Raw genomic sequence first — 144,179 nt, 5'->3', positions numbered from 1 at the left:
TTTTTTTCTTCTTTTTAATTTGTATATATGGCCAAAGGGCCTTCTCCATTGATCCCTCTTCTCCTTGTACTCACTTTAGTGTTAGTTCTTTATGGTCATAGTCTTATAATAAATACTATTTCATTAATAGAAGATTTAAATTTCACATTTTTCATTTTAATCCCTCTTTTAGTTATCTTTTTAGTTTACAATACAACTCAATCAATCATACTACCTCTTTCTTTCATACTATTATCTTATACATTTTCAAAAATCCTTATTGTCCCTCTTGTATTGGTCATTATAATATATTTTGTGAGTTTCTATTTACCTTCTTTCCAAGAGAATCGTTATCAGCAGAGTCCTCTTTATGGATATGAAGATGAGTTCGGAGGATTGGGATGGTTGCTTCTTGTTTTGATCATTTTAGTTTGTCAAGTTATGTCTTTCAAGACCGAAGAAAATGCATGGGGGCTTGTAGTGGTAGTTGTGATTTTCTTCTTCTTATACAATTGTTTTAGTGACTGAAAATTAAAGTCACTAGATTTAATACAATATAAAGGATTTTTACACGATTTACTTATTTTAATTTATTGTAATAGATAGTCTATTGTATTGTATAAGGCTATTAATACATTTTATATATGTATGAATACTTATAGTTATGACCATGTAAAACTTCACTATGATATCACATTAAATCGAAGGGATTAAGTGAGTTATCTCGTTATAAAATTTAAAATTAAATGTATCATGCATTTAATTAAAGATATTAGTTAGAGTAAGTTGGAGGTGAAAGTACTTAAATAGATGTTGCATATGAAGGAACAAAAAGTAATGAAATATTGAGTTAGCATTGGTCCAAATAAGGATTGATGAGTTAGCTTCACGCAAAAAGAAATTCAATATTATCCTGTCATTTAAAAGATAATTATAAAAAAAAAGATATATAATAATTATAAATTTAATAAAATAAAAGGTATTTTTCTCCTTTTGTAGACCTACTAAGAAGTTTCAAATACAATTTCCCAAATCCTTTTGATTAATGCAAAAATTAACTATTTTGTAGAATCACATAAGAGAAATGTATTTAAGTCTTATTTTCAAGTTTTCAATGTTTTCTATTAATAATTTTTCAAATTACATTTATTTTTTTGCCCTCCGTGTAATTCCTTATTTAACCACTAGAAAACTACCACCTCGATCAAAATGTTGCTATTAACATTTATAAACTTATTTTTTCTTTTATTTATTATTATTATATACAAAGGAAAACAAGACACGAAACCTCAGGTGGACATCTAACTCCTATATTCTTCATGAAAGTTCCAATCACTTTTTAAAAATTTAATTCAGTTTCTCAAGTTTTTATAGAAATATTTTAAAATTTTTAAATTAAATTATTTATAATTTTAAATTAGTATATGATTTTTTCATAACAAGATCTAAGATAATTAATTACAAACACATGACTAACCTCTTCTTAGTTTAAATTTATCCTTTTGCTATTATAAATAAATATTACTACCATATGTTTGTTAGGAAGTTGAAGGATAGGTGGCTCATAAAAATACTACAAGGTAAATAACAAGTATGAAAAAAAGCGATACCAATTTTTTGCATATGTATAAATAAAATACTATTATATTTCTATAAAATAGAAGATATAGTCTCTATATTAGTGCTATTTGTCATTAAATTTAAAGATAAGGACAATTTAGTCATTGATGTTATGAATTTTAGGATATAAACTTGACTTGTATTTTGTTTTTGAATAGACACGTAATCACTCTCTTTGATCTCTATCATTGATCGCATCTTCTCTGCTCTATTAAACAAAAGAAAAGAAAAGAAAAGCAGTAAATCATTTTTCTTTCTCCAATCAAAGGCAGAAGTTAGTTGATCAAGAACTTGAAAATCCGAATTTAATCTCAGTTTTATACAATGACAAAGTATAAAGCCTAAACTATTGTTTAATCTCAATTTTTACCTTTAAATATATTGTTTAGGGCTTTATATTACAACTTTTTGTTAAAGATTATATTTTTATGTGATTAAATCAATTATATTTGAGTTTGATTTTGTCCGAAAAGTTAGGTGAGGTTAAAGTTATTTGTTGATTTACATGTGGCGTAGATGTTAAGTGTGAGTTTATTTTGTTGATCGCAAATTTCTTGAAATTAGGAATTATGGATTTTGCAAACAATGTTTAGTGTGTGGTTGATCCTAATATGGAACATGATTCTAAAAATATTTCTATTGATGATTTGATAACCACATTTTTTTGTTGAAACTTTACTAAAGTTTATTTTACGAATAGGTAGCCTAAGTAATCAAATATATGTTTCTTTTTTCATGAAATAAATATGTGCAACTCTTTTTCCAAAAATACTTTTGGACTAAATTAACACAATGTCATCCAATTGTTTAAAATATATATCAAACTATATAATTACGAAAGGCATACATATATAATTTTGTAAGGCATACATCAAAATCTGATTTATTGATAGTATTATGATAGAGGAAGAGATTAGTTGAAGTATTAGATTATAGATCTTTTGATATTACACTCGACATAAAACTCCAAGCAAAATCATTGCACGCAGGTTTAGAAGAAAATATCATCTAAAAAAATAAAATAATGAATCAGATTATACATTATTGATAAAACGAACATATTTGTAGTAGATTAACCAAAAAAAAAAAGATATCAATATTTTGACGATAGAAGTTATTCCCAATCATTGATCCTCTCTTATTACTATAATAACGTCATTATTTTATTAATGTTTCAATAACTACACTGAATAATATTTATTAATAATGTTAGACAAAAAACTTTACTAAGTTTTATTTTAGAGTATAATATTAGTACCAAATTGTTGTCTCAGTGATACCCAAGTGGAGCTGGACAGTCCTTCAGTTCTTGTCCATGGTAATAAATATCCTGCCATCAATTCCCACAAGAATTCACTTAATTCAACCCTAAACAATATTTAATTTATGCAAGAATTATACTAATATTAGAATTTTCTATGATACAAATAGTGTATGTCTTATTTTTTAGGTAACTAGGTCCACTTATTGTGGATAGTTATTTATTGAAGGTTATAAAAAATCAATTCATTCTCTAGTAATTCTATCCAAGTTTAAACGGGTGAAATTGTGGACTCTATTGACTTGATCCAACGAGTTGAGCCTCAAATAACTCATTGAAATATAAATGGTAAAAACGGGTTGAAGTAGTGTAACTATAAATAGGTCAATTGCAATTGAAACCCAAACATATGAAATCGAAAAATATGTAAATACAAAAAAAATGTTGAGCTTTACATCCCTTTTCGAAAAGAAAAGCAAAAAAGGAGAGGGGCTGAATCATGTAGAGCAATTACGTTATGACTTGTTACTAATTGACTCAATTTATTTTTATCTTAGTAAAAATTTTGTGTGTTGAATTATTGACCTATTTATTGATTTGACTTGTTTTTAAATGTTCAAGTTTGAATCGAGTCATCCTCGTAATACATCTACCTATCTTATCAAGAATCAGATAGTACTCAAAGACTGAATTTTTTTACCATGCTTAGTCCTTACCGATGCAAAGTGGTTGACATCTCGATGATGAGCCTCATCCGCCCTAACCACCATGACAACATCTTTAAGAGTCGCGTCTTGCGTCAAACGCCAATAATCAATAGCAATAGCCGGTGCAGCTACATTTTCAATATTTCCCTCATCTAATTCTTTAAGAAATTGAGTGTAGGAATGAATAGCTTCTTCTTCTAAGTAACCAACAATTCGATGTGCCAATTTTGGTGACAAAATATAGGTCATAAAATAAACATTGAAGAATATGCCTTGTATTATTAAGACAAGTGCACGTTCATACCATTTTGGTTTTGATAATTCCATGAATGTCATTAAGTGCATTCTTTCATTTTCTGCTTCTTCTAATAGTGCTTTGATCCAACCACCACTGTGCTCGAATCTCCTTAAAGATTTACAATGTAACAACATTCCTCCTACCATGCCGGGGACTGCCGCCACAGTTTCCAACATCATTGCACGACAACCATACCTCTTCTGTAGCACATTATAATTATAAATCGATTGAAATTTGTTTATATAAGATTAAATATTAAAAAAATTGATATGATATATTTATTTTATAAAATAACCGTTCAAACCCATACTATTGACTTTTGGTGTCAATAGGGCCGGGCCGACCCAACCCAACCCATTGAAGTGCGGCTCTACTAATAGGTTGGGGGTTGGACTAGATAAAAGTTTAGTGGGCTGGGCTGGGACAAAAAACTAGTGTCCAACCCGGCCCAAAACCCATTAAGAGATTAACAAGGTTATTTGGTTGGTTTTTTTTGTTTTTTCTTTTTCTTACTAAATTACTAAAATTAACATCGACATAAGTTACTTGAAACTATTTAATATTGAAACATATTGATAAATGTTCATTAAAATTTATAAATCGAAAGATTAAAATCCATACTAATTTGTTTTTTTTGGGGGGGATGTTAATTGTAACTTGTAAGTGATAAATGATCGGCGATCCACATAGATCTTCAAAAATACGCAAAATCACATAAATTAAACAAACTAGCATAAAGTTAAGATCGTTTAAAATTTGTCAATGACAACTTCTTACACTGGATATATTGTTATTATTATCGAATTTTCATGTCAAATATGAATGAATATCCTAAGAAAGTACGTTAACAACCTCGTATCTACTTAGGATCGTTCGCTCTTATTAGATAGTAAAATAAAAAAATAAAATACAACAAAATTTACCTGAAAAAATAAGTCCGTGGGTACCCTAAGGGCCTTGACAGTCCAATAAGCCACTTTATCCAACAATGTAATAGGCACATGGTGTTTTTTCATATCAATCGATAAATCTGCCTTGTATGTCTCCCATGGCTATATTCAAAATCCATCAAAAAAAAATATTTAAAAAATCTCTGTATTAAAAGTGTCAAATTTTTACATGATTAAATAACATTAAAATTAAATATACATAGGTCAAATGTTCATACATGACATATATACAAGGACTTAAGCATATAGTACTTATATTTCTAAGAAATTTAATTCGATAAAAATAAAACTTACGTACCATAAAGCAATTCCACTTCCATGGTGTACCATCTTCTTTCGTAACCTTAGGGGGTTGAATACCCCAATAGCTAACGATACCTTTATTATTATTATTATTATTATTTCCACCACTACTAAGAGCGGTGGCGTTGACTTCGCCACCGCTCTGATCAGCATTTCTTTGACCATTATGTTCTTCATTTTTCTCCTTGTCCCTCAAATTCATTGTACTTGTGTTGTTATGCGAATTCATAGTTGAAAAGTACTTAACGTATGTCACCATCGTCTTTTCGAAACCCTTGATAGAATTTCCATGCAAGAAATTGAATGATGCACCGGTAACAACTCCGTTTCCGGCTTCATTTCCGGCCACCGGACATATAATTGAATAGTAACGTGGACCAATGTGAGACATCATAGAACGCGCCAACCTCGATGCGCCACGTGTAATCATCTTTGTTATTTGAACTAATTTAAATTAAAGTGAAATTAATTGAAGAATTGCAAGAAGTTTGGATAGTAACTTGGAGGAAAAGGCAAAGTTTAAGACACTTGTTTATAAACAAAAACGGGTTTAAGACACTTGTTTATATAGGGTTTGTAATTACTTTTTGGTGTTTCAATCTATTTGTCCTATTTTTTTTTATAGTCCGTTACCAAAAAAAATACATACTATCTTTAGTAGGTAATTATTTAATTTTAATGTACCACATGACATCTTTAAGACCATAAGATTAAATGATCAATTTTTCATATAATATATTTGCGACTATAATATTAAGATATGTTAATATATTTAATAGTATATTTTTAATTTAAGATCACAAGATTTAAAAATATTTTAAACGTGTGAAATTTTGTCTCATATTAAAATAGAACAAACAAATTGAAATAGGAAAAATAGCATTATTTTATTAAAAAAATATTATAAGGTACATTTAAGCTTCAAATAAGGCGGTGGAAAACGATGTCTTATTTACTTGTGATTTCTAGACATAACTAGAGAAATCGTAGTTGACTAAACGTTTCTCTCTTAGAATTAAATGACAAAAGTTAAAGTCCAACTTTTTTTTTTTGTTTTGGTAGGGGCAAGTAATTGAGAGTTTAATTATTTGTATCTTCGTTGGAGTTGATTATTTTGAATTCGTGCGATATAAAGGTTTTATTTGAGAAAAAAATGCTTTCTACAAAGGATTCTTTCATATCTAAGGTTCGAACTCAAAATCTTTAATTAGAACAGAGTAACTCAATCTACTACACCTTATTCGCGGATGGAAAAGGACTTTTGTACTTAATAAGTGTGGAAATAATTTAGCCACGAAGTAATTGTAGAGTCCACCACTAGAAACTTCCCCTCGATTGTTCTACTTTCTAGAATAACGAAAAATTAATATGGACATGAAATCATTTGTAGCTTTAAGTGAGTTTTTTATTTATTTATTATATGTATTTAATTAATATGTATAAACATAAAATTTTGAAAATATTTATATATAATTTAGATACAAATTATAAAAAGTGAAAATGGAGTAGGTTTGGAGTGGTGAGAATGGGCTATAAATGGAGATAACGTAAAAATGAGTTGTGTTGAAGGGTGGAGAGGATGTAGTTAATGTAGAATGTCACTTGTGAAATTTGTTTTTTAATTTCATTAGAAAGTGATCATTTTTTTCATTTTTAACAAACATAGTTTCCAAAAGAACACAGTTTCAACTAGCTTATCGAGAACATAACCGTAGCTAAGAAGTTATGAATGATACATATTATAGTACAAAATTACTATGTGGGAATGCATCATCTAGTATTCTTGTTCTCTCACCATATTAGTAGTTATAGTATTATTGTAATAATTTCTTGTTTTTCGATTTTTGTTATTATCTGTTGTTTTTTACTTTGACTATCATATTGTTTTGTTGTAGTACTATTGCTCTATTATTATCTGTTTATTTCTTGTAGTTTCCATTTTTTTTTAATTACTTTCTTTAGCCGATTAAGGGTCAATCAGAAATAACTTATCTATCTCTGAGATAAGGGTAAGATTTGTGTAATTTTACCCTCCTCAAACCAAACACACCTAATAAGTGTACTTTTTAAAAGGTTTATACGTCCTTACATACTATAAAAGGAGTGCAATTGGTGAATACTCATGGAATATCAGTATATAGGTTGATTATATTTGACCCACTTTTAAATAATTAGATAATCAACTCATCTTATAAAATGGATTGAATCGAGTAAAAAATCATAAATTTTACTATCTCTATCCGAAACTATAATTTCTCAAGAATTACATTTGGCCAACTTTAAAAATAGAGGCAAAATCTAAAAATGGTAACCTAAAAAGTGTGACATTTGAAAAATCAGCCTTAAATACGAATTAATTAAGGCCCAATTCTGTTTGGGTTAAATTATATAGTTGGGCTTCACTTGATTAGTAGTAGGCTAGCTATTCATGATAAGCTATTGGTCGATCGGTCAAAATAATTATAATTACTAGTTGAAATATATAAAAATTATATATTAAGTATGTACTATATTTATATTATAAATTAATTATATGTATATAATATATATTTTTATATATTATTTTGATGTATGACTCTAGGATATAAAGCCTCATACACAATTACTTGCACTAGATTAAGAGTTTTGTACAAGCCTTTCAATTACCGCATTATAGTTACAATCGCTAGTCAAATATATAAAAGATATACATTCAATGTATATTTATACACAATAAAAAATTAAATCTAATCATAAAATTTAATTACTTTTGACTTTTAGCTAATTTGTTGAGCATATACACATGGCTTTAATTTGTTCTTCATGCAATTTAGTCATCAAATGTAAGTATAGTACTTTAAGCACAAAAATCATATGATCATCAAATTAAAATATTTAAGCATGTAGATTTGAATTTGCGCATACACTTTATCACTTAATCATGGTTAACTAATGCATGTTTCATTTTATTAAATTACATAATGACGATAAAATTAATTATTCAAATATCGGAGTATTTATCCATTGAAAATGTAGCTTTCACCTAATAACAACAAAAGGAGGAAAAAATAAGTGCTAAAACCTAGAAGTAATAATAATGCATGATCCACAATGGAGGCTCTTTTTCTTCTTCTTTTTTCCGTCCGGTGTCCGGTGTCCGGTGTTCATGTTTGAGTCAGACTAAATCCGAATTCATGTTGAAAGTTGAAGGGTAAAGTGCTCCCTAACAAAGACGACTCCGTACCTAAAGGACTTGAATCCGAGACCTCTTATTAAGAATGAACGAGTACTTATCACCCCACCGTAAAGAAGGCCCTTAGTACTCAACAATTGAATTCCTTTTTTTACATCAATTAAATCTTCTTTAATTTCTTCTTATTCTTCTTATGTTGTCCTCTAACTTTTTGACAAAATTATGAAAGCTTTTTCTAGTTGTGTTTTGGCTTTATGGATATATGAAGTGCTAAGAATCTTCAAAAAGCTTTAAATAAAGTCACGCGTGGGATGAATGAATTAACACTAAAATAAAACTTGTTGCCCTACCACCCCCACCCCCACCCACCCCACCCCAAAAAGGAAAAAAATATGGAATTTGAAAAAATGTTAATCATGTTAACCTCCTTTTTTGTTCATTAATGTTATGATGAGTGACATTTCTCTAAAATATATAATGTTTATAAATTAATATTAGGTATCTTGAAATAAAATACAATATTTAGGTCTTGTTCATAGGTCGATTCATGATTTAAAATTTATGAATTCTATAGCTAGCAATTTTAAGTTGACATATAATAATAGTTGGATTGACAATTAATTAAATAGATATTCAGTAAATTTCTTAATTGGGCAAAGTGTTTTTGAATTCATGCAAGCACATAGATTACATTGTAAATCCGCTTGGTGAAATATACATGTAAATGTAATTAAGTTTGTGTAATTTTTTAAGAAATGTTTATGAAGTATTAGTTAGTATGTTAGGATGCACTAAACATATATAAATTGATAATACTTAATATCAAACACAGAAATATCCTTAATGGTGTTTCTGATTTATAAAATATATCTATTAGAAGTAATTTTGATTTATATAAACAATATTTTTCTTATCCACATAATTTTCAAACAAAGAATGTTTAATTCACCAGTAATCACCCTTCAAAACTATTTTTGTAAAATAAAAATTTCTTCAAAGCATGTCTCATCGAAGCAGATTAGAAAAGGTAATATAAAAATATAAAAGTAAGTAACATAGAAAAGAACAATAACAACAATAGATAATATGATAATCGAAAAATATCTATTTTTGGATCTTGGAAAAAATGTGTTGAATAGCATGCCATTTTTAGTGCATATGCAAAAGCAAAAGTTGGTCAATATTATGCAATTTGGATTGACTAATCACAAAAATATAGAACAAAGTACTCTAGGTGCTTGCATTTCATATGGGTCATATCTATTTGTGTTCTTCAACATGTGCACAAATATTTAATTACTAATAATACTTAATATTTCTTATTTTACAAGGAAAAAAAACATGTAATATAGGTATGTCTAGACTTTTTGTGGTGGGTTTTGAATATTTAACAGATTTAATTAATAATTAAAAGAAGAATGTGCCATTCTTTTAAGTTTTAACACATGTTTACAAACGTAGATGTGTTATTTTTTAATATGACTTTGTACAATTCTCATCATATAAACTAATTTTTCGAATTAGATTGAGCATAATGCCTTTTATTTTGTCATGATATTTATTTTTATTTTTGATCTACTCAATATTGGGCTCATATTATATTATTCACGCTTCATATATTAATTCTGAATATCAAAATCGATGCTTGTATTATTAAGAGAGTTCCACATTGATCAATAAAACGAGTCGTTATTATTAGTTTTTAGACAATTCTCATATCATGAGCCAACTTTTATGATTGTTCTAAGTTTAAAGTCCATTTCCTTTATACATTGAAGAAGAGCTTTCTAAGAAACAAGATCATTATAAAAAAACGTCTAAAAAAGAAAGACATGTTCTCCCTTGGGAAGAGATTGTTCAAACATAATCCTTTATAATTTGAAAGAAAATAATCCTCCAATAAATATATATATATATATATATATATATATATATATAGCATCACAATGGACTCTTTTCTTACTTTTCGAGAAGGCAATATTTGGATTGGCTCAGAATTTATCGAAATCCTCCCCATCAAAATTATTTTCTTTTTGTGAACATATAATAGACGTCGAATCTCATTACTAAAAATCTTATATGAGATTTGGTTGGTAAGAGTAGGTAGAAGGCATTTGCACAAAATACTCAAAAGGGGGGAAAAGTGGAGAGGTAAAAAGCACACAAAATTGCTAAGTTTGATAATCCTAACAAAAACTAATACTTTGAGAGTTCACAAAACTATATATATATTTGAGAGTTCAAGATGTGAGAAATTTATTTAAGATCACAGGAGAGATTATATTATAAGATATAAAATATAAATATAATTTTAAATTAAACCAAACATACTTCTAATCATAGGCAAAATTATGATAATTGTATGAATTCTGAATTTTTAAATCACGATTTTAAATAAGAATAACTAAGTTGTAGATTTAATATGTGAATAAATTAATAAATTCCTTTATGATTTCCAGGTAACTTCAAAATAAAGCATCATTCCCACATATTTATACATTTATTATTAATTAAATTAATTTCCAAAAACACCCCACCCACCACGCCCACATTTAGAGAAAATAGACAACCATACAGCTTGATCATGATGGGGTTGGTTCAAATTTCAGTTCACATATAACATATATTATTTAAATTATTATTATAAAAATAAAAAGAGAAACATCAAATAAATAAATTATTATTGGATTTGGAATTCCCAAATACATGAATACATCTGATAATGACTACTGTGCCTTTGACTTCTTGCCTCTATTTTGAACACAAGAAAGAAAGCATGACACACCTTTCCAATTTTGTTAATATAATATTATAATTGTGGTATAAATAATTACGAGATTGCTAACTTCAAAACTAAAAGTTCAATCAAATGTGGATAAATAGTCATTTTTTATTCTAGAATTATTATCTTTTATCCTAGGTAGCTTATCTCGCGAATCAAACAATTCTTCAATTAGGGGTATAATTAAAGCGTAGAAAGTGAGTTTGACAGAACCTAATAATTTTAGGGAAAATTATGCAGATAAGCAAACATATATTAGTTAATTAGCTAATATAGTTATAATTTGAATTAATTACTGCTCGCACCTTAATTTTAGTTGTAATTATGTGCGCCTCTCTCCTCTCTTTCTCTCTCTCGCCTCTCTTCTCGCTTTATACATATACAAATACAAATTATTCATATACATATAGATAAATGCAATCGCCTCTCTCCACTCTCTGCGCTCTCTCGCTCATCTCTCTCCTCCCTCTCTCAATCTCGCTCGCCAGATATACAAATACATCTGTATATCAGTTACATATATACAATTATCTGACAGATATACATATACAATTCGACAGATATACATATATAACTCGCCCCTCTACCCTCTCTCGCTCGCTCGCCTCTCTCTTCCCTCTCCTATTCTTGCCTCTCTCCTCCCTCTAACATGTAGCTACGAATCTTAATTAGCAAACTATAGCTATGAAGCCTAATTAAAAATATTTTAGTGGCTATTTGTAAAAGTTGCCCATAATTTTAGGTCAAAGCTTATCTTGTGTTAAGAAATTTAATATGTATAAATTATTAATATAAAAATTGGTAATTCAAAAAGAAATCAATTTAAAATATAAAAGCTTCAAATCCTATTTCGCCTTTACCTTTTATGACACGTTTTTAGTAATTCAAAAAGACTAAATAACTGAATTCATAAGCTTTAACTATTGCTTCGCCTTGTCTTTAATGACATATCTTTAATAGCTCAAAATAACTAAAATTTTGAATTCATAAGCTTCAAATCACTACTTTTTTTTTTAATGACAAGCCTTTTATTTCAAAGACTTAAAATCCTGAATTCATACGCCTTAAATCTTGTTTTATCTCTATTTTTAATGACATGTCTTTAATTAATAACTCAAAAGACTAATTTCTGAATTCATAAACTTCAAATCTTAATTTCACAGTTATCTTTAATAAGTAAGTCTATTTAGCCACATTAATTTCATAATATATTTAAAAATGGACAAACCCCATCAACTAAACTATTCAAACAACACTCACTTTCTTCCTAATCACTCACTCTATATAAGTCTCACTTCTTATCATCACCCACAACCCTCTCCAATTTTCTTCTTTTAAGTCTTATTATTATTATTATTATTATTATTATTATTATTATTATTCCATCAAAACATGAAAATATCACAAAATCCCTCACCTTTCTCTCTATTTTAATTTTAATTTATTTCACTTCTTAACTAAGGAATTAATTTTTTTTTTCTTCTTCTCCTATTTTGTATTTTTTTTTAAAATAATGACAACAAAATCAGAAACAAAATCCTCTATTGAAGTTCCCAATGCTCAACAACAAGTAGCAGTAGCTGAAAAAAAAACATCTGCTCTTTCTTCCCCTACAACAGCACAAAATGATAAATTTGTGCAGAATGGTGATGATCAGGTAATTAATTAATGAATTTATATATATACTGATAGCGTAAAAAATATTTTTCATTTTCCACTATAAATATTATTCAACATGTTCCAATAAATAACTGTCTTATTTTTCAAGTTACTAATCTTACTGACGGTTACGAATCGTTACCCTAAAAAAAGGCTAAATTCTTACTTTTCTTTGTTCATTTTTTTCATGTGATGAGTGAGAGGTGGAGTCAGGATATCATAAGAGGTTTAGAATTCCATCTTTTTTCGTCAAAAGATTATCTCAATTCTTTTATATATATAAACTAAATTTCTCCTTTCGTTTACTTTATGTGTTTACTATATAAAAGATAAATATTTATTTTTACTAATTCAACTTAAAATTAAGATTTTAAAATGTTGATTAATTTAAATTCACCTTGATATGTCTACTAACTAAAGGGTGGTATAGTATGTGTTAGTTATACTTTATGTGTATTTTATTTATTTTAATATTTGGGGTTAAATGAAGACGTGTTGATATCATAAAGATAAGAGTTGTTCATTTAAGCACATTTGACTGTCACTTTAGCTATTTTTATCTCCATTAAAAATAATAAATACAACACATAATAAAATTAAATTGATTGTTTTATCTTAAATTTAACGCACTCTACTTTAATGTAAGGATATACTTGAAAATAATTGTTTCATTTTAATTTAGTCCTGAATTCCAAAGATGATTATCAATTTGGAACAAAGTTTTTAAAGCTATAGTAATAGCTAAAATGAGATGGAGGGAATATAAATTTTACAAAACTTAACCAATATGTAACGTATAATTAATGAAGTAGAAAAATCAAAATTATTATTAACGGAGTTCAAAAATATAAAAATATAAAAATATAAATATATAAATAATTAATAAAACTCAACATCTATATATATACTTGTCTAGTGTTCGAATGAATCCACTAATTACCCCTACCTGACTTCACCTTGAATCAATATATAATTACGGTATAATATGTGAATAATTAATATATATACACAAATTACACATTGTTTAGAAACTTATTAAATATTTATTTATTCATTAAGAGTTTTATAATTTAACTTAACATTATTATGTTACTTTGTGTTGTGTGTTTTTGTTGAATGTTATGGGATTTGGTGGGGTTTATATGTTGGTTGGAAAATAAAAAAGAGTATTTTCTGCACGCCACAATGAGTGCACTAATTTTAAATAATAATTATCTTTGAATTTTGATGGAAAAAAGAAAGAAAAGAAAACACACATGCAAAGACATATATTATTATAACAAATAATTGACGCATGCTTAACTTAGTTTACTTTATATAATAATCATGACAACAAATATAACTACTCTCCGTATTTTAATAAAAATAAAATGTGCCCTGAAATAAATATCGCTTTAAATAATTCTTATTTTAAACTACACTCTTATATTAAATAATTAACTAGTTCTTCTTAAATATATGATCATTAATTAAAAATATCAATAATGAACTAATTGATGGGTTACTGAAAACAGTGTTCAATTTTCGAGAAACATCTAATAAATAGAGATAATTTTAGTAAATTGTACCTTGTGTTGAACATTTTTCTTAATGAACCTGACATGAAGTAAACCAACACTTGTTTTGTGACGATGAGAGTATATAAATAGTGTAGTTGTTATTATCAAGAAAAGAGGGAAGGTATTTATAATTTTCATAAACTAGAAGAGGGAGAGTTTTAATTAGTACAATAAGTTCTTTGTTTATTGTTGGTTTTTACAAATTACTTTTGAAAAAGATTATTAAAATTGTTTTACTAAATTAAGCTACAAAAGCACTTGAGAATAATTATTACATATGTTTCTTTTCTTAGTTACAATGTAAAAACTTGGTGTCTTATTGTCTTAATTATACATAAATAGCTTTAAGGAGAGAATGATGAAGTTTCATGGCGTTGAGAACACTAGGGGCCTCTGATGTCTCTTTTTTTTAAAAGAAAAAAGTTGGAGTGCCAAAATTTTAGTATCTAAATTGTGGTATAAAATATATTGACATACTATATAAACAAACATTAAATTTAGCCTCTGACAAATAAATACTTTAATTTTGAGAGTGTACGTACTTCTAATCACCTTAACTTGATCTTGATTGTGAACTAACTCGTCTCTGTTGTATCTTGTAGACACCCATAATACATAATTTTGAAGGTGTTACATAATTATTTTGTTAGTTAAATTGTTCAACTAACAGAGTGAAAATGAGTTGAAACGTTTAATATACTCACATGCACTCTAAAAGTTAAAATGTTTACCAGTCTACTGAAGTCAAGTATAAATATATGTTTATGTATTAAGTCAAATTAATGACGGCCTAAGCTCAAAGCGGACACATAAAATATTTTTAAAAATTCCATTTTACCTCTACTTTTTCTATTAATTTCAAAAACTCCAATAATCTTTCCTTTCATCTCTACTTTATCATTTTTAAAAATAATTAACTAACTTAAAGTCTGTGACTTTACACAAATTTGATAATAAAAAATAAAAGCCTAATAAATACATTTTCTTAAAAAGACAAAAAGTGAAAAAAAACAAAAAAATATTGTAGTGGGGTGACTGTGTTTGTGAGTGTACTTGGCAGAATTACAACAAAGTGTTGCAGAACAAAATACCATGAAAATATTCACTACTCATAGAATTTATCAAAAGAGAATATATGTTTTCTCTCAACTTTCTACAATTTTTTTTTTAAATCTCAGCAAAGAACAGATTCAAGAACTAAAGTTGATGAGTTCAGTTTAGGTAAATTATTAAACTTTTTTTTAAAAAAAAAAAAAAAAACTTCCATTTGTATAGCATAGTTTGAGTGGATATATGTTTTTTTCTTTTCTAATTGTTTTTTCCTACTTCTTGTTCAAGAATCTGATGACCCACTAAGCAATTTTGTATTTTTTGTTTGTCTTGCTTTTGTTTCTGTATAAAGATTTGATTTTTAGTGAAGAACTATGTCAGAAGTTGGTAAAGTTTGCTCCTTTATTTTCTTTAGCTAAGATGATTCTTGGGAAGATGTGATTAGATGGGATCTGACACAACTATAGCTTACCGAGGACATGACCTTAGATAGGAGTAACAACCTTTATTTGCTTTAGCATGATAATCAACATGACATGACACAACTATAACTTAGCGAGTACATAACCTTAGATAGGAGGTTACGGATTAGGATAGCAACCTTTATTTGCTTTAGCACGATAATCAACGGGACATGGCACAACTATAGTTTATCAAGGATATGACCTTAGATAGGAGCTTATGGAGAACATGGATTGCTTTAGCAAGATAATCACCAGGACATGTCACATCTGTAGCTTACTAAGAATATGACCAGTTTACTAAGAATATGACCTTAGATAAGAGCTTATGGAGTACACATATTAGGATAGAAAGTTAGTAAAGTACATTGAGTGTTATGTCACTTATCTTTTCATGCTAGTTATTGTAGTATTACTGTTGTAGCTTATTGTTATTCGATTTCTGTTACTTTTTATTGTTTCTTGTACCCCGATTATTATTGTCTTCTTTTGTTGTAGTTACTGTTCCCTTTGCGAATGTTTGTCCCTTCTTTCTTTAGTTTTTTTTTGGCCATGACTTCTTTCACTGTCCGAGAATCTATCGAAAACAGTTTCTCTATCTTCTAAGGTAGGGCAAGATCAGCGTAAACGCTAGATCTCACTTGTGGAATTTCACTGAGTATATATGTTGTTGTTGTTGTTTACTTAATTTCAATGAGATGGTAATGTTAAAGATTTGATTTTAAATGCAGAAAGTAAGGGACTTACCTCAAAGAGAAGCTACAATTCCAATGGGAGAGTGTAATAATGCAGAATACATAGAGATTAATGAAGTTGTTTCTTCTTCAAGAGCAAATAATGATAGGAAACTTTCTCTATTGCCTTTAGTTTTTCTCATTTTCTATGAAGTATCAGGTGGACCATTTGGTGTTGAAGACACTGTACAAGCAGCTGGTCCGCTTCTTGCACTTGTTGGTTTCTTGGTTTTCCCAATTATATGGAGTGTACCTGAGGCTCTTATAACAGCTGAATTAGGCACCATGTTCCCCGAAAATAGCGGATATGTTGTTTGGGTTTCATCTGCATTAGGTCCATACTGGGGCTTTCAACAAGGTTGGGTGAAATGGTTGAGTGGAGTCATCGATAACGCTCTTTACCCGGTCTTGTTTCTTGATTATCTGAAATCAGGAGTTCCTGCATTAGGTGGTGGACTTCCTCGTGTTATCGCGGTCATAGGCATTACTTTGGTCCTTACTTACATGAACTATAGGGGTTTAACTATTGTTGGATGGGTTGCTGTTCTGCTCGGGATATTGTCGATTCTTCCTTTTGTTGTTATGGGGTTGATCTCGATTCCGAAACTAAGGCCCACGAGGTGGTTGGTGACGGATGTGCACAGTGTGGATTGGAACTTGTATCTAAACACTCTCTTTTGGAATCTGAATTATTGGGACTCTATAAGTACTCTTGTAGGAGAAGTACGTAACCCGAAGAAAACTCTGCCTAAAGCTCTGTTTTATGCTGTGATTCTAGTCGTTTTATCGTACTTTTTCCCTCTATTAGTTGGTACCGGAGCTGTTCCACTCGAACGTGACCTGTGGACGGATGGCTATTTCTCAGACATTGCGAAAATACTTGGTGGAGTGTGGCTAAGATGGTGGATTCAAGGGGCTGCTGCATTGTCAAATATGGGTACATTTGTAGCTGAAATGAGCAGCGACTCATTTCAGCTACTTGGTATGGCCGAGAGAGGGATGCTACCGGAGTTCTTTGCCAAAAGATCACGTCATGGAACACCTCTAGTCGGGATCCTCCTCTCAGCTTCAGGTGTGCTTTTACTATCATGGATGAGCTTTCAAGAGATTGTAGCTGCAGAAAACTTCTTGTATTGCTTTGGAATGATCTTGGAATTCATAGCATTCGTACGATTAAGGATAAAGTTTCCAAATGCATCGCGCCCTTTCAAGATACCTGGTGGAACAATCGGAGCCATTCTACTGTGTATGCCTCCAACCATACTCGTTTGTGTTGTTTTAGCGTTTTCAACCGTTAAAGTCATGATAATAAGCCTTGCTGCTATTGCAATTGGGTTGGTTATGCAACCTTGTCTTAAACACATTGAGAAGAAGAAATGGTTGAAGTTCTCCATTAGTCCTGACCTTCCTGATATTCATCGCGATAATGGAACATTACTTCATTGATTGTTTAGAGAAATAGACGATGATGATATGGTTCTCTTAAAAGTTACTCAATGTATGAAAATGTTTACACCCTCAATTATGATCTCTTTTTACTGTTATTCGTTATTTGCGTTATGAAAACTGCAGTAAAAGCAACATACATCATGGATATCGAATTTACAATTTAAGCACATAAGACACAAAGCACAGGTATTAAAACTCTTTAATTCCTTCCCCTTTATGTAGCAATTCTACTACAAAGGAAAACTAAGCAATAACTCTATTGCCCACTAAACCAACTAACTCTAGTTGATCTAGACTTTAAAAACCCACTTAAAACAAGACTAAGAGCCTGTTTGGATGGGCTTTTAAGCTGGTCAAACTGACTTAAAAGTCAGNCAATGATGTAAAAAGGCTTGACCAAAACTTAGATGATTCGACTAACTAACTCTAGTTAATACGACTCAAACTAAATACTTAGACAAACAACTGATCTACTATCTTTTATAACTTAGGAGTAGAATTACAATTTAAGCACATAAGACACAACTCAAAATACAATAAAAACGCTTCAGCACTCTATCAGGTCCCTTTGTTGAGCATGAGCAATGTTCTTCCATGAAGATGACCTTTTCTTGTTGAGCTTATGAATTGTTAGAAATTCACAACTTTGTTTGCCAAATCTTGAGTTTTTGAGTTTTTGTTTTGGAGAAGAGACTATATCAAATGGATACAAACACCTAGGGACGACACCATTGGCTGAGAGCCTGCTATTCTGAAAAGCTGTGCACCCACCATGTCAGATGTGACAGCTTTTAGACAACTATCTTTTGACTTTTTCACGTACGCAGTCTTTCCGGGACCAGGTCCCTTTCTTTGTGAGTTCTTGAATAGACTTGCTAGCTCTCTCTTTCCTTTTTGAATGAATAATGTTGTTTGTTTATTGTTGTATCTATCAATCACTAACAAGAGTTTTGACCACTAAAACAAACAACCTCATCCGCCCTTCTCGTTGGTGAAGTACGCTGCACTTTCTGCTTTACAGTTGTACACCACTTTGAATTTGGACGAGAGCACTCTGCCAGGGACCGAGTCCCTGCATTTGTGAGGATCATCAAAACACCTAGAATATAACACTTCTACATCATTTCACCTACTCGATGAAAATATAATTACATACAGTGAAATTTTTTTATGAAAACTGCAGTACAAGCAACATTCATCATGGATATCGATATTCACTTCAAATTATAAGTTCGTGCTATAAATTTGTAAAAAATGACGTGCAAAGCCCGTGTTTAGAGACTAGTCTTTATATAAGAAATATCATCTTCTACATATGTTTCTCTTTGGCGATAGTGATATATAATGGACACTTTTCTGCTCGCAGATCACAATAACATCTTCTTCAGTCATCCTTCCGATCAACTCCAACAAAAAAATCGACATGCATTTGGAGACTTTAATTATTTAGTCCACCTTCCATTCTTGAAACCCCAACTTCCTAAATAAAAAATGTATACATGCAAAAGAAAAGATAAATAAGGAATAAATGATTATGCAGCTGATGTAGTAAAACGGGAATCAAAAGTTAAGAAGGAAAAGAAATTCTAGAAAAGAGAAGTATTCTGCGGTGTAAAGCATTGTCCCCTCTTGATGATCTTTGCATGAGACTGAAAAAATAAATTACATGCGTAGCTTCCGTTTTAATTGCTACTACAAGCCAGATGTTTGATTGCCTTCGACAAATATCAGTGAACTTTCAATAATTCACAGGCATATAGGCACCTAAGAGAAACCAAATTTCTCCCTTTTCTATCAAATACAACCTATAAAACATACTGAACACAACTAAATTCTCGTGCAAATCGGTCTCATTTCCCCAAAATATCACACTGCAATACATGGAAGAAGAAACCAGGGAAGGTTGAATGCAAGACAAAGGTGGACCTGAAAATGCTAGTTGCACTTACAAAGGTGTTTGGCAACGTACGTGGGGCAAATGAGTGGCTAAAATCCATGATGATCAATCTTCGATAAGTTTGCATTCAAATCTTTCCACACTCCACCAAATCCTACATTTTCACCATTGTTGTCCTTTTCAACCTTTCTGTTGATATCCGGTAATGGAAATGAAGCTTGCCCTGCAAAGAAGCAGTTGCTTTCGAAATCATTGTCACCATATTCAGTCTCTCAGGAACTCCAGTGTATATCAAGCTGCTTAAGTCAATTGAATTCTAGGTTTGGTTTTTAATGTGCACATGATCAGAAAAATTGAGTTGAGCCTTATTACCATAAAGTTTATATGGAAACAACATCGTAAGAAGTCTCAAAAGTACCGAGCCAAAGGCGAGGGCCACGGTTTCAGCCATCCATTTCACGGTTTCAGCCATCCATTTACCCTATGTACGTTAGAGAACATCCTTGTAGCTGTAACTAGCATTTCCAGGGCCACCTTTTCTTCACATGCAACCTTTCTTGAAAGTTGCTTGGTTGATTTTCTTCCTCCATGTATAGAAGTGTAACATTTTGGGAAAAGATATGGATTTGCATGAGAATTGAGTTGAGTTGTTCATCATGTTTTAAGGGTTGTATTTGTAGTTAAAAAGGCAGAAAATAAAGGAATTTGATTTCTGCTATGTGTCTATATATATATGTGAACTTGTGAAATTCCCTAATACTTCTCAAAAGCAATCAAACATCTTCTTTATAGAGTATTTAACATGGAAGTTATGCATGCAAGTTTTTTTTTGGTCTCATGCAAAGGTCGCCAAGAGTGGACAATGGTTTACACTTCTGAATAACAATGCAATGCCAAACTTAAAGACATGTGATACCTTTAAAAGAACAACAAAAGAGAACAACTTATCAATTCTATAAACAGCACTAAAATGCAAAATGAACATAGGCTCACCTTCTCACTCTAATATCAATAAAAGGAGAGGATTTTTGAAAACATACCAGTAAAATTCTACAAGTGGGGTTTGGAGAGGATGTAGTATACACAGGCTTTACCACCTCGTAGAGTTAGAGAGGTTGTTTCCCAAAGACCCTTGACTCAAAATACAGCAAATCTAGATATACAAAAAAAGAAAATAGTGAAGTAAACATAACGACTAATAAGAGAAGCAGTGCAAAGACTACAAGAACGAAATAAGAACCGAAACGCAATAAACAGAAGATGATAGATATCAATAGCAAGAACAACAAGAATACAAAGCACATGGGTGAAATTACTGACCACAAAAGAGCAGCCGGATTCACACAACTGTGTATCCAAGAATTCTCCTAACAGTAACTTGGCACTCAAGCATGGCATTTACCTGTTATACAGAATTACAGATGAATAGGAGAATTAGCACCAACATTCTGTCTCAAATCCAAATTTAAAGGAAAATCAATAATCATTCCATATTTACCACACAAAAAAATGCACACACGCAATCAATGTACTAACAACTAGTAAACAAGAAGTGTCACTAGGCCTGTTGGTGTGGTTCGAATCCCTTACCTTGTAATCTCCTCCGTCAATTTCCCCTTCCCCTTCCCCTATTAACACCTCAACAAAGTAAGTACATCATAAGATGGACTAAATTTGAGCCCACACATTTCAATTTTTTATTAAAAAAATATTATATGAAGGAGCTATTTACTGAATTGATTCTTCAAAATGAATTAGAGAATCACTCTCTAAACCTTAGGAAATCAAGCCAATTTAGATATCCATTGGGGAAAAAATTTGGAAACTGTAGCAAAATCGAAATTCATTTTAGAATGGCTGATAAATAGAAAAATATAGGCTTCGACTTCTATACAATGACACATTGATAGATCTACACTCCATGGAGAAAGAACTACAGTTTTTTCATACTCACCTCATATTTGGCTTTTGGGAAGATATCAATCAATGAAGAGGTGATGATTTCATCAACAGTCACTATTCAATGAAGCTGCAGAATTAAAAGCTATTACATTGATTGCGTAGTACAAAATGTAAATTGATTACGAAGCAGACTTTTTATGTCCTATCGATAGAGTTTATCTAAACTATCAGTCGAAATTACAAAAGAACAATTGTGCAACAAATAGGAAAAAAACATAATCAGCTGATCTAGTAAAACAGGAATAAAAGGTTAAGAAGGAAAATAAGTAAGATATTTCATTATCATAGATTCATGCCCTACTTACCTCTTGTATCTTTTTCCATCAGCAATGCATTAACATCTTCTCAAGCTATTCTTTTTTGTCCTTCAACGTTCATAACGATGATCAAAACAGCCACATGGTATATAAGAACTATTAGATTGATTTTTTTATCTGCATCCCCAATTCTATTGATGGAGTTTGTCTGAACAGTCAACCAAAAATATAGAAACCAATTGCACAAGAAATAATACATAGAATTGAATAGTTCAAAAAGGAAAAGACTAAGACTTTAACACCAAATTCATAAAGAGTTCATCAGTTATATATACATAACATTTTAGCTAAGACAATAAGGAGGAAACAATAGTTTAGAAACACCTCTAATATAAACACCAACTTTAATTTATAGCAATAAATATTAACTTTCTTAGCACAGGTCATTTTAGTTGGTTTCTAAGAAGAAAGAAAATAGCATCTGAGCTAAAAATTCAAGAAAAAGAACACACCAGCAAACTACGAGTCCTTAACTAAATATCAATGTGATACTTTATGTGCAACCCAATACTATAATGTTATTTCATTTATGAGATTGATTTTTAAGTGTTGGAAATAGAAGACTACATATCCTTCTCTTTCCCTTGTCCCTAGATGGACATGGTATGACTTATGAGAGCTTGTATTTATCATAAGGTAGCTTCAGCAGTAAATGTACCGAAAATGTACCGTGTACATTTACTCAAAGCACCCATCTTTTAACTCAAGTTCTCTAGTCCATAATTATCCACATTCAACTTTTTCAGCACTAATGTTAGGGTTTACTTCATTTTTTTTTATATAAACATTCAAATTCATTCACCTTGAAATAAGACAAAAAAGCAATAATTTTGGTCAGCAGTGTTAAAATTGGAAAAGTTTAAAAAGGAAAAAAATTCAAGAAAAGAAGTATTCTGAGGTGTATTGCGTTGTCCCCTCTCGACGATCTTTGCATGAGACCAAAAAATATGCATGTGTAGCTTCCGTGCTAATTACTACTACAAGCAAGATATTTGATTGTTTTGACAAGTATAAGTGAATTTTCTAAGTTCACATGTATACAGACACATAGGAAAAAACAAATTCCTCCATTTTTGGTCTTCTTAACTACAAATACTGCCCCTAAAACATGTTGAACAACTTAACTCTCTTCCAAATCAGTCCCATTTCCTCAACAATGTTGCACTACTATACTAGGAAGAAGAAAATCACCTCGGCAAGTTTCAGAAAAGGTTGCATGTGAGGCAAAAATGGCCCTGAAAATGCCAGTTGCACCTACAAAGGTGTTCTTCGCCAACGCACCAAGGGAAATGGGTAGCTGAAATCCGCGACCCAAACCATAGTCCTCTCTAGAACCCCATTGTGTGTCAAACTGCTTGAGCCAGTTAAATTCTGAGCTTGGTTTTGTGTGCACGTGATCAGGAAAATTGAGTTGGACCTTATCACCACACGGTTGTATGCAACAACATCGTAAGAAGTCTCAAAAGTTCCAAGCCAAAGGTGAAAGTCATAGTTAGGCTCATCGATTTTAGCCACCCTTTTTCCCATGTATGATGGGCGAACACCCTTGTACGTGCAACTAGCATTTCCAGGACCACTTTTGCCTCACATGCAACATTTTCTTAAACTTGCTTGAATGATTTTCTTCTTTTCGTAATAGTAGTGTAACATTTTGGGCAAATGGGATTGATTTGGAAATTGGAATAGAACTCGGTTGAGTTGTTTAGCATGTTTTAGGTGCTGTATTTTTAGTTAAGAAGATAAAAAATGGAGGAATTTGATTTCTCCTACTTGTCAAAAGCAATCAATTATCTTCCTTGTATCACAAATAACACGGAAGTTAAGCATGTAAACTTTTTTGGTCTCATGCAAAGATCGCCAAAAGTGGACAATGTTTTACACCTCATGGTACTTCCTTAGGTTTTCTTCTTTTTTAGAATTTTTTTCCTTTTTAAACTTTTTTATTTCTACACTACCGACCAAATTCAATTTTTTTTCTTCTTCCAAGGTGATGAATTTGGAATATTTAAAAAAAAAAGATTAAGTAGACTCTGACGTCAATCCTAAAAAAAATGAATATGGATAAGTATGAACAAACCTGAGACAAAATATGGGTGCTTTGAACAACTATAGTAAATGCACTTTTGGAAGAGTGTACATTTACCGCCAAAGCTATCCTCTGATGAATACAAGTTCTCATACCATGACCATCTATGAACGAGGCGAAGAGAAAGAAATATAGGCTTCCATTTTCAATACTAAAAGAGCAATTCATAAATTAAATGACATTATAGTGGTGGTTTGCACATAAAACATCATATTGATGGGGTCAGCGTAGGGTAGAGTGTATGCAAGTTTTACTACTACTACCTCGTGGAGGTAAAAAGAATGTTATACAGAAGAAGATAATAGGAAGTAAACATAACAACTAACAAGTTAAGCAATGGAAAGCCTACAAGAAAGAAATAAAAACAACAACAATACCAGATGATGATAAATATCAAAAGCGCCAAGACCTGATCATGTTGGTGACCTTCGATTCCATACCCCTTATAATTCCTCTCCGAATTTCCCAGTTCTCGTCCCCCTCCACCTATTAACACCTCAACAAAACAAGTACGCCATAAGATGGACTAAAATTGAGCCCATTCAATTCAAAAGCTTAAAAATATAAAATTAAAGGAACTATTTTTAGTGAATTGATTCTTCAAAAGGAATTAGAGAATCACTCTCTAAACTGTAGCAAAAACATAACTCATCGAGGATTCAAAGTTTAAGACGTGATTATTTTCTGATTCAAAAAAAAATTGACAAAGTAGAAGTTCAAACTCACCGAAATGCTGCAAAGAGTCCGACAGAACACTAGGAAATTCATCCAATTTCTTCTACGCCATCTCACCTACTTGATAAAAATATAATTAACACAAACACAAAAAATGGATTTTTTTTTTTGAAAAAGGTAGCAAAAAACAAAATTCATCATGGATTAAAAGTTCAGATATCGAATTCTCACTTCGAATTATAAGTTGTGATTGCATTATGAGTCAAAAAAAATAATTGAAGAAGTGCTGGAAGATCAAACTAACCAAAATGTTGCGGAGAATTCGAGAGAAATGTGTTTTTGTGGTTTTTCAGTTTGTGAGGGAGAAGCATTATTTGTAGTGTGTTTACTGCTTGGGAGGTGAAAACAAGAAAACAAAACCGGGTTCCAAACTCCACGGTAAAAGCATGACTAAGATTTGACCCATTTAGATGAATTGGGTTGGATTAGAAGATTTTATTATTTTTAACTTATTGTTTTTTAATTTTTGTTCATGATATAAAGTTGTAAAAAATGATGTGCGATAAATGTGCAAAGCCCGTGTTTAGTGACTAGTCTTTATATAAGATATATTGTCTTCTAAATATGTTTTTTCTTTAGTAGTGATAATGGTCATGTGATACCTAAAAGCTCTTATATTGATTGCATTTTGAACTTTTCAAGTCAAATTTATTTAAACATGCTATGATCAATTGGAAACATATAAAATTATTACACAAAAATAGGAGAAGAGGATAACATTATAAATGTGAAATCAATAGTTTAAAATAAAAGGTTTAATGAATAAAGTATGATCTTAATTTGCTATTTGTCAAAAACAATCAAAACATTTATTTATATATGTATAATTGACTTTTCTTGTTTTATCAATAGAATTTGTCCATTAAAAAAGACACTAAACAATTACCATGTCATACAAAAAATGTATTCAATGAAGTGTATAATATGTTGTCAATATATTATACAAACGTTAAGAAGGAAAAAGAGTTAAGAGTAAGACATTTCATTATCATAGATTCATGCCCTACATACCTCTTTTATCTTTTTCCCATCAGCAATGCCTTAACATCTTCTCAAGCTTATCTCCTTTGTCCTTCAACGTTCATAACGATGATCAAAACAATCACATGATATATAAAAGCAATTATATTGATTTTGTTAAATGCGTCTCCAATTCTATTGATAGAGTTTGTCTGAACTGTCGACCAAAAATATAGAAACCAATAGCACAAGAAATAGTAGAATTAAGGTAATGATAAATAAGAATTTAATAGTTCAAAAAGAAAAAAGAGTGAAGACTTTGACACCAAATTCATAAGGAGTTCATCAGTTATATATGCATAGCATTTTAGCTTAGACAAAAAGGATGAAACAGTAATTTAGAAAATCCTTTGATATAAACACCAACATTAATTTATAGCACAAGATATTAACTTTCTTAGCACTGGTCATTTTAGTTGGTTTCTCAGAAGAAAGAAAATAACATCTGTCTGAGCTAAAAAATTCAATAAAAAGAAGACACCAACAAACTACGAGTCCAGAACCTAAATATCAACTTTTTCAGCACTGACATCAGGGTTCACTTCATTTTTTTATAAACATTCAAATTCATCCACCTTGGAAGAAGACGAAAAAAGTAATGATTTTGGTCAGTAGTGTCAAAATTGGAGAAGTTTAAAAAGGAAAAAGAAATTTGAGAAAAGAAGTATTCTGAGGTGTAATGTGTTGTCCCCTCTCGGGGATCTTTGCATGAGACCAAAAAATATGCATGCGTAGCTTCCGTGTTAATTGCTACTACAAGCAAAATGTTTGATTGTTTTTGATTAGTATTAGTGAACTTCTTAAGTTCACATGTATACAGACACGTAAGAAATCAAATTCCTCCATTTATTGTCCTCTTAACTACAATATTACCTCTAAAACATGTTGAATAACTTGACTCAATTGTCTTCCAAATCGGTCTCATTTCCCCAAAAATGTTACACTTGATACAGGGAAGCAGAAAATCACCTAAACAAGTTTCAGAAAAGGCTGCACGTCAGGCAAAGGTGACCCTGAAAATGCAAATTGTCCCAACAAGATTGTCATCCAACGTACATGGGGAAATGGGTTGCTAAAATCCGTGAGCCAAACTGTAGCCCTCTCTTGAACTCCACTGTGTGTCATCAAATAGCTAGAGCCAGTTAAATTCTGAGCTTGGTTTTTGTGTTCACATGATTGGGAAAATTGAGTTGGACCTTATCACCACAATGTTTGTATGCAACATCGTACCATGCCAAAGGTGAGGGCTATAGTTAGGCTCATGGATTTCAGCCCCCAATTTGCCGATGTATGATGGAGGACACCCTTGTTGGTGCAGCTAGCATTTTCAAGGTCACCTTTGCCTCGCATGCAACTTTTCCTGAAACTTGCTTGGGACAGATTTAGAAGAGAACTCAGTTGAGTCCTTCAGCATGTTTTTGAGGCTGTATGTTTTAGAGGCTGTATGTATTAGAGCAAGCTCAAACTTACCAAAATGCCGCGGAGAACTCGTGAGAAGACATAGGAAATTAAACCAACTTCTTCTACGCCATTTCACCTACTCGATGAAACTAAAATTTCACAAATAGTAAAATTTCAGTTGTCCATTTCACCTCCTCAATGAAAATTTAATTAACACAAACACATCCGGTTTAAACTGTAGCAAAAAAAAAATCATCATGAATTCAAAGTTTAGATATAGAATTTTCACTTGTTATTGTTTTATCCGTCGGAAAAAAAAAATTGATGAAGCGCAGGTAGATCAAACTTGCCAAAATCCTGCGGAGAATTCAAGAGAAAACTTATAAATTAATCCAAGTTCTTCTACGCCATTTCACCTGCTTGAACAGTGAAAAAATACATGGAAACTGCAGCAAAAACAACATTCATCACAGATTCAAAGTTTAGATATCAAATTGAAGTGCAGATAGATCAAACTTACCAAAATGCTGTGGAGAATTCGAGAGAAACTTAATAAATCAATTCAATTTCTTCTACGCCATTTCACCTACTCGATGAACAGTGAAAAAATACATGAAAACTGCAGAAAAAACAACATTCATCACAGATTCAAAGTTTAGATATCAAATTGAAGTGCAGATAGATCAAACTTACCAAAATACTACTGAGAATTCGAGAGAAACTTAATAAATCAATCCAATTTCTTCTACGCCATTTCACCTACTAGATGAACAGTGAAAAAAATACATGAAAACTGCAGCAAAAACAACATTCATCACAGATTCAAAGTTTAGATATCAAATTTTCACTTCGAATTACAAATCGTGATTGATTTCTGAATCTAAAAAACAATTGATGAAGAGGTGGAAGATCAAAGTTTACCTATTGCGGAGAATTCGAGAAAGTGTTTTTTTTTTTTTTTGCTTTCTCAGTTTTTGAGTGAGAAGCGTTATATATAGTGGGATTACCGCTTGGAGGAGAAAACAAGGAAATAAAAAACCGGGAACCAAATCCACGGTATGAAACCCGGTTATTTAATTGAAATAAAAAACAAAAACGGTTAGGTTTTTTAAAATTAAAAGTGTGAGTAGGTTAAGAAAAAATAAATTAAAATATTATTATTTTGGAAAGAGTGTAACGTATTACACCTGAACATCACGTTTCCAAAGCTCTTCCAAGATGCTCTAGAGAATTCACGAAAAAAATAATCTATATTTTTCTGTTTGGGAGAAATGTGTTTTTCTTTTTTTGGTTTTCCATTTGATGTTTATTGCTCAACTAAATCTGAATCGCATATTGCAGGATCTATTCTAGAAGTATAGTGACGCTTCCAAGAATCAGGGGCGGACCTAGAGGTTGCCGAGGGGTTCATCCAAACCCCCTCGGCAAAATATTACGTAGTATATTTAAGGTATTTTAAATAATTTTTATATCTTTGATTTTGAACCACCTAAATGTTAGGGTTTTGCCCTGATTTTCTTATCATAATTTAAGATTTATTTTTCCTTAAAGAAAAGACAAAACATTACCATAAATGTTTTTACTTTTCTTGATAGGAAAATATAATATTCTTTCATATTTGGTTTATTCTCTCCTTTTAGGACTCCTTTTCTAGTAGGAAAGGTTTTAAGACTCTATAAATATATGTTTGTTTCTTCTAACACAAAACAATAACATCCACAATGTAGTCGTTTAAGACTTTTGTTTATGGATAGATTTATTCTCTCTAAAGTTTCAATGTTTTTCTTTATATTAATTTGATATAATAGTATAAGTTTTTGTTATCTGATTTATCAACTATATGATTTATAAATTGTAAGCTTCCGCATGACGCCCTAATCACCCTTTATAACCCAACACTAAATGTAAGATCAGATGTTTGCTTAGTGGTCGAGGGGTTCAAAACTCTCTTTGAGGTTCCAAGATCAAATCGTAGGATTTAGGCACTACTCTTTTTTTTCAAACCCCCTTAATGGAAATCCTAGATCTACCACTGCCAAGATTGCTATAAGAAAATTCATGATGAAAATATAGATGAAAACGTAAATATACATATATAAAATATGTCGTCTTTGTACCTTCATGTAGAGAATATTTTCCAAATTAAAAGAGGGAGGTTTTATTTTTCAAAATTTTGTGTTCATAATTTCTATTCTTAATTTTTTTTTAAAAAGTTAGAATAATTAATGAGATATATGCAACACATATATAATGATTAGCATTATATAAGATATATCTTCTTTTGTAGCCTCTTCTAGCAAATATTTTTCACAAAAGGGATGTTTTATGGATCTTTTGAACTTTTTGTTCTTTAATTGTTATTTCTTATATTATATATATAGATTTATAACAGTTGAATGTGTCATAAATGTGCAAGATCCATGTTTAGTGACTAGTTTTTCCCTAATATTATATAAGAGCTAGTTTCAACATATTTTTTATTTGTCTTTAAAATTTAATATATACATTTCATAACATCAAAGCTTTCCGATTTTAAACATGTCTTCCTATTCAGTAGGTAGCCACCATATTCACTCTCAAACTAAATGAAAGTTGGAAGTTGATTGCTTGTTCTCATCTTTCTACAATTTTACATGACACTCATTCGATTTTTCTCTTCCCTGTTAATCGAAATTCGTTAGAGAAAGAGCTAGCCTTCTTAACTGAGTAATTTTCCTAGATAGTCACCCATGTTTGAGAAATTACCTAGGAATATTACTTATGTTTGTTTTAGGACTACAGTATCACTCGACTTTACCTATTTTCCTTCAAAATATACTTGACACAATAAATACATTATCTCTCTCCTACTAGGATGCCATGTCACATTATTCCTTTTTATTATTAACAATTTTTTTAAAAAAATTAGACAACCCATATATTATACCCAGTAAAAAAAATTACATAAGGAACTGTAATATGAGCTCCTCCGATTCTTCAAGAAAATATGTGGCTTCCTCCGGTTCTTCAAGGAATAAAATAACAAATTTGCATAAGGAACTGTCTCCTGAGCCGTTGTATACCGTTGATGTCAACCAAAGAAATTGCCACGAGGTAAAATTCAAGTTTTCTTCTGATTTTTTTATTTTTGAAGTGTAAATTGTGAAATAATTTGAATACTTAACATGATATTGGAGTAATTTTCTTAAAAATTAGGGGTTTATTGCTTGCTTGTTTTTGAATCGGATATTTCTATTGTTTGAATCTGCCTAAGCTTTGAACAAATGTTTATAGTTTGTGTAAAAATCTTTTTTTTTTACCATGAATAAGAAACCTTTGATTTTTTTACCATGAACAAGCAACATATGTTTATAGTTTGTGTAAAAATCAATGTTCCTAATATCTAGTTTATCTCTAAATATCCAACTAAATTTATTGTTTCTTCATCAGCTTCAAGGAACTGGTTTAATTTTTTCCTCGACAGCAAGACTAAATTTTTGTATGGATATAACGGCAAATACTCATAAATGAAACATAGGATAAAGATTTTCGTTATAAAATTGAAGTAACTAGATTTTCATAGAGAATGTATTAATGCTCTCTGATAGATCATTAAACAAGTTGTCATTTAAAGAATTAAAAAATATTATTAATAAATTAAAAAATGTGACATGACATCCTAGTAGGAGAGAGATAATGTATTTTTTGTGTCAAGTATATTTTGAGAAAAATAGGCAAAGTTGGGTAATATTATAGTCCTAAAACAAACATAAGTGATATTCATAAGTAATTTCCCAAACATGGGTGACTGTCTAGGAAAATTACTCCTTCTTAACTCTCACCACATGGATATGAAAAGAGTTTGTCACATGTTTCTTTTCTTATCTTTTCTTTTTCACAATGAAACAATTGAAATTGTCCATCGTTCCTTTAATCTATGTTAATTCAGCCTCGCTTCTAAAGATTATTGATATATATATACGCACAAATATTTTGTTAGCAATTATGGCCGGGGGAAAGTCGAGGCAATGAGCGATGAGATAGAAGAAGAGTCTCAAATGTTGGGTAGGTCCTGCGGACCAAAGAAACCATTGAAAAATAAATAAAAAATTCACTCGTTTTTTGAGTAAATATTTTCGCTAAAAACATTTTTCATAACTTCAATATGAAACACACCCATGATAGTGTGATATACTTTTCATGAGCAAAAAATACATCTCATATATATATATATATATATATGTGAAAATACATTTCCAAGTGTTGAGATTTAGGGTGTGATATATTTTTTTATGTAGTTTTTCAACTCTTTTGAAAAAAATCATTTTTTTCAAATTTCACAATAAATTATGACTAATGTCTACATAATATTGCTTACTTATCCTTTTATTAGAAAAATGCATAAGTACCCCCCCTCCCCCCCAGCCTATGCCCAAAATCCCTGAGACACGCCTAACCTTTACTAAGGTCCNCCCCCCCCCCCCCCCCCCCAACTTATTTTTTTATTAATTTTTTACCACTTTTTCGCCTACGTGGCTGAGTCCGTGACTTCACCTATGTTAGGCACGTGGGTGCAATATTTAGACAACACTGACCAATAAAAATTGGCCACGTGTTAAAATAAACTTTATTGTTCTTCATCTTTAACTAAGTTGTCTTCTTCTTTATTGTTCTTCATCTTTAGAAAAAAAACCTCCATTATCATTATCATTCAAGTTAAATTGCTCCTTGTTTCGAAAAGGTAAAGTAAAATTTTAATTTATTCTTTATATTTACACCTTTTTATGTCGATTGTTAGTTCTGATTTTAAATTTCTTTCACAATTTTTATGTATAAATGTTAGGGTTATGACAAAATTCGAGTTGAATAAGTTGTGTATGGATGAGAATGATTCAATGATCAATGCGGAAGTGCGATGCAAGCATGGAATCTTATTGCAAATGCAGACGTCTTGGTCAGATCGCAATCCCGGAAGACGATTTTGGTCTTGTCCTCACTATGAGGCCATGAACTGTAATTTTTTTAGATGGAGAAACAAGGAGAGAGTCGATGAAAGATCTCGGTTTATTCTTCCGAAATTGGTGAATATGATTAAGGAGTTAGAAGAAAAATATGAGCTTGTGAAGATGCAATTGGAACAGCTTAATAATTCCAACATTGAACAGTCAAAACAAGAAAAAATTCCTTTGGATGAAGGTGAAAGTCTTCGAAATCGTTATGAAAATCTCAACATCAATTCAAAGGAGAAGGGTCGCGATGTAAAAGAAATGGGTGATTTGAAAGAAAACAAGATGAAAGGGATGAAAATGAAGAAAGATGATGAAGGCTGTCGTTGTTTTGGGAAATTCCTTTGTTGTTTGATGATTTGTTTTGTTGTTATATTTGTTAGCTTTCTAACCCAAGTTGGTAGGTTGAAGGATCAAATGAAATTGCCATAATTTTTTGTGGTATTGAAACCTTTATTTGCTCTACCGTAATGAAAATTTGAATTTATTTGTGTTTGAAATTGTCTTAATTCTCTAGTTGCCATGATTTGTTTGTGTTTGAAATTGTAAAATGAAGTAAATCAAGAGTTATTAATCACAGTACCTATTCTCCCAACAAAGCTACACAGAAATAACACAAAACACATTGCATAAGTACCCAAAATTGTAGTACCTATTCTTGCAAATAAAAATAAAGCTTCACATAAATAATACAAGTCACATTGCATAAGTGCCCAGAATTTCATTACTTAAGAGCAAATTTTCAATACAAAGTTGATTCTAAAAGTGAACTTAAAAGCAAAATAAAATTTTCACATTGCATAAGTACCCATAATTTTAGTACTATTTCATACATACATATAACAAAAAACAGGAAATAGTTGTTTTTCCTTTAAACATGAAACAAAATAGTACTTATAGTGGCCACCAAAACAGTACTAAGAAAACACCATTGATATCAACATTATAGTTTCCATGGGTCTCGAGGCTGTGAAGAGGAGGAAGCATTTGGGTTTGAAAGCCTTGATTGATCTCTAATCTGCTGGAGCCTTCTAGTTGTGATTGCTTGATTTCCTTTCCACTTCAATCCACTTGTTGGTTTGAAACCAATATCCCCAGTTACAACATTTGATCTCAAAACTCTTTTTTGTCCAGCTAATATTCTGCTACTTGGCAGTCCAGGCTATAAATTTTTTAGAGAAGTAAGGTTATTAGAGAACAGATGTTATCAAGTCATTAGGGTACAAACAATATGAATGCATCACAATACTTACATTGAAAGTTCTGAAACCATTTTCAGCTTGAAACACACCCATTCTAGTTACTCTTGGCCTTTTAAATTGAGTTGTGTTTCCAACGCCCTTTCCTTTCCTGGCAGTAGCAGTTTCCTTTGGTGCAACATTTGTATTCTGGTCTACACCCTGTGTTGTACTACCTTGAGAACATGTAAACCAACTTTCAAGTGGATGATTAATACCTCTTGGTGCACTTCCCAGTCCCCTACCCCTTCCTTTACTACTCCAGGCTCTTGATTATACTCCAGCACCACTTACACTTGCACTTGCTTCATGTGTTGGTGTTCTTGAAGTTGTTGGAGGTGCAGTGGTTCTAGGTGCAGCCCTTGATGCACTTGCACGTGCACTTGCTTTATGTCTTGGTGTTCTTGAAGTTGTTGGAGGTGCAGTGGTTCTAGGTGCAACCTTTGATGCACTAGCACTTGCACTTCTACCTCTCCCCCTTTTTGCAACAGGCTCACTCTCAATATTTGTTGATTTCTAATTTGCAAAAAAACATTTATTATATTAGTAAGTTGATTAAACTTTAAAAGTAAGTGACAAAATAGTAATGTAGCTTTGGTCTTCCCCTTCTTCTTCCCTTTCTTGAGCTTGATGGTTCTTCAACATTTGAAGTAGGGGTAGCTCTATGTTCCCCGACAATAGAACCAACTCCATCACTCCTTCGTAAATGACAACTTCTTTTGTTGTGACCTTTAACATGGCAAAGATTACATGTCATAGTTAGTCCAGTTTTAAACAGTTTACCAGACACCTTAGTTTCACCAGCCTTTTTCCTTCTCAGCTTTCTAGGCCTGCCTGACATTTTTTTAATCACTGGTGGAGCAACAAGAGGATTTCTTGATTCTGGCCACATTGGCATGTTATTCATAGGTTGTATGAAATGTGAGTAAGTCATCAAGTACCTCTCTTTAGAGTAGCATGGATGAATGAAATCATGTGGACCATATTGTCTATGCAACATTGTAGCTAAGACGTGTGCACATGGTATTCCCTTCAACATCCAAGATATACAACTACACTCTCTCTTTCTCAAACATACAGTGTGTTATTTGTATCCATCTAAAACCTCATATCCAGTTACTCCTTTAAACTCAATGTTACATGCCATTGACTTATCAATATTTTCTTCTAATACTTTCATTGCCATTGGAGAGAAGTTGGTTATCCAAGAGTTTGGAAATTCACTTAACCTAGCTAACCTAGTCATGACCTTAATCCTTATCTCTTCAAGCATACTAATAATGGTTTTATGCCTTGCAGACAAAATCCAAGCATTAAAGCTCTCACACATATTATTATCTATTGCATCAGACTTGACTTCACAATTAAAATACATTTTGCAACAATATTCTTTATCATAGTAAATTAGATCATCCACTATACCCATACCTAGTTTAGACAGCTCTTCCAGATTTTCTCTGAATTCAGCTTCAAAAGTACTTCTAGCACACTTCCAGAACAGTTTCTTCCTTTGCAGGCCTTTCCAATTCTTTAACCAATTTGCTAGTATATGCCTAGCACACCTTTTTCCTCACAAGCTGGCAACAACTCCTTAATAGCTATATCCAGTCCCTACAAGTTACAACAAACATTAAATAATTAAGTTGAAAAAGTAGTAAACCAACAGAGAAATAAAAACAAGTTTACCTTTTGTATGTCTTCTTGCAACGGAGAAATAAACCAACTCCAATTGTTTATGTTCTCATTTTCAACTACAGCCCAAGCAAGTGGAAGCATTTGATTATTGCCATCTTTGGCCACTGCAATAAGTAATTGACCCCTGCATACCCCCTTCAAGAAACAACCATCCAAACCAATGCATTTTCTAGCTGACATGAATGCCATCTTGAGTGCCACAAAACAGGTGTAAAATGCCTCAAATACTACCCTACCAGATGCATTAGCTTCACCAAGCTTCACCACACAAGTACTCTCAGGATTAGACCTTAACAACTTATCTTTATAATCAAGAATTCTCCCAAACTCCTTAACATGATCACCCATAATTTCATTCAAAATTTTAGCTCTTGCTCTTCTAGATGTGGTCTTACCAACATGCACATTATACTTCTTCCTGATTAACTCTTACAACTTGAACACTCTGATATTTAGTTGTTCAATCACTTTATCTTTGACAACACTAGCAATGAATTTAGAGTTGCACAAGTAATTTCTAGAAGCCTTTTGACATAAATGTATTGGCATGTAAGACTTAATAACAAAGTTATTAGTCTTCCTGTCCAAACTTGCATCTAACACCCATTTGTAATTTACCTTGCAACATTTCACCCTTACTCTAGTTGGCTCATTCACACACTTTTCAATTTGAACCCTTCTCTAAATTGCATACTTAGTGATTACCAATCTAAACTCTTTTACACTTTCAAAAACCATACCCAATTGCCACACAATCTTCTTACTGTTGGGATCAAATCTGGCACTGTCTGTGGTATATTTTTTCCTTTTTGTGCTAGGCAGTTTCAACCTCATTTTTTCACCTTCTTCAAGACGACTATCATCTGTGTCAGTTTCAAAACTACAAGCATCAGAACTTGCATAATATGGTTCATCACCTCCTAGCCTTCCTCCTAAAGTATTTGTATTAATAGCAGTCTCATCAAACCCAAGATCTACTCCAGTATTACCACACGGTACTTCTTCAGTATCTGCAGGAATTCTCTCCCTTTTTTTCCTCTTCCTCAGAAAGGATCTTTTCTCAACCCTCAGTTGAATCAGCTCCTCATGAACATCACTTCCATATTGATCATCTCCAAGTAGTTCACTATCTTCAGAATCATCACTCTCTTCAGTTGACTCATTAGATCCTTTTACAGAGTATTCACTATCTTCAAAATCTGATGGATCAATATTTGGAGCTATTGGGTTTGATGTAAAAGGAATATTTGAGGTAGTATTTAGAGATACATTGTAACATCTGACAATTTGAAGTGGCTTTGAAGAAGCTTGAAATTTGGAAATAGTCATTTTTTGGAAAAATTTAAAATCTGGAAATTTGGCAGTCCAGAATCTGGAAAATTTGGCTAAGTTCAAAAATCTGGAAATTTGGCTAAGTGTGGAAATCAGTGAGTTTTTGGCCAACTTTGAGCAGTCATAACTCCTAGCTCAGGATGAGTTAGGAGTAGTTCCAGTTATGGTTTCGAAGCTTGTGGAACGATCTTTCCAACGCCACTGAGTTTGCTCAATTCCGAGTTCGTATGAGCGAGTTATGATCTTTGAAAGTTGGGCAGTTGGCAGGGATTCCGTTCCGGAAATTTAAGGGCATTTTGGTCTTTTCACAAATCATTTCTTTTGAGCTTATATTGTTGTATTAGGCTGATATTTGGATCATTCTGTCCCATTTTGAAAGAGAAAGAGTTAGGGTTCAAGAGAAGAAGAAGAGAAGAAGGAGAAGAAGAAGAGAAGAAAGAGGAGATCAACAAGATTGGTCAAGATCATTGTGGATTTTCGTCGGGGGTGATCCCTATCAAGGTATGTGAGTCTTTAGTGTGGGTTTATCCTTTCCCCCCCACATACCAAGCTCGTTTTTATGATTTGAGAAGAGATTGGATTTGTTGTTGAAGTTGTTGAAGTTGTTAGTTGTTGTTGATGTTGTTAGTTGTGTTGTTGAAGTTATTGTTGGTTGTGGGACAGGATTGGGCTGTGTATTTGAGTTGTGATCTATTGTATGTTGAGAGATTGATGATCCTTAGTGTTGGTTGGTTCATACCCCCACACACCAACTTGTTTTTAATTCCAAGAGAAGATTTATTGGTTGTTGAAGTTGTAGTGGTGTTGTGTTGAAGTTCTTGCTGATTTAGTACAGATTTCTGGCTGTGATTTTTGAGTTGAATCTATTGTATAATAAGGGTCTTTATGGTTCTAAGTGTTGCTGCTGAAACCTTGAGGTTGAGAGGGTTTAGAATTGGAAAGAAACAAGGGGAAAAAGTCGGATTTTTGGGGAAAAAGGGGCTGGGCTGTTGCACCTCTCCTAGTGCCAAGGACACCAATCCTTCCCTTTCATTCACCATTTCTTTTTTCATACATGTTCCTAGGTATTATACCTATGTTTCCTAGTTGTTTCCAACACTCCAAGGTACTTCCAAAAGTCAAGTAAAACTACAAGTCAAGTGAAGTTAGTTTCCAAGTCAAGTGAAGTTAGTTTCCAATTCAAGTGAAGTTAGTTTCCAAGTCAAGTGAAGTCAAGCTTAGAAGTAAGTAAGTCAAAGCAAGTCTTTAAGGTTTTCCAAGAGTCTTCATTGAACGTTTTAACTTCATTCTAAGGCTCAAGTTCCAAGTTAAGTATTGAGTTTCAAGTCAAGTCAAAAGTTAAGAGTTTCATGTTAAGTTAAGAGTTTCACATCAAGCCAAGAGTTCAAGTAAAGTAAAGAGTTTAAAGTTGAGTTCTTTTCTCAAAGTTATTAGGGAACTATGTATTCCCAAAGAAGTTTTAAAGAAATGTTTTTACATTTAAACAAGGTTGGAAACTGAGATTTCCAAAAGAGCCTTCGGGCTAGTTTTTGAGTAATTATCTCATATCAGCAGGAAGAAATATGTTTTAAAAACATAAGAGCCAGTACATTTTTGGGAGTAGTATCGAGCACCGAATTGGGGGAGCGTTCAAAGAACCCACAGCCCCCATAGAACCATGTTAGCCACCATGGGTAGAAAAGGATCATACTTTTTAGATGAATCCTTTTCAGATTAGACTAGTGGATCCATTAGGCAGTTCAGGTCTTATACCTTTGGCCGGGTATAAGATGCTCTGGCAGCGTGAGGTCGATCGCTGTATCATCACTATAGCTCTTATGTGATGGTTGTCGGTTAGAGAAACTCCCACAGCAGTTATTGTATTTTCATACACAGAGATTATTGTATTTTTATATACATCAGTTCATTGTATTTCTATATACATTTCAGGCTTATTGTATCTTTGTATACACACAGAGTTTATAGCATGTTTTAAACAGTCTTTCTTTATATCGCACTTGTTTTAAATTGCCTTATATTGAAAGAAGTCAGTCAGGTTGAGTTGAGTTGAGCCAGGTAAGCTATTTCAGTTTCTTCCAGATTTCCTTCTAGCCTATGTTGCTTAGCTTTCCAGCTCGCATACTCGTACATTCCATGTACTGATGCCAGTTGGCCTGCATCGTTTGATGATGCAGATTCAGGTACCCCGGATCAGCATCCTGCACGTCGTTGATCCAGCTGAGCACTCCAGAGTCAGTGGTGAGCCTCCTTGCATTCCGGAGGACTCAATTATTTTGTGTTCTTAGTTTTTGTTTTATTAGGATGTTGCGGGGTCTGCCCCAACATCCATCTCAGTATTTTAGAGGCTTCATAGATAGACAGTCAGTCAGTTAGTTTTAAGTCTCTCATCTATGTATATATGTAATTATTCTATTTTGAGATTCGAGTTGCCTTTGTGGCCAGACTTTATAAGTTAAATTGTTTTCTAACCTTGCATTAGCATTGAGTTATTCTGTTGGGTTAGGTTTTCGCTGAGTTAAGAAAGCCAGGCCAAGGGTTCGCTTGGGGCCAGAAATGATCTCCGGGTGCCGATCCCGTCCAGGGTGTAGGCTCGGGGCGTGACATACATCTACCCCATTAAAAGCATCATCACCTACTTCATTATATTCAATGTTTTCACTAGCCCTATATTTAGTGGTCCCTTCTTTATTAAAAGTTGCACCATATTCCTCTTCAGGCATGTGGACATATACTTTCAAAACAGCCCTATTTTGCAAACAATTACACATTGCTAAGAGAATATCATCATTGTCAATATCTCCTAAGATGCAACTGTTAGGTGACGGGATACTAAATTTGCAATTTGGGCAATACCCTAGTTCTTTAATGTAGTCTTTAATATCAAAATATGATATTGTATCCACATCAACATCAACATACTCACTCACTAACCCACCCACATATCTTGCTTCCTCACCTTCATACAATAAGGCCCCACCATGATACAACTTTAAAGTAATGAATGTAAATCCACTCATACCTATATGCATAAACATTAACAATAATTAAGTACAAGTTACTAATAAACTACAATAATTGATTAAAGAAACACACACACACCCAAACAAATATAAAAACAATTCAAGTTAAAGCCAATAATTATTGGATTTTTTTAATGTAACTATAACCCCACACATACAGAACACACATACCCACAGACACAACACAATACTCGACATATCTTTGTCTTCTTAGAATTAGGTCTGTAATCCCACACAGACACAACACAACATATCTTTTTCTTCTTAGGATAAAGTTATTTATCTGTAACCCCACACAGACACAACACAAGACCCAATATGAAGTTATTTTACTGTAACCCCATAATACAACACAACACAACACAACACCTAACTCGTCTTTGTCTTCTTGTATGTTTAAAAAGAGAATAGAACTCACACAAATATAATACCACCCAACCAACCGACACTGAAAAATACTTTAGAATATACTATAACAACATATGTTACAATATGAATATATGAATAACAAGTTACATACGAAGTTTGATATCTAACAGTACCATAACATAAACCCTAAAAAGTAAGCATGAAGTTACATTTCACTCAAAGATCGAAACCAATATTTAACAACATATCATGAACCCTACGAAATCTAAGTATAACAATAACAAAAAACAAAATAAAATAAAGAAAAAACTAACCTTTGAACTCAATCACGATTATCGATGACTTAGAAGAATGAAATCGACCCACAGATGCACGACTGAAATCGACCCACACATGCACGACTAAAATCGAACACTAAGTACTAAAATCCAACATAGAAAATCAATTATGAGTCTGTAAATCGAATTTCTGAAATCAATTTTTTGAAGATAATGTTCTTTCCCTTGTTCCTTTCTCTCCCTTTTGGTAAAGTTAACTTGAAAAGTGATAGTTTTACTTTTTAGAAAGTTGAAAAAGTCATAGCTTACGTAAAGTGATAGCTTTTTTGAAATTTTGGGAAGTGTAAAAGCTATTTTGAACTGATAGCTTACTTTTTAGAAAGTTGAAAAAGTGGGGCCCAGCGCGTGTTGAACAAAGCTTTCAACCTATATGGTTTATATTGTCACGTAGGCGAAAAACTAGTAAAAAATTAATTAAAAAATAAGTTCGGGAGGATAATAGGACCTTAGTAAAGATTAAATGTGTTTCAGAGATTTTGGGCATAGGCTGGGGGATACTTATACATTTTCCCTAACATTATACGTATAAACTTACTGGTACTTCATGTTTGTGAGGCATCTCCATGTCCTTTAGCTCATCTTAATTCCAACAAAATTCACTTCTTAATTTTTAATTGTAGCCTAGCTAACTTCTCTTGAAGCTATTTAGCATGAGACCTCCTTATAGGATGCTGAGGTGATTTCTTATTGGTTGTGTCACATGTTGATGGTCTATCTTGGATGCTATCGTGAATTTTGAGTAATTCTTTAGGTTTCAATATTTTTCTCAAACATAGTTATAATCACTCTAAATCAATCAATATCATAATAATTTATATATCTCCCAATTCTTGAAACCGCCGCTTGAAGATCATCATTACTCCATGACTAAGTCATTTCTACAATACTCATAAAACAGAAAAAAATTTGAGAAAATTGTATGAAATAACCAACTATTAATTTAAATTAAATGATATAGCTATAGTTTATTTTATTTGTAATTCGCAGCAAACATTTCAGTTTTTTGCCATTTGATTCGGTATATAATTAACCATTTTATACATTTCGGTATAAGATATATAAAATGTGTTTGTGTCTGTATAAAGAGTGAAAAAATTATATATACAAATACAAATATATATTTTCGTCATATACACTTATAATTATACAAATACATATCTTATTATACAAATTACAATGTTAAATGAATTTATACAAAACTGAACAATTTGTATAAAATTGAATGTATCTAGCGAATTATACAAATCAAAAGCTCCATAACAAACATAAAATTTGCTATAAAGCGCAATTATGCAAACTATAGTTATAACATACAAATATATTTTTTATGTTTGCTCTATAAAAAATTGCTAAAAAAATTTCAAATGTCTCGCTCACACTTTCATTTTTATAATTTTTTTTCTTATGAACACTATTTTTACCTGTGTCAAGAGAATATTTGACTTTCAACCATTATAACTTTATCTTAAACATCATAATATTACTGCAAACTATTTAAAAGTTAAAATATTGTGTACCTAAGTTTATTTTAATATTATGAGTTCAATGTGGAGCTTTGGCATCACTAAGGCTGGGCACCGGAACGGGTTGTATCGGTACCATTCCGGTCCATTTCGGTCCGGTAGTATTCGGGACGGGATGGGATACATTGAACCGGTACACGGAACAGAACGGTACCATGATTTGGTACCGCTATACCAGTACCGGTTCATCCCGGTTCATTCCGATTCTGTTCCGTTTCGGTAAATCTTTTTTAATTAAAATAAAAAATAATATTTTTGTCATTATTTACTTTTATTAGCATTTCTTTTTGGGAAAATGCACAAGTACCCCCCCAGCCTATTTCCAAAATCCTTGAGACACACCTAACCTTTACTAAGGTTCTATTACCCCCCGAACTTATTTTTTAGTTAATTGTTTACCACTTTTCGGCCTACGTGGCTGAGTCCGTGATTTCACCTATGTTAGGCGCGTGGGTGCAGCTTTTAGACAACATTGACCAATAAAAATTGGTCATGTGTTAAAATAAACTTGGAAAAAATAAATATTAACTCAATTGTCTTCTTCTTTATTATTGTTCTTCATGTTTGAAAAAAAAACCTCCATTATCATAACTTAAATTGCTCCTTTCTTCGAAAAGCTAACAAAATAAAATCAAGAAAAAACTAACCTTTGAACTCAATCACGATTCTTGATGACTTAGAAGTAGGGGTGTACATAGGTCGGTTTGGTTTGGTTTTTCATTAAAAAAAACCTAAACCAATTATGTCGGTTTATTAAATCTAAATATCAAATCAAACCACGCAAAGTCAGTTTTTTCGGTTTCGGTTTTAGTCGGTTCTTTCGGTTTTTTTCGGTTTTTTACAACTTAACGGTGTTTGAAAAAGAGATCAAATATATTTTCACCTACCTGTGTGATAAGCTAAACTTAAGAAACGTTAAATGAATAGAAATTTTCGTAAAGACGGTAAAATTCACATGAGTACAAAATATATTTTTTTGAAATAAAATATATAAACATTGAAAACTATAAACTAACTAAAAATATATTAACAAAGTAGATTATAAATAATTTTTTTATCTATAAATAAAATAAAATTATATATATAATATTTACAAAATTTTACATGCCCAAATTTGAAATAAAATATATAAACATTGAAATCTATAAACTAACTAAAAATATATTAACAAAGTAGATTATAAATAATAGGATAGCTTTTTGAAATTTTGGGAAGTGTAAAAGCTACTTTTTAGAAAGTTGAAAAAGTGGGGCCCGGCGCGTGTTGAACAAAGCTTTCAACCTATTTGGTTTATATTGCCACGTAAGCCGAAAAGTGGTAAACAATTAACTAAAAAATAAGTTCGGGGGGTAATAGGGTCTTAGTAAAGATTAGGTGTGTCTCAGAGATTTTAGGCATAGGCCGGGGGGTACTTATGCATTTTCCTTTCTTTTTTGTTTATTTAATTTTTATAAAATAACAAACTTAAGTTATTTAACTTACAAGTTATAAGTATAACATAATAACTTATAAACTTCAAAAGATTCAAATCTTTAAAACTTAAAACATAACTACATAAGCTCAAAAACTAAAAAAAAAAACTTTATTAAACTCAACTTACAAACTTATATACGTAAAAATTAAAAAAAATAGCTTTAAAATAAACTTAAGTAAAATTATTATAAATTTTAAAACTTAAATACTATAAACTAATATAACTTAGAAAAATAAAAAAAAACATTTGTATTTTCGTAATTCAAAATAACTCAAAAAAATAATTATTTTTTGAAATAGCTATATGTGTTGTCCCGTTTATCCCATCTCGTTCCGTTCTGGTCCATTCCGGTCCGTCCCGATTCTATCCCGGTATATAGTGGGACGGGACGGAACTGAGCCTCCATCCCGGTAGTTCCGGTCCGGTTCATCCCGATACCGGTCAACAACCCGGTCAAATCATTCCGTTCCGATCCGGTGCCCAGACTCAGGCATCACTATAGATGAAATTGGTGAGTGGTAAAGTTATATTGATGAAGTTTTACTAGAAATAAAGATTTAACTATTGATACGATTATTATTATTTCAGTTTTTTTTGTGATGATTTGAAGCTTGCGAATGATTAATTTGAGTGTGGGGCTTAAGACATTGTCGTTGAAAGTTCTAAGTATCGAAGAAGACAATGTTATAATCGCAAGAAAGTGACTCTCTTCTTCAAAGTTTAACGGCAATTTACACTATTCCACAGTTCAAGGACAAATTTAACTATTTTCCACTATGCAAAATATTGATGTATTGGAGAGGTTCCGTCATTAATAAATGAGGACATATTTGGACCAACCTTGTAATTACTAGAATATTTTTATGACGACATTTTTTCTCAACACTCGTATACATAAACAAAAACACCTAAATAATTACCTTCTTGTAACTTTTACACCTCAATCATCTATTATTCTATTTACCTAATTAAATCATCACATTTTTCATAAGTTTCATAACCAAACAATTCCTCCATTTGTATTAAAACACACATTATTACTGAGTTGGTCTATGCGAGTCTATTATTGAATGGAAACAAATATTTAATCAACTCATCATCGAAGTGTATTTAAGTATATAAGCTGAGTTATAATTTAGATAAATAAGAAAAATAATAGACCGAAAAGATATGAAACTCGCGAAAAAAGTCAAGTATAACTAGACATGTATTTGAGGGGAAAAAAAAAGACATAAATTGATTCTTCTCCTCATTCTACAAAATCTTCCGTCTTTCCTAAATTGCTTCACTCCCCTAAAGAAAACTTCATCTTCAGTTCCAAGCTCCAATTTCACAAAAATGGGGAACCCTAAGAGACAATCAAGTGATAGGAACGAAGAACTGCACGCGGCGGCTCGATCTGGGGATCTTAACGCTGTTCAAACACTATGCAGCACCAATCCTTTAGCTGTCAACACTAGGGATAAACACTCTCGTACACCGTATGTTTTCATTAATCTCCTTCTTCAATCTTAGAACTTTCTATTGTTTATTTGTTTGTTTTGATGAATTCAGACCTAAAAACGAAATGGGGTTTCACAAAATGGGTTGTTGGAGGTGGGAATTTACTATGAGGGTCTAATTCATTGATGAAACATCTCTATTCGGATTTGTGGGATTCAATAAAATGATTGAATATGTAATTATGAAGCTTTTTGATAGTGGGTATTTCTAGTTTGGGACTTAACTAAGAAAATGAAAAGGAATTGAGAGCTAATTGGGGAATGTTTCATTTGTGGCAACTGACATTTGTACTATCCTGGCGAAAGAGTAACGAGTCTGCATCCACTGGTTTAAAATCTAGGGTCCCCCGTGGAGTAGTTAAGGTGATAAGCAAGGTGGGAATGGGGTTTCGCGAGGTAGCTAAGGTGAGAAGTATCTGAGAGCTAATTGGGGAATGTTGTTTTGTGGAAACAGCACATTTGTACCATTGCGGTGAAAGAGTACTGAGTTTGCACTCACTGGTTTGAAATCTAGGGTCCATCGTGGAGTAGCTAAGGTGATAAGCAAGGGCAAAACACTTGTCGTTTGTAGAAAATCATATATTTTTGTAGGTGGGAATGTACTATGAGGGTGTAATACGTTGCTGAAATATCTAAATTTGAATTGTAGTATCTTTTTGAAGATGGAATTATGAATCTTTTTGATGGTGGGTATTTCTAAAATTTCACTTTAAGGAACTTATCCAGAAAAAAGGGAATTGGGAAGTGTTAAGGAGCTAATTAGCGAATGTTGTTTTGTGGCAACAGAACATTTGTACCCATTGTGGCAAAAGAGTAGTGGGTCTGCATCCACTGATTTGAATCTAGGGTCCGTCTTTGGGTAGCTAAGGTGACAAGCAAAGGGCAAAACACCATTTTGTCGTCACCGCTAGTGTATTATTAGCTAAATTTTGATAGAAGTTGAGAATATTTGGTTTCCTGAATAACTGTTACTTTGTATTTCCTACAAAGAGGACTGTAAATCCACTAGTTTTGATAGAAGTTATTCTAAGATTCTACATTATTTTACTTTTTGAGGTGTTTCTGATTTTATTTCCCACTGTATATGCTGTTTTCCTTTTGTACTTATGACTTTAGTTGTGATAAGGGACTTCTGATTAATTTTAGTTTTGCTACATTATTGACACAAAACTTTGTTTATGCTGGAGGGTGAAAGTTATTCTGAATGTTTATATTCTAGTCTGAGAAAATATATAGATATCTTCAGACGGTTTTCAAGTCAAACTTCTAAGCTGCTAGCTTTGGTATTAGAAATTATTCACATCCTTTTTTAGCATATTTGATGTCTCATCCATGTAAGCTGTAGCTATGCTAAAAAGACTGAACTGTTAGTTTTAGGTCACTTTATATGTCATTTTACAAACAAACTTCTCAGTAAATCTGAAGGAACTTGGAAGGCCTTAATCTTTCACAACTTCTGCTCATATGTATATTACATTTTCTGCCTCCTTTTTTTTTAACTGAGAAATCCATCTAAAGCAGACCATTTGGCCCAACTGCAGCCCCCGAAACTCGAAGATGATGAGTCCACCCCTCTACCCTTATTCACTTAAATACCAGAGTAGTTTGCTTCAGTTGTGGCAGGGCTTGAATCTGTGACCTAAGATACAAGTCTCCCAACCTTTGCCGATTGAGGGGTTACCCCCGGGGCAATATATTACATTTTTTTCTCTTCTACCATACTTTTAGCTTTAAGAATTACTTCAAGGGCATGACACCTGTCAAAGTGAGGCTTTCTTTACCCATTTGGATGCTTGTTCCAATAAATAATTTCTAAGGTTTGGTCTTTGTATCTTCTTTCATTTATGGAGAGACATCTAAACCTCAGCTGCTAGAACTTTATGACCATGTTTCCTGCCCCTTGAGGAGTGCTACAGACCAAAAAGAATATGTAGAATTTTCGTTTGTATTACTTTTGTGTAAGTGCTAAAATTTTTAACTTGACAATCTGAAAGAATGATTGTATCGAGGTCTGCCCATGGAGATAACCTTATAGGATATCCATTGATATATGAGAAAAAACTTCATTCAATGGAGCTTACACTTGGTCTTCTCATGTACTTATGATTTTAGAAGTAGGGAAAGGAAGTGCCTAAGTGGATATATTGTAGTAATACTCAACATATGTGAAGAGTTTGACATGACAAAGAAAGGCAATTTGTGCTGTTAGCGATTCTTAAAGGGGATCTTCACAAAGTTTTTCGGGCAAAGATTAGTCTTTTGCGATTATCACAAGCCTAAGGTTGTGTGATTATCTCTTCTACTTTCTTAGCACCTGCTTTATGAGTGGTTTTATGCCTTTACATGTAAACTAATGCTCCAAATATATTCTGTGGCTATTGTTATATTTTTACTGGCTTGTAACATTCATTCCCCACATTAACATACTGTTAGGTGAGAAAGATCCGCTTTGAGTTACCAAGAATATTCATCATAGAAAAAATCTACTTCTTATTGCTGACTATGAACAGATTTTCTCCCTAGGTATAAGTATTGCACTCAATGAGTGCTGTTTGATGACTTAACAAAGATGTTGAGATAATAGAAAAAGAGAACAAGAGATGTACATTGGAAACTCAAACAAAATGATTCATAACACTACATTTACTCGTGGGTTAGGTACTCGATAGAACAGTCGAGCTGGATGCAAACTGGACATTATCATTAAACTAAAATAAAGTGAAAATTTATGATACTACCTTTTATAGGTTCAATGAATTCATTTGTCTATAACTGAGAAGAAAGGATGGACACATATTGTTTTATGATATTGCTTCATCTCCATAAGTCCCCTTCATATCTGATTGGTTCTCACCACTGTTGTCAACACTTCATTACCTGATATATGTCTATTATCTCATTGGTCATGTCCTTTGTCCTCTGAAGATATTTTATTCAACTACTTAATCAATGTCACTTTGTGGTTCAGTTTTCAATTTCTTTCCTCCTGAGATTCTGACCCCCGCTGACTTCAATACTACCATAATGTGGCCAGTTTTGAATGTCCCTCTGTGCTTTATTTTGGTAACATCTCTCAAGTGAATCGAGTCACTTTGATCCAGTAATTTTATATATCACTTTGCTTTACTTTTTATTTGTAAATTATCTTGCCTTATTAATGCATTTTAAAATGGTCTTCAGGCTCCATCTAGCAGCATGGTCTGGCCATTCCCAGATTGTGGATTATCTCTGCAAAAACAAAGCTGATGTTGGGGCTGCTGCTATGGATGACATGGGTGCAATTCACTTTGCTGCTCAAAAAGGTCATTTGGAAGTTGTTAGGCTACTTGTTAGTTCTGGAGTGTCCGTCAAATCATGCAACCGCAAGGGTATGACTGCCCTTCATTATGCTGCCCAAGGGTCTCACTTAGAACTCGTCAAGTATTTGCTGAAGAAAGGTGCAAATGTTAAAACTAAAAACAAGGCAGGGAAAACCTCCATTGATCTCGCAAGCAATGAAGAAGTCAGCTCCATTTTACGTCAACCTGTAACTGCATCCTCCAAAGAAGCTCTAAATGATGAAGAGAACAAGGTTGAATCAGAATCAAAGTCATCTTCGCAGGAGGAGAAGATAGAGAGAGCTGATGACAAAGCTGCTGCAGCTGAGGAAGGGGAAATTGTGGCTGAGAAAGATGAATCGCTCAAGAGAAAGGGTGATGGAGATGAAACCAAGGAGAAGTCAAAAGAAACAAAGAAAGCGAAAGTCGCTTTAAATCATCTTCTAACCTCAGATGACAACCAAGAAGATGAAGAAAATTTTTGAGAACCTCTAATAAAAGTGTTACTGACATGTAAACTAGCTATTCTACTAGCAGAGTAGTTCACTAAGAGAATCTTATAGATATGTTCTTTTCATTTAAAAGAACAACCATTATGCTATCGTGTAATTTGAGTTGGTGAATGGAAACTTTCCTCCGACTTTATCATCAATTTTGATTTCGATATAACACCACTGGAATTGCAGTTCTTCCTCAGACCCTGCATGAACACGGGATTGTTTTGTGCCCAGAAACAGGTTCATATTACCCTACTAGAAGCAAGTTGTTTTTGCCAAGTGTGAAGGAAATTTAAGTCAATGATTTCGACATCTAATGCATATCTAATATTTGTTGAAAATTTTAGTAGGTTTGCACATATATATTATGTTCCGCATCAAAAATACTGGATACGAATGGACATGCCAAGAGGCTAGATCGTCAGTGAAGTGGGTGAGTGGCTTCATTCCAAATAGCATGTGTACTTGCATTGACTTATTATGTAACGATGATTCATTAGCTAGTATTTGTTTACTTTGCATCAAATGAAACAACTCAATTCACTAGCTAATATTTGTTTAATCATTCAAATAGTGACTGCATTATACCTTTTCCATATCATCCATCAAATACATGTCGTTGAAATAACTTTTCAATATTTTAAATTTCAGTACCACTTTTGCTACATACCCATCCACCACTTCATCATATCCTCCACTTGTTTAAATTGTTGTGTCCAAGAGAACTTTGGGCCATTTTTTTAAAAAACAATTTTAGTTTTCCAGAGTTGCTTAAGGTCACAAATTGTCATGGCATCCGTTTAATAAAAGTGAATTCTACTATCAAGTTCTTTTTGTTGTACCAATGAATCTTTCATTACTGTTTGTTCATTGAAACAATTTATTATTATCTTTAAAGTTAAGTGGCAGATCAAATTCGAGTGCATTTGCACATACATGTCATTGAAGGTGCGTCTCGTGTTATTATTGTTGTTTATGAATTTTTCATTATAAATTGAGTTCCACCAATGCATTTTCTAGTTAAACCACATAACAAATCACTGCATAACTCTAATCAATAACCAAACGATCCCAGAAAAGAAAATAAATTGTCTGCAAAAAATATCAGTCTCTAGGGGATAGTCTTCCTGATTGAAACTCAAGAAAAGACATGAACAAGGAACCCCTAGTGGCTTTTCAATATAGCTTATGTATTTTTGTTAAGTACTGTCGTCAATTCATCTAAACAGCACTTGACCGTCCATAAGCACAATTCACATGAAATCACACAAGTAAGGTCATAATCCCTTCTTACCTGCTCGACTCGAGTACAACAAATCAAAGAATATTAGTTAGTTTACACTCTAATTATCAAATGGCCTCAGAATTGCAGAATTAACATCAAGGCCTAAAAAAGACCATTCAGTCCCGAAAGATGGTGTTTTTTCATAATAGATCTCCTCACAGGCCAAAATAAAACATTAAAATATGAATTTTGATTATAAAAAATGTACTTCTCATGGCAAATCCCAAATAGTAATAGCAGAGATTCTGCTCTACAAGGCTATAGGATATGAGAATACCATTTTCGGATAATAAAGCAATATGATTCTTTCAAAGAAAGACTCATATACTGCTAAAAAATCAACAAAAAGGGATTAATTTCTGATGATTTTTTCACATTTTGGGTTATGCGGCTATCAAATCAAACCCGCCCCAAATTCAAAAGTGAATCATCATGAATAGAAAAGGTTATATTTTTGAGAAAAATAGCAGTAGTAAAAAAATTCTGACAAAATATACATAACTAAGCAAATACAACTCAACGAATTAACTTACAACAATCGGAAAAAATGGAAGAGTTAGGCATCATCAAAGCCGGCGATGGAAGAAGGGAAGGGACGATCTGAGGATTTTATAGATGGTAAATTATGTTATTATTAGGTCTGGATGGCGGCGTAATTTTGGGCTTTTTTCAAAGCATAATATTAGGTCAAATTTCAATGTGGGCCGATTTTTCAGTTTTAGATAGGTGTAAGTGAGTAAGGCCCTAAAGATGTTCACAACAACAACCACGCGGAGTCTGAGAAAATAAAGTGTACGTAAATACATTATATTATTACGTTAAAGTTAGAGAGATTAATTTTTATAGATTCTTCATTTAAAGAAAAAACAATCCAAAATACTACACATTCCGGACCGAAAATGAAGAAAATCATGACAAAATATCATAGGCAATACGATAATAATTGAAGTTTAAAGAAATAACTAGATAATAACCAAATTGAAAGAAGAAAAAATTATAAGAGTAATACTACCACTAATAATACAAATAAAAGTATAGAAAATAAGTGAGACATTGCTCAACTATCTAACTAATATCGTACTCTAATTTAGGACTCGTTTAGTACGAGGGATAAGAAATGATTAATTCTAGATTTTTTTAGAACAAGTTTATCTCATATTTTAAAATTACAATACATACTTATCTCGAAATTAGTTATTCTAAATTTATAATGTCATTTATATTCTATATTGCAGATAAATAACAATCTTAAAATAACTAATCTCGAATAACTTGTTTCCGATAAAACATACCTTACTAGTTTGAGAACCCATCCAAGATATAAAACCATTTTCAGCCTCTTCTTCTTTCCCAAAGGCAAAACTGACCATGTAGATTTACAACTTAATTTTTTTTAAAAAAGATGAAGAATTTTTTTTTTTTTTGTTTTTTCATTCATGTTGGATACTTATATTGGACGATTAAATTCAGATTCGCATCGAAAAATTGGATTCTAATCGCCACCTATGATTTAACACTTCTACCAGCATTAGTAGGTAATTTCTATTAACATCTTCTTCCTCTACTCTTTTCTTCTTTTAAATTAACTGCAGTTGTAGTTGATTCTTCAGTTCTTCTATTCCAAAAAACAAAGAGCAAAATAACAAGCCTTTTGAGGCTACCCTGAATGGACTTATCAATGCAAATTTGAATTAGTTACACTTTAATTTGGCTATCGAATACCGAGCTGGAAACCAAAATAACATCAATCGTTTGGATCACCCACTTTCGTATTAAAAAAATAATGTTGCTCTGATCTGTCGTTATCTTCAATTAGGTGCTGTCAGTGACAAAGAAATAAAGTACCTTTTTTTTTTCTTTACAGCTTCATCTACTTGTACTTTTAGCTGTTCATGGTGTACATATTGCTGTGGAGTTTGGATCCATTTAGGGTGCACATCAGGTGGGTCTTCTATTTGACTTCAGAGACACAATTTTTCTACATTGTTCCTTTAGTTATGAAAAAAGAATAACTGAGTTTCGTATTTTGATAAATAGTCGATAGCTTAGGTAGAAAAAGTGAATACATAGTTTAGATAGAAAACTCACATAAATATGATATTTCAGTATATTTCTATAAACATGATATTTCAGTATATTTCTAACCATTTACTCAAGGTCTGACCTTGTGGTCAATGAAATAGCTGAGAGAAGGTCAATTCAGGTGGGGAAAAAAATCTTAGGTGATTCTTCTCATCTCTTCTAACCTATGCGGACAGAGTTAGTTGGTAGGTGTTGTCGGAGGGAAGTGATAGGCATTCCACGTAATTAGTCGAGATGTGACAAAGTTAGTCGGTCCAATTATGCAACAATGAAAATCTACCAGTTAGTCGGTCCAATAGCAATAAATCCACCCCATCTGAATGATAAACTATTATCATAACCACAATCTGTCTGATCCACATCTTCTTTTCTTTCTTCTCAAGTTTCAACTAGTTAACTGAATCAATGGCATCATTTAGTAATTCACGATACTGTCCTCCACGAAAGTATGATGTCTTTCTAAGTTTTAGAGGTGAAGATACTCGCAGAACATTTACGAGTCACTTATATGAAGGTTTGAAAAATAGGGGAATATTCACATTTCAAGACGTGAAAAGGCTAGATCATGGCGATTCGATTCCAGAAGAACTTGTGAAAGCTATCAAAGAGTCTCAAATTTCCCTCATTGTTTTCTCGAAGAATTATGGTGCATCGAGGTGGTGCTTGAATGAACTAGTGAAGATCATGGAATGTAAGGACAAAAATGAACAAACTGTTATACCGGTTTTCTATGATGTGGATCCATCACATGTTCGAAACCAAAGGGAGAGCTTTGGAGAAGCATTTTCCAAACATGAATCGAAGTATAAGGATGATGTCGAGGGAATGCAGAAAGTGCAAAGATGGAGGACTGCCTTAACTGTTGCGGCAAATCTAAAAGGATATGATATCCGTGACGGGTGAGTTAAAAACACATATTTGCTTTTAATCAAAGTGTTTCCATTCAAATGCTTGTACATTTTTTTCCCAAAAAAAAGAATGGTGGTAGATTATAAATGTTCCTATCAGTAAGAAGGCATATATAGTCCTAGAGAAAACATTAAAATCGTCATAAACTGTTTAACTTAAATATTAATCAATCCTCTTATTCATGTAGGATTGAATCAGAGAAGATTCAACAGATTGTGGACCACATTTCTACCAAATTATGCAAGAGTGTGTATTCTTTATCTTCTTTGCAAGATGTTGTGGGAATAAATGCTCATTTAGAGAAACTAAAATCCCGGCTTCAGATAGAAATCAACGATGTTCGGATTATAGGGATTTGGGGAATAGGAGGAGTCGGTAAAACAACAATAGCAAAAGCCATCTTTGATACCTTATCTCATCAATTCAAAGCTGCTTGTTTTCTTGCAGATATTAAAGAAAATGCAAAAAAGAATCAAATGCATTCTTTACAAAATATCCTTCTATCTGAACTGTTAAGAAAAAAAGATGATTACGTTAATAATAAGTACGAAGGGAAGAGCATAATTCCGAGCAGACTTTGTTCAATGAAGGTTCTAATTGTGCTTGATGACATAGATCATAGTGATCATTTGGAGTATTTAGCAGGTGATCTTCGTTGGTTTGGTAATGGGAGCAGAGTTGTTGTAACAACTAGAAATAGACATTTGATAGAGAAGGATGATGCAATATATGAAGTGCCTACATTACCTGATCATGAAGCTATGCAATTGTTCAATCAACATGCTTTCAAAAAAGAAGTTCCAAATGAGCGTTTTAAGAAGTTCTCGTTGGAGTTAGTAAATAATGCTAAAGGTCTTCCTTTAGCCCTCAAGGTGTGGGGTTCGTTGTTGCATAAGAAAGGCCTAACTCAGTGGGGAAGAACTGTAGACCAAATAAAGAATAACTCGATTTCAGAAATTGTTGAAAAACTCAAAATAAGTTATGATGGACTGGAGCCCGAAGAGCAAAAGATATTTCTAGATATGGCATGTTTCTTCCGAGGATATGAAAAAAAAGAAATCATTCAAATTCTTGGAAGTTGTGATTTTGGTGTTGAATACGGATTGGATGTCCTAATCGACAAATCTCTTGTTTTCCTTTCCAAAAATGATACGATTGAAATGCATGACTTGATTCAAGATATGGGTAGATATGTGGTGAAAATGCAAAAAGATTCGGGAGAACAGAGCAGACTATGGGCCGCTGAAGATTTCGAAGAAGTGATAGTCAACAATACAGTAAGTAGGCTAAACAATGCAATAATATTAAATTTCTGGTTTACATATTCCTAAGACATATAGGGCAATCAACTCCAGTTATTTGTTCCTCTTGCTTCATATTCTTGCAAGTACACCATTTTAGTTTTTTACTTTAGTAGGAGAAGCAAAAGTAATATAAATTTCATAACGTGGCTAGTTCATCATGTAGCCATTTTAATTAAAGCATCCTAATTCTTTTATCTTATGTTAGTAAGCCATGAATTTGTCTAGTAGCCGTTGAATATGTTTAACCCAATTTCATTCTTTGGATTAACTTCAAATTTGTACGATATTTGGATTCAAAGCTATGCTTTGTAGACTAATGATCCTTATATCAGGGGACGAAAGCAGTGGAAGCAATCTGGCTACATTACATTCAAAATCTATGCTTTAGCAAAAAAGCCATGAAAAAGATGAAAAAACTTAGAGTACTATACATCGGTCGTTTTCATACACATGATGACACAATTGAGTACCTGCCCAACAACTTGCGTTGGTTTGAGTGTATTTGGTATCCTTGGAAATCATTGCCAGAAAATTTTGAACCCAAAAGACTTGTTCATCTTGATCTCCAGTACAGTTTGCTGCGTTATTTATGGATTGGCACAAAGGTACAATTGCTGAATTCAGTTTTAGTTTTCTTTGTGGTTAAATACATAGATAGACACTCAATGTTGACAACAAGTGTTAATTAGACATCTTAACTATTCTAGTGACCATAAATACACCTTTGATTGATATAACTCGTGAGTTGTCTTTTGAATACCCCAACCTGAATTGGCAACGGTGTGAAATACAATTGCTTCGCGTTGAGTGATTTAATAACCAGCAACAGCTGTTCAAATAATAGGAAGGGGATTGGTATGTGATTTGCGAGGAGAGTAGGGGTTACTTAAGACAATTGCAACATTCAATTGTGCACCGAATAAAACATGTCAAGTTTAAGGGGGTTTTAGGTATTCTACCTTTGTCTGAACATGTAATTTCATATAAAAGTAAACTTAAAGAATTTCTAATTTCACACGTCGACTCTCATAATCTAAATGTCATTACTTATTTTTAGTCTAAGGAGTAAATTTAACACAAACGTCATTCTTTCTGTGTTTTGAATATATAGCAGCATTTTCCGTCTCTACGAAGGATAAATCTCAACTTCTCTAGAAGCCTGATACGAACACCAGATTTCACGGGGATGCCAAATCTGGAGTATTTGAATCTGGAGGGATGTAGTAATCTTGAAGAGGTTCACCATTCCCTGGGATGTTCCAGGAAACTCATCGAGTTAAATTTGAGTTGGTGTGTAAGCCTTAAGAGGTTTCCATATGTTAACGTGGAATCTCTTGAGTCTCTGAATCTACAACATTGCTCTAGTTTGGAGAAGTTCCCTGAAATCCTCGGAAGAATCAAGCCATTGGAGTTAGATATTCAAATGAGAAAAAATGTGATAGGGGAACTACCATCATCTGTTTTTCAGCACCAAGCACGTCTTACGGAGCTAGATTTGAGCTTTTTAATCAACATTATAGTTCTTCCAAACAGCATTGGCATGTTGAAAGGTTTGGTGAAGCTACATGTGCGGTACTGCTCAAAACTTGAAATCTTGCCAGAAGAGATAGGTGATTTAGAAAACTTGGAGAAGCTTGATGCCAGCTATAGTAGGCTAATCTCGCAGCCTCCGGCTTCCATCGTCCGCTTGAAAAAGCTTAAATTCTTGAGTTTTGAGAAAGGAAATACAAAAGTAGGCCATAAAGATGGAGTGTGCTTTGTGTTCCCACAGGTGAATGAAGGGTTATGCTCATTGGAATATCTGAATCTCAATTACTGCAATCTAGATGGAGGACTTCCGGAAGACATTGGATGTTTATCCTCTTTAAAAGAGTTGTATCTCTGGGGAAATAATTTTGAGCATTTGCCTCGAAGCATGGCCCAACTTGGCGCTCTTAAATTCTTGAATTTATCACACTGCAAGAAGCTTAAAGAGTTGCCAGGTTTCACGGGGATGCCAAACTTGGAGACTTTGAATCCGATAAAATGTATGAATCTCTTCGAGATTCATCATTCCCTGGGATTTCTCAAAAAGCTCTGTGGATTAACATTGACGAATTGTATACAACTTAAGAGGTTTCCAGGTCTGTGCATTGATTCTCTTAAGTATCTGTGTCTACGGGATTGCTCTAGTTTAGAAAAATTTCCAGAAATCTTCGGAAGCAAGAAACTGAAGTCGGACATTCACATGCTAGACAGTGTAATGAGGGACCTAAATTCAATGTATATTTCATTTCCACATTCCTTGTCTCAGGATATCGTTTCGTTGCAGCAAGGCATGATCTCTGCTTCAGATTCATTGTCACTAAGAGTGTTTACCGTTGTGCATTGTGGGAATAAGATCCCAAGTTGGTTCCACCATCGGGGAACTGGTAAAACTGTATCAGTCAATTTGCCTATAAATTGGTATGCACGTGATGACTTGTTGGGATTTGTTGTATGTTACTCTGGCAATCTAATTGACACCACAGCTCACTTGATTCCCTTACGTGATGATGGGATGCCATGGATGACCCAAAAACTAGAATTATCCTCCCTTCCAAATTATGATACAGGATGTACTATTCATTTTTCTTGGTACCTCTTGCTAGCTTATGGGATACATCTACGGCAAATGGTAATACACCAAATGACTATGGGCTTATTACATTTTCTTTCTCTGGAGGAATGGAGGAGTATGGATTTCGTTTGTTGTATAAAGATGAACTCGAGGGGAAATACTGATGAGCATTGCATTGGGACAAGGACGAGCAGATATGTCACCAGCCTTAAGACACTCAAACTTGGTCTCAGATGGAAAGTAAGCGCTCTAACTTTGAGTATGACACCTCAACTAATAAAAAATAGATTTCTTTTTAGCACATTCCAAGTTCATTAAAGGCCTTTTTATTATATTCATTTGTTGTAGTTTTCATTACTACTTATTCTCATGACTCTTCATTTTCCTTCTTTATTCTAGCAATAAATAAATTAACATTTGTAGATAAGAATGAATGAATGAATGAATATATACATGATGATGAGTATCTCAATTATTGAACTCCTAATGCCCTACACTAATATTTAAATGAATTTTGGAGTCTCTATTTTCACACTTTCTTTACTTTAGTTGTAACAAAATAATTGAAGGTGATTATCAGGTTTGGAAAAGTGAGCAATGTGGTGGAACCCAAATAGCAAAATATGCATCAAAAGCTTGACTTAGACTTTAGTGGTCACTGTACAAGCATTATCCTCTTTTTTGTATCTTACTACAATAAAGATATGATTAATGAAGTAAGTTAAGAATCGTGAGGTCTCGAGTCAAATCTCAACAAAGACAAGGGACTATGTGATTTCTTTCATTTGTTCGGTGGATAGAGTTACCTGGTACACCAAATGTTACTGGTGGGAGGCTGGTGGGAGGTGGTAGATATCATGTAGAATTAATCAAGTGCGCGCAAATTGGTCCAGACACCAAGATTATAAAAAATAATAATAATTAAAATAAAGAAAGTGGTGTCTGAACACTTTTTCCTTTTTTGTTTGTAAATGAATGATGTAAGATGGTGTCTGTACAGCTGTACTGATAGGCTTATATGTGTTGCAATATCTTGTTTCCTTTTTTTAGTTTTGTTATTTTCTCTTTTTTCCAATGACATTCTAGAAAGCTTCATATGTTGAAATTCAAATTTCAAATCTTTGTAGGTAGGATTCTCAAGTACTACAGGGATGAATCTAATCCAGAATATGAACCTTAAAAGAAAATATTTATTAAACTGATTACAAGAATACCAGCTACGACGGTTTATGGGAGAATTGAATATCTACCAATTTACAAGCTTTTGAATTTGCAAACTTTTATTTTTCTTCCGGACTTAAAATCCATTAGGATGCATTTACCAAATGGAATTTTGGACACAACCAATAATAGTCGTGTAAGGTTCCACTCAATTTTGGACATTTAGATTTTTTATTTTTTTTTAATTTAAAGAGTGGACATTTAGATTTGTGGGTCCATTTGTACTCTTTTACCTCCTCACCAACCCACCCAGTTCCCTTATCTACCCACACCTCTTCTTTTTTCTTTTTTTTTTCTTTTTCATTTTTCTATCTAATAATAAAAATAAAATTAACTTCCAAATACACTTTAAAAAAATCAATTTTAGATTGAATTCATGGTACAAATAGTTCATTTTACTTTACAGATTTGTCTTACAAAATAAAATCGAAACAGAAAGGAAAAAAAGGTCTTCTTTCTCTTATTTTTATTCATGAGTTCGCTTGTTATTTTTGTACAAGTAGTTATGGAGAAATTTATATTTTTAGTCAATTTGCTAATTATTGCATGCTAGCTAGTTAGATAAATAGTTTATATTTATTAAAATAATTGCATCTAATTAATTTATATTCTAAAGTGAATGAAACACAGTTAATTTGAGTTTTGACTTAGTTTAATACTAGTATTTGTGTTTTGTGTTTGTTTGATACTATTAAAAATATTGGATAATAAGTTTATTTTTTAATATTAACAATTTTAAAGACATTTTAGTTATTCCAACAAATAAGTTATTTATCAATATTCTTTTTAATAAAATACATTATCTCTGCTTCAACATTTTTATCTTTTTATTTCTAAATTCAGCTTAAGCACTTAAAAAGTATTTCTAAGTACATATACCTAAAAATTACCTAAATTCAAGTGTCAAAAATTGAATGGAGTCTCACACAACTATTATTGGTTGTGCCTCTACCACCTTAAAATTTTTCACAAAATTCTTGCAATTCAATTTCCCCATCCAACTAATACAATAATAACAACAATATTAATAGATTATATAATCTACCCATCAATTTATTACACAATTACGAAGACACGAGATCTTTCAGTAAAATTTTACCTGAATGCTCATCACTTATTCTTTCGTTTTCCTCTCCTTCAGAGTTTTAGTTGGCCGCCAAATTTGTTGCAACGAGAAAAAAGGGAAACTAAGCAAATACCTCATAAAAGTATAATAATTACAAACATATACCCCTTTATATTCATATCCTACTAAATAATTACATTATGTATTCCCAAATAATTTAGCTTAGTATCATATATTGTATTGGTATCATTAAAACTGATAATTTCGCCTAATTGATACTAAATCAGTATATATATACTATATTGGTATCATTAAGGTTTCTTGTTCAGAAATTACTCAATAGTCAATGATACTATAAGAGTATATATAATCAGCCTTAATGATATCAATACAATATATGATACTGATTTAGTATCAGTTAAGCGAAAATTACCAATCTTAATGAATGGGGGTATGAGTTGTAATTATTTATTAGAGAATAGATATTTCAGGAATTACATTGAGTTTGAATATAAACTTGTAATTATTTTGAGTTTTATGTAGTTTTTCCAAAGGGAAAATATTATTAAACCCTATTTACTCCAATTCATTTGTGCACATGGGTTAAGTGATATAGGCTAATAATTAAATTATGGATTTGATCCATTAACCACCAACTAAAATAAATTATTTAAAATTACTCATAAATTAATAGCCATACTTAAACAAATAGTTCAAAATTCCATAACCAATTTCACCGACTGATCAAGAAATTACTACTTGGGGGCAACTATTGAGAAGGGTAAAATAGTACCCCCTCCGTTTCAAAAAGAATGACCTCCTTTCCTTTTTAGTATGTTTAAAAAAGAATGACTTCTTTTATTTTTTGGTAACATTTTAATTTCAGCTTTTCACATGACATGTTTAAAGCCACAAGATTGAAGAGCAATTTAGTACATTGACATAACTTTAATTTAGGATTACAAAATTCAAAAGTCTTCTTTAATTTCTAAAACTTTTTGTCAAGTCAAACTAGATCACTCTTTATAAAACGAAGAAAGTAACATTATGAAAATTTTAAAATATGACCTTCCGGGCCTTACAAATAATCAAGTCAATTATTAGAAAATGACTGCAATTTGCAGATACATTCTAGGAAACTAGGAGCAATTACTAGTATTTAATACCCTGACCAGCAGCTCAGTTGATATACTTGTCAATCAAATCTCTTCATTCACAAATCAAATCGGAGATGGCTGTTTATGCTGCTGTAACTTCTCTGATGGGAACAATGCACCTGATTTCGCAATCCAGCTTAGGCTTTCAGGAAAGTAACAAAGAATGTTCGAAATCACTCTACGAGAAGGTTGGTTCTCTGTTAGAGTTTCTTGACAATTCTGATAATGAACTGATGAAGGATCTGCAGAAAAAGGTGAAAGATCTAGCAAACGAAGTAGAAGATGAAGTCGAATCGCAAGTAGTGCGGATTATGGAGAAGGATAAACATATTCAAAAAGAGGCAAATGAGAGGCTTCGTAAGATCTTGGAACAAGCTATAGAAGACATCGATTCTGTGAAGGAAGAGCTCAGCAAGCAGAGGAACAAGAATAACAATTTGGTAGCTGGAAATTGTTTGCTTGGTGGTCCTACTTCACCACGATCGCATGTTTCAACCCTTGAGAACGACATGGTGGGGCACAGCAATGAACAAGCGAGAGTGCGGGTTGAGCTTACCGGGCCCTCATCTCAACTGGAAGTCATCTCCATTGCTGGGATGGGAGGCATAGGCAAGTCAACTTTTGCCAAAAGGCGTTTGGCAAAAATGATTGTCCAGCTAAATTTGAGAAGGTCGGAAAGGTAATTGTAGGAAATTGCAACGGATTACCACTAATGATTTCTGTGGTTGCAGGGTCTCTTTCTAGCAAGAGGACGCTGGACGAGTGGAATGAAGTAGATCAAAGTGTAACCTCATTAGTAAACCTTGATGATTATCAACGTTGCTCAGGAGTGCTTGCTTTGAGCTACAATCATCTTCCTTCCCACTTGAAAGCTTGCTTTCTGTATTTCGGAGTTTTCAAAAAAGCTAGTGAAATTTCTGTGGAAAACTTGATTAGATTATGGATGGCAGAAGGACTCTGTAAGCTGAGGGGGATTGGGGAATTGGAAAAAGAAGCTTCTAGTCTACTACATGATCTTATTGATAAAAGTCTAATTGTTGTTTGCAAGCATAGTTTGGATGGCAAAATCAAGACATGTAGGATTCATGATCTTCTCCATGATTTATGCTTGAGAGAATCGGAAAGTGAGAGTCTTTTGTATGTTTCAAATCCCTCAATTTCAGGTACCAAACATCGTCGGTGGGTTTCATTTCATCAAGAGCCAGTGCGAGATTTTTTTTCTCTTCCCTTCCCTACTTATGGTAAAACACGTTCTCTTCATTTCCTTGCGGTAAAACCGAACAAACTTGAATTTGAATTAGGATTAGACCGTTTCAAACTTCTTAGAGTATTGGACTTGCTGGGATCAGGCCTGACACATTTACCTGACGGATTATCAAACCTAGTTTCCTTGAGGTATTTGAGGGCTGATTTCAGTGGATATCTACCAATTTATAAACTTCAGAATTTACAATTTCTTAGTTTTCGTCATCTTTATAAGTTTCTACCCGTTGATCTTCACTTACCAGATGGAACCTGGAAAATGTCTCAATTGATGCATCTTGACTCTGCAATTTTTTATTTGTGTTCTCCTCCAAAGGTATCTGGCAATAAGTACTGGGTTTTGGAAAACCTGCAAAGTGCTCATGGGTTGAGACCTGATTGTTGCACAAAAGAAATGTTTGAAGGGATTAAAAAGGTGAAAAAATTGGGGATTTGTGGCTACAGTGATCATTTCTATGATGCGCCCAAATGCCTAGATAATCTTAGATATTTACCTGAGCTAGAGGTACTAAAAATATTATTATACGACAGTTGCATAAGTGGTTTCAGAAATTCTTTTCATTGGCAGCCAGTTCCATGTGTGGGTTCTTTCCCACTGAATCTCAAGAAGCTGACACTTCAAGGAACTCATCTATTATGGTCAAAACTGACAATCATTAGCAAGTTGCCCAAACTCGAGGTGCTCCAATTTAAGGCATTAAAGTTGTTTGGTGATGAGCTTGGAGAAACTGTCTGGGAAGTATCAGATATGGGATTTCCTAAATTGAAATTTTTTCTCATAGAGAAGAAGGGTCTTAAAAACTGGAAGGCCACCGACGATTCTTTTCCATGCCTTGAGCATGTAATTATCAAAAACTGTCATTTCTTACAAGAGATTCCTAATGAATTTGCAGAGAGTATGACACTGAAGCGAATTGAGTTATGGGGATGTACTCCTTCCCTCGTGAATTTCGCTAAGGAGATCCAAAAAGAGCAAGAGATTTTGGGAAACAACATACTTCAAGTTTATGCCTATGACACAATTTGAGGTAAGTAAAATAAATAAGTTTTAACTTTTGATGAAATGTGTTATATCAGTAGATGAGAATTCTAAACTGTCTTTTGGTGTTACACTACCCATATCGCCAATAGACATTAGCTAAGTTCAAAGCACAAATTGTCAGTAGATTAAACCTAAAGGTAAATAACAAGGGAAGTGTAAAAAGCATTGCCAGCAAATGATTTTCCTTCTCATACTAGATGATGTTAGGGAAGCTATAAATTTGGATCATGTAGGTATGCCCCAATCTGAAGATCTCGCAAGAAGCAATGTAATTATAACTTCTCATTCTTTGGAGGTTTGTAGGTAAATGAAGATGAGAAGAGACACCGAACTGAATGTTTCCACATTGGAGGCAGATGAATCACGACAACTGTTTGTCAAAAATGCAGGAGATGATGCCAACTTTTGTTGTAAAGATTCACATTTTGTTGCCTCATTCAGGAGTAACTAAGCAGATGATGGGAACTCCTGTACAAGAGAGACGAAATTTCAAGCTAAAGTTAATCAGTCGAGTTTGCTGTGATGTATTTTCTGTCAGATGTCTTGAGTTTTTTCTGCCAATAATTGTTCCTTGTTTGTACCCTTTTTCTTTCTGGTTATGATATTTTGATTGCTTGATTGTACACTGAGTAATTTCTTGTTTTGATTGTGTTCTGTAATTAACTGGTATTCTGGAGTTGCTACGGAAATGTTGTAAATAAACCTTTTAACTTATTAAAACAAACTGGTATTGCCTTCTGGTATTGTACATTCAAAATTTAGCACATGTTCTTGCTTTTCCATGTTTTTGCTCCCATGATAACACTTCAGATTGTGTTTGATGAAACTTTTAATATTTGAAATTGATAAGTTGGTTACAACAATAACATAAAGTTATAAGTTGAGATAATTGTGAAGAAAAACGGCTTCCATCCAAAAGTGTGAGGAGTCATCTTGAAAAAATAAACAGAATACATAGAGTTACTTACTGTGTTATACTGTTATTGGTTTTTTAATTTAAATTTAGTTCTGGTTTACTAATTTGTTATCCCAAACTCACTGGCCTGACTAGTCGCAGCTCTTTTCCAGAAGTTTCTTCATTTAACTTCTGTCATGATGATCTCTTAATGATGACCAAAAGGCAACATAATCATCTTCTTCAGACACAGAACAAATCGTTGTGAAACAAAATGATATGCTTGTGGAAATACACTGAGTTTGTTGTTGTTGCTGGAATCCTTTTCTTTTTTTTTGTTCTGCTGTCTGCAAAGGGAATGACAAGACTCTGTCCACAATGTGCCAATGACTATTGCAAAAAGCTTCATATTCAAAAGTTCTGGTTTTCTGTTGGAGGTCTATCATGAGACGCTCATTGGGAAGGAAATATATGTCTTAGAGCCTTATGACAACACTGAAGAGCACATTAATCGAGCTGAAGCGCTCAACACTTTTCGTGCCTCGTTTCAGAGCTTAAGTGCACCTTTGACTATGCTGTTTGAATTAATTTCCTGATGACAACAAAAGAAGCCTATGGAGCATAGAAGCCTGGGAAGACATTAGAGGTTGGTTTCCAGAAAACAACAAAAGAAGCCGAATACTGTTGACTACTCGGATCACGGAGGTTGCTCGAGATGCTAGCTATCCTAAGAATCCTTTTCCAATGCGTTTCCTAGATCCAGAAGAAAGTTGGAATTTGTTTTGCCAAAAGGCGTTTGGCAAAAATGATTGTCCAGCTAAATTTGAGAAGGTCGGAAAGGTAATTGTAGGAAATTGCAACGGATTACCACTAATGATTTCTGTGGTTGCAGGGTCTCTTTCTAGCAAGAGGACGCTGGACGAGTGGAATGAAGTAGCTCAAAGTGTAAGCTCATTAGTAAACCTTGATGATTATCAACGTTGCTCAGGAGTGCTCACTTTGAGCTACAATCATCTTCCTTCCCACTTGAAAGCTTGCTTTCTGTATTTCGGAGTTTTCAAAAAATCTAGTGAAATTTCTGTCGAAAATTTGAATAGATTATGGATGGCAGAAGGACTCTGTAAGCTGAAGGGGATTGGGGAATTGGAAAAAGAAGGTTCTAGTCTACTACATGATCTTATTGATAAAAGTCTAATTGTTGCTTGCAAGCATAGTTTGGATGGCAAAATCAAGACATGTAAGATTCATGATCTTCTCCATGATTTATGCTTGAGAGAATCGGAAAGTGAGAGTCTTTTGTATGTTTCAAATCCCCCAATTTCAGATACCGATGTTCTTCAACTTGGTCGGTGGGTTTCATTTCATCAAGAGCCAGTGGAAGATTTTTTTTCTCTTCCCTTCCCTACTTATGGTAAAACACGTTCTCTTCATTTTCTTGCGGTAAAACCGTCCAATTTTAGATAGGAATTAGGATTAGACCATTTCAAACTTCTTAGAGTATTGGACTTGCTGGGATCGGGCCTGATATATTTCCCTAATGGATTATTAAACCTAGTTTCCTTAAGGTATTTGAGGGCTGGGTTCATCAGTGGATATCTACCAATTTATAAACTTCAGAATTTACAATTTCTTAGTTTTCGTAATGTTCATAAGTGTGTACCTGTTAAGCATCACTTACCAGATGGAACCTGGAAAATGTCTCAATTGAGGCATATCGACTCTGCAGTTTTTTGTTTGTGTTCTCCTCCAAAGGTATCTGGCAATAAGTACCGGGCTTTGGAAAACTTGCAAAGTATTCATGGGCTGAGACCTGATTGTTGCACAAAAGAAATGTTTGAAGGGATTAAAAAGGTGAAAAAATTGGGGATTTGTGGCGAGGTTAGTTACTTCGATGATGCGCCCAAATGCCTAGATAATATTAGATATTTACCTGAGCTAGAGGCACTAAAAATCTTATCATACCAACATTACAGAGATGATTTCCTTCCTAGGCTTCCAGTTCCATGTGTGGGTTCTTTCCCACCGAATCTCAAGAAGCTGACACTTCAAGGAAATCATCTATTATGGTCGCAACTGACAATCATTAGCAAGTTGCCCAAACTCGAGGTGCTCCAATTGAAGGAATTAAAGTTGTTTGGTGATGAGCTTGGAGAAACTGCCTGGGAAGTATCAGAAATGGGATTTCGTAATTTGAAATTTTTGCTCATAGAGAAGATGGATCTTAAATGCTGGAAGGCTACCGACGATTCTCTCCCATGCCTTGAGCGTGTAATTATCAAAAACTGTCGTTTCTTACAAGAGATTCCTAATGAATTTGTAGATAGTATGACACTGAAGCGAATTGAGTTATGGGGATGTACTCCTTCCCTTGTGAATTTCGCTAAGGAGATCCAAAAAGAGCAAGAGATTTTGGGAAACAACATACTTCAAGTTTATGCCTACGACACAATTTGAGGTAAGTAAAATAAATAGGTTTTGACTTTTGATGAAATGTGTTATATCAGTAGATGAGAATTCTAAACTGTCTTTTGGTGTTGTGGTATAGGTTACACTGCCCATATCGCCAATAGACATAAGCTAAGTTCAAAGCACAAATTGTCAGTAGATTAAACCTAAAGGTAAATAACAAGGGAAGTGTAAAAAGCATTGCCAGCAAATGATTTTCCTTCTCATACTAGATGATGTCAGGGAAGCTATAAATTTGGATCATGTAGGTATGCCCCAATCTGAAGATCTCGCAAGAAGCAATGTAATTATAACTTCTCATTCTTTGGAGGTTTGTAGGTAAATGAAAATGAGAAGAGACACTGAACTGAATGTTTCCACATTGGAGGCAGATGAATCTCGACAACTGTTTGTCAAAAATGTAGGAGATGATGCCAACTTTTGTTGTAAAGATTCACATTTTGTTGCCTCATTCAGGAGTAACTAACCAGATATGGGAACTCCTGTACAAGAGAGACACAAAATTTCAAGCTAAAGTTAATCAGTCGAGTTTGCTGTGATGTAATTTCTGTCAGATGTCTTGAGTTTTTTCTGCCAATAATTGTTCCTTGTTTGTACCATTTTTTTTTCTGGTTTTGTTATTTTGATTGCTTGATTGTACACTGAGTAATTTCTTGTTTTGATTGTGTTGTAATAAACTGGTATTGTGTTGCTTTTGGTATTGTACATTCAAAATTTAGCACATGCTCTTGCTTTTCCATGTTTTTGCTCTCGTGATAACACTTCAGATTGTGTTTGATGAAACTTTTAATATTAGAAATTGATAACAATGTCCAAATGTTGGTTACAACAATAACATAAAGTTATAAGTTGAGATAATTGTGAAGAAAAACGACTTCCATCCAAAAGTGTGAGGCGTCATCTTAAAAAAATAAACAGAAAACATAAGAGTTACTTACTGTGTTATACTGTTATGGGTTTTTTTATTCAAATTTAGCTCTGCTTTACCAATTTGTTATCCCAAACTCACTGGCCTGACTAGTCCCAGCTCTTATCCCGAAGTTTCTTCCTTTAACTTCTATCGTGATGATCTCTTAATGATGACCAAAAGGCAACTTAATCATCTTCTTCAGACACAGAACAAATCGTTGTGAAACAAAATGATACGCTTGTGGAAATACACTGAGTTTGCTGTTGTTGCTGGAATCCTTTTCTTTTTTTTTGTTCTGCTGTCTGCAATGGGCATGACAAGACTGTCCACAATGTGCCAATGACTATTGCAAAAAGCATCATATTCAAAAGTTTTGGTTTTCTGTTGGAGGTCTATCATGAGACGCTCATTGGGAGGAAATATATGTCTTAGAGCCTTTATGACAACACTAATGGGCATTTCAAGTAGAAGCGTTCAACATGTTTCGTGCCTCGCTTCAGACCTTAAGTGTAACTTTGACTATGCTGTTTGAATTACTTTCCTGATGACAAATTGTTTGGATTTCATAAAATTTAACTTCAGTGTTTCAATATTCTGTAAGTCTATCCAGACTAGCTCTCAGTCCCTCTTGGTTATTAATAAAACTATAATTTTGGTAAAAATATTCTAGTTGTTGAGGCTTAATAATGGTTCTTCCTTTTTTTGTTTGTTCTGTTATTCTCTTATGGAAATAACTAGACGTATTGTTTGTTCTGTTATTCTTACGGAAATAACAAGACGTTTTGTTTGTTCTGTTATTAATATCTTTTGCTATGTGCAAACATTGTGCCAATGATTTGGTGTTCTAGGAAAACTTGATGAGAATTAACAATTGCTTAGAAATTAACGACCACCTATGTTGAGTTGTTGACTGTGATATAATTAGTTGTATCATACTTTGTTGTTTCCAGTGTGCAAAATGCTTAAATATACTTAGCATTTGTTGTAAACTTCTTATCTATCCTTTTCGAGTGGCAACATTCCGCAAATCTATTCATTAACAAATCTTGTATTGATCTCTGAAGGTACTTAGCAATAGAGATGGCCGCTTATGCTGCTGTAACGTCTCTGATGGGAACAATGCACCTTCTTTCTCAATCCAGCTTAGACCTTCATGAGGGTAACAAAGAACATTTGGAATCACTCTACGACAAGGTTGGTTCTCTACTAGAGTTTCTTGACAATTCTGATAATGAACTGATGAAGGATCTGCAGAAAAAGGTAAAAGATCTAGCAAATGAAGTAGAAGATGAAGTCGAATCACAAGCTTTGCTGATTATGGAGAAGGATGAACATATTCAAACAGAGGCGAATGAGAGGCTTCTTATAATCTTGCAACAAGCTATACCAGACATCGATTATGTGAAGGAAGAGCTCAGCAAGCAGAGGAAGAATAACAAGCTGCAAGCTGGAAATGGTTCGGTTGGTGGTACTTGTTCACCACAATCGGATGTTTCAACCATTGATAACAACGTTGTGGGGTACAACATTGAACAAGAGGTCATGCTGCGTCAACTTACCGGAGACTCGTTTCAAATGGAAGTCATCTCTATTGTTGGGATGGGTGGGATAGGTAAGTCAACTTTCGCCAAAAGAATGTTTTCTGATCCTTCAGTTGTGAACTTCTTTGATGTTCGTGAATGGATTACTGTGTCCAAGGACTACAGCTTAAGAAATATGCTCCTATCCCTCCTTCAAGACGCTACTGGGGTGAAAGAAGAAATCAATCCTCAAGATCAGGGAAATGATGAGGTAGAAATTGATAATGCAGAATTAGCAGATCGCTTACAAAAAAGTTTCAAGGGTAAAACGTATTTGATCGTTGTGGATGACATATGGAGCAGGGAAGCCTGGGATGAGATTAGACTATGGTTCCCAGAAAACAATAATACGAGTAGAATATTGCTGACTACTCGGATCATGGAGGTTGCTCGATATGCTAGCTATCCTAAGAATCCTTTTCCAATGCGTCCCCTGGAACCAAAGGAAAGTTGGGATTTGTTTTGCCAAAAGGCGTTTGGCGAAAAAGATTGTCCAACCAAATTTAGAACTTCCGGAAAGGTAATTGTTGAAAATTGCAAAGGATTACCACTAATACTTTCCATGGTTGCAGGGACACTCTCTAGCAAAAGGACACTGGACGAGTGGAATCAAGTAGCTCAAGGTGTGAGCTCATTAGTAAACGTTGATGATTATCAGCATTGCTCAAGAGTTCTCGCTTTGAGCTACAATTATCTTCCTTCACATTTGAAAGCTTGCTTTCTATATTTCGGAGTTTTTCCAAAAGCTAGTGAGATTTCTGTGAAAAAGTTATCAGATTATGGATTGCAGAAGGACTTTTTGAGCTAAGAGGACGACTCAGGGATTTGGAAGAAGTGGCTGATAGTCTTCTACATGATCTTATTGATAAAAGTCTAGTCATGGTTAGCAAGCGAAGCTTGGATGGTAAAATCAAGACATGTAAGATTCATGATCTTCTCCACGATTTATGCTTGATAGAATCTGAAAGTGAGAATCTTTTATGTTTCTAATTCCAAAACAGTTGTTCCTCAAGATCATCGATGGGTTTCAGTTCATTCAGATCGAGGTTTTATTTCTCCATTTGGTACTTGTAACAAAACACGTTCTGTTCATTTACCTTATGGAATACTGGAATTCAATATTCTTAAATTAGGACTAGACCGTTTCAAACTACTTAGAGTATTAAACTTGGCGAGAGTGAAGTTGATGTCTTTCCCTAGTGAATTATCAAACTTAGTCTCTTTAAGGTATTTTTCTATGATGGTTTATGGGAGAATGTAATATCTACCAATTTACAAGCTTTTGAATTTACAAACTTTTATTTTTCTTCTAGACTCTAGATACAGTATTACTGTACAATTACCAAATGGAATTTGGAAAATGTCTCAATTGAGGCACCTCCACAGTAGAAGCATTTATTTTTTGAATTCTCCTCCAAACAAGTATCGGGTTTTGGAAAACTTGCAAAGTGTTTCTGGGTTGAATCCTTCTTGTTGCACAAAAGAAATATTCGAAGGGATTAAGAAAGTGAAACAGTTGGGTATTTGTAACTTTGAGATGAACTTTTCTAGTGATCATCCCAATTGCCTAGATAATCTAAGATATTTACATGAGCTCGAGGCACTAAGTATTGTATCATACTCGTTACCTCGTGGTCTTCCATGTCCAGCTTCCTTCCCACCAAATCTCAAGAAGTTGACACTTTGTAAAACCTTTCTACTATGGGAGGACATGGCGATTATTAGCAAGTTGCCTAAACTCGAGGTACTCCAATTGAAGGCTCAGGCCTTTGAATGTAATGATTGTAATGGGGAAACAGTCTGGGAAGTAATAGATATGGGATTTCCTGTATTGAAATTCTTCCTCCTTGAGTGGTTGGATCTTGAATATTGGAGAGCTACCGATGATTATATCCCATGCCTTGAACGCATAATTATCAGAAATTGCCACAAGTTGAAAGAGATTCCACAAGTACTTGCTGATAGTGTGACACTGCAGCTAATTGAGTTACGGGGATGTTCTTCTTCCCTCGTGACTTTTGCTACGAAGATCCAAGAAAATCATGAGGATTTGGGAAACAACATACTTAAAGTTGATGCCTTTGACACAATTAGAGGTAAGTAGAATGATTCTTCAATATCCATCATATGTTTTACTAGTAATTGATGATCTAATGACTTGGGTTGAAAATTTTGTGTGCATATAACTACTAGTATATTGTTTGATTGTTATACGACAGGTAAAATTGAATATTTCATATGTATAGGCTCTGTGAAATGTGTTGGAAATGAAGACACTTTTGAAAGAGTGGTATGCCAATTGTTGCAAAGAAAACAAAAACTATGCCCTTACATCTATGATAAGCGTACTGTGATTAGATAGGACATGACGCAGTTTCAACTTATCGAGGACATGACCTTAAATAGGAGGATGTGGAGGTCATGAATTAGGGTAGAAGGTTAATAGGTAGTGGAGTGTTCTCTTGCTTCGCGAAGGGTTTAGGCTTAGTGATGTGTGTCTGTCGTTCTATTTGTTTTATTCTTGTAGTGTGTTGCTATTTCGTGCTATCACCATCTGTTTTGTTATGGTGTTTCAATTATTGCATTATTTTCTTCTTGTTACTGTTTTCTTTCGTATTGGTTGCTTCACTGTCGTTTTCCTATATGTACCTACTTTGATTTGTTGTACTTGAGCCGAGAGTCCTCCATAAAAAGCCTCTCTACCTCCACGAGGTAGTGGTAAGGTATGTATACACTCTACCCTCCGTAGACCCTACTTGTTGGACTTCATTGAGTATGTTGTTGATGTTACATCTATGATAAACAGGGCAACGTTTTTTCAACAATATTGGCTTAGATATGCTCTTCGATAACGTTTTTAACAATGGTGGTTGAAGCTAGATATGTTAAATCTCTTGAATAATGTGCAGAAGTACGTGTGTCCTACCGAAGAAGACGCAAATGAAGAAGAAGCTGGGGATAGAAAAGGTTCGGTTGAACCCCCTTACTCTCACATGGCTCCGCCCCTGGTAGGATTACACTGGATTGTCATTGTTGTTCTTATTCTTGTTTCTCATAAAGTGGGGTTGATTTTATCATTAATACTCAATTTTGTCTAGAAAACAAGAACTAGAATGTGTAATATTAGTTCATTTGCACTTTTGCCCCTACAAGTTTCTGAGTACGTGCGTTGCACGTGTGACTAGGGGTGTACAAACCGAACCGATGAACCAAGTCAAACCAAGAAAAAAAACCGACTTATGGTTTGGTTTGATTGGTTTGGCGTTGAAAAAAAAAACCGATCACTCTTGATTTGGTTTGATATTAATAAAAAAAAAGTCAAACNTTGTTCTTATTCTTGTTTCTCATAAAGTGGGGTTGATTTTATCATTAATACTCAATTTTGTCTAGAAAACAAGAACTAGAATGTGTATTATTAGTTCATTTGCACTTTTACCCCTACTAGTTTCTGAGTACGTGCGTTGCATGTGTGACCCATGCAAGTTTTTATAGATTCATTACAACGATTAAGTATATATGAAAATATCTTATTAGTAATAAAATAACAATTACAAATAAATTTTTAAAAGGGTGACAAAAACAACATTTATAAATTTTGAACTTTGGTTAGTAGTTAGCAAATTTTCAATCATGTCACAAATGGCTAACAGAGCCCCAAATAAACCCAGACATACGAAAATAAAAAATTTAAGAAAATTATATTAAAGAAGTCTAATATATAGAGAAACACACAGAAAATGAATAGAGAAGGAAAAATATACAACATACATATCCTTTCTTACACTTTAGTCATAACAATATAGAGGAAAACGAAATACAAAATTAATACATAACTTTTTGAATTTTTTGTCGACGTCTTCCATAACCAATCAAAATTATAGTCTTCTTCATTGAGTCAAACTAAAGAATGAATCAAATATTACAAAATAATATAAGTGCTTCACTACTTTGACAATATAATGACAAAGGATAATCTTGGTGGGGGTCTCATAAAACAAAAAATATATGAATTTATATAGATAAAAGCGCAGAAATACCAAAAGGTATCTTAAAGGTTCAAATTAAACATTTGGAGGTTATGATTATAAAAAGCATGCAATTTATGAATATTAAGATATCAATTGAATAGGTAATTAGATTTAAAAAAATACTATTAAATCTAGAGGAACTACGCAAACCTAATTCTCACCTTAATCAAATATGTAGGCATGTTTCCTCAAGTTCGATGATTAAAGTTCAAAAAATTAAATAAAATTATTAAATTTTTATTCAAGAAAATGAAAAAGTTTTTATCCTTGTTAAGAAAAGAATGTTTATCCTTATTCAAAAATATAAAAAAAAATAGTTTTTACTTCACATTTCAATTAATTTTAGAATGAAAAAAAAAGATAAATAATTTTTTAGAACATAGAAAAGTGTCATATCACTTTTTTAAGAAGAGAAAATTCAAGAATGACCAAACTGAAAAGCAAAGTAAAATTACAATTAAATTTGAACATTAAATTACCCCTTTTTTCTTGCTTGCCAATGGTTCTCACTTCTCGGTACTAGATTGTTTTCTAAAGGAGAGATAACTCTAACTTTTCACCTAGGAAATCAATTAACAATTGAAAGCAAAGTGAATTAGGAAATCAATTAACAATCATAAAAATTCTTGATGAATGATAAAAAAATTCTTTATATTGATTTTGTTTTTGTAAAGGAATTAATGCATATTCATTTCTTCCGGTTGTCACTCGATCGAATTTTCAAAATCATGCCAAAGTATGCACGTCTTGGTTCATAAGTTGTGATGACTTCAACCTTTCATCCAATATTCATGCTATTTGAACAAATCAGTCTTTAAAACTTCACAGTCATGTTGCAGAACTCGTGTTCCTCTTCACAATTTTAATTTTACCTTCAAATTGGCAAAAAGAGAGGTAAATTGAAAACTTGTAACGCAGGAGATGATACCTTGCACACAATAGCTATGTCGACAAAATACCAATTGAAAATTATAGTGTGTATATCCTGAAAAGGAGAGAAAATAAGAGCACATCACACATGAGTTATTTAATAAAGAGTACGTACTATATTTATTGAAAGAAAGTAGTCATGGATCATGAGTAAATTCCAACTTTTCAGTATAAGTACTCACATATACATCATTTGTAATGATGAATTGAAGACTTGTTGTAAGGGATGAGAATTGGAGAAAGAACATGAAGAAAGGAGGTGTATTTTAGTACACAAAGGACTCGACTGTTGAGTTTTGTTAGACTGAAAACATTAGCGGCTTTTGGGTTTATTTGACGGAACAGTTATCTAATATATTAATAATTAACAATTAAAGTCATTAAGAAGTAGAAAATGATAAGTTGTAACATCGATCTAACCATGTATTTTTTCTATTTTAATTGTAATTATTGATTTTATTTTAAATGATTTTAATTAAAAAATAAGTGAAGGGCATTTTCGTAATTCAACTTTGAATTTTAAAATCTTCTCACTTATAATAATCTATGATTTTGTGATGCTGTTTGAGCAAATAATTTTTTTGCAAGATTTAAGTTTATATTTTCGTATGATAATATTCTATAAGTAATTATGTCTTCGCACCCTTAAAGAGTGTATGTATGTATGCTAAGTATAAGTTCGATTGCTAAGGATAAAATTAAAAGACCAGTCCATTTGAAGGTCAAATTGTGTCATTTCTTCTTATTATAATTGCCATTTTTAATTGATTGATTAGCTCTTGTGAAAAATTGGTCCAGTAATTTGATTTTTCTTGACCTATTTTTTAAGAATTACAACACATTATCCTACAACAAATGAACCAAAAAATTCTATCTTTTATCTTGTTTTTATGCCACTTTCAAGAATTTATGACTCTTCTCATAGTACTTACAGTACTGTTTGCTCCTCTTCACAATTTTACAAGCAGCAAACAAATATAATCATATCAATAAACCAAGATATAAATGTTACAGTAGAATTTCTTGATATTATCGAAATAAAATAAAAAATTACAATAAAAAAATAATAAGTTTGTGTACTGACAGTGATGAATTTTTGGCATCATCAGTAGGTAATAATTGAACAAATTATTTTAACGACATTGTATTTTAATAAAGGGAAAAAGCTTAAATATATCTCCGAACTTTCAAAAATGATATATATATATCCTTCGTTATACTTTTGGATCATATATACATTTACCGTCATAATTTTGGATCATATATACCGTTTGATCAAACGGAAAAACACGTGGCATGATCTCAAATATTTGTCCTATTTTATTTTCTTTTATTTTTTTATCCAAAATTTAATCTCTCTCTTCTCTTTCTCTCTCCAAGTTCATATTGTGGTTTTTCCTCTCTCCACCGTATCGCCGGAAAATTCTCTCAATCTTCGACACATTTCACATTTTTATATATAATTTTAATGGCCAAAGTCATCTGTAGCCACTCAAAGTTGTCCTCATTATTCATTTAGACACCTCAACTACACCTAGTACCTATTGAACACCTCTACCACCCCAGATTTGAACCATCTAAGCATTTTTTTATCACTTTTCATAAACTGTGTGGCGCGTGTATTTAAGCTCCCCACGTGTATCCGACGTGTATAGAATGACCATTTAACAACTACCACGTGTATCCGACGTGTATTTGTAAATGTCTTAATTGGGGAAGATTCCTAAATCGTTAAAATTGACATAACACTTCTCTCTCTCTCTTCGCGATTTTTTCCAAATTGAAGCTCTCCATCTTCGCGATTTCCTCCAGATTGAAGTTGGATTCGTCTTGTTCGTGTTACAATCTTGAAGATTTCCTTGTGTAAGTTAGGATTGTTAATGATTTTTACATGCTTTGTTAAATGAATTCCAAAAAGCTAGGGTTTTGTAAAAATATAGGGTTTGTGATTTTTGCGAATATTCTGTCCTTTCTTTACTATTACCCAGAAAATATGCTTTAAAACTTTGTTTTTTAGTTGTTGTATGGGTTATATGAGTATATTCCGTTATCTTAAGCTAGGGTTTGTTTGATATTTTGTAGGGCTAACAATTGACCATGGAGGAGAGCCTTATATTTACAAAGATTTACCACGGTGGAATCTTATTCGAGATATCTGTCCCTACTTATGTTGGAAACTGTGTGTCTGCACTCAGGTATATTATTAAGGACCACTTTTCCATTTTGGAACTACTGTATTATACTAAAGAATTAGGGTATGAAACTGTTGGAGGCTTTTATGTGAAGGGTTTATTGAATAAAAAAGGGGTCCTAATTATAACTGACCAACCTCTCCTACACCTAATTAAAGACTTAAAACATGAGGACACTTTTGAAGTATTTGTCTGTCATGTATTAGATGAACCCTTACTTGACACTGAGGGACCTAGAGGCTATCTAACTAATGTTGGTGGTGAAGGTGTTGATGTTGACCTTGGTGAAGAGGGTGAGGCTGTTAACTTAGGTGGAGAAGGTGAGGCTGTTGACCTAAGTGGAGAAGGTGAGGCTGTTAACCTTGGTGGTGAGGGTGTTGATGTTAACATTGGTGAAGAGGGTGTGGATGATAACCTAGGTAGAGATGGTGTGGATGATAACCTAGGTAGAGAAGGTGAATCNTAGTGGGTGGGGGGTAAAAAAATAAAAAATTGAAATTAAAAATATCTTTTAAAAGCAATTTTTAATATTTTTTTGGGAGGGGGTGGGGTAAAAAAATTGAATTTAAAAACAGGCTTTAAAATTATTTTATTTTTTGGGGGGGTTGGTGGTTTGAGGGTACGGACAAAATAAATTGATTTTTTCAACAAAAAAATAATTGTAATTTGAAGTTGGAAGAGAGTTTTGGAAAATGTTTTCCTTTAAGTTTAGAAGGGAAGTCATTTTTCTTAAATTTGAGGAAAATGAGTTGATTTGGAAAACATTTTCCAAAACATTTAGCCCAACCAAACATGAGAAAATTGAAAAACATTTTTCGAAAAATGTTTCCTTCATACCAAACACACCCTTAGGGTTTGTGGTGCTATTTTGGAAAACACTTTCTGGAAGATCTAATTGCTTAAGTTTTGATTACATTTGTGAAGGATCAAATTCCGTTCTCTGTTCTCTTGGTGCTTAGATTTGAGTAGTTTGATCCGCTCACTTTTTTCGTTTTTGAATTGTGAGCGTTGAATTTTTCTCAAACATATTTTGGTGTACAAAACTTGAAATTGCAGACCTTCACCATTGATCTGAGATTTATGGGAGGGGGAGTGATGGAAATCTAGAGAGCTTGAAAATAAATCGGTGTTGAATTATTGACATCAAAATTTGGGAAGAATCTTGCCAATAGTGATTAATTGGAAATGGATGTTGATCAAGCTATGGAGATGGGTGTTGAAATTAGATGTATTGATAATGGAGATCAATTAGAAATCAGCCAAGTGAATGAATGGATTAAAAATAAATAAATTTTGGATAAAAAATAAAAATAAAATAGGGCAAATATTTTAGATCATGCCACGTGTTTTTCCATTTAATCAAAGGGTATATATGATCTAAAATTATGAAGGTAAGGATACGTATGACCCAAAAGTATAACGAAAGATATATACGTATCATTTTTGAAAGTTCGGGGGCATATACATTTTCCCTTTAATAAAATAAGATCATATTCATAAAAAAAAAAAAAAAGATTTCAAATATATTATTTTAACTCACCTCGGGTTATAGTTTAGGCCTCAATTGTTTGTCGTTAATAAAGGTCTGAATTATTTAGTGCATTTATTTTTGATTAAGTCATTGATCATTAAAGTATTGAGCGGAGGCTTAATATATTACTAATTAGAAATGGCTAGTTGATTTCTAATAGTTACTTATAATATGGTAGTGACTTTCCAGCTTTATTATAAAATGGCTAGTTGTATGTAATAAAATCAGCATCTTCTAATTGTTTAGTGTTTTGTAAACCATTTGACGAGCTCAGTTGATATAGTGATATACTTGTAAATCAAATCTCTTCATTCACAAATCTTGTATCGGAGATGGCTGTTTATGCTGCTGTAACTTCTCTGATGGGAACAATGCACCTAATTTCGCAATCCAGCTTAGACTTTCAGGAAAGTAACAAAGAATGTTCGAAATCACTCTACGAGAAGGTTGGTTCTCTGTTAGAGTTTCTTGACAATTCTGATAATGAACTGATGAAGGACCTGCAGAAAAAGGTGAAAGATCTAGCAAATAAAATAGAAGATGAAGTCGAATCACAAGTTTTGCAGATTATGGAAAAGGATGAACATATTCAAACAGAGGCAAATGAGAGGCTTCGTAAGATCTTGGAACAAGCTATAGAAGACATCGATTCTGTGAATGAAGAGCTCAGAAAGCAGAGGAACAAGAATAACAATTCGCTATCTGGAAATTGTTCGCTTGGTGGTTCTACTTCACCACGATCGCGTGTTTCAACCCTTGAGAACGACATGGTGGGGCACAGCGATGAACAAGCGAGAGTGCGGGTTGAGCTTATCGGGCACTCATCTCTACTGGAAGTCATCTCCATTACTGGGATGGGCGGCATAGGCAAGTCAACTTTTGCCAAAACGATGTTTTCCGATCCCTCAGTTATGGGCTTCTTCGATGTTCGTGGATGGATTACTGTATCCAAGGACTACAGTTTAAGAAAGATGCTTCTATCCCTCCTTCAAGACGCTATTGGCGTGAATGAAGTGCTTGATAAGAAACCCGATAATGAACTAGCTGATTGCTTGCAGAAATGTCTCAAGGGAAGAAGGTATTTGATTGTTGTGGATGACATATGGAGCACGAAAGCCTGGGAAGACATCAGACTATGGTTTCCAGAAAACAACAATAGAAGCCGAATTCTGTTGACTACTCGGATCATGGAGGTTGCTCGAGATGCTAGCTATCCTAAGAATCTTTTTCCAATGCGTTTCCTAGATCCAGAAGAAAGTTGGAATTTGTTTTGCCAAAAGGCGTTCAGCAAAAATGATTGTCCAACTGAATTTGAGAGTGTTGGAAAGGTAGTTGTAGAAAATTGCAAAGGTTTACCACTAATGATTTCTGTGGTTGCAGGGTCTCTTTCTAGCAAGAGGACGCTGGACGAGTGGAATGAAGTAGCTCAAAGTGTAAGCTCATTAGTAAACCTTGATGATTATCAACGTTGCTCAGGAGTGCTCGCTTTGAGCTACAATCATCTTCCTTCCCACTTGAAAGCTTGCTTTCTGTATTTCGGAGTTTTCAAAAAAGCTAGTGAAATTTCTATTGAAAACTTGATTAGATTATGGATAGCAGAAGGACTCTTTAAGCTGAGGGGGATTGGGGATTTGGAAAAAGAGGCTTGTAGTTTACTACATGATCTTATTGATAGAAGTTTAATTGTTATTTGCAAGCATAGTTTGGATGGAAAAATCAAGACATGTAGGATTCATGATCTTCTCCATGATTTATGCTTGAGAGAATCGGTAAGTGAGAGTCTTTTGTATGTTTCAAATACCTCAATTTCAGGTACCAATGTTCCTCAACATCGTCGGTGGGTTTCATTTCATCAAGAGCCAGTGCTAAATTTTTTCTCTCTTACCTTCCCTACTTATTGCAAAACACGTTCTCTTCATTTTCTTGCGGTAAAACCGTACCGTACTACATTTGAATTAGGACTAGACCGTTTCAAACTTCTTAGAGTATTAGACTTGCTGGGATCAAACCTGATACATTTATCTAACGTATTAGCAAACCTAGTTTCCTTAAGGTATTTGAGGGGTGATTTCAGTGGATATCCACTAATTTATAAACTTCGGAATCTACAATTTCTTAGTTTTTGTCCAGTAAATAAGCTTCTACCCAAGGAAATTCACTTACCAGATGGAACCTGGAAAATGTCTCAATTGAGGCATCTCCACTCTTCAAGTTTTTATTTGTGTTCTCCTCCAAAGATATCTGGCAATAAGTACCGGGTTTTGGAAAACTTGCAAAGTGTTCATGGGTTGAGACCTGTTTGTTGCACAAAAGAAATGTTTGAAGGGATTAAAAAGGTGAGAAAATTGGGGATTTGTGGCAAGAGTAATCACTTCTATGATGCGCCCGAATGCCTAGATTATCTTATATATTTACCTGAGCTAGAGAAACTAAAAATCTTATTATACGACCCATACGGCAGTGATTTGCTTCATAAGCAGCCAGTTCCATGTATGGGTTCTTTCCCACCGAATCTCAAGAAGCTGGCACTTCAAGGAACTCATCTATTATGGTCAAAACTGACAATCATTAGCAAGTTGCCCAAACTCAAGGTGCTCCAATTTAAGGCATTAAAGTTGTTTGGTGATGAGCTTGGAGAAACTGTCTGGAAAGTATCAGAGATGGGATTTCCTAAATTGAAATCTTTGCTCATAGAGAAGAAGGGCCTTAAAAACTGGAAGGCCACCGACGATTCTTTTCCATGCCTTGAGCGTGTAATTATCAAAAACTGTCGTTTCTTACAAGAGATTCCTAAAGAATTTGCAGATAGTATGACACTGAAGAGAATTGAGTTATGGGGATGTACTCCTTCCCTTGTGAATTTCGCTAAGGAGATCCAAGAAGAGCAAGAGATTTTGGGAAACAACATACTTCAAGTTTATGCCTATGACACAATTAGAGGTAATTAAGTGGAATGATTCTTCAACATCCATCCATTGTATGTTTTACCAGTAATTAATTGACCTGATGACTTTGATTCAAAATTTTATGTGCATAACTACTAGTATATCTTTTGATAGGTAAAATTGAATATTTCATATGTATAGACTCTGTTAAAGTGGAAGGGGGGGATGGAATTCATTAGATTGAATAAGTTGATCACATCTCTCTTACATCTTGAGAGGCCTAGCTAGTTTAGTCCATTATATTGTTGGGACATTTGGTTATAGAAATTTGTTGGAAATGAAGACACTTTTGAAAGAGTAGCATGCCAATTGTTGCAAAAAAATGTGCCCTTATACATCTATGATAAGCGTACTGAGGAGATGTGATTAGACAGAACATGGTGCAGCTTCAGCTTATCGAGGACATGGCCTTAAATCGGAGGGTGTAGAAGTCATGGATTAGGGTAGAAGGTTAGTAGGTAGTGGAGTGTTCTCTTGCTTCGGAAGGGTTTAGGCTTAGTGGTGTACGGTGTATGTCGTAGTATTTGTTTTATTCTTGTAATGTCTTGCTTTTGCTTTCTATCACCATCTGTTTTTGTTATGGTGTTTCAATTATTGCATTATTTTGTTCTTATTACTGTTTTCATCCGTATTAGTTGCTTCACTGTCTTTTTCCTAGCTATTTTATACGTACTTTGATTTGGTGTACTCGAGTCGAGAGTCTTCCAGAAACAGCCTCTCTACCTCCACGAGGTAGTGGTAAGGTATGTGTACACTCTACCCTCCCCAGACTCCACTTGTAGGATTTGATCACTAAGTATATATATATATATATATTGTTGTTGTTGTTACATATATGATCAGCAGGGTAACGTTTTCAACAATGGTTTAGATATGCTCTTCAATAACGTTNAACAGTAAGATTAGATTTAATAATTCATTTACATTTTCTGATTGATCTACAAGTTATTCATATATCCTTATTTATGCTATATAGTCTACAATGGGAGGTCCATCGCATTCTACTTTCAGAACCACATATGCAACTACACAATCAAGTTAACCAAGTTCTATTTGTGCTGACACAGAATCTGTGCCAAGACGTCCTCAAAATAGGGTTCAAGTTGGGACTGGAAGAGGATTGGGAAGAAAAAAAGCTAATGTAAGAGGGACCCCAATTGTTACTGAAAGTGATAGTTCTTCTAGTCAACTGCCACCTTTATCAGGTCACAAAATACCGTACAATTCTGCCTCATTTGCTGCTACTACTGGAGGTAACAGAAGGCCTACAACTGGTTTTGGTGTTTACTCTAATCCTACAACTGGAGCCCAAGTATTTAATGTATGTTTACTCTGTTTTAGTGTATATTCTGATAGCTATATTATGATCTTACCTTATCTTACACTTTCTTTCTTATATTACAGCCTGGTACATCAAGTGAAAAGATTCTACATGGGCCAACAAAATTGAAGAGTGCTTCACCAACCAATATAGACATTGGCTTTAAACCTCGTGGCCTAAAATGGAAGGGAAAAGATGCAGTCAGCACCTCACAGTTGCAACAAATGAAATCAAACAGGAAAAACTAAAAGTAGTTCATTTGGAAAGTTGTTATGATTTTGGCCCATGTTAAAAGGGTCTTCAACAAGCTACTCTTTAGTTTATTTTGAACACTCGTGTGATGTATTTTTGAACCATGCCTTTGTGTTAGCAAGACTATGTATTTTTGAACCATGCAAGACAATGGTTGTTTATTACCTCTCAATGCATTTGTGTTATGTATTTTTCAACCATGACTTTGTGTTATGTATTTTCCAGCCATGCATTTGTGTTATTAGCTCAGTTTTTGAACAACAATTACACAGGGCAAGTCGATCACAACAATTACACAGGGCAAGTCGATCCCAGAACTAATTTCAGAACACAGGGCAAGTTAGAACACAGGGCAAGTTAGAACACATGGCAAGTTAGAAAACAGAGGCAAGTTATAGGCAAGTTATAAAAGAGAAACTGATCAATTCACACTAGAAGTTACAAAAGAAACAATGATCAATTCATATTCAAACTTCCAATTTGATATAAAATATGAACTTAACAGACCAATTAAGTACAACACTAATTACGTGAAATAGCCTCCTAACTACTGCAAAACTAAACAATTAAGTACTACAATTTTGAACTACACAATATTAAAGAACCATTTTATAGTTAGCAGACAAAGAAAAACAATCACAACTCGGTTAAATTTGACATTTTCCCAATCCCTTTGGAGTTTAACTTCCTTGAGCTTCTTGTTCAATACCATCATCTTCTCTTCATTTTCATTCAATTGAAATTTCAAAGAATCCCTTTCTTCTTCAAGCTCTTTCACTTTTCTCTTTAGTCGATCAATCTGATTATGACCATCTATGAATCTATTCATTAAGGATGATTCATCAACATTTTCAAGTGACGGATCAATCCATCTAAAATAGCCACATCCACCATTTTCCTACAAACCACATAACAGTAATAAATATACAAAAATGTTGATTTTTCAAATAATACAATAACAGTAGTCTTTGTTCAAATAACTTCAAACCTTTGATGCTTTGCATCCAAAAAATCGACTTCAATGGAGTCCTCGAAGTTTTCAGTCGACAATAATAACCACACTTACATACATCGACTTCCTCGATATTCACTGAACTTTGTGACATTTGATAAAACACAACTGATTTAGAAGAGAGAAACGTTGGATATTTAGAGGAAGAAGAGAGAATTGGGGATTAGGGTTCTAAAATGTATTTGGGGTAAGAAGAAGAAGATTTTAATGTTAAAATATCCAAGTTAACGTTGGATGTCTTAAATACAGGGTAAAAAATGGGAGAAAAAAATAATTCACTTGTCCGATCTGCGTGAATCACAAACGATTTGCCATGTAGGCAAAAAATGCTTAGATGGTTCAAATCTGGGGTGGTAGAGGTGTTCAATAGGTACTAGGTGTAGTTGAGGTGTCTAAATGAATAATGAGGACAACTTTGAGTGGCTACAGATGACTTTGGCCAATTTTAATTGATCTCTCATCCATAACGAAAGAAAATTAAATAATCAATTAGGGCTCGTATCTGTTTCTTAGCCAAAGATCAAACTTTTGGTTGATTTGTTTTCCTAATGTGGTTGAGATTTAGGGTTTATGGTGCTATTTTGGAAAACACTTTCTGGAAGATCTAATTGCTTAAGTTTTGATTACATTTGTGAAGGATCAAATTCCGTTCTCTGTTCTCTTGGTGCTTAGATTTGAGTAGTGATTAATTGGAAATGGGTGTTGATCAAGCTATGGAGATGGGTGTTGGATCGGTGTTGAAATTAGATGTATTGATAATGGAGATCAATTAGAAATCAGCCAAGTGAATGAATGGATTAAAAATAAATAAATTTTGGATAAAAAATAAAAATAAAATAGGGCAAATATTTGAGATCATGCCACGTGTTTTTCCATTTAATCAAAGGGTATATATGATCTAAAATTATGACGGTAAGGGTATGTATGACCCAAAAGTATAACGAAGGATATATACGTATCATTTTTGAAAGTTCGGGGGTATATACATTTTCCCTTTAATAAAATAAGATCATATTCCTAAAAAAAAAAAGATTTCAAATATATTATTTTAACTCACCTCGGGTTATAGTTTAGGCCTCAATTGTTTGTCGTTAATAAAGGTCTGAATTATTTAGTGCATTTATTTTTGATTAAGTCATTGATCATTAAAGTATTGAGCGGAGGCTTAATATATTACTAATTAGAAATGGCTAGTTGATTTCTAATAGTTACTTATAACATGGTAGTTGACTCTCCAGCTTTATTATAAAATGGCTAGTTGTATGCAATAAAACCAGCATCTGTAATGATAGTGCTGTCCAACTCCTTAATTAATGCTACAATTTGGTACTAGTGAAATCTTCTTATTGTTTAGTGTTTTGTAAACAATTTGACGAGCTCAGTTGATATAGTGATATACTTGTAAATCAAATCTCTTCATTCACAAATCTTGTATCAGAGATGGCTGTTTATGCTGCTGCAACTTCAAATGGTCATAACTCTTAGCACAAAATGAATTATGTGTCCCATGATCTATGATATGATAGATAATTGAATCCTCTTTCCAACGCCACCGAGTTTCCTAAAATCCGACATCCGAGTAAAAAGTTATGCTTGTTTTAGTGAAGACCTGCCGAACAGACTTGACCGACGGACCCAAACGACGGCCGGTAGATCAAACAACGGACCGTCGTTCCTTCCGTGGATGGGCTTCGCCAGAATTAAGTTAGGGTTGTTTTGGTCCTTTTCCTATTTCGTTGGACCCCTAAGCTACATCGTTTAGACCCTAAATTATGAGGTTTTAGTCAGTTTAAGCCTAGAAGCATAACTAGAACTTACCTAAGTCATCATTAATCAAAACTTAGAAAATTAGAACGCTAAGAGGAGAAAGAAGTCAAGAACCCTAGTTCAAGAACGCAACAAGTTTTCTTCAGTTTTCTCCGTGAAATTCGTCACTAGGTATGTGGAATTTCACTAGTGGGTTCCTTTCACCCATTAGGTCCCTAGTTTTCAGTCAGTTTCTTGATTCTCTTATTATGACTAGACCTAGGGTTTCTTGAATGTTAGAATTATTGGATTCTTAGCTGTTAGAATGATCCAAATCAGATTAGTAGGTTAATATTCAGTTTATTGCATGAATTTCAGAACCCTAGCTATGTAATTCTTTAGTTCTTGAATTATACATGCTAGGTCAGATATTTCAGTTATTCAGTTATACATGCCTCAGTTATTAATGCATCAATATCAGTTTAATTGTTGCATACTCAGTTTGCATGTTCAGTTCGAGCTATCCAGTAACTTACAAAAATTCAGTCATAATGTGTTAATCACTTAATCCATTGGGAGTAGCATAATACCGAGTTGGACTAGGGTTCAGCGTACCCAAATAGTCCCAGAACTACTAGCCACGCAGGTTGTAAGTCCCTTTTGTGGGCATCATTTCAGTGATCACGCCAGCATGCCTCTATACCTCTAGCAGGGTATATTGGGTCCTCTCGATGGGGCATAGACATCGAACTCCACATTTAGCTCATGTGGTTTTATTATCGGTTATTAGTAGCTCCCACAGTTCAATCAGATTCTATTGCATTGACCATTTATCAGTATAGTCAGTATTCAGTTTCAGCATGTTATAAATTGGTCACTGCATTCAGTTATCTCAGCATTCAGTATCTATATCCTGTTCAGATTATATCATTGCTTATTTGCTTTGTTCAGTTATATGTTATTTCAGCTATATTCTATCTTGCATGCTCAGTACCTTTCAAGTACTGACGCATACGTGCGCTACATCTTCTCGTGATGTAGGTTCAGGTTCTCAGCATCCAGATCACACTTAGATCGGTTCCCGATCTCCAGTTCAGCAGAATCAGTGGTGAGTCCTCATTCTCCGAGGACAATAGTCATGAGTCTCTTTTCAGTATTATTTTTAGTCCTTTAGTTTTAGTTTTGCTAGACTTAGCTGGGGCCTATCCCAGCATTTCTAGTCAGTTAGAGGCTATTTTCAGACATAGATAGATTTAGCTTAGTATTGAGTTAATATCTTCTTTGTATTAAACTCATCAGTTTTCATTTATCTCAGTTATAGTATATGGGTATTCCCCATCCTTTTCATTTTATTTATGATTTAGCTTCCGCATCTATAACTTTAGTATGCTCATGATTATGCCAGCAGAGTTAGCTTGGGGTCACTTGTGATCCTAGGTCCCGTGTCCGCGTCTCGGGGGTAGTCTCGGGGCGTGACAGGTCTATTAGAAACAATCTCTCTATCCCCACAAGTGGTAAGGTATGTGTACATCTTACACTCCCCAAACTCCACTAGCGGGACTACACGATGTTGTTGTTATAGGTTCAGTGAACGGGTATTGTATGCCCATCGTTGCATATCGTATCTAATATTTCTGTCAAACTTGTTTTATTTATATATTTAATTTTTTATTATCAGAACATTAGGAAGTGCAAATTTAGCTCAACAAGGACTTGTATAGTTCATGGTTTTCATATGCAAGTGAATGAAATATACTGGAAGTGATTTTTCAGGTGCCAAATGTCTTGTTTAATAATAGGGATAATACATATATTGGACCTTAAACTTGGTTTCAAATTTTAACTTTGACCTCCAACTTTCATAGTACACAAACAGACACTTTAAATATCCAACCTTTTAATAAATAAACACGCGTGTCTTACCTGGCAAAACGCGTGATGTGCACGTTTTTTGCGTGAGTTAGGAGTGATTTTTGAGGCCTACAACAGTAAAAAAAAATGCTGAAATGACAACTCTACCCTTAATTAATTTTATTTTATTTTTAGTTCAAAAATGCACGTGTAAAGTGTTTAATTAGTTGGCATCCATTGAGTGGCTCACTAATACACGTGACAGCGTTTGCATTTCACGCTCTTGGCTCCAAAAATCGCGTGTTTATTTATTAAAAGGTTGGATAGTTAAAGTGCTTGTTTGTGCACTATGAAAGTTGGAGGTCAAAGTTAAAATTTGAAGCCAAGTTTAAGGTCCAATATATGTATTATGCCTTAATAATATTAATCTTCAAAAAAAAAAATCAAACCTTTTCATTAAAACAGAAATTTCCTGATCCATTTTTATGTTGTAACTTAGCATTATACTGCATGTGTTTTGGAGAGTACATTATGTATTCTTCAATTGGATAAATATGAGAACAAGGACTAAAATTCAAAGTGTTGACACATGATAAGCAGATGTTTTAGATCAATGGTAGTTTGGTTGAAGTTAGACATGTTTGTAAATCTTTTCTGTAATTGACACCGTTAAAACTTATTTTTGTGCAGATTGGTGACAGTTGACTACGGTTGCACTCAGTCGAAGAAGTATGTAAATATGTGTTACAGTGAGTTTCCGACTATAGGGGTAAGGCTGCATACACATAACATCTCATTGTGTATGTTGTTGTTCTTGTTATTGTAATTCTTGTTTCATGTCAACTGAGGTTGAGTTTATCATCAAAATTTTGCAATAACAAAAACTAGAATATGTATAATACCACTCTGTAATGTTGGTCTGAGATTTTATATTCAAATTTGGTTTGTCTGAACTCTGAAGGGGTTATTCGAAGATTATTGCACATATTGTTTATAGGATGTTATTTGTAAATATTGTGTATCCTGTTCAGCCCCTTTGTACTCGAAGCAAAATGCGTTCTCTTCATATTTCGTTCAGCATAAGCATAGAATGTCTTGCATTAAGACTAAATCATTTCAAACTTCATAGAGTATTGGTATGTGATTTGCGAGGAGAGTAGGGGATACTTAAGACAATTGCAACATTCAAGTGTGCACTGAATAAAACATGTCAAAGTTTAAGGGGTTTTAGGTATTCTACCTTCGTCTGAACATGTAATTCCATATAAAAATAAAATTAAACAATTTCTAATTTCACACGTTGACTCTCATAATCTAAATGTTGTTACTTGTTTTCAGTCTAAGGAGTAAATTTAACACAAAGGTCATTCTTTCTGTGTTTTGAATATATAACAGCATTTTCCGTATCTACGAAGGATAAATCTCAACTTCTCTAGAAGCCTGATACGAACACCAGATTTCACGGGGATGCCAAATCTAGAGTATTTGAATCTGGAGGGATGTAGTAATCTTGAAGAGGTTCATCATTCCCTGGGATGTTCCAGGAAACTCATCGAGTTAAATTTGAATTGGTGTGTAAGCCTTAAGAGGTTTCCATATGTTAACGTGGAATCTCTGAATCTACAACATTGCTCTAGTTTAGAGAAGTTCCCTGAAATCCTCGGAAGAATCAAGCCATTGGAGTTAGATATTCAAATGAGAAAAAATGTGATAGGGGAACTACCATCATCTGTTTTTCAGCACCAACCTAATTGACACCACAACTCACTTGATTCCCTTACGTGATGATGGAATGCCGTGGATGACCCAAAAACTAGAATTATCGTCTCTTCCAAATTATGATACAGGATGTACTATTCATTTTTTCTTGGTACCTCTTGCTAGCTTATGGGATACATCTACGGCAAATGGTAATACACCAAATGACTATGGGCTTATTATGTTTTCTTTCTCCGGAGGAATGGAGGAGTATGGATTTCGTTTGTTGTATAAAGATAAACTCGACGGAAAATACTGATGAGCATTCCATTGGGACAAGGACGAGCAGATATGTCATCTGCCTTAAGACACTCAAACTTGGTCTCAGATGGAAAGTAAGCGCTCTAACTTTGAATATGCACATCTAGATACCTCAACTAATAAAAAATAGATTTTTTTTAGCACATTCCAAGTTCGTTAAAGGCCTTTTTATTATATTCAATTGTTGTAGTTTTCATAACTACTTATTCTCATGACTCGTCATTTTCCTTCTTTATTCTAGCAATAAAAAAATTAACATTTGTAGATAAGAATGAATGAAATGATGATGATAATATAATATTTAATGTATGGAAATAAATGGTTCATATACTAATATGATAATTTACTACTGTATTTAATATTTAATTTATTAAATAGTTTCTAATATTTTAATTTAATGTAGGGGTAAAATGGTAATCTAACTCATGCTTAATATTTTTTCCACTTTTAATAATATATATATATACACACATACATGATGATGAGTATCTCTCAATTATTGTACTCCTAATGTCCTACACTAATATTTAAATAAATTTTGGAGTCTCTATTTTCAGACTTTCTTTACTTTAGTTGTAACAAAATAATTGAAGGTGATTATTAGGTTTGCAAAAGTGAGCAATGTGGTGGAACCAAAATAGCAAAATATGCATCAAAAGCTTGACTTAGACTTAGTGGTCACTGTACAAGNCAATTTTCATTTTAAAGAAAATTGTTAGCTTGTAGACTTCACAATTTATAATGTGTTTTGTTTCTATTTGAGGAATCAATTATTGAATAGGCAGAGAGAAAATCGCCTTTCGTGATTCAAGTAGTAAGCTCAGATTCATAATTGAGAAAGGAATTTTTCAAGTGTAATTTGAAATTTTCTACTATTCTTAACATCTCATTATAGAGAACTTTTTTAATTATTTTATTTGATTAAATATAATTCTTACAAAATATAACACAATAATCATGTTTCAGTTTTAACATCTATCAGTAGTTCAATACAAACTTTATAAAATAGAAATATAATTAAAAATTAAACTAATCTAAAAGTTTCTTAAAATTCATCCTTTAACTATAATTCTCCAAATTAAGAAATTCGCCACCTGAGATGAGAGTTTTAAATAAATTTTACCTCTTTCAAGTGTTGGATCGTCATGACATCATAAATATTGAAGGGGTGTCACTCATTAACGATTTTAATTTTTGTGAAGTGAAGAGGGGGTGACAATTTAAAATAATGTGGGATTATCTTATATATGAGAATACGAGAAATTACATTTTAAATGTCTAAACCACTTAAAATTGCTTCCATATTTATCAGTGTTGTCAAAGGCGTGCTTAAGCCCAAAAAATAAGGCTCAATACGTGTTGAGCAATTCACCTTGCTTAATGTGCGCTTTAGTGTTGTCATCAAGGTTCTAAGGCATACTTTTCTTTGTCAATGGGCCTCTTCCGAAGAGGCGACACTAAACAATTGATATTTCACTTTATTTTTATTTTTATTTTTGTTCATAGAGTTGTCATGTTAATAATTATAAGTCTTGGACTAATTAAACATATATATTTGTGTTTTTTTTCTCCCTTTACGCCTTTTTGTGCACGTTTCATTTGCCCTTTGCGCTTAAAGCCCCAATGAAACTTAGAGCTTTTTTGCGCTATGTGCTTTTGTTACACTGATTTAAAGAAAACAAATCTTGTTTGTTTGTATTTCTGCAGAAGTAGCAACAGAGATGGCTGCTTATTCTGCTGTAACTTCTCTGATGGGAACAATACACCTGATTTCACAATCCAACTTGGATTTACTGGAGGGTAACAAAGAACATTTGGAATTACTCTACGACAAGGTTGGTTCTCTACAAGAACTAATTCTTGATAGTTGTGATGATGAACCAATGAAGGATTTGTCAAAAAAGATCAAATATCTAGCACATGAAATAGAAGATGAAGTTAAATCACACATTCAAAGAGAGTCCGTTAAGACGCTTCCTAAGATGTTGCAACGAGCTACAGAAATCTTCCGCCTTCCAACATCTCAGGAGAGTCTTTTTAAGACCTTTCAACGAGCTACAAAGATTTTCCACATTCCAACAGCTCATGATATACTTCACAAGATCTTGCAACGAGCTACAGAAGACATTGATTCTGTGAAGGAAGATGTCCTCAAGCTGAAGGAGAATAATAGTATGCGACCTGTAGATTGTTCAATTGGTGGTACAATTTCACCGCAACTGCATGTTTCAACCATTGAGAATGATATGGTGGGGTACAACATTGAACAAGAGTTCATGCGGAATCAACTTAGGGGATACTCATCTCAATTAGAAGTGATCTCTATTGCTGGGATGGGCGGCATAGGTAAGTCAACTTTTGCCAACAAGATGTTTTATGATCCCCCAATTCTGAGCTTCTTTGATGTTCGTGGATGGATTACTGTGTCTAAGGACTACAGTTTAAGAAAGATGCTTCTATGCCTCCTTCAAGATGCTATTGGGGTGAAAGAAGAACTTGATAACATAAGCGATGGAGATCTAGCAGATTGCTTGCAAAAAAAATTTAAAGGGTAGGAGGTATTTGATTGTTGTGGATAACATTTGGAGCACGGAAGCCTGGGATGAGATTAGACTATGTTTTCCAGAAAACAATAATAGAAGTCAGATATTGTTGACTACTCGAGCTATGAAGGTTGCTCAATATGTAAGTTATCCTAAGGATCCTTTTCCAATGCGATTCCTAGAGCCAGAGGAAAGTTGGAAATTGTTTTACCAGAAGTCATTTGACAAAAAACCTTTCCCAATTGAATTTGAGAATCTCGCAAAGGAAGTTGTAAATAATTGCAAAGGACTGCCACTAATGATATCTGTGGTCGCAGGGACTCTCTCTAGCAAGAGGACATTGGACGAGTGGACTAACATAGCTCAAAGTGTGAGCTCTTTAGTAAACCTTGATGATTATCAACGTTGCTCAGGAGTGCTCGCTTTGAGCTATAATCATCTTCCTTCACATTTGAAAGCTTGCTTTCTGTATTTTGGAGTTTTCCCAAAAGATAGAGATATTTCTATGAAAAAGTTGATTAGATTATGGGTTGCAGAAGGGCTATTAGAGCTAAAGGGGCTTGAGGGATTTGAAAAAGTGGCTGCTAATTGGTTACATGATCTTATTGATAAAAGTCTAGTTGTTGGCAAGCAAAGTTTGGATGGAAAAATCAAGACATGTAGGATTCATGATCTTCTCCATGATTTGTGCTTGAGAGAATCTGAAAGCAATAGTCTTTCGTATGTTTCTAATTCCAAAACAGTTGTTCCTCAAGATCATCGATGGGCTTCAGTTCATTCAGGCCTGACACATTTACCTGACGGATTATCAAACATAGTTTCCTTGAGGTATTTTAGGGCTGAGTTCAGGGATATGCACCAATTTATAAACTTCGGAATCTACAATTTCTTAGTTTTCGTCGAGTTAATAAGTTTCTACCCATTGACAATCACTTACCAGATGGAACCTGGAAAATGTCTCAATTGAGGCATCGCGACTCTGCATTTTTTTATTTGTGTTCTCCTCCAAAGGTATCTGGCAATAAGTACCGGGTTTTGGAAAACTTGCAAAGTGTTCATGGGTTGAGACCTGATTGTTGCACAAAAGAAATGTTTGAAGGGATTAAAAAGGTAAAAAAATTGGGGATTTGTGGCCAGACTAATCACTTCTATGATGCGCCCAAATGCCTAGATAATCTTATATATTTACCTGAGCTAGAGGTACTAAGAATCTTATTATACGACCATTACAGAAGTGATTTCCTTCATAGGCATCCAGTTCCATGTGTGGGTTCTTTCCCACCGAATCTCAATAAGCTGACACTTCAAGGAACTCGTCTATTATGGTCGCAACTGACAGTCATTAGCAAGTTGCCCAAACTCGAGGTGCTCCAATTTAAGGCATTACAGTTGTTTGGTGATGAGCTTGGAGAAACTGTCTGGGAAGTATCAGAGATGCGATTTCCTAAATTGAAATTTTAGCTCATAGAGAAGAAGGGTCTTAAAAACTGGAAGGCCACTGACGATTCTTTTCCATGCCTTGAGCGTGTAATTATCAAAAACTGTTGTTTCTTACAAGAGATTCCTAAAGAATTTAAAGATAGTATGACACTGAAGCGAATTGAGTTATGGAGATGTACTCCTTCCCTTGTGAATTTCGCTAAGGAGATCCAAGAAGAGCAAGAGATTTTGGGAAACAACATACTTCAAGTTTATGCCTGTGACACAATTTGAGGTAAGTAAAATAAATAAGTGTTGACTTTTGATGAAATGTGTTACATCAGTAGATGAGAATTCTAAACTGTCTTTTGGTGTTGTGGTATAGGTTACACTGCCCATATCACCAATAGACATAAGAAAAGTTAAAAGCACAATTTGTCAGTAGATTAAACCTAAAGGTAAATAACGAGGGAAGTGTAAAAAGCATTGCCAGCGAATGATTTTCCTTCTCATACTAGATGATGTCAGGGAAGCTATAAATTTGGATCATGTAGGTGTGCCCCAATCTGAAGATTTCGCAAGAAGCAATGTAATTATAACTTCTCATTCTTTGGAGGTTTGTAGGCAAATGAAAATGAGAAGAGACACCGAACTGAATGTTTCCACATTGGAGGCAGATGAATCTCGACAACTGTTTGTCAAAAATGCAGGAGATGATGCCAACTTTTGTTGTAAAGATTCACATTTTGTTGCCTCATTCAGGAGTAACTAAGCAGATGATGGAAATTCCTGTCCAAGAGAGACACAAAATTTCAAGCTAAAGTTAATCAGTCGAGTTTGCTGTGATGTATTTTCCGTCAGATGTCTTAAGTTTTTTCTGCCAATAATTGTTCCTTGTTTGTACCATTTTTTCTTTCTGGTTTTGTTATTTTGATTGCTTGATTGTACACTGAGTAATTTCTTGTTTTGATTGTGTTTTGTAATAAACTGGTATTCTGGAGTTGCTAGGGAAATGTTGTAAATAAACCTTTAACTTATTAAAACAAACTGGTGTTGTACATTCAAAGTTTAGCACATGTTTTTGCTCTCATGATAACACTTCAGATTGTGTTTAATGAAACTTTTAATATTAGAAATTGATAACAATGTCCAAATGTTGGTTACAACAATAACATAAAGTTATAAGTTGAGATAATTGTGAAGAAAAACGACTTCCATCCAAAAGTTTGAGGAGTCATCTTGAAAAAATAAACAGAATGCATAGAGTTACTTACTGTGTTATACTGTTATGGGTTTTTTTATTCAAATTTAGCTCTGCTTTACCAATTTGTTATCCCAAACTCACTGGCCTGACTAGTCCCAGCTCTTATCCAGAAGTTTCTTCCTTTAACTTCTATCGTGATGATCTCTTAATGATGACCAGAAGGCAACATAATCATTTTCTTCAGACACAGAACAAATCATTGTGAAACAAAATGATACGCTTGTGGAAATACACTGAGTTTGTTGTTGTTGCTGGAATCCTTTTCTTTTTTTTTTGTTCTGCTGTCTGCAAAGGGAATGACAAGACTCTGTCCACAATGTGCCAATGACTATTGCAAAAAGCTTCATATTCAAAAGTTTTGGTTTTCTGTTGCAGGTCTATCATGAGACGCTCATTCAGAAGGAAATATATGTCTTAGAGCCTTTATGACAACACTGAAGAGCACATTAATCGAGGTGAAGCGTTCAACACTTTTCGTGCTTCGCTTCAGAGCTTAAGCGCACCTTTGACTATGCTGTTTGAATTAATTTCCTGATGACAAGTTGTTTGGATTTCATAAAATTTAACTTCAGTGTTTCAATATTCTGTAAGTCTATCCAGACTAACTCTCAGTCACCTCTTGATTATTAATAAAACTATAATTTTGGTAAAAATATTCTAGTTGTTGAGGCTTAATAATGGTTCTTCCTTTTTTGTTTGTTCTGTTANCCAGTGCGATATAAAGAAAGACTGTTTAAAACCTGCTATAAACTCTGTGTGTATACAAAGATACAATAAGCCTGAGATGTATATAGAAATACAAATGAACTGATGTATATAAAAATATAATACTTTCTGTGTATGAAAATACAATAACTGTTGTGGGAGTTTCTCTAACCGACAACCATCACATAAGAGCTATAGTGATGATACAACGATCGACCTCACGCTGCCAGAGCATCCTATACCCGACCAAAGGTATAAGACCTGAACTGCCTAATGGATCCACTAGTCTATCTGGAAAAGGATTCATCTAAAAAGTATGATCCTTTTCTACCCATGGTGGCTAACATGGTTCTATGGGGGCTATGGGTTCTTTGAACGCTCCCCCAATTCGGTGCTCGATACTACTCCCAAAAATGTATTGGCTCTTCTATTTTTAAAACATATTTCTTCCTGTTGATATGAGATAATTACTCAAAAACTAGCCCGAAGGCTCTTTGGAAATCTCAGTTTCCAACCTTGTTTAAATGTAAAAACTTTTCTTTAAAACTTCTTTGGGAATACATAGTTCCCTAATAACTTTGAGAAATGAACTCAACTTTATGTTCTTGACTTAACTTGAAGCTCTATACTCTTTACTCGACTTGCAACTTGAGCCTTAGAATGAAGTTAAAACGTTCAATAAAGACTCTCGAACAACTTTAAAGACTTGCTTTGACTCACTTCTTTAACTTCTAGACTTAACTCTTAATTTTACCTGACTTGGAAACTAACTCTCCTTGAATTGGAATTTGGATTCAAGGTATATGATCACACATTTATGGATGACTCCTTGACGTTTAGAAGTACCTTGGAGTGTTGAAAACAACTATGAAACATAGGTACAATACCTAGGAACATGTATGAAAAAGTGGGGAAAGAATGGGAAAACTTGGCGCTCTGAGAGGCGCGGAGCGCCAGACCAGAAACTTCAGAGGAGGCCTGCTGCCGCTCTGATGGGCGCGCCGCCCCAAGGGGGAAAGTTCAGAGCCCCTCTTGGGGTGCGCTGACAGGCGCGACGCCCCACCCTTTTCCCCCGAAAACTGACTTTTCTCCTTAGTTTTCTCCAACTCTAAACCTTCTACACTTCAAAGTTTCCAGCCCCAAACACTTAAAATCATGAACCTCTCAACATACAATAGATTCAACTCAGAAACACCACCCGAAACACACACCAAACCAACAAGAACTTCAACACAACACAACTACAACTTCAACAATTACAAGCAACAACTTCAACAAACATATTCAATCTTTTCTCGAAATTAAACGAGCTTGGCGTGTGGGGAAAGAACCATCCCAACACTATAAACTCACATACCTTAATAGGGATCACCCCCGAAGAAAACCACGACAATCTTTACGAAGTTTGCTTCTTCTTCTCCTTTCTCTCCTTTTCTCTCAAGAACCCTAACTCTTACTCTCTTTTTTTAAAAAAGGGAAAAACTGATCAAAAATCAGTCTTACACCTTAATATATATCCAAAGACAAGGCTAGGGAAAAGACCAAAATACCCTTACAATTTCCGGACAGATTCCCTGCCAACTGCCCAACTTTGAAAGGGCATAACTCACTCATACGAACTCGGAAACGAGCAAAATCAGCGGCATTGGAAAGATCATTCCACGGAATTTGCAAAAATGACTGGAACCACAGCTAAATCATCCTGAGCTAGGAGTTATGACTGTTCAAAGTTGGCCAAAAACTCACTTTTTCCCATACTTAACCAAATTTTCCAGATTTTTAATTCTTTCCAAAAAAACTATTTCCAAGTTTTAACCTCTTCATAGACTTTCAAATCGCCGGACATTACATGTATAGTTCATGATTTTCATATGCAAGTGAATGAAATATACTGGAAGTAATTTTTCAGGTGCCAAGTGTCTTCTTTAATAATATTAATCTTCAAAAAAAAAAAAAAGAATCAAACCTTTTCATTAAAATAGAAATTTCCTGATCCATTTTTATGTTGTAACTTGGCATTATACTGCATGTATTTTGGACTAAATTCAAAGTGTTGGCACATGATAAGCAGATGTTTTAGATCAATGGTAGTTCGGTTGAAGTTAGACATGTTTGTAAATCTTTTCTGTAATTGACACCGTTAAATCTTATTTTTGTGCAGATTGTTAACAGTTGACTACGGTTGCACTCAGTCGAAGAAATGTTTGAAGGGATTAAAAAGGTGAAAAAATTGGGGATTTGTGGCCGGACTAATCACTTCTATGATGCGCCCGAATGCCTAGATAATCTTATATATTTACCTGAGCTAGAGGTACTAAAAATCTTATTGTACGACTATTACCTAAGTGGTTTCCTTCATCAGCATCCAGTTCCATGTGTGGGTTCTTTCCCACCGAATCTCAAGAAGCTGACACTTCAAGGAACTCATCTATTATGGTCAAAACTGACAATCATTAGCAAGTTGCCCAAACTCAAGGTGCTCCAATTTAAGGCATTACAGTTGTTTGGTGATGAGCTTAGAGAAACTGTCTGGCCACCGACAGTTTCTTTTCCATGCCTTGAGCGCGTAATTATCAAAAACTGTCGTTTCTTACAAGAGATTCCTAAAGAATTTGCAGATAGTATGACACTGAAGCGAATTGAGTTATGGGGATGTACTCCTTCCCTTGTGAATTTCGCTAAGGAGATCCAAAAAGAGCAAGAGATTTTGGGAAACAACATACTTCAAGTTTATGCCTATGACACAATTAGAGGTAATTAAGTGGAATGATTCTTCAACATCCATCCATTATATGTTTTACCAGTAATTAATTGACCTGATGACTTTGATTCAAAATTTTATGTGCATAACTACTAGTATATCTTTTGATAGGTAAAATTGAATATTTCATATGTATAGACTCTGTTAAAGTGGAAGGGGGGGATGGAATTCATTAGATTGAATAAGTTGATCACATCTCTCTTACATCTTGAGAGGCCTAGCTAGTTTAGTCCATTATATTGTTGGGACATTTGGTTATAGAAATTTGTTGGAAATGAAGACACTTTTGAAAGAGTAGCATGCCAATAGTTGCAAAAAAATGTGCCCTTATACATCTATGATAAGCGTACTGAGGAGATGTGATTAGACAGAACATGGTGCAGCTTCAGCTTATCGAGGACATGGCCTTAAATCGGAAGGTGTAGAAGTCATGGATTAGGGTAGAAGGTTAGTAGGTAGTGGAGTGTTCTCTTGCTTCGGAAGGGTTTAGGCTTAGTGGTGTACGGTGTATGTCGTAGTATTTGTTTTATTCTTGTAATGTCTTGCTTTTGCTTTCTATCACCATCTGTTTTTGTTATGGTGTTTCAATTATTGCATTATTTTGTTCTTATTACTGTTTTCATCCGTATTAGTTGCTTCACTGTCTTTTTCCTAGCTAATTTATACGTACTTTGATTTGGTGTACTCGAGTCGAGAGTCTTCCAGAAACAGCCTCTCTACCTCCACGAGGTAGTGGTAAGGTATGTGTACACTCTACCCTCCCCAGACTCCACTTGTAGGATTTGATCACTAAGTATATATATATATATATATTGTTGTTGTTGTTACATATATGATCAGCAGGGTAACGTTTTCAACAATGGTTTAGATATGCTCTTCAATAACGTTTTTAACAATGGTTGAAGCTAGCTAGATATGTTAAATCTCTTAAAAATATGTGCAGAAGTATAGATATGTCCTACCGAGGAAGATGCAAAGGAAGAAGTAAAGCTGGTTTCCTCGAGGAATTTGCAGATCGTTTAAACATGAAGAAGTAAACAAATGAAGCCAAGGACATTCAACATCTACTATATCCATCAAAAATAAGTTTTAACTTCATATATACCGTGTAAGTCTCCATCGGAACAGGTTTGGTTGAACTCCCTTACTCTGGCATCGCCCCTGGTGGGATTACACTGGATTGTTATTGTTGTTCTTGTTCTTGTATCTCATAAAATGGGGTTGATTTTATCATCAATACTCAAACTAGAATATGTAATAGTTCATTTGTACTTTTACCCCTATTTTGTGATGCTCTTTGAGCAAATAAACTTTTTGCAAAGATATAAGTTTATATTTTCATATGATAATATTCTACTAGTAATTATGTCTTTGTACTCTTAAAGTACGTATGTAAGCTAAGTATAAGTTCGATTGCTAAGGATATAATTAAAAGATGAAGGGAAAATGGTGTTATTTCTTCTCATTAATTACCATTTTTAGTTGATTCATTAGCTCAATTGGTCTAGTAATTTGATTTTTCTTGACCTATTTTATTTTAAAACTACAACACATTATCCTACAACAAATGAACCAAAATTTTCTATCTTTTATCTTGTTTTTATGTCACTTTCAAATGTTATTATAAGATCATATTTATAAAAAAAAATGATTTCAAATGTATTACTATAACTCGCCTTGGGTTATAGTTTAGGCCTCAATTGTTTGCCGTTAATAAACTGAATGGTTTAGATCTTAGGTTATTAAGTGCATTTGTTTTGAATAAGTTATCATTGAAGTATTGAGTGAAGGCTTAATATTATTAAGAACTATTTCTGAGTGAATAATTTTCATATCACTCTATTCATAATTACTAACCACCATCATTACCACTTCTGACATCACAATTATCACCATTATTATCCGACCATCATTTATGTCGTTAACTACCAGCTGCCACACCAACCAACATAGCCATCAAACAGTCACGGGCAACCACTTCTTTCAATCGTTGTTGCACCTATCATTTAAATCATTATAATTATATTCACTTCCACCATCATCGTCATCATCGCAATTGCCACCTCTATCAACCTCTACCATCACTGGGGTCAATCTCTACTACCAATCACCCCCATCATCACAACTAGCATCGTTGTCAACTACCACCACATTGTTCAGTTACCATCATCAACCCTGTCATTTACTAGCATCAACTTCACCATCACAACCACCATTATCAACTGTCACCATTACTTCTGTCTTGCTTCAGTCTCTACAATACCATACAACTATTTCCATCATATATAATATCACTACCACTACTACTAACAGCCACTAACAATAGTTATTATTATCATCACCACTATAATCCGTCTCTACCATTGCTAGTAACATAAACATTTTATTTTTTATTTAAATTATATATTTATTATATTTACAAATAAATAAATATGTGTATTCAGACATTGTAAATCAAATAATCTAGAAATAACATCTTAATTGATATACATTTTAATTTTGACACATTAATTTTAATAAAAATAAATAAGACCTTATACACTTTTTTTTTACAATTTTTTTTTCAGTAAAGTAGTAGAGAAAGTCGGTGGCACGTATAATAACGTCAGTTTGTACCATGGCATCAATGCATTTAGTCAGCGACAGCTCTATTTTTATTTTATTTTTATTTTTCGTTCGACGTTCATTGCATTTAGTCAAAGAAAGTTATTTTTTTTTCATAGTGCCAATAAAAAAAATATATTGTTAATTAATATAATTTTTTTAAAAGAATTGGTCGAGTCAATAACTATTTTACATGTTCAGTATTGATTTGACATAATACTTAGAGCATGTTTGGGTTGACTTAAAAAAATAGTTTTTAAATCAAAAATAAAAAGTCAAACTGAAATGACTTTTAAGTCCAAAAATAAGAAGTATTGGAGACCTACTTTTGGTTTCTGACTTATTTTAAGTCATTTTTTACTTATTTTAAGTCATTTTTTACCTTGTCAAACACTTCGTAACTTATTTTAAGTCATTTTAGACTAATTTTAAGTTATTTTTTATATTTGCCAAACACTTCCAGAAATAAAAAACTGACTTAAAAGTAGGTTTGACCAACTTTTAAGTCAATCCAAACGGGCTCTTAGAAAACAATTAGGGGTCGTCGGTTGGGAATAATAAATTATCTCAAGATAAGTTATTCTACCATATATATGACGTAACTTATCTCATCATTAGTTAAGGTATAAATCATGAGATAATTAATCTTAGGATTGTCTGATACTTTTAAACAAACACGCATTTTATTCCTGAATTACTAAACTTATACCTCACACCAAACGACTCTAAGTAGCATGATAATTTTATTATATCATTTTTTATTATAATAAATTCAATGTTTTATATGTTGGTGGTGGTGCTTTGGAAATGCATTGAAAATTATAATTAATGTAATCAAATAAAGTATGAAATAAGTAATATATATCTCTTCATTTTTTTAAACTGGTTGAGTAAAAGGGAATATTTCTTAGTATATATATAAAAGTGAACGAATAAAATAGCATATATATGAAACCGTATATATGTATATCTATATTAGGGCAGAAACAAAAATTTTAGTTTATGAATTATAGACTTCAGGGGCGGTTCTAAAATATAAGTTTTACGAATTCAATTAATAAAAAAATTATTTAATATTTACGACTTTAGAATTAATAAATTTTTAGTTACCATATATAAATTATTTCTTTGTTTCACAATTTAAAAAAATTGTATTTTTTCCATGCCACCTTCTGGAATTAAATATTCAAAAACATATTTATATATCAGAATAATATATATTAAACTGCTTAATTTTTTTAATTTCTCATAAATATTTTTTCTCTATGATCATGAGATTCCTTCAAAAATTAGTAAAACGATTTATTAGTTTATTATGTTCCTACTCATAATAATTACGTGTATTCAAAAAGCATAAAGTAATAATGAAAAATGCATTTATCCTCCACCTGCCTCTTTTATTACAATTGCTTCATTATCACTTTTATTTATTGCCATCTTAATAAAAATAAAACACTAAAAATGCCTTAAATTAGTTAGCAGTTAGATAAATCTATATGTGAATCGACATGAATGAATAGGATGATTGAAATTTCTTCACTTTCAAAGGTCTCGTATTTGAATTCATGAAAATGAATAAATTTTAGTGTAAGTGTCGTCCTCAAAACTAAATTTTATAGCACACAATTCAAATTAATCAAATCTCAATATATTTATCGGACGTCGAATAAAAAAAAATCTATAATGAAAAGACATTGGAAAATGATGTATGACGTTGAATTGCATGTGAAATATCTTTGGTACCTAACATGATTATGATTAGCATGGGAACATAAAATTATAAATAACTTTGTTTTTCTTTCTTTTTCTTTTTTCATTTTGAGTTAGGTTAGCAATTTAGAGATATAATATTTCATCGATCTCAAAGTATTTTATCGTGATTTGCAAATAGCTAAAAAAGTATTTAACGAAAATAGAGAGGAAGAATAAAAAAGAGTAAGATATTTATACTTGTATGATGTGGTCCTATGAAGGCAAATATGAGAATTATTTAAATTATTATCATTTACGCACGTAGCCCTGCAATTAACACCAACATTTCGTAATTAAAAATTATAGTGAAGCGGTAAGTATTTTCTTATTATTAATTAAATATTTTATTTTAAGTTTAAGCCAAGTGTACGAAAATTTTAATAAGAAACATTTTATTCTAAGTGAAATTTTTAATGAAAATCTAAATTTAAATCAAAAATAAATATCGAACATCGATAGAAAAAAAAAAATACAAGCTTCCAATTTCTAAATACTCACTTTGGATATGATAACAAAATTCGAAAAGTCAATTAAATACTACACGTATCTGCATAATTTTCAACTTTTAAAATTTTTGTTACTCTTATTGAAATTATTGAGAATAATAATTGTCAATCATTATTTTGACTATGAAAAATAATACTACGTACTGAACTATATATTGACTATAGTATGGTCCAAAGTGGACAACTAGTTAATTGTTACTCCCCCTTTATTCTCTAATCAATTTGACGCAGCAGTACATTAGTGGGCCCGACCCCAAAAAAAATATTTTTCNCTTATCCCATCATAACTAATCCCAACATAACTTATCCCAACATAACTTATCCCATCATAACTCATTTTCAAACCAAACGACCCCTTAGTTAATTGTTACTCCCCCTTTATTCTCTAATCAATTTGATGCAGCAGTACATTAGTGGGCCCGACCCCCAAAAAAAATATTTTTCACACGACGTTCGATATCTGTTTTTAGGGTGGACATGGTATGATATTAAAAATTTTAATTTATTAATTTCAGTTTTCGATTTTTGAAAAATATTATAGCATTATCATATTAAATTCATTCGGTATGGCTCAATATTTTAAAGTTCGATTTTGATATTTTGCGGTACAATAACTGATAATTATAGTAATTTATTTGACTTTGAATTACATATTTTCATGTCATAAAGAATTATGACTTCAACCAAAAAGTCTCAATTATATCATACTAATGTCTTTACACATATAATAATATTCAAATTTAAAGAAAGTACAAGTAATTTATTTAGTTATTCAGTAACATATAAACGACAATTCAATCAAGATGAAGTAATCAAAATTTAAACATTTAATAATTAGTTTTGTACTAATAATTAATTTTATATTTGCTAGTATTATAATAATATATATTATCATATCACTCGTGTACAAATTATATTTTTCTTGTTATCCTTCTTTCAGTGGCGGAGTCAAATTTTTTCAAGGGTATTCAATATTATTTTGTTTAATAAGTGAGTTGAATGTTATTTGTTTAACCTAGGGATTCTACAATGAACGATCTCAATATTTGTCAATATCAAATATAAACAATCGAGTTCTTTTTTTCTTTTTGATGTATTGATTTTATATGATAAAAATATATGATTATTAATTTTAAAGTGAAATATTGATAGAACAAATGCGTCTAGCTTTACGTAACATAAATCACACAAGTAGAATTTTTTTTCTTAAAAAAAGAAGAAGATAAAACGTATGTATTGATTTTAGCTTTGGGTTTAAAGTTGTCAACATATATAAACACAATTTTTTAAAGTAAAATTTGGTTTTTTTGTTTTCACCATTCGAGAGTGCATTATATCCTAGATAAAAATTAGAAATACATGATATCTAAATATTCAAAATTAAATTAATGTATTCATATATGTTGCTCTATATTATTAAAATTGTAATATTAATAATTAAGAAACTTGAGGAACATAATAATGGTGTGTGAGGTTGTGTTTTGCTCTCAAAATAAAACCAAAAACGTTGTGCGCTCTGTAGGATTCGAATCCCACGCACCTGGGGTGGAATTGAACACGCTTAACCACTGCGCCACGAAAGAGTATATGTCTAGGTTGTTCAACGTTAATAATTTATCCGTTAAATCCAGAATTTGACCTCTCTATATGATGTAAGTTTCCAGCGAAGGGTGTTCAGCTGACCACCCTTGAATGGTTGTAGCAAAACATTAATATCATTTTCATATTTTTTTTAGACTTGGGGAATAATTTTTCTATATAATGGCAAGAAGACAATTACCAAAATTTTAGGAATCTCTATAGAGATTTGGGAATTAAAAAAAAGTTCTGAAGAGACTTTCCCTTTTGATGATAGTTGTTAAAAGTATTTTATAAATAGACAAAGCAAACTACAAAGTAAGAAACTTTGATGACACAAAAACAAATTCGTCAGTGCTCAAATTTCCATTTCTGTAATTTTTTTATTCATTTACTTTGAATAATAGTTACAAATTACAATTACCTAAGTCCTCATTTTGTTAAGTTTAAAATTGACGTTTCTTTTTCTTTTAAAAATGTATATTGAGATTTAAAATATTTGAAATTTAGATGCATAAATATGCTTAGAGGTAAGATCATGAATAAAATAAAGACACAAAACACACATAGTATTTGCCAAACTACATGAAATGCACAACTCAAAAAAATCAAAAGTCATGTGCACATGTTTCATAATAAAATAATAAAAAGAACATAAGGGCCATGGAATGAGATTGAGAGAAAAAACATCACACTAATTGTTCACATCAAATTATACAAATTTAATTAATAATTAAATTATAAATAGAGATTAAAAAATACACAAAAATTAGTTGCCATGCTTTAGATTTTACTAGGTGTGTGTTTTGTATATACATACTCAATTAATTTGAATTATATGATACATTTTTTTAATTCGTTTTAAAAAAAAATGATACACTATTAAGTATTAAATTTGAGAATACTTGATTTTACTCTTCTTATTTATCCTCGATTGGAAGCTTTTATTATCATACAAGTTGTTTTCATAAATTCATACTTAAGAACATAATTATTAAAAGTTTTTATTTTGTTCTTAAATTATATATTAATATAAAAATTAAAAAAATAATAAGTAAGGAAAGTTGATATTATCACATTTATGATTGAGTAGCATAATTGAATGTGTATTTATTAATTAAATTTAATAATAAAAATTATGTAAAAGCATGTGTCATATGTTCATTAGATTGGTGAAAATATTAAATGCTTATCAATTTTACTTATATGTAGTATATAATGACTATTCCAACCATATACTATCAATAACTCTCTCACTATAGTAAGAAAAAATCAGAATAATTTGCAATAATTGATTAGATCAATAAATAAAGTTAGAATATATCTACCAATAATTGATTAAATCAATTAATAAAGATAGAAATAGCAATCTTTAATACATTAATTTTTGGGTTTCTAACTAGAGAAATTCATGGGGTAATACTGACCAATTATTATGCTACCCAACCATAAATAGAGAGTCAAAAGCAGTAAGTTGATCACTTTCAATTTCAACTGTTTTATTTTATAAAATACTTAGTTTAATAAAAAAAATTCTTTTTTTATATTTAATACTTTAAACTTTTTTTAAAACTACTTTTAGTGTATTTTAACCATTTTATCAAAAAAAAGAAAAAGAAATTTATCATTACTATTTACCACAATCAACATGATATAATCAATTTCAGTATGTTTATCCAAACTATACACCTGTTTCCTTTTAGTTTTGTGCGCTTTTTCTTAAGTCAATTTGATTAATGTTCAAGTTAAATTAAATTATATTAATTTAATATTTTAAATTAAAAATTTAAATATTTAAAATTTATACGAAAAATACTATAAATTACTTTTTTTTTATGTATCAATATGATAAAAAAATACATCATAAAATATTAGTCAAAGTTCTTATTATTTAACTCTAAAAAAATAAAGCATGAAAACAAAAAAGGGACAGAGAGAGTAACTTTTTTATCTATAAAAAATAATAATATTAAATTCCATAATATGAGGCTCTGATTTCTTTTCCCAATAATAAACACAAGGATCCAAAACAAGAAAAAAACCCAAAAAAAAGAAGAAAATCTCTCTCTTTTTCTTTAAATTGTAGAATTCATTTGCTTTCAAGGAAGAAATCACTCTCTAACACAACAATAAAAATTTACTTATATGGAATATAATTTATAATAAAAATATATATTCTCTATTCACACACAATATATATATATATATATACTGATTCAATATAAATTTCTATATGATTGAAAAATACATTAAACTTCTATTATATATAAAAATATATTAAATAAAATCAAATTTATAGTAAACTTCGAATTAAAACTGTATTTCTGAGAAAGACTATTTAAATACTTTGCTAAATTTCCAGGTACAAAAGGGACACCATATATATGTGAAAAAAGGGGAGTAACAGTTATATGGCAATAAATTCCAAACCCCATAAAAGAGAAAAGAAGACAGCTATTCACAGGGGTAACAAAGCCAAGAATCTGAAAGAGGGAAGGATAAGAACATGACATAAAAATAGTTTTGTTTTTTTTTTTTATAATTTTATAATTTTCTTCAAATAATAATAATAATTAATTTAAGGTTGTCTGTTTTCTTCTTCTCTGTTATGTAATGTGAGTGTGTGTATATATTATATCTATATATCTCTTCCTCAACTTTTTATCTTTCTTCCTACATCTGGGGTTGGTTAAAAATTGAGTCTTGAAAACAAGATTCTGGCCCAGAAAGTGAGGGGAAATTTTGGGTCTTTCAAGATTTTTCTTGAACATACAAGGTACTTTACTGTTTTCCCTTTTTGGGTTCTGGTGTGTGTGTATTTATTGTTTCATCAAGAAGCTGATTAATGGGCTCTACTCTGTTTATGTAGTAAATACTTGGTTTATATCATTTTCTGTGTAAGATCTTTTTCAGATCATTGCATTTTTTGAGTCATTTCTGTCACTTTCTCATTTATATCCACTGTTTGTCATCTTGGGTTTCTTTGATTTACTGTTATGTTGCTGGTTTTCAGCATTTGGGGTTTCTTAGTTTTGTTAATAAGATCTTGGGTTTCATTTATTTTCTTGAATTAACATGTCTGCATAGTGCAAGATTTGATCTTGGATTGAGATTTGAGTGTAATGTTCGTAAAAATTGAATCTTTTTTGCCACTTTCAAGCATTTCATGTATGGGATTACTGTCGGCAAGTGTATTTGTGTGTGTAGTAACAAATGAAGTATTCTTAACTTATCTTTATTGTACTAAGCTTTAAATCTTGGATTGAGATTTGAGTATAATGTTCATAAAAATTGAATCTTTTTTGCTCACTTTCAAGCATTTCATGTATGGGATTACTGTCGGCAAGTGTATTTGTGTGTGTAGTAACAAATGAAGTATTCTTAACTTATCTTTATTGTACTAAGCTTTACACTGTTCTTTTTTCCTTTCTTGTATTCATGGTTGTTAGGTGCAAAAATTCTTTGGTTTGGTTCTTTTCTTCATACTTCTTCCCTACATTATTGACTTTAGTGTCTAAGAGGGCCCTCATTGGGACAGCATAATTTGATAAAGTTTTGGGCCCTATATCATGTGGAAAATATAAAGATAAAGTGAACATGTTATGTTAGTTCTAACTTGACCCCTACTTTCAGTATCAGCAGATCTAATCTTATGGTTTTTAAGAGTTGTAATTAATAGCCTGTATTTGAGATTAGATCTGTTAATGGTCCTCTTGTTTTTGTGTGGATACTAGGATTTTGTATCTAGTTTATTCAGATATCTAAGTATTGGAGTACTAGAGTTTCTGTAAGTGGCTGTTGTTGTATACTTTTTGGTGGACTTCTTGTCAAGTTAAGTATTTATACTATCCTCCATTGGCTTCTCCGTTTACTAGATAGTTTCCACAAACACAAATTCCGCTTCTTGTGGGACCAAAAATGCTTTCACAAATTGATCTTTTTCCGGTTTACTAGTTTTGTAATGAGTAGTGTAGTGTTTTGTTACCTCTCGGATTATCTACCGATTTTGCTCTATCTCCCTTTCTTTTTGTGTTGAAATTAGGATATTGTTGTGATGTCACTCCTTTTTCGTTATCTTTCATTTATATTGGAACCATTGCATTCATTAGATATTGATTCCTATCTCGAAAACGTGTTTTCTCCTCTTTGATTTCCTAGCTGCTCCCTTCTCTACTTTTCATTATAACAAGATGATGGGTATCATATTCTTAAAGAAAAGTAGTGATTGCCGATTGGTATCATATTTTCCCCTCTCACTTGCTTGATTGCTCTGTCCATTTGATTGTTCTTCTTGATGATTCATTTTGCTAGAACAGTCACTTTAAGAAATTCCAAGTGAGAGTTTGCATGAAGATTTTACTAGTTGAAGAGTTGGAATGATTTACCTGGTTGTTTTGCTCTTATGCAGGTAGCTGATAAGGAGGATCAGGAAACATGAAGCACAAAGATGGAAAACCTCATCAATCGGATAAAAGTTCGTGGAAAGTCCCAGTGGCATTAACAGTTGTGGTGCTGTGTGGGCTTTCTTTCTACCTTGGAGGTATTTTTTGCTCTGAAAGGGAGAGATATGTAGCTGAGGCTGTTAACAAGGCTGTTGACATTCCCAAGGGAACTGCTACTGTACCTGTCCAGATCAAAGCCGTTTCGTTTCCTGAATGCAGTGCTGAGTATCAGGACTATACTCCATGCACAGATCCAAAGGTATTATGATTTCTAGTCTTTTTATTCTTGAATTTTGTTCATTGAGATATTTATTTGTTATTATCATGTGGTTCTGTCCGTTGTGTTAATAACCTTTTGTTGATATCACAGAGATGGCACAAGTATGGTCGCCATCGTCTTGCTTTCTTGGAACGGCACTGCCCTCCTAGTTTTGAAAGACAGGAATGCTTGGTACCCCCACCAGATGGCTACAAATCGCCTATTAGATGGCCAAAGAGCAAAAATGAGTGTTGGTACAGGTAATACTTCATGTTCTTGAACTTTGTTTGTCAATACTTTGTTCGATTCATTTGTGGTCATTGAACCTTACTGAAGCTACTGGTCGAATCTGGCTGCAGGAATGTTCCATATGATTGGATTAACAAACAAAAGTCCAATCAACATTGGCTTAAAAAAGAAGGGGAGAAGTTTCTCTTTCCTGGTGGTGGTACAATGTTTCCTAATGGAGTTGGTGCCTATGTTGATTTGATGCAAGATTTGATTCCGCAAATGAAAGATGGGACAATCCGAACTGCCATTGATACTGGATGTGGGGTGAGTCTTTGTCGTGGAGCTTCTGTTTCTATTATGTTTCCAAATATGAACAACTTCTCCAGCAATTTAAGTTTGTTTTTCTTCTTGGGAGTGTTTACTTGCAATTCGACACTAGCAAACGATAACTGGTTCAGTCATATCTATATTATATCTTTAGTCTTCGGGTTCCATAGCCTTGTTGAAGTTAACTGAGCACTAACTCATTGAAGCAGTCCTCGTCTATTATTGACAGTCAAATGAAGAAATCCCTATCCCTAGGCATCGTCCTTCAGTGTGTCTTTGGTTGCCTTTTGCTATTTCCGGCCTGAAATCATGCTGATTTTGGTACATTATCTCTGATTGCAATATCGTGTCTCAACTAATTACTAGACAGGAAAACAAAATATACTAACATAGATGTTTCTCCTGGGAAAACTTATATGTAGTATCTGATTCCGAATTCAGGTTAAGCCTAATGTTCCTCTTTCATCTTCCTCTAGGTAGCAAGCTGGGGAGGTGATTTACTGGATCGTGGAATTTTGACGGTCTCTCTTGCCCCAAGGGACAATCACCAGGCTCAGGTTCAGTTTGCTCTGGAACGTGGAATTCCTGCAATTCTGGGCATCATTTCTACTCAGCGTCTTCCTTTCCCTTCAAACTCTTTTGATATGGCTCATTGTTCAAGATGCCTAATTCCATGGACCGAGTTCGGTAAGTGATCTACTTACTTAGGTAGAAGGTTTATGGTGTCTTAATTTTGATTGCGTGGCTTTTCCAATTTGTAAATAGGGATGCATCCAAATTCATGCTCTGCGCATAGTGCATAGACAAAACAAGCTAGATATTAGCAGTGATGATTATACTAACTCAACCTCATTATTTTCAGGTGGAGTTTACCTTCTTGAGGTACATCGCATACTCCGACCTGGCGGTTTTTGGGTCCTCTCTGGTCCTCCAGTGAACTATCAACGTCGTTGGAGAGGATGGAATACCACTATTGAGGAGCAAAAATCAGATTACGATAAGTTGCAAGAACTACTAACTTCAATGTGCTTCAAATTATTCAACAAGAAGGACGACATTGCTGTGTGGCAGAAGTTGTCTGACAATAGCTGCTATAAGAAGCTTGATAATCCTGACAACTATCCATCAAAATGTGATGATGGTACTGAACCTGATTCAGCGTGGTACACCCCTCTTCGTCCTTGTGTAGTTGTGCCAAATCCAGCTGCTAAGAAAGTCAAGTTGGATGCCCTCCCCAAGTGGCCAGAAAGATTGCATGCTGCTCCTGAACGCGTTTCTGATGTTCGTGGAGGTAGTGCTGGTTCCTTCAAGCATGATGATGGTAAATGGAAGGCTCGGGCGAAACACTACAAGAAGTTGCTCCCTGCACTTGGGACTGACAAGATCAGAAATGTAATGGACATGAACACCTTGTATGGAGGTTTTGCTGCTGCTGTGGTCGATGATCCGTTGTGGGTCATGAATGTGGTTTCATCTTATGCACCAAATACACTTTCTGTGGTCTACGATAGGGGTCTTATTGGAACAATTCATGACTGGTAATTACGATTTACATGCAAAATACTCAAGTCTAAACTACTACAATTGCTCTTTTTCATTATGCTTGGTGATGATGTCTTCGCTTATTTATAGAACTTTTTTTGTTTGCTATTCTATAGGTGTGAGGCTTTCTCAACATACCCTCGGACATACGATCTTCTGCATCTTGATGGCCTCTTCTCTGCCGAAAGTCACAGGTAAATGCATTTGCACATCACACTGCTTCGTGTCTTAATTGCATTTTGTCCTTCATCATTTGCATCTCCACCGAAAGTCATACCCTTGATTACGTCTTTTAGTGAGTCTTTTGACCCCCTCTCAATCAGAGCGGAGCTAAAGTGTTGTCTAAGGGTTCAGCCGAACCCAGCGTCTTTGGTTCAAACTTCAAACCCTGTATTTGTCCCCATTGAATATGTACACATTATTATTTAGAACCCATTAACTTAAACGAATTCCCAGCTCCGCTTCTGCTTCTAACTAAATGCCAAGCATCTACGTTTAAGCTGGCAACCATTTCCCTCCCTCTTGACATAAGTTACGTGTATCGTGCAGATGTGAAATGAAATATGTTCTGCTGGAAATGGATCGTATTTTACGGCCCAATGGATATGCTATAATCCGAGAATCCAGCTATTTCGTAGACGCTATAGCTACTATGACTAAGGGAATGAAATGGAGTTGTCGTAAGGAAGAAACGGAATATGGCGTAGAGAAGGAGAAGATATTGATTTGCCAGAAGAAGTTATGGTATTCAAAGCAAAATTCATGAAGAACTTTGAACATCATACCATAAAACACAATTGCTGATAATGGAGAGAAAAAGTTATATATTTAAGATTGGCATCATAGGAGATAAGTAAGTCCATACAGCTCATATATTATATTATATATTTTGTTCAACAAATCATTGGAAATTGAGATTTTGAATTGAAGAATCAATAGCCAAAAATTAACCATATGCTAATATTATGATGGCCTGTTCATGCAATATATTCTTTGTAATGCCCAAAGCTTTTGCTTTGTACACCAGCTGGCCCTCGGGGATTTCTCGATTATAAAAAACGGAGTGTTGTACTCTTTTTGGTTGTATTCTATTTTATTTTATTTTATTTTATTTTATTTTTTGGGGGAAAAAAACATTGCAGCTCCTTATGTACCTAGTTAGATTTGTTCATTTTGAAGACTTCTTGGATGTAATAATTAAAGTTCAATTTTTCGTGTCAAAGTGCTTCTATCTAGCTCATTAAAAGTAGTAGTATTTTACATGATGTTCAATTTTTTAGTGTCACTTCTTCGGATTCTGTGAGTGCGAGATGTATTGTGCACTAAATTGGTTTTTTATACTTGCACTTGTGATCATTATGCTTGTGAGTTTCCCAAATTAATGAATTCATTAATAGTTACATCATTAAATTATTTTTGTGTTATGTTAATTTTGGATTATTATTCTAGATCTTGAGGATAATTAGTTCAATAATAGTCTAAATATAAGATATTTTTTATACATAGGGACTAAAATTCACATAATTGTTTACAAAAATGTTATCCACTATATTTAGAAGAGACCTCAAGGGTATTTTTGTTATTTTATTTTTTGCAAGGATAACTTACCCTTTCTAAATAAACTTGATATAACTTATCCCAAAAATAGTAACTGATAAGACTATACTTATATTTTATTTCAAAACTATCTATATTTTTCCAACATACTAATATGTCCCTTTTAAAAATCTTTCACAATGCTATTTTTTTATCGATTTTTAAAAGAGTTTGACCAATATGCCCTTGCTTATGTGGGTAAGCCACTTATATGTATCCTATTCTCTTTCACTATTTTGAGCAATTGTTGAATTTGTTTGAACCTTGAGACGACAAGATTGATTATTATATACAAAGGGATTCAACATATTGATGTTGACTAATGGAGACTTGCTTTAGTTGTTTGATGTTTGAGTAGTGTGAAAGTTAAGTAAGAATGTTAGTAATATTTATCAAACAACAAAAATCAACTTTGAGATCATTTATTGGCCAAAAATGGAATCCACCAAACCCCTAAACAAGTCCAAAAGCTTCTATAAAATAAAAGGACTTCACACTCTTTTCTTTTTGATCGATATTTAATATCTGCTTTAGAATCTCAACTAATTTGAATCGAAGAAGTAATTCAAATAGTCGTCACATTAACTAAAATAGTTGATAGATGTATACATTATGTACAATATCTTTATAATCGTGCAATATGTTATCTTTAATTAAAAATAGTTTATGAATATAAATATATGTATAAAATATACATTACTGTGTAATAGTGTATAATTTATGTATACCTGCTAGGAAAAGTAAATAGTGATTTGATCAGTTATTTGTGTAAAGATCTCATTCGGGTTCGCATGCCCATTAAAAAGAAACTTTTCTCATTAGAAGCTTTTTTTTATTAATCTTATAATTCGAACTCGAGACTTCTAATTAAGAACAGAATGATCTCTATCTATTCTATCACTTTGGTGGCATCCAAAACAACTGATTGGGCTCTCCTGGTCCATTTATGCTACATCCACTAGATTAGATTCCAAAATTGTGCTTTGGTCGTTTCTTTTAACCCATTGTTTAGATCTTAGTGTTGTCAAAAAATAATTCTACCCAACAAAAGTTTGTCTTCATAGGGATGACAACGGGGCGGGGTTATATCATAAATAGGATGATTAAAGAGAGTTTTTTGTCATCTTCATACACCTCACCTTGTTTTCCCCCACCCCATTCTCGATTGATAATTAAGTCATTATTGAAGATTATAAATATTTGTTGAAAGCGAAAATGACAAATCATAAATAGGATGATTAAAGAGAGCTTTTTGTCATCTTCACTCACCTCACCTTGGTGGCTTGGTACCCTTATCCCAATCTCGATTTATAATTAGATCATTATTAAAGATTATAAATATTTGTTGAAAGCGATTCGTTAAGTGTTTGTTATTGATATTATCTCTATTATGTACAAATTTGACCTATTTGAAGATGGATGACTAATTGTTAAGACTACCACAACTACTAATTCAAGACATACATCTAAGATTATAAAATTATTTCATGTTTAGCTGTTTAAAAATTAACTTCTAATTGGATCGAAGTTAAAATCTTGAATATGAAATTTGACACATAAACATGAGTATGAAGTTGGGCTCGTATATCAGATATTAAACTTTTATTTCGAAAGAAACATTACAATGGATATATGATATATATTAATGACATTGATTTTTCTATTTATACTTTTTACCTAGGAGAAAGAAAAAAATTGGGTTTGAAATTTGTCAATATTAAATAAATATTTTTTATTATATTGATATTTCGCCTTTAGATGAGATTCTTAATTTTTATTTATACCTATTGAACTTATGTCTAGTGAATATAATTAGGTTCTTTAAAAATTGAAGTTATATTTTAAAATAACTTATGGAATTTTTTACTTTTCTTTCATATTTTGACGTGAAATTTATCTAAAGTATACACTTCATCTTTAAAAACTTGCTAGATTAGACACCAATCAATCTACCCGTTTGTTTAACTTACTCTTTATTAGGAGAGTCACATACACCTCTCTTTTATAAAGACTCAGCATTTTTACTATCGTTTATCATACCATTACACTTAGCATGATTTCATATACATATTATTCGTTTTGGCCCAACAAATCTCATAATTTTTTCTATCACTTAATATCACATTCAAACCTCAAAATCGTGATTATATCTTATAAAAATTTTCACTTTCCTCTCGATGAATGAGTTAACCTTGACATGCATCTAATAAAATACATTTTTATATTCCTTTGGATAATATTGGGAATTGTGTTAGAAGAAATATAAGTAGTTAATTTATTTGGCAACTTTTTTCTAACACGTTGCACTAGTTGTACACCTCACCCACCCACCAATTTGCCAAATGCCAACTACTATTCAGAATATGCCACTTCTTTCTGATACAAAAGTACTCTATTCTAGATAACATATGGTATCAATAAATTTTTTATTTTTTATTTGGTGTCCGATATATCACATTACGAAAGGATTAAATTGTAGAGCTCACTTTTTGAAAATTTTGCCAATTTTAAATTTGAGATTTTTAATTAAGTATACAAGATCCTAAATTATTTTAGCACAATTCACGTCGATACATATGGTTTTCATTTTCCTATTTTTTTGTGACCTCACTTTGATTTACATTATATGTGTTCGTTGATATATATAGACTATGATGTATCAAGGAAATATTGTTAGGAACGCGCGTCATCCCCAAATATGCCATGTAGTATAGTGTGTGAATTGAATTTAGTCAGAATTTCAATGTGAACTTTGAACACTAAATGGGAAATAAAAAAAATATTAATATATTTATTTTAATTTATCACAATTTAATGGAATTCGCGATAAATGTTTTCGTTAGAAATTGTTTTTGCAAAATTTTGATTGAAATTCACTGATTATCGACAATATTCTGCTAGGTGTGTTTGTGAAAAAAACATAAATTTTTTATAGTACATCAATAAAATGAAATCTAATTAGGAGCGTTATCCTCAAATAGGTCATGTAGTGTGCGAATTGAATTTAGTCAAAATTTCTAAACTTTGGACATTAAGTGGGAAATAAAAAAATATTAATATATTTATTTCAATTTATCACAATTTAATGAAATTCATGATAAATGTGTTCGTTGGAAGTTATTTTTGATAGATTTTGATTGAAATTCACTGATTATCGACAATATTCTGTTAGGTATGTTTGTCAAAAAAATCATAATTTTTTAATAGTATATCAATAAAATGACGAGACGAATGAGATTCTTTTATTTTAATCACAAATCTTGTACTTGAACCTTCACAATGAAAAACTTGGGAAATTTGAAACAGTAAATTTAGAATATCAAATTATCAAATCAAAGCTATAGATTAACATTTGAATTTTTTAACTATGGAACTCATTAAATTTTTAAAATTATATAAATAATTTGGATCGTCTATTATACGACTCACTAACTTTGCTTTTGGATGGGCGTAAAGACAATATATTTTTATTTCAATTCTCAAACAAAATTTTTGTTTTGAATAAGACAATTAACTCCAACAGAATCTTGGTATGCTCACATGGGTTGACACCTGTTTTTATCGAGAAAAACTAAAAAGACAAAAAAAAAATGACAGATATAAAAAAATATTTAAAAAATAGTTTTTTTCTTTCATTTTATTTTTGTTTTTGTTTTTAATTTTTAATTTTTTTTTATTGTATTGTAAGTATAGCACTTAGTAGAGTAGTGATATTGGACCATGTAAAATAGTATATATATTTAGTGATATAAAAAATTATCATTTTATGTGTGATAGAATTAATGTAAAACAAAGATAATATATTATGAATAGAGAGATTAATTATTTCAATAATGTCTACATTTAAACAAAGAGAATTATTGCACTTTCGATAGTAAATTGGTTGTTAGATGGATAATGTTATGCTCTGAATAAGATTAATTGATAAGTAGNTATATATATATATATATATATATATATATATATATATATATATTATGAATAGAGAGATTAATTATTTCAATAATGTCTACATTTAAACAAAGAGAATTATTGCACTTTCGATAGTAAATTGATTGTTAGATGGATAATGTTATGCCCTGAATAAGATTAATTCATAAGTAGAGATTATAATAACCAGGCTATGAATTAACTTTACCATAGTATTATTTCACATTTATCCATATGAATGAATTAAATACATAAAATTTGAGAGCCAATTAAATAAAATGGCAAAGAGAGTAATTTTGTTTTGCATAAAACAATGAATTTGTCTAGGTTGAAGACTTCTTTCTTGTGCATTCAACTTTGTTAGTGTCAATCACTCCTTTGAACAAGAAACTATTTTTTTTAGTATTATGATATTATTATTGAATATTAGATTCTTTCTTTAATATAAAATTGATTTTTTTATTTGAGAAAAAAGAAAAGATTTGGGTCGTTTTATATACACAACAATAACAAATTTAGTGTGATTTCACAAGTAGGTTATGAAAAGGATAAAATGTACACAATCTTACTTTTATCTTTATGGATAAAAAGATGATTTTCGATTAATCTCCGATAACCATATATTTACTTCTTTGTTTTACATCAATAAAATAAGTACTTAATTCATTTATTTTTCGAGAAAACATAAACATTTTGTATTGTATCAAACACGGCTTAAAAAGTAAAACTTTAAAGATAAGATTGGTAAAGTAGAACATGATGTTGGGATCTTTGTATTTAGACTAAGATGACACAACTTTATTTCATGATTTAATTACCACTTGCTTATAAAAAGGGTTAACGCTTTAAATCGAATATTCTTTAATTCACAAAAGTAGTAACAAAAAATTCTTACGTGAAATGGCACATCACTTTTTTGTGAAATATTCTAATCCAAAGCAAAGAGAATACATTAAGCATCTAATCATTTATTAAAGTAAAATTAGATCTTGTTTTAGCAATGTAACAAAACCAATAAAAGATACTATTTTACATAATTAATTTCAAAAAAAGATCGTATTCGATATCTGCATCGAAGCTTTGTTATCTCAATATTTGTGCATTGATAAACTCATTTATAATAGCAACGCTTCCAACAAGATTTTTTTTCATTTTCAAAAATCGAACTCGAAAATTCTAGTCATGTGAAGGAAACCTAAAAGTATCATATGCTATAATTGTTTTCATCGTTGGCAAGAAAAAAGATAGGGGTCATCCCAATTTATTTGTTAAAAATTAAAATTATAGAAAACAAATGTATGTCGTATATAAATAGAGTTATTCCTTATATATTGATGAATTTTGGGATCATAGCACCGTCCAAAATGTCAATTCATTAACAATTGGAGGTCGTAAAATAGTAGGGATATATCACTTATCGATGTGGATTGTGGTGAAATTATTAAAATTTCTTTATTTTTAATTATAAATTTTGAATTTAAGTTTTTGAAATTAGAAAAACTTTATTAAAAGATGCCCTCTTAAAAGATAAGCTATATAATACACAAATTTAAATTTACTTGAATCTCAATAAAAATATCAGATTCCGACCCATAGGAAAAAAAAAGGTATAGATCCCAATTTGGAAGATTTTTTCTTAAATGAATATTGCAATAATATTCTGCTGATAACCATTTGAAAGTATCAACTTATAAAATTTAAAATTTAAAAGGGGATATTATCACTTTTGAGTTCTTAATTATTATTAAATTTTGATTTTAATTCTATATATTTCATCTTTAAAAAATTAAAATATGTATTTATATATTTTTTTAAATATAGAAATATGTTATATTCGGCTATTTATAAGATCTGTTACTATCAAACAGAGTGACAATATAAATTTGACATAAAACATGAGTAATTAAGTTATGAAACAATTATAAAGGTGATAACTTTTTTGTGAATGTTTCCAAATAAACAATTTATTGAAGATTTAATATGTTTAGCATGATATCATAGAGAATAAATAATAATTTATCACTTATTTATGGAAATGTTGTTTATTCTATTCTAAACTTGAAAAGGGCCAAAATAGAGTATTCAAATATGTAAATTAACCTTTAATAAATTTTAAGAACTAACACTAAGGAGTGACGTTGTCTTTTCGATTTAATACTATTAATTGAAGGCTATCAAATAAATATACATTTTGATATTGAAATGTACCTAACTTAGGTCCCTTGGTCCCCCAATATTATTGTCCCTATTACTACAAATTTGTCAAAATGATCCAATTATTAATTAGTTAGTAGTAGTAGTATTAATTACCAAAAATTTAAATGTAAAAATAACTTAAAGCTTATTTGATAAGATTTTTAAAATCAGAAAGTGTTTTTTAAAACAGTACTTTGGATGAGAAGTTATTTGTATTTGATTAATCAATTTGAACTATAGCTAGTGTAAAACCAAACTTAAAAAAATATATATTTTAAATGTATTTCTCAAGTATGTTTTTCAATAAGAATATTTTTAGGCAAAAATCTATTTCTTTAAGCTTATGAAAAAATAATTTGTGCTAATCTTTTCTTAAAAACTTGATTAAACACTTTATTTTTGAAAAAAAAAATATTTTTAACCTCTCGAAAACTTAACCAAATAAGCTACTAATCCTACATCAAAATATTTTAAAAAAATCTATTTCACCATGATCTTTGATAATAATTGATATGTTTTGGGGATAACTTCAAGAATTTTAAACACACAAATGAGGAAAGAGATAGAAAAAACAAATTTACTTTAGTAAAGAATATAAGAACCTTCTAGAAGGAGTAAGCATGTAGTATGACTTCTTCTTTAGTTTTTTTAACACTTTTTCTCAAATATAATTCTCAATTTTTTCCTTATTAGTATTATTTATTTAGTAGTGGTGTAATTTCTTATTTTTATTACGCATTATTACATGTTATTTTATTTGTTTTGTATTTTACTTATTATTTTTCTAAAGTTGAGAATTTATTTTTTCTATTTTACAAAAAATATAATCAAAATTTACATCTATCTTATCCACTATAGATAGTTTTCCACTAAACTATGGGTATCTTAAAGTATTGCAAAGTTTAATAAAATCCCTTTACTTAGTAAAAGAATATTATTGACGATGTCTTTTGTTCCAATTTCTCTTTTGATTTTCGATCTTTTCATACCTTTATTATTTTAATAGTGATTTATAGTTTGAATTTGAAAGAAGTAAATGAAAAAAAGATAATAAACAAAGGTGATCAATACAGAAAGAGATAAATATTGTTTTATTTTTAAATTTATTTATTTGATTTTAATTTGACATGTAATTTAATAAAAAATTAACTTTTAAAAATCCATCTAAGTAGACCAATGTTGTTAATGATTAAATCAATAACTTAATAAGATTCTATTAAAAGTATTATTTTACTCCTAATTATATACCAACGATTTTTACATTTTATCAATTCTATTTTCTAAATTTTAATATTACCTTCAAAGGTAAACAACACAAACTATCGTCTCAACCTCTCAATTGCAACATCTTCTCTCTAGTCGACACAAACTAGTATTACATTCTCTCTTCTTATTTTAGATTTGATTATAACAAACACGAACTATTAATTAATGTTATTTCCACAATTTATTGTACGAGTCTTTATAAAGAACTCAAACATATTCTATCTTAAACAAAAATGATTAATGTAGAAATGTATACTCCACTTTTTATTCTTGCAAATATTTCTATTTTATGAACATTTTCTTATATATTAAATAAAAAAATCAAAACCGTTAATAACTAAAAACCAACAACTGAAAACAGACCATAAATATCTTATTAATTTGATTATCAATATAACATATTAATAAATTAAAAATCAATAAATCAAATAAAAAATACATAAAATCCAACCAAACCGAACTGAACCCTCAACTTTTCTATCTTCCATAAAAAGAAAATAACCAATAAAATAAAGGAAAAAAGGACAAATATACCCCCCAACTATCATAAATGGTATGCAGATACCCTCCGTTATACTTTTGGAACATTGATGCCCATGTCGTCCAAAAACTAGAACATCTATACCCTTTATAATAACAGACATACACGTGTCATAATACTATCCACCGATCCGACATTTATTAAATATCGGATCGACGGATAGGATTGCGCCACGTGTCCTTATATAGTCTTCCGTTAGAGTGAAGGACATATATGCTCTAGTTTTAGACGACAGATGCATCAATGTCCCAAGAGTATGACGGAGGGTATCTGCATACCATTTACGATAGTTCAGGGATATATTTATTATTTTTCCCTAAAATAAAATATCACACACGGTTTATAATAATTAGGTTTTATTTTATTTTATTTTATTTCCACTTTTTGTATTTTTAATTTTTAACCTTTTCTTGCCCACAAAGCGAAGATTGGCATCATCATCACCATCATATATTTATTTCATACAAAAATAAATAGACTCAATGCCCTCCTAAAGCTTCCATTTTGCAGACACGCGAAAAAATATATATATCACAGAGAGAGAAAAAAAAATTCAATTTCGAAAAAAATAATCAGTTTGTTAGGGTTTGATATAGTTAAGCTCTGGATTCTCCTTTTCTCTCTTCCGTGGCTTCCCTAGGTTATGCCGTTTCACCTACAGGTAATTTTTTTTTTGATTTTTTTGGTGTTTTTGTAAGAGTTTGTGGTCGGATCTGAATGTATTTGTTTTCTATGGATCTGTGTGTTTGAGTTTGAATTATGAGAGCGAGGTGTTGTTGATTGCAATTTGTTGATTTATTGAGCGTTTTGAATTTGATGTGTTATGTGATTTTTGTTTTTTTTCTGGAATGTTATGTGTTTATGTGAAATTTATGTGAAGATTTGCGTGATTGAGTTTTATTATGTGTTTGTGTGAGGTTTCTTCAGTTATGGAGTTGATTTTGTAAAAGAAGATAATCGATTTTGATTAAGTGATTCCGGTTCCTTTGTATTGAGGCTTTGTTTTTTGTCGCTGTAATTGGTTAAGTTTCGTGTGAATGGAGTTTGTGGTTTGTAATGGTGATTTAGAGATTAGAGAATTTTTGTTTTTACTCGAATTGTTGAGTATTGGAATGAGACGAGCTTAGATAGAGCTGAATAAATGTTGAGGATTTGTGCAACTAGTTTTGATGTAGGCTTGGTTGATTGATTTGGTGAGTCATGGTGAAAATTGTGGATTTTTGGCCTTTTGAGGGTAAAAATTAAGTTGTTAAAAGTTAGAAAATTGATTGCTGTTCTAGGTCTTCAAAGCACTTGCTCTGGTGTTTTAAGGTGTTTAATTTTGGTGATGTAATTGTTTACTGGATATTAATAGTTTTATGTGTGCGCGCTTTGTATGACTATTTCATAATGGATCTAATGTGCATAGCTGTCAAAGTGATTCTTTTGTCGATCTGACTGCTTATTAGATAGTCACTGCAGTGAGATGCACCATAATGTAGGCTTTTACATGTATGAACTTGTAATGCAATTTAATGATTTGATTATGTATGCATGTTGTGAGTGTTCGTTGGTAATATTCAGCTTTGAGATGCCAAAAATGATGCGATTTTCATGAAATTCACCATATAGTATTCATATTTAAATATTTGTTACTGCCTTGTGTATGCTTGACGGCATTTATAAGTGTCTCAAATATGATCATGGGGAGAACAGGTCTGTATGCCTCTGCTATTCCTGTTTAGTGTGCATTTTGTTAAGAAATTTGATGAGGTCCCTTTTGAGTGCTGGCAAGTTCTTGCATTGTTTTAGTTAGTTAACCATCATCTTTCTGAAGTTTTCCCCCTTGGTTATGCTTTTCCAGGATTTGGTAGAGTACAATTCCAGGGTATTAATATTACTTAGGACATGGAGCAATTGTGCCTCTGCTCAGATCGCATCGAGTGCCGAGCCTTTTCATTTCAGGAAGTCCTTGATTGGCGGTTCCTCATCCCTGGAGATTTCCTTCTTGTTTCTTTTGTCAATTGCACTTAGTGAACAGCCTCTATTGAATTATCAGTACAGGAGGCCAAATGCGAATTCTGTATGAGCTAGGTGTTGGATGTTTTGTTCAATTCCACAAATAAGCTGCACTCCTTGTTATGATGTCAGTTGTTACTGTACTGTTAAGTACCTCCGCAAGTCTACTGTTGCTAGTTCATCACCAGTACAACACCCAACCTGGATCCTTTGAGACCTACCTCTGAGGTATTGATATGGGTTTTTTGTTTGCTTATACTGTCGTTTATGTTTGTAATAGCATCACCCTAATTCTTGCTGCTCTTCTACTCAAATGCAGGGTGAGCTAAATTCAGCAGATGTTTCCTTGCATCGTTGAGTGTTAGATTGCGTTTGTACACACTTTTGTAATAGTTTCTCTAGGAATCTTCATCAGGATTCGGTTAACTGGAGTATTGGTATCAGATTAGTGCATATTTTGAAGCAAGGAGCTATTGACTTTTGAGAAACACTTCCAACTAGATCTTGAGTTGATAATTCATACCGTTGAATTGGGCTTGTTTCGGGTCTCAGTTAGTTGTGAAGTGAGATCAAAATGCTCTTCAGCATCTATGTTTCCTTGCTTTCTCTGCCTTGTTATGATAGTGGTTTTGTTGATGCGGTATATTTGACGAATAAGGCTGTGAAGCCCATCCATCTTATCACTACTGGTTTTGCCTTCGTCTGTGCTGCAGCAGAAAACTAACGGTTGATTTTGCTGAATCAGCCAGGTTACTAGTTCCTATTTAGTAATTTCTCTTTTCCGGTCGACTAGTGAAGAGGAACAACTCCACGTTGTTTTTATTGTCTCTACATCTCCAATAAACAGGTGTCCTTTGTGCTACTGAAACATCAGCAAAAATGGAAAGGTGTGATGGGTTCATGTTTCCTTACATTCGCATTATTTGTTCTCAGTTTATGCTCAATTTTTTCCAATTATGGCACAGGTACAAGGTAATTAAGGAAGTTGGTAATGGTACATTTGGGAGTGTGTGGCGAGCTTTAAATAAACAGTCTGGTGAAGTGGTAGGTTTAATTGTCTGAGCAAACAAGAAATAATAACCGATATTTGCTGCATTTGAAAGTTCTTCTAAAACTATTACATATGTACTACAGGTTGCAATTAAGAAAATGAAGAAGAAGTATTATTCATGGGAAGAATGCATCAACTTGAGAGAAGTTAAGGTAAAATGATATTCTGTCTTAATATAGATACCCTTGCGTTTTCCTCTTCAGGATTTCAACTAATGGTTAATTCTTTTGCAGTCATTGAGGAAAATGAGCCATCCAAATATCGTTAAGCTCAAGGAAGTGATTAGGGAGAATGACATATTATACTTTGTGTTCGAATACATGGTACATGGTGGTTCTTGACAATCTACATTTTCTATGTATTAGTTATATTTACTTATCTATTTTTTTGTGGACTATTGTCAGGAGTGCAACTTATATCACCTTATGAAGGATAGGCCTAAGCTTTTCTTAGAATCAGAAGTGAGAAATTGGTGCTTTCAAATATTTCAAGGTCTTGCAAACATGCATCAACGTGGATATTTCCATCGTGACCTTAAGCCAGGTGATCATTGTTGATTTCCTTTGTCTTAGTTTGATCTCAGCTTCTATGAGTTATCTCGTCAGTTGTCATTCATGAAATTAAAGAGTTAAAGTAAACTGGATAGTGGATATAATTTCTATTTTGATGGTGAAAAGACTAAAGCTGGATAGTGCTTTCTCCCTTTTGCATTTCCCCTGCAGGATTGAATTTCAAACTCTTTACTTATTTCGGATCTGACTTTAAGCCCATGACTTGCATATTGTGGCACATTTCATCAGACTGTTTTTTTTTTAATTACGCTTTTCTAGATGCTGAATGCTGATCTGACAAGTATTTACATGTACTTCTGATTGCTGTACAGAGAACTTGCTGGTTTCAAAAGATACAATAAAAATTGCTGATTTCGGTCTTGCTCGGGAGATCAATTCTAAGCCCCCATATACAGAATATGTCTCAACACGCTGGTCAGTGCATCCCTGTGCTGTTTTATCTTATTGGAGCATTTTACTGGAGTGATATTCTTTTTTTCCTTTTTTTAAATGGCTATCACGTGGAACTGCAGGTATCGTGCCCCTGAAGTTCTTCTACAATCACCAATATATGGTCCCGCTGTCGGTGAGTATGGAACTATATATATCTAGTTGATAATCTTTTGGTCTTTCCCCTTGTTGGGCAATCTATTGCTTTCCTTCTGTTTATATTGATTGCCTCTCTTAAATACAGATATGTGGGCAATGGGTGCAATAATGGCTGAGCTATTAACTCTTCGTCCTCTATTCCCTGGTTCAAGGTGTGCATTCATCTTTCTGATTCTTTTTCCTCTGTTAATTCATTTTCTTCTATATTTTTTGGACTACAGGTGAATTTTAGTTTAAGTTATGCACTGGTATTTTTATATAGGTTGGTTGGCAGAGTTGGGATGGTTCGGGGTTGTAATGTTCCTTTCCTGTATCAGCGCTGTGTTGCTGTTAGCTTCTATAGATGTTTACTTTCATAATGGGTTGTTGGGGTTCGGATAATCTTTATTTTTGCATATGTTCTCCTTTTGCTGATAATTGTCTCTCATTTTCGGTGCAGTGAAGCAGATGAGATTTACAAAATATGCAGTGTTATAGGTACTCCATCAAAGAGTGAATGGGCTCATGGGCATGAACTTGCTGGTGCAATCAATTATCAGTTTCCACAGGTCCAATGTGTTCTCCTTGACACATTTTCTCCCCATCATGCAGTTTTTATTTTTTAATCCTAGGAGTTTTCTTTCTCCCCTTTTCCATAGATATTTCGACATATGTAGAAATTACAATGTTTATTGGCAATACCTTTGTATTTGGTTAAATTTGTTTGACATCTTCCTTTATGGTTTGGTGTGGCAGATACCCGGTGTAAATCTGTCTGTGTTACTCCCATCTGCCAGTGAGGATGCAATTAATCTAATCACTGTAAGGACTTGATGACGCAATTACATTTGTCTTCTGAATATGTCTGATACAATCATACATCTTTGCTGAAAGAAGGAAAACCCTTCTTTTTTATGTGCATTCCTCTTCATGATGTTTTGCAATATGGAACGTGAAGAGAAGAATGGAGCTCATGTTACTTGGTATTTCATTTTTTCTTTTTTCCTGCAGTCACTTTGTTCGTGGGATCCTTGCAAGAGGCCAACAGCGGTCGAAGTTCTTCAGCACCGTTTCTTTCAGGTGGCAAACTTGTTCCCCTTGTTTCATGTATTATCTATATCAATTTTCTCTGTTGTTTAGATTTAATTGAACTGATATCGTTTATGATATTGCAGAGTTGCTTTTATGTACCTCCATCATTGCGCTCTAAGACTGCTGTCGCTAGGACGCCTCCATCTGGTTTTTTTTTTTTAATTATTGAAGCTCCTCCTTGAAAGTAATTAGATTTTATGTATATGAAGTACTTATGAAATCTTTCGTGGTTGCAGCTGGAATGAAGGGTTCCTCAGAGCAAAAAACCAACAGGTGGTCTTCCAGTACTTTAACCAACCCAAAACCTAGTAGCAACTTCTCTCCCATCAAGTCGCAATTTAGCCCAGGTAATATATAAATATTATAGGAGCTTTTGTTCTTCCTGAAGATCTTTTAAAAACACCATCTTCTGTTTCAATTCCAGACATGAAAACACCATTGTTCCATTTTAGTTTGCACAAATGGTTTATTTTCTTTGTTCTAATGCATATACTGTTTTTTTCTATATAATCTCTGTGCAGCAGGTGTCCAGAGGAAGTTGCAAATGAATTATCAGGTATGTTGCCTTGGGAAACTTTTAATTATATCAGTGTATATCAGTGTCAAAGGTATGTATCAGTGTCTAATTATTGCCCAAATTGTTGTCATCCAGGATGCAACTAGGAATGATAAACCCCTGAAAGGACCTCCTATTAAACAACAACCAGCAAAATATCGTCCTCCTGCAAGGAATGCCCCTTGTGAGTTTCAACTCTTGAGCTTTTTACTTTTCAACTAGTAGAGTGTTCCTCTATGTTTTCCGTTTATCTGGATAAACGGACTTCCATGTTACTTGTTGTATTGGTTCTTAATTAACTGTCTTATGTGTCAGTGGTTGGTTCTACGGCGAAAACTCGTGTTTCTGATGCTGCTGAGAAGCTTGCCAACATGACCATTGGCTCTGGTAGAGCATCTATAAAGCAGTCATTCCCTCAACCCATGAAGGCTGGAGGGTTACATGGGCAGCATGACTTGTTCTTGGGACGATCTCAAGATATTCTGCCTGGAAGAAGCTATTCAAGGAAAGTCGCTGGATAAATAAATGTCGTATCTCGAGTATGTTGGCTTGTTATGTTTTTCTACTAATATTGTTGTGTGCCTGTTTGGTGAGTAACGGTTGTGTACGCTGTCAGTCTGTTTCCTTTCAGTTACACGGTACTTGTTAAGTAAATGTTGTGGTTGTGTTTGAAATAGCCGACTAGTATTTGCTATAAATAAATGGTGTGATTGTGTTTGGAACAGTCTTTTTCTATGCACGTTGGTATCCGGTGGAGACAATATTCGCTCTGTGATTTTATTTGATTTGATAATTGGCATATGCACTGTTTCCTGTGTTATGTTATGCTTGCTCATGTACAGATTCTTGTTTTGAAAAATGCCTTGTATTAAAGGCCAAGGTCTTCCCAGTCATGTAAATATGTTTAAAGGGAGAATGAGCAACATGAAAAATATTGGGTATAAATATTTAAAAAATGACATCGCTTGTCATTATAGTAATTTGTTAGTTTGTTCACTACTAAATATACGGCACAACTAAAGTAAAATTAGTTGCATACACAAAATTGAGGAAATTGTGAGTTGTTGCATGACCTTTAAATGTAGGGACTATGGGTATGGTTCACTAGTTTATCACGGATTGTCTTTAACATTTTTGAACTAACCTATACGAAAAACTGAGAAAATCTTTGAGAAAATTTATGGTCCTAAAAATATTGGACCAAACATAGTCATTCAGTAAAATCCCAAAAATTAATGGACGATTACATACGAGAAATTGAAATAATCTTGAATTTCAATCTAGGACACTTAAATTCCAAAGCAAAATGACTTTCTTCTTTCGAAAATAATGAATATCATTTGATAGGTAATTAACAATGGACTCACAAAATTTAAGATCAAACAGAGTGTCACATATATTTTGAAAAAATTATGGACTAATACCTCAGGAAAAAGTTAAGATAATCCTAAATTTCTATTGCATAATCATAAATTTCAAAAAAGCATCTTCAACTTGTTTTTAGCCGAAATTTTTCATGGACACCCGTTACGACTTTATGAATGGCGTGAGTTGGTCCCGAGGGGTAAACATACACATTTTATAGTTCAAACGAGCCCCATTGCGGGAAAGACTAAATTACCGATTTTCGTATGCTATAATCCATAGATTTTTGGTGATATGTAATCCTGACTTGTTATTGGCTGAAATTTTTCATGGCCGTCTATTACGATTTTATTAATGGCGTGAGTTGGTCCCGAGGAGCAAACACACGTATTTTCAAGTTCAAACAATTCCCAATGCGGGAAAAAATAAAAATTACCAATTTTCGTGTGCTATAGTCCAGGAATTTTCGGTGATACGTTATTTCAACTTGTTTTTGGCTGAAATTTTTTATGGACGTCCGTTCCGACCTTATTAATGGCGTGAGTTAGTCTCGGGGGGGGGGGGGGGGGAGGTAAACAGATGCATTTTCAAGTTCAAACGAGCCTCAATGTGGAAAAAACCAAATTTACTGATTTTCATGTGCTATAGTCCATGAATTTTTGGTGATACGTGATCCTGACTTTTTTTGGCTGAAATTTTTCATGGACGTCCGTTACGACCTTATTAATGGTGTGAGTTGGTCCCGACGGGCAAACCGACGCATTTTCAAGTTCAAACGAGCCCAATTGCGAGAAAAAACAAAATTTAACGATTTTCGTGTGCTATAGTCCATGGACTTTTAGTGATACGTGATCCAAACTTGTTTTTGGCCGAATTTTTTCATGGAAGTCTGTTACAATCTTATTAATGACGTGAGTTGGTCCCGAGGGGCAAACATACACATTTTCAAGTTCAAACGAGTCCCAATGCGGAAAAAATCAAATTTACCAATTTTCGTGTGCATAGTCCATGGATTTTCGGTATACGTGATTCCAACTTGTTTTTGGTTGAAATTTTTATAGACTTCCATTACGACCGTATTAATGGTGTGAGTTGGTCCCGAGGGTCAAACAGATGCATTTTCAAGTTCAAACGAGCCCCAATGCGAAAAAAACTAATTTATTAATTTTCGTGTGCTATAGTCTGTGGATTTTAAGTGATACGTGATCCCGACTTGTTGTTGACCAAAAAATTTTATAGATGTCTGTTACGACCTTATTAATGGGGTGAGTTGGTCCCAAGGGGCAAACAAACGCATTTTCAAGTTCGAATGAGCCCCAATGCAGGAAAAACTAAATTTACCGATTTTTGTGCACTATAGTACATGAATTTTTGGTTATACGCGATCCCGACTTGTGTTTGGTTGAAATTTTTCATGGAGTCCGTTACGACCTTATTAATGGCATGAGTTGGTATCGAGAGGAAAACAAACGCATTTTCAAGTTCAAAAGAGCCCCAATGCGGGAAAAACTAAATTTACCAATTTTCATATGCTATAATCTATGTATTTTTTGGTACTACGTGATTCCGACTTATTTTTTACCGAACTTTTTTATGGATGTTCGTTACGTCCTTATTAATAGCGTGAGTTGGTCCCAAGGGGAAACCAAACGCATTTTTAAGTTCAAATGAGCCCCAATGCGGGAAAAACCAAATTTACTGATTTTCACATGCTATAATAGTTCATGAATTTTTGGAGATACGTGATCCTAACTTATTTTTGGCCAAAATTTTTCATGAACGTCTGTTACGACCTTATTAATGGTGTGAGGTGGTCCCGAGGGGAAAATGGATGTGTTTTCATGTTCAAACGAGCCCTAATGCATGAAAAACCAAATTTATCGATTTCCGTCTGCATACGTGATCCCGACTTGTTTTTGGCCAAACTTTTTCATGGAAGTCCTTTACGACCTTATTAATGACGTGAGTTGGTCCCGATGGGTAAACATATGCATTTTCAACTTCAAATGAGCCCGAATGCAAGAAAATCCAAATTTACTTTATTTTCGTGTACTATAGTTCATGGATATTTGGGGATACGAGATCCCGACTTATTTTTGGCTGAAATTTTTCATGGACGTCCGTTATGACCTTATTAATGGCGTGAGTTGGTCCCGAGGAGCAAACAGATGTATTTTCAAGTTCAAACGAGCCCGAATGTGGGAAAAATTAAATTTACCGATTTTCGTGTGCTATTGTTCATGGATTTTTGGTGATACGTGATCCCGACTTGTTTTTGGCCGAATTTTTTAATGGACGTCTATAACGACCTTATTAATGGAGTGTGTTGGTTCCGAGGGGAAAACATACGCATTTTCAAGTTCAAACGAGCCCCAATGCAGGAAAAACCAAATTTATCATTTTCATGTGTTTTAGTCCATGAATTTTTGGTGATACGTGATCTCGACTTGTTTTTCGGCAGAATTTTTCATGGACGTCCATTACGACCTTATTAATGGCGTGAGTTGGTCTCGAGGGGAAAACATATGCATTTTCAAGTTCAAACGAGCCCTAATGCAGGGAAAACAAAATTTATCGATTTTTGTGTGTTATAATCCATGAATTTTTGGTGATACGTGATCCTGACTTCTTGTTGGCCAAATTTTTTCATGAACGTCCGTTACGACCTTATTAATGGTGTGAGTTGGTCCCGAGGGGCAAACAGACGCATTTTCATTTCAAATGAGCTCCAATGCGGGAAAAATCAAATTTACCAATTTTTGTGCTATTGTCCATGGATATTTGGTGATACGTGATCCCGACCTTTCACAAATAATGGGTATTATAATCAACGAATTTTGAGTTCAAATAGAGTCGATTATACATATTTCAAAAAATTAATGGACTAGTTCTAAAAGCATCACCAGCTTTTGATTCCATTTCCTTTAATAGAAAGTTTGTGTTACAAACATCTAAGTAAAAACTAGAAGATCCACCAAGCCATTCAAGCAAAAAACTGAAGGCAAAATAAAGCCCAAAAAAAAAAAAAGAATTTGTCAAAAACAAAAAAAATTCAGGTATAATTAGAGATCAAAAAAGTGACTAGGAGCTTTCTTCTGTAGAATGAAGCAATCCAACTGCAAAAAAACTATATACTTCAATATGAGTCTGGTGTAATCTCTTTCAATGCCAAGAATGGTGCTTGAATCGCCCGACGATATCGTGCAAGGTGAGTTTTAAGTTAATCACTATGAAGAACCAATGCTCGAGAGATAAATGTTCGTACACTGATAAGGGATGTATGAATTCTCAAGAAGAGAGGAGTTGTGGTGCTCCAACCTGAACCTCCTCGATCACACGAGTGAATCGATAGTTGAATCTACATTGGATCTCAAATGTTGCATTTCCCAGGGAATACCTTGATAATAAATATTCTTAGGATATTGGCAGCAACTTAGTATGGAAAAAAAGACATGCTTTAAAGGTATTGATCTTGTATTCTATCCCTGTTTTGTTCCCACCACTGCTTCGCGTTCACCTCACCAAATTTTTCGCGGCTGCATAGACGAAAAAGAAGTTAGAAGAAGCTATTTTAAGTGAGTAGCATTAACATTTAAGGTTCTAAGTTCCAGCAATGTTTGAAACATCTAATGTGAAATCCAAAAACTTGTTCAATTCGCGCTCAAACTTCTTGTTCTTTATTACATTAGTTAACCAAAGGACTAGTGTCAACTGAATGTCTAAACCAACCGGACTATTAAGATTCTCCTGTCAACTGAATGTCTAAACCAGATTTTCAACGCCCCACCTCTTGTCCATCTGAACGAATAAAGCATGCTAGAACAAGGGAACTTGAAAACAACAACAATAACAACCATCCTTCAATCCCAAACAAGTTAGGGTCGGTTACATGAATCATTGTTTATGTTGAGCCTTATAAACCCATGTAAGTCCTCTGCATTTTTTTCCACCGGCAACAACACTATTCTATGGTTATCAAAAAAAATGTTCTCCACAATTTTACAGACATACAAATCTCTAACAAGACTAAGCCTATAGTAATCGCACTAACTAGGGAGCTAGAAAAGAGTTGAAAATATGAAATACCTGAATCTTACACGCCGTAGCTCTCTAGTTCCATCAGCTAGTTGTCTGATGGTTATATATACTCCTGGCTCATCTTCTGCTATCCATTCTGACTCTCCATCACCAGCAATGCTCATGGATACTGAAGCATCGTCTCTTGAATCAGTTGTCATCCTTGATGGATCCATAGATGACATCTCACCCTTTGGAAAGCCGGAGGCATAAGAACTGGGCCCTCCATAGTTATATTGACTGCTGCTGGATGGTCTATAATTTCTCTGAGTCCACTCTTTGCTTTCCCTAGGTGATCCAAGCCTTGAATAATTGGAATCTCTCTGCAGATGACAAAAACAACAACATGAAATTCAAAATTTTAGTGAAAGCTAATGCTTAGTAGTTAGTACATCTGAGGTTCTTTCGCAGAACTATAAAAAAAAATTGGCATGTGATTCATAATATGCATAATACATAAAAACACTAAAAAATGTGGCCTCAGCTAATAAGTAAACACTTCAACTTTGAGAGTGCACATCTAGACACGTCACCTTGGTCTCAAAGGACAACTAAACACTAACTCGTCATCACTGTATCTCGTTGACGCCCAATGCTAATGTGACACAAATTTTGGAGTCTAGATGATCAGTTTATAAGTTGGAGAGTTCAACCGGCATAGTGAAGACGAGTTGAGGTGTCTAGATGTGCATACTCAAAGTAGGAGTGTTTAGTTGTCATATGAGGCCAAGTTAAAGTGTCTATCTATGTATTATGACTTCATAATAAGATGTGCTAGGAAAAACTGGAGGTACTTGTACTTCTACAAGGAATCATAATCTTTTAAAATTTTATAGCTGAAAACAGTGCTTACGGTTTAACTAGGCCCGTTAATTCTAACGTACAAAATGGTATAAAGCAAATTCTATACAGCAAATGAATTCACTCTCAAGTTTTTACCTTTAGAACTGTTCCATTCAAACCAAATTTTGAGTACTTTAAACCGATCCCTTTGTTGAAACTGTTCAATTTCTCAACAGAACTTCCCAACAGTGAAGTTAAATTCATTCTACTGTTCAGTCCTAGTTGTACTAGTGCTAGCCATTTACTTTTGAATAAAGACTAGATAATCAAGATTCAATGTAAAAGGGGCAACTGAAACAGAAAAGATGCCCCAACTTGGGAATTCTTGTTGTAGAGTCTGATGCAACGATGAATAGAACTTATCAACTAGAAGATGTTGAAACATTTGTACTAGAAAACCAGAATCTGCAGCGGTAACTTGAAATAGTTCATGAATACCAGTAGAGCTAATATTTTCAGAAGTTTAATAGGTGATGAATATCAAAGCAGCATCAAGATGATGATGAATATCAAAGCAGCAGCAAATTGAAGATGAGTTTTACACATATAAAATACGAATAAATGGTGCAGCATTCTTACTCCAAGCTCAGACCGCCCAGGAGTGTCCATAGCTTGCTGATTGAATTTCTGGACATTGTAGAGCTCCATAATTCTGTCAAAATTCTCACCCCACCATCGTTGAGCTTGCCATTTATCGAACATATCCCGACTTCAAGTTAACGTGTGAAACTAATGTCAGTACACTTAGGATAGTTTTACAGAGACAGTTGGAAAGCTACATGCCATGTGCACATTCAATCAACTAAGCTAGTAACTCAGATGTTACCTTATTCATAAATAAGAGAAAATAACGGTAATAGTAAACATGCAAGAACTTAGCAGAACAAAAGAAAACCATCCTATGGTACATTATCTTTCGTCTGCTTTGACAATGTCGATATATAACACAAGCTATGGGATTTCATGCAAATTGATAAACTTCACTAGAATTAGCAAAACTTGTGTGATGTCCAAATTTGTCTCTTGCACATCCATATCAGATATGTACCTGTTCTCGGATACATGTGACATGTACTCACTAAAACTTTGAACCAACTTATGGAGTTAAATGCGTTGGTAGAGGAATCTTTACATCAAAACTTCATAAAGAACAAGAATGAATAGAAGTATAAACTTATATACATATATATAATGAATATTGTACCAAATGATTCATGAAGACGCAAATCCCTAAAGAACTGGTGTGCATTGATTCTACATTGACAAAATAATTGAATATTCATTGATGAATGGAAGGGACTGAAGGTGGTCATGCTTCTATTTTGAAGGGTGTGAAAGATGAAAGTTCTAAAGAAAGTTTAATTATAAAGACAAAACATCGAATATTTCACATAATCAAGTTTCAAGACAGAAAGGTTCTTGATATATACCTAAAGCGGATTCGTTTGAGATCATTTCCACCAGTTGGAAGTGAGACAAAAGTAATCTGAACACCAGGCTCCACCTGAGCTATCCACTCTTTTGGCCCCTCCTCATCTGGCAGCACCATATCACCTGTCTGAGAGTAGACGGATTCTCTCTTTTCATCGTCACCACCACCACCACCATATCCTCCGACAAATCTTGGATCTGCTCGAGGAGTTCGATGATTACGGGTAAAATCCCAAGCTGGAGTAGAACTTGAACTTCCAGGTTGATATGGAACTTCCTCTGAAATTGTTTCAAAATCAGGATATGCTCTGCCCCCTCCTCTCCTGTAACCACTTGTTGGTGTACTAGACTTGCTGCTTTTACCAGAGACCTTTAATGCAATATCTTTGATCTGCAAATTTGTAAATCCATAAGTTTTACAAGAAGTACAAAGTGAGAAAGATGAATGCTTTGTTTGAAGATCAACAGAAATATCTTAGCTTAAAAGTAGTACATGTCCAAGATTATAAGAGCAGACTTCAGTAGCTAAATTTGGTATGGGCAAGCACAAGTTAAAATTCGAGTTCGGACTATAAGTTAACATACTTCCGTGTTTTAACAATTGAATTACATATTAAAATATTGTTGTTTGTTGTTGACATTACATTTCAACCGTGGCGTCTGAATCAAACCTCTACACACCTCAACTATTTCACCTTGATACCTTCCACTATAATTGTTATCGAGTAACTCTTCCTACCAAAACTTACATAAATGAAAGAAAATCACCAATTGTTTTCTTGTATTTGTTGGTATTTGAATCCTGTTTCAGTTGGCCAAGGCTGAGTGTCCAGAAGCAGTAACATTATTGACTCTTTGTCCTTACAATACTTAAAAGTAACCCATCTTTCACAAGACAAAAATATAACTCCCTTCGTCACAATTTATGTGGTAGTTTTTGACTGATCATAAAATTTAAGAAAGAAAGAAATACTTTTGATACTTGTGATCTAAAACAAGACATACATCATCTCTTTAAGGATAAAACAACAAGGTTAACATTTTAAATTATTTCTAAACAAAGAAGTATGTCATTCTTTTTTCAACTACTAAAAAGTAAAATATGACACAAACAAAAGCACTACACCAAAAATCATCTTTGCTGTAGTTAATTAACGGCAATACCTTAATTGCCGCTAAATATGTTTTTTTAGTGGCAATTAGAATTTTTTGTCAATGTCCCTAAATCCTATAGCGACACTGGATCTAATGGATTCACTAATGTCGGTAAAAACTTTAACACTCTTTATTAATGTACTATTTTTTGCCGCTAAAAATATTTTTTGGTTGTAGTGAAGGAGTAGGTGATTTTTCCCATCTTTTTTGAACTTTCTTGAGCTAAGTAATTTGCCAAATAGTCGAGAGTATGCACAAGTTGGCCCCAACACTACATCTAAAAGAAGTGAAACCAGATTGGTCCAAAAGCAATGGCATTATTGATTGGTTGTCCTAACAAATATATAAAGTCACTTACTTTCATAGGTTAACTCCACTGAGTGTTAATCAATTTAATAATTGAAAGTATGCAAGATTGAGTAAGCTGAAGGCTGGAGAACAGTGAATCATGGGACAAAAATTCAACAGTGGGTCAGGTAAAAGAAACTTAGACTTGTCTTTTCCAGACATGCATGTTGTCTTTTTCCTCAGAATCTCTTCTACTTTGGATTTTGTGGTATAATTGACTTGACCAAAAAAAAAAAAACATGCTAAAGAATAACTCGATCAACTATCTCATGATGGGCTAAATCAGACATGGCATAAAAGATGATTGTAAGCTTTACTAAAATCTATGTTATATTGGAAAAGAATAGAGGTAGGTTTATATAATGTTGTTCAGTGTACTAATCTGGAATGACAAAAAGGGTCCCATATATTTGAGGGTAAGTTCAAAATAGTTCCTTTAATTATGCATTGAACAGTTTTGGTCCTTTAAGTTTGTCGAAAGTTAGTCTCCGCCAAATAACAAACTATGTCTGTTAGGAATTGCTTGGTGTGAAATATAAGGTATAATAATCACATGAATAAAATGCAAGACTATTTTACCCTGCATTTAGTTGGAAGTGTTAGATAGTCCTGAAATTATTTATCCCACCATTTGTACCTTAGTGATTGAAGTTAATTATCTCATATACATGGTGAAATAACTTATTCTGAAATTAATAATCTCGGGATAACTTGTTCCCAACCAAACGACCCCTCAATGTTAGTGCATCCTTAAGAAATTATTCTGAACCTACTCTTAAACATAACAGATCATCCACAACTTCCCCTGAGCTTAGTACATCAGACTTCCATTTAGAAAGAATATAAATTCTTGATTGCTCAACCAAAAGAGATAAAGGTGCAGCAAGGCGGACTCGGGTGTAGAAATTTTTTGAGTTTCTGAATAAATTATTTTTATATATTTAGTAGATTTTAAAGATAGATATAGAATTTTGATAAAAGCTATTAAGCTCTACAAAATTTCTAATTATAACTCTAGCTCCGTCCTTAAGGGGATTAGTGGTGAATAAAACTACGAGAGATTAAAGTAAAATGCTCATTACTTCTTTTCATATATTTAATCTTAGTGAACAGAGTTATTGGATGGCCGATAAAATATGATGAACATTCAATAAAATATGAAATACGCGCAAATAGACTAGCACACTATTTGTGTTTTTAGAAAGAAAAAAAAAAAGATAGTGTAGCATGTGATGTTATCAATCTATTTTTTTATTTAGACGTTTACACAAGTGGCAATATGATTTGTCTCCATCATCTCGAAAACACAATCACCACGTAATATTTAATTCTTAAAAAGATTCCTTCTGGTCTAGTTAAATCCACTTACAGTTACTTGTGCTTTTTAGTTAATGATGACTGTTTAGAATATTTTATTTTAAAAAAAGAAAGTTATTTTAAGTTGTGTTGTCCAAATTTTTCAAAAATATCAATAGGTGTGAGTTAAATTCTTAAAAAAAAGTTGGAGTATTTGAAAATAAGGACAGCTCAATACACTAAACCCTCGCTATGTGCATGGTCAAGAGAAGGATTGGACTATAAGTATTTACGTTTTACTATTTTCACAATTTTAATTCGTGACCTTTTAGTTATTTGACAATAATTTTACTAGTTTAGCCAAGACTCTTGTGATGACTAAAAACTAAACACATGACACTAGTTCTAATTAGAGTTTTAGACACTAATTAAATTGATAAGATATCAAGATATTTGGGGTTAGTGATTATGTTATACAAGATTACATACTTCCAACCAAATATATTTTTCAATAAATACTTTTACGTCATGAATATTATATAGTCTACCAAAAAATAAAAAAGAATATTGTGGCTGCAATTTAAAGAGAAATTGACATAAATATACATTTTTAATACAAAATAATACATGCTAGTACTTTTTATATATTTATCTAGTAAATGTAATTATTTTACTGGCTAGATGTTTAACTTGCCCATTAAATATTAGAGACAATAATAACATAATAATAGAATATATGCAGATCTTACTCTATCTCATAAAAATAAAAAAATTATTTTCGAAAAATCTTTAACTCGAGTGCTTCATATCAAAATAGGAAATCATGAAGACAGAGACTTATAATTGAATGATGGTGGAAAAAAAAGAAGAAAAGATAAAAGTTGGAATATTATGGGACCAATTTAAAAAATTAAACACATGATCCAAGAAATAGCATGATTATGATCTCAAAAAAAAAAATTAAAAATGACCCTAGTTGTAGGGTAAAATAAGTAATTTTTTTACATTTTTTTATTGACATCATAGTGCCCACAAATAAAAGCCTTTATTGATCTTTGGGCCTCTCTTGGATCAAACACATACAATGGTCCTCCCCACACTTACCCAAGTAGCCCAAAAGTTTTTATTCCATTTTATGCTCAATTCCAAAATTAGCCTAGATTCAATTGGGATGTGGGCCCCACCAATTTATATAACACACTTTTCGATTTTAAGTCTATTTAAAAAAGAATGGCATGCTTCGATATTTTAAAAATAATTTTATTTGAAAATTTTATTTTATTCTTAATGAGTTTTTTTAACTATATAAATATAATAGACTTGTTTTACACCATATATTTCAACTTTGTTTCTTAAATTTTATGTTCAATTAAATAGTGCTACATATTAGAAAAGAGGAAATGTGTGGTTAACTTCACATTCTTCCTTTTGTGTAATGATGGTATTCAGGTCAACTTGCGTACAACTCAAATAATTTAATGGAGTACCTAATCTCATCAGCATAAGAACTAAACAACTCTATTCATCAAGATAAAATCACTTAGTTTTTTTATTTTCACAAACTTTAAACACGACACTCCATAATTTTCAACTCATTTTATTGACCAAATAGGTCATACCTCATCGATTTAATATGTTTAAACTATCGAGTGATACAATGACATGATTAAAATCCAAATCTCATATCTCTTAATTTAACTTGATTTTAAATTTTGAAAAATATAATATTTTTATAAAGATCATTTATTTGTTTAATTAACTTAATCACGCGAATTTAAAATAATCGAATCAATAAGAGCAAGGGAAGGTGTAGGATAAGAACCTGGGCAGTCAAGCTTTTGACTGATTCTTTAGTATTAGGGGTCCCACGTGGACCTTCTTCTCCTCCATCATCATCTATTTTTTGCTTACAAGTTATACACGTCAGCATTTCCCTTTAATTTTTCTTCTACTTATTTTTTTTTAAAAAAAACTTTCTTTTCCTTGGTACCTGCAAAAAATAATTAACCATTAATATGCGAATATGTCAATCGAGAAGAAATTTCGACAGTAGATGAAGGATCAGATAATAACAATGATGTATTTAGTATAATTTATGAAATAAAAAAATAAAAATTATTTTCAATGAACTTTTGATTCAAATAAAACATAAGATAATCGGTATGAACAAGAAATATAGTGGAGTAATAGAGAAAAAAAACAATAGCAACATATATGATATAATAACCAAGCAATACAGTAATTTATCTAGATTTTTATATTCATTTAATAATTTAGGCTAAGAAAATATAGTGGAGTAATAGAGAAAAAAAACAATAGCAACATATATGATATAATAACCAAGCAATACATTAATTTATCTAGATTTTTATATTCATTTAATCATTTAGGCATATTTCTTAGGAAAAGATTACTCCCTCCATTTCATATTAATTAAATTGTTAAGGTGTTTAACACCTACTCTCTCTATCCCTATTTACTTGTCCACTTTTGAATTGACACATATTAAGAAAACAATTAATGACATGGCGAGTTTACCATTTTACTCCTATTAATTATGAAGTGATGAAAAATTCTACATTTTTCAAAGTAATTAGTCATTTAATTGAGGGTATAATAGATAAAAAAAATTGTTCTTTCTTAATTTGTCAAAATTGACAAGTAATTAGGGATAACTATAAAAGGAAAAGCGGACAAGTAATCAGGGACGAAGGAAGTATAAGAAAAGAAGATTAAGACATAAATTAGGCATAACTTTCCATTTTTACCTTTATCAATTATTGTCAAATTTATGATTAAAATAACTAAACATTAATTAATAACTAATTCCAATACTAACTAATGAAGGGTAAAATTGGAATAACATTCTAAAAGTAGTTTTGAAAATTAAACAATTAAGTTAATTTGAAAAATGAAAAGTATTTCAAAAATTCAATTAATTTGAAAGAGTAGGAGTACTAATAACTATGACAAAATGTGTCACCCTTTATTTTTCTTTTAAAATTTTAATAGTGACATTTTAAATGTGAAATGATATGACACCTCTTGTAATAATGGCTTTAAATGTGTACTATACATTTTCCCAAAAAAAATATATATATAGAGAGACAATATTTAATTCAAGAGGAAGTCACCATCCACGAATCAATACAAGGGGAAATAAAGTGAAAAATTAACACTATTCTAATCAACACATATCACTTTTTAAGAGTTTGTCTTTTTGTCTCAAACAAGAATACTTATACATAATTAAATAAATAATAAAAAAGACAAGAATTCCTTTCTTTTTAATTGTTGCATATGCCAATTCTTGTTAATATATCATCACAAATTTAAGTTATATACATCAGCAAATAAATATCTATATTATTATGTCACCTCAAGAATACTTGAAAGAAACTTCATTAAAAAAAATGAGATCTATAATCTTAAAAATGGAGAAAAATGAGATAAATTACTTATTTTAACATATAAAAATATCCGGTCGTGTAAGTTCTACTAACTAAATATATAATTTAAATCATAATTTAGACATACCTTAAAAAAAATATGTGAAATGAATATGTAGTTTTTAAAGCTTTTAATTCAAAAGGTATTTTCACACATAACAAAGGAAAAATAGCTCTTTTTAAAAAAATAACAACAACCATAAAACAAAATATTTCCACAAAGAAAAGAAGTGTGAAAATACAATGCTAGTGCAATAATATAGCCTTTATTTTGTACTCTATTAGCAAAGCAATTTTTTTTTTATGACAAGGAATCACTATATTTTGAATACGCATAAAGTAAGTTTCGTTTCAATGTAATAACATACAGATCATACAGAAGAGGTGAATCACACTAAATATGATGAGCTCGATTGAAAAAAAAAAAAAAGTTAAAAAATTGGGCTCAGAATTCGAGGAAGTGAAATTAATAAAAGGGGAAAAAGAAGAATTGGAATTTTTGGGAGAAGAGAATGAAATAGTAGTCACTTGTTGAATTCCAATCCCAAAGTGATTTCCTCTATGCTTTCTTTAAAGCATATAGACACCCAATAAAAAAAGCAGAGAATAAAATAAAATAAAAATAGCAAAAAAATAATTCTATTTTCTTTGAAAATTACTTTATAAAATAGTTAAAAATATTCAATTAAACTATTATTAAAATTAAGTTAAATTTAAATATTCAAAATTATATAAGAATAATATTAGAAAAACAAAATTTGACATGATTAAAAAGTTCATATAATTTGAATTTAGAAAAACAAAAAATATCCCACAAATTGAGACATACTATTTTGCAAATCAATAGTAATTTGTTATATGGTTTTTTTCCATTTTCAATAACAATTTTCACTTCTAAACCTTTTTAACATTTTTTTTTTTCAGACAAAAGATACCATTCAATACATAAAACTATATCTTTTTTACGTCCAAAATAATTGTACCTCAAAAAATGTGACATACACATTTATAAATATGCAAGCATTAGTGGTGGCTGACTCAAATCGAAAGAAAAAGCAAATAAAGTGAGTGTGTAGTAGCAGTACTTGCAGAAGTAGCATAGTAGGGAGTTGGAAAAATGAATGAGTAAAGTCCAGTTGAAAATTCGTATTATCTTATTCTTCAATTTTATTTATTAATTCAATTGTTAGGACGTCGATAATTTACTAAAAATAATTTTCATAAGTACATACTAATATTCTCAAATTCATTTTTAAGATTGCACTAACTATCGATTAGGAGACGAAGAATCGAAAAATAACGAACTAATTAAGCTATTAAAATTTTTTCAGACATTAAATCAAAAACAACAAACATCAATTTTTTTTAAAACAAAAAAATCAAACCCAGAAAAAAAAGTTGAAATTAATCAAACAATTTTCAAATTAATCACAAAATTCATACCTGAAACAGTCACGAAAGCTCTAATTCATCAAAATCTACTCGAAATCAGTTGAATTTAGCATCTGCATCCAAATCGCTATTTTTCTCTCTTCCGTTTTGTGTATTATGAGTAAAAAATGGGAACTCAAAACCCTAGGTAAATCAAATCAATGAGCTGTGACCAAAATCTCTTCCAACGAATCTTCAGCAAAAGAAAACGGAATATTCGCCGGCGCCGGCGCAACTCACCGCCGGCGAATTTTCAAAGAGATTCTACCGAGCGTTTCAAATCGGGAAAGAAAATCAGATTCTCTTCTCCAGGTTTTACGTTTATAGTGACGAGAATCAGAATCTGCAGATACTATATTTGTATATATATAAAAAAAATAAAAATAAATATATATATATATATAATACACACAGTGAGTGTGTTTGTGTGTGTAATTTTGGGAAGAAAACAAATATAGAATGGAGACAAAGTAGAGAAGAAAACGGGATAATGTTTGAGGTATTTATAGAACGAACAGAAGTGACGCCGTCATTTTTTGTGGTGTCGTTATCTAACGGAAAACGTGTATTTTTGTACTCCATATATTAGATAGGTTGTCGAGAGTGGTACGGATTCGCCTCGAAAGTCCTACAGGGTAAAATACTTTCTAACAAAGGTGATTGCGTGCTCAGGGAATATGAATTCGAGACTTCTGATTAAAAATGAAAGAGTACTTGTCACTCCACCACAATTGTTGTTGGTGATAATACACAAATCAGATGTATGTGAAAAGTCATTACTCTACTTTCAAAGTGTCCGTATTTTCATAAAGACACCTTAACTTTCAAAGTGTCCTATCACACCACATAACTATTTAATATCTTTGTAAATGGGCCATTTTGACCCATTCCCTCGTCTATTTAGTGGCGCGTGTTGCTCACTCCCTATGATGAGAAAAGACCCGACCCGACCCTGTTCTTTGAAGAAAGTCATTTCTCCTTTTCTTTTCTTATTTCTCAACTTTCCCTAAAATCTAAAGAAATAGAAAAGTTTTCTCGTCGTGTTGTAGTTGATAATCTTGTTGTTTATGTGTCTTGGTGAAGATTCTTGGAGATTAAAGGTCTAACATGTTAGGGCTCTACATCATATGATAAAAATCTTCTCTTTTTTCGATTATTATGATTTTAGGGATTATTAAAATCTTCTTGTAAAAGTGTTGGAATCGACCTCCTATTGTTGCCATTGTTAAGATATTGTTAGGATATTATAGTTTTTCGTTGTTACAGGTTGATCTTGCTATGGAAAAAACCATGAAATCAAAAAATTAGGGCTATTTTGGGTTTAAAATTAGGGAAGATGACATAAATTGATTATATAATTAATAATAAAGAAAGAAAATGACACCTGGCACTTTTAAATTGGTCCATGACAGTGAAAATACGGAATGACGTGCCTCATGTGCGTGGTAACAACCCAGACGAGGGAATGGGTCAAAATGGCCCATTTACAACGATATTAAATAGTTCTGTGGGATGATAGGACACTTTGAAAGTTAAGGTGTCTTTATGCAAATACGAGACAACTTTGATTGTGTCTTTATGTCTTTTCTCCTCATAAGTAATACTAAAACATTTTACTTTGAAATAATAGTCACGTATAAGATTATTTCTTGCTATTTCTCAGCTAATTTTTTCTTTCTATCATTGTTTTGATTGTATTTATTTTTAATTTTTAGTATATTGAAAAATAGTTCTTCTACCTTACAAAGATAACAATAAGATCTACGTATATTTGATGTTCCCCAAACTTTATTTATATGAATATACTTGATATGTGCAATATATGTTATTATCGCTGAGAGGGCGAGGGTTGAAGTTGTGCATTGTTGTGTTGTACGTGTGCTTAAGAGGTTGGACGTTTAAAATTTTGTGTTTTAACAAGCTTAAGGATTTAGTTGACAAGGTGCTGAGTCATAAAAGATTCAGAACACAAACGCATACAAATATAAAGTTCCATCAAACCATTTCGCTTATACGTGATCTTGATTGGGGTGGACCAAATGGGCCCACCTGTCTAGTTGGTAAAATAATGTTAAAACATAGGGACACCTATCGATGCATGAATGGTTTAAGACCACGAGGGTGCATATTTCTCTTTTTGTCAACCATTAAGGGGATCTAATAATTTTATTTTTTATTTTTATTTTATTTTCTCATTTGATGTTTGGTGTAGACCCTATAGTTTTTCGAATTTTGTATTGAACGCATAATATAATTAAAATCCGTCAAATTTTGTTTGAGCATATCTAATTTGAATTCAGAAAGTTTCATTTGAGAAGATTAAATACTTCTTATTAACGGTGAGGCTCTTCAAAATTTAATTTTGAATTCTTTGATGAATAAAGATTAGAAAGTATTATCTCACTACGATCTGAAATGAATTTGGAAAATGTAGAAATCTCACGTCTAGGATTATAGAAATCAAGGATTGTATTGATGAAAATAATATTGAGTTACAATCTCCTTATATAGGAAGAATTGTAGAGTCTTAAGTTAACTATACTTAGAGTCCTACTAAAATACATATTACTACAATAATAATAATAAAATGGAATTATAAATAATCTAATCCTAGTCGTAATATAATCATAATCATAATATAATTCTAGTCGTAATATAATCCTAATTAATATAAGTAGTCTAATCCTAGTGCAACTCTAATTCTACAACAATGTTGTAAACTCGTCAGTCAGCTTCATTGGACCAGTGGCGGAGCCAGGATGTTCGCTAAGGAGGTTCAAAGTATAAAGTAATAAATATGTGACATGGGAAAGAAAAATATTAATCTTAACTCGCTAAATTTAACTTGTCTTGTTATGCCGCGTTTAGGTTCTTCTTACTTTTTACCCTGCTCCATATAGTTTTTTTTTTCAAATTCTTGTGCTCTTTTTTTCTTTAAGTTTTGTCATGTTTTATTTTATTTTAATTTTTTATTAAATAAATTATGAATTAGTACCCTTTCAATCTATGTTACTATAAAAATCACCAAGATTTTTTAAAGGGGTAAAAATTGACATATTTAGAAAATAAATAAATGACATTATCTTTTTTTTTAGTTCAATTAATTCAATTTACTAGGTTAATCATTTGTAAAAAAACAAATGATCAATAAATCAAATAAGATTAGTTTAATTTTCATCCCCTTAGAA

At 32.7% G+C, this 144,179-nt stretch overlaps 11 protein-coding genes, 1 non-coding gene and 3 pseudogenes across 17 annotated transcripts; 11 read left to right on the top strand and 4 right to left on the bottom strand.

The window, feature by feature from the left end:
- Positions 1-2,810: 2,810 nt before the first annotated feature.
- On the bottom strand, positions 2,811-5,633 carry LOC125842092 (ubiquinol oxidase 2, mitochondrial-like). Its single transcript, XM_049521297.1, has 4 exons — positions 5,114-5,633; positions 4,789-4,917; positions 3,577-4,065; positions 2,811-2,929 (listed from the first exon to the last, which is right to left on the bottom strand). Exons 1-4 carry the CDS (start codon positions 5,546-5,548, stop codon positions 2,870-2,872), a joined length of 1,113 nt encoding a protein of 370 aa, XP_049377254.1. The 5' UTR covers positions 5,549-5,633; the 3' UTR covers positions 2,811-2,869.
- A 6,936-nt stretch (positions 5,634-12,569) lies between these two features.
- On the top strand, positions 12,570-18,094 carry LOC125842684 (probable polyamine transporter At1g31830). Of its 2 annotated transcripts, none has more exons than XM_049522013.1 (2): positions 12,570-12,729; positions 16,533-18,094. In XM_049522013.1, exons 1-2 carry the CDS (start codon positions 12,586-12,588, stop codon positions 17,979-17,981), a joined length of 1,593 nt encoding a protein of 530 aa, XP_049377970.1. In that variant the 5' UTR covers positions 12,570-12,585; the 3' UTR covers positions 17,982-18,094. The 2 variants fall into 2 exon arrangements, with proteins under 2 accessions (XP_049377970.1, XP_049377971.1); XM_049522014.1 differs by lacking the exon at positions 12,570-12,729 and adding an exon at positions 15,428-15,511 and having other exon boundaries at positions 16,533-18,093.
- Positions 18,095-32,165: 14,071 nt separating this feature from the next.
- LOC125841585 (uncharacterized) lies at positions 32,166-32,819 on the top strand. Its single transcript, XM_049520737.1, has one exon. The coding sequence runs from the start codon at positions 32,166-32,168 to the stop codon at positions 32,817-32,819; it is 654 nt and encodes a 217-aa protein (XP_049376694.1).
- Positions 32,820-33,178: 359 nt separating this feature from the next.
- Positions 33,179-34,466, bottom strand: LOC125842640 (uncharacterized; annotated as a pseudogene).
- Positions 34,467-44,609: 10,143 nt separating this feature from the next.
- Positions 44,610-48,834, top strand: LOC125843263 (uncharacterized). The gene is made up of 2 exons (XM_049522478.1): positions 44,610-44,857; positions 48,059-48,834. Exons 1-2 carry the CDS (start codon positions 44,715-44,717, stop codon positions 48,678-48,680), a joined length of 765 nt encoding a protein of 254 aa, XP_049378435.1. The 5' UTR covers positions 44,610-44,714; the 3' UTR covers positions 48,681-48,834.
- A 1,213-nt stretch (positions 48,835-50,047) lies between these two features.
- Positions 50,048-50,142, bottom strand: LOC125843378 (small nucleolar RNA SNORD96 family). The gene has a single exon (XR_007443978.1). It is a non-coding gene; the product is annotated as a small nucleolar RNA SNORD96 family (small nucleolar RNA).
- Positions 50,143-52,591: 2,449 nt separating this feature from the next.
- On the top strand, positions 52,592-58,051 carry LOC125841582 (TMV resistance protein N-like). The gene is made up of 5 exons (XM_049520735.1): positions 52,592-52,958; positions 53,156-54,245; positions 54,605-54,877; positions 55,384-57,130; positions 57,999-58,051. Exons 1-5 carry the CDS (start codon positions 52,744-52,746, stop codon positions 58,049-58,051), a joined length of 3,378 nt encoding a protein of 1,125 aa, XP_049376692.1. The 5' UTR covers positions 52,592-52,743.
- Positions 58,052-60,298: 2,247 nt separating this feature from the next.
- On the top strand, positions 60,299-93,326 carry LOC125841872 (putative late blight resistance protein homolog R1B-12; annotated as a pseudogene).
- On the top strand, positions 62,796-79,650 carry LOC125841581 (putative late blight resistance protein homolog R1A-10). The gene is made up of 4 exons (XM_049520734.1): positions 62,796-62,915; positions 63,010-63,119; positions 64,124-65,393; positions 79,516-79,650. The coding sequence occupies exons 1-3, from the start codon at positions 62,796-62,798 to the stop codon at positions 64,977-64,979; spliced, it is 1,086 nt and encodes a 361-aa protein (XP_049376691.1). The 3' UTR covers positions 64,980-65,393; positions 79,516-79,650.
- Positions 67,871-70,597, top strand: LOC125841870 (putative late blight resistance protein homolog R1A-10; annotated as a pseudogene).
- On the top strand, positions 77,441-98,302 carry LOC125841869 (putative late blight resistance protein homolog R1B-16). 2 transcript variants are annotated; one of them, XM_049521053.1, is made up of 2 exons: positions 77,441-80,092; positions 97,934-98,302. In XM_049521053.1, exons 1-2 carry the CDS (start codon positions 77,485-77,487, stop codon positions 97,939-97,941), a joined length of 2,616 nt encoding a protein of 871 aa, XP_049377010.1. In that variant the 5' UTR covers positions 77,441-77,484; the 3' UTR covers positions 97,942-98,302. The 2 variants fall into 2 exon arrangements, with proteins under 2 accessions (XP_049377010.1, XP_049377009.1); XM_049521052.1 differs by lacking the exon at positions 97,934-98,302 and adding an exon at positions 92,646-93,326.
- Positions 89,941-90,956, top strand: LOC125841871 (putative late blight resistance protein homolog R1A-10). Its single transcript, XM_049521054.1, has one exon. It carries the CDS (start codon positions 90,020-90,022, stop codon positions 90,851-90,853), a length of 834 nt encoding a protein of 277 aa, XP_049377011.1. The 5' UTR covers positions 89,941-90,019; the 3' UTR covers positions 90,854-90,956.
- Positions 98,303-105,874: 7,572 nt separating the features above from the next.
- LOC125878347 (probable methyltransferase PMT20) lies at positions 105,875-111,466 on the top strand. 3 transcript variants are annotated; one of them, XM_049559582.1, is made up of 8 exons: positions 105,875-106,206; positions 107,839-108,131; positions 108,243-108,391; positions 108,491-108,686; positions 109,166-109,376; positions 109,552-110,227; positions 110,348-110,425; positions 110,781-111,466. In XM_049559582.1, exons 2-8 carry the CDS (start codon positions 107,865-107,867, stop codon positions 110,995-110,997), a joined length of 1,794 nt encoding a protein of 597 aa, XP_049415539.1. In that variant the 5' UTR covers positions 105,875-106,206; positions 107,839-107,864; the 3' UTR covers positions 110,998-111,466. The 3 variants fall into 3 exon arrangements, with proteins under 3 accessions (XP_049415539.1, XP_049415541.1, XP_049415540.1); XM_049559584.1 differs by lacking the exon at positions 105,875-106,206 and adding an exon at positions 107,024-107,217; XM_049559583.1 differs by lacking the exon at positions 105,875-106,206 and adding an exon at positions 107,647-107,665.
- Positions 111,467-120,243: 8,777 nt separating this feature from the next.
- LOC125842264 (cyclin-dependent kinase F-4-like) lies at positions 120,244-126,318 on the top strand. 2 transcript variants are annotated; one of them, XM_049521531.1, is made up of 18 exons: positions 120,244-120,421; positions 121,604-121,986; positions 122,078-122,645; positions 122,724-122,802; positions 122,893-122,961; positions 123,043-123,132; positions 123,214-123,352; positions 123,693-123,795; positions 123,894-123,946; positions 124,055-124,121; positions 124,409-124,517; positions 124,705-124,770; positions 124,960-125,028; positions 125,124-125,187; positions 125,277-125,387; positions 125,565-125,596; positions 125,693-125,780; positions 125,912-126,318. In XM_049521531.1, exons 3-18 carry the CDS (start codon positions 122,638-122,640, stop codon positions 126,115-126,117), a joined length of 1,353 nt encoding a protein of 450 aa, XP_049377488.1. In that variant the 5' UTR covers positions 120,244-120,421; positions 121,604-121,986; positions 122,078-122,637; the 3' UTR covers positions 126,118-126,318. The 2 variants fall into 2 exon arrangements, with proteins under 2 accessions (XP_049377488.1, XP_049377487.1); XM_049521530.1 differs by having other exon boundaries at positions 125,562-125,596.
- A 3,525-nt stretch (positions 126,319-129,843) lies between these two features.
- On the bottom strand, positions 129,844-141,413 carry LOC125842268 (protein Brevis radix-like 1). The gene is made up of 6 exons (XM_049521537.1): positions 141,004-141,413; positions 137,934-138,101; positions 133,312-133,703; positions 132,461-132,590; positions 131,048-131,361; positions 129,844-130,497 (listed from the first exon to the last, which is right to left on the bottom strand). The coding sequence occupies exons 2-6, from the start codon at positions 138,039-138,041 to the stop codon at positions 130,419-130,421; spliced, it is 1,023 nt and encodes a 340-aa protein (XP_049377494.1). The 5' UTR covers positions 138,042-138,101; positions 141,004-141,413; the 3' UTR covers positions 129,844-130,418.
- Between the last annotated feature and the right edge of the window lie 2,766 nt (positions 141,414-144,179).

Source organism: Solanum stenotomum, chromosome 10, assembly GCF_019186545.1.
Source record: "Solanum stenotomum isolate F172 chromosome 10, ASM1918654v1, whole genome shotgun sequence".
Taxonomy (NCBI): domain Eukaryota; kingdom Viridiplantae; phylum Streptophyta; class Magnoliopsida; order Solanales; family Solanaceae; genus Solanum; species Solanum stenotomum.
The sequence above is the reverse complement of the archived record's forward strand: the minus strand, read 5'-3'. Positions and strand labels throughout refer to the sequence as shown.

What these genes read in the sequence shown, in the direction of transcription:
- LOC125841581 (XM_049520734.1), top strand. Translation starts at nt 62,796, where the DNA reads ATGATTTTCCTTCTCATACTAGATGATGTTAGGGAAGCTATAAATTTG. An exon ending in TAACTTCTCATTCTTTGGAG is followed by an intron (nt 62,916 to 63,009) that starts GTTTGTAGGTAA and finishes TCAAAAATGCAG; the next exon opens with GAGATGATGCCAACTTTTGT. An exon ending in AGACGAAATTTCAAGCTAAA is followed by an intron (nt 63,120 to 64,123) that starts GTTAATCAGTCG and finishes TGACAACAAAAG; the next exon opens with AAGCCTATGGAGCATAGAAG.
- LOC125842092 (XM_049521297.1), bottom strand. Translation starts at nt 5,548, where the DNA reads ATGATTACACGTGGCGCATCGAGGTTGGCGCGTTCTATGATGTCTCAC. An exon ending in GGAAGTGGAATTGCTTTATG is followed by an intron (nt 4,918 to 5,113) that starts GTACGTAAGTTT and finishes TTTTGAATATAG; the next exon opens with CCATGGGAGACATACAAGGC. An exon ending in CCACGGACTTATTTTTTCAG is followed by an intron (nt 4,066 to 4,788) that starts GTAAATTTTGTT and finishes AATGTGCTACAG; the next exon opens with AAGAGGTATGGTTGTCGTGC.
- LOC125842684 (XM_049522013.1), top strand. Translation starts at nt 12,586, where the DNA reads ATGACAACAAAATCAGAAACAAAATCCTCTATTGAAGTTCCCAATGCT. An exon ending in TGCAGAATGGTGATGATCAG is followed by an intron (nt 12,730 to 16,532) that starts GTAATTAATTAA and finishes TTTTAAATGCAG; the next exon opens with AAAGTAAGGGACTTACCTCA.
- LOC125842264 (XM_049521530.1), top strand. An exon ending in GAATATGTCTCAACACGCTG is followed by an intron (nt 123,796 to 123,893) that starts GTCAGTGCATCC and finishes GTGGAACTGCAG; the next exon opens with GTATCGTGCCCCTGAAGTTC. An exon ending in TCAATTATCAGTTTCCACAG is followed by an intron (nt 124,518 to 124,704) that starts GTCCAATGTGTT and finishes TTGGTGTGGCAG; the next exon opens with ATACCCGGTGTAAATCTGTC.
- LOC125841869 (XM_049521052.1), top strand. Translation starts at nt 77,485, where the DNA reads ATGGCTGTTTATGCTGCTGTAACTTCTCTGATGGGAACAATGCACCTA. An exon ending in TGCCTATGACACAATTAGAG is followed by an intron (nt 80,093 to 92,645) that starts GTAATTAAGTGG and finishes GTTGTGGTATAG; the next exon opens with GTTACACTGCCCATATCACC.
- LOC125878347 (XM_049559582.1), top strand. Translation starts at nt 107,865, where the DNA reads ATGAAGCACAAAGATGGAAAACCTCATCAATCGGATAAAAGTTCGTGG. An exon ending in CTCCATGCACAGATCCAAAG is followed by an intron (nt 108,132 to 108,242) that starts GTATTATGATTT and finishes TTGATATCACAG; the next exon opens with AGATGGCACAAGTATGGTCG. An exon ending in CCATTGATACTGGATGTGGG is followed by an intron (nt 108,687 to 109,165) that starts GTGAGTCTTTGT and finishes ATCTTCCTCTAG; the next exon opens with GTAGCAAGCTGGGGAGGTGA.
- LOC125841585 (XM_049520737.1), top strand. Translation starts at nt 32,166, where the DNA reads ATGTCGATTGTTAGTTCTGATTTTAAATTTCTTTCACAATTTTTATGT.
- LOC125843263 (XM_049522478.1), top strand. Translation starts at nt 44,715, where the DNA reads ATGGGGAACCCTAAGAGACAATCAAGTGATAGGAACGAAGAACTGCAC. An exon ending in GATAAACACTCTCGTACACC is followed by an intron (nt 44,858 to 48,058) that starts GTATGTTTTCAT and finishes AATGGTCTTCAG; the next exon opens with GCTCCATCTAGCAGCATGGT.
- LOC125841871 (XM_049521054.1), top strand. Translation starts at nt 90,020, where the DNA reads ATGGCTGCTTATTCTGCTGTAACTTCTCTGATGGGAACAATACACCTG.
- LOC125841582 (XM_049520735.1), top strand. Translation starts at nt 52,744, where the DNA reads ATGGAATGTAAGGACAAAAATGAACAAACTGTTATACCGGTTTTCTAT. An exon ending in AAGTGATAGTCAACAATACA is followed by an intron (nt 54,246 to 54,604) that starts GTAAGTAGGCTA and finishes TCCTTATATCAG; the next exon opens with GGGACGAAAGCAGTGGAAGC. An exon ending in ATTTATGGATTGGCACAAAG is followed by an intron (nt 54,878 to 55,383) that starts GTACAATTGCTG and finishes TTGAATATATAG; the next exon opens with CAGCATTTTCCGTCTCTACG.
- LOC125842268 (XM_049521537.1), bottom strand. Translation starts at nt 138,041, where the DNA reads ATGCTGACGTGTATAACTTGTAAGCAAAAAATAGATGATGATGGAGGA. An exon ending in CTCAAACGAATCCGCTTTAG is followed by an intron (nt 132,591 to 133,311) that starts GTATATATCAAG and finishes GTTAACTTGAAG; the next exon opens with TCGGGATATGTTCGATAAAT. An exon ending in CTGGGCGGTCTGAGCTTGGA is followed by an intron (nt 131,362 to 132,460) that starts GTAAGAATGCTG and finishes TGTCATCTGCAG; the next exon opens with AGAGATTCCAATTATTCAAG.